Source organism: Solanum dulcamara, chromosome 8 (genome assembly GCF_947179165.1).
Source record: "Solanum dulcamara chromosome 8, daSolDulc1.2, whole genome shotgun sequence".
Taxonomy (NCBI): domain Eukaryota; kingdom Viridiplantae; phylum Streptophyta; class Magnoliopsida; order Solanales; family Solanaceae; genus Solanum; species Solanum dulcamara.
The window spans coordinates 37,578,584-37,722,762 of record NC_077244.1 but is presented as its reverse complement, the minus strand read 5'-3'; the positions used below and the strand labels follow the sequence as shown (position 1 = coordinate 37,722,762).

Here is a 144,179-nt window from a genome sequence, read left to right as displayed (position 1 = left end):
TGTTTTGGCATACGTATGTAAGGCTTATACTTTATTTTAGTATTTTTTTGGCATAAGTATGTAAATCGTATTCCTTCTCTTAGCATGATTTGACATAAGTATATAAAGCTAATCTCCCTTTTTGGCATGGTTTTTACGAAACAAGTATATGATTTCTATATGATTCCCAAGAAGTCCTATTCTTAAAGCCACTGGGATGGCCAATTTTTAAACTTCCAAAAGATATTTTGTTACGCCTTGATAAATATATATGATTCCCAGAAGTTCTATTTTGATATAGTCCATAGTGACTTTCAAAAGGTACTTGATATGACTTTTGTCTCAATTTTGAAGGAAAGCTCATTTGATTATTCCATCGAGTCTCAAATATAATTTAAATTGCATATAGTTTCTCAGTACTCCACTCGTGGATGCCTCAATATTTCCTTCACCGAGCCCGGGCCAGGTTTTGTTATCGTGCATACTTCTCAACATTGTTCGCCATGCCCCGACGTGAGGGGGCAGGTACGACCTGTACATGGGTTTTGTGGAGTTATGACGTGCCATGTACACATATAGTATGATATGATCTGATATGATCATCTGATATGATATGATCTGTTATGGAGATATTCCCTACTCTGTTGTTATGATGTGCTGTGGCGCCAGTGAAGGGGCGGTGACCACATTTTTTATTTGTTCACCGAGTCCCTTAATGGGGCCGGATGTGGCATATGTTTTTCTGCATACATTATCGGTGATTATGAAAAGCATTTTGATATTCTGGATATTTTGCTCATTTTTGCACATTCTGCTTTGGTAACGACTTTACTAATTACAGTCCATGCTTTATATACTCGGTACATTTTTCGTATTGACCCCTCTTTCTTCGGGGGCTGTGTTTCATGCCCGCAGGTACAGATGTTCATTTTGGAGATCCGCCAGCTTAGGATTTCTGTTCAGCTATGTTGGAAGTGCTTCACTGTTTCGGAGCCTAGCTTTTGAGTACTGGTCCTGCGATGTATATATTTGTTTATGCAGGGGTACGACGGGGGCTCTGTTCCGCCATATGTTGTCGTTCCTATTCTTAGAGGTCTGTAGACATATGTGTATGTGGGTTGTTGTGAGTTTGTTTAGTTGTAAATGTTCTTATGACATGGAAGCCTTATCGGCTTGCATGCCCTTTCATGACATGATGCAAATGATAGAGGCCACACGTGTATGAATATTCTATCACCCACTGGGTTCATGTGTTTGGTTCCTATATCTAGGAGGCTATATGAACATGAAAAAGTTTTAACCCATTGAGGTTTTTTTAAGCAATATCACGTTATACATAGTCCAATTTGACTGTAGTCGATAGTTACATAAACGAGGGTCATGGTCGGACCCCAGTCGCGGCCCACGGGGTTGGGTCGTGACAATACGTTTCTTGAGATTTTTCTTTCATTTGACTTTTCATCTTATGAGGTCTTGCAACAGTTCAAGCAATCTTCCTTTCAAAGATTCAAGTCCTTTTGAGTGAAACATATTGCAAACTCTTGTGATCGGTGAATAACTCTACATGGACACCCTACAAATATTGTGTCCACAACATCAAAGCAAATACTATAGCCTCTAACTCTAAGTTATGGGTTAGGTAATTGTTTTGGTGAACCTTCAGTTGCCTAGAAGCATAGGTTATTACTTTACTTTTATGTATTAGCACACAACCACAACTAGCTCATGAAGCATCACACTAGACAACAAACCTATCGAAACCTTTTGACAAGGTCAACACTGGTGCAGAAGTAAGCCTATTCTTCAACTCTTGAAAACTCTTCTCACATGCCTCGGACCATTGGAATTTCACCTTCTTTTGAGTCAAATTAGTCAAGGGAGATCCAACAGAAGGGAAACCTTCCACAAACTATCTATAATAACCGGCTAAGCCCAAGAAACTCTGAATATCGAAAGGGGACAACGGTCTAGGATAATTCTTAACCGCTTCGGTCTTTTTTAGATCGACCATAATAACTTTATTGGAGATAATATGGCCAAGGAAAGCAACTAACCTCAACCAAAATTCACACTTGATAAACTTAGAAAATAACTGGCGATCCTTGAGAATTTGCAAGACAATCCTCAAATGATTGGAATGCTCTTCCTCACTATAAGAATAGGTCAAAATATCATCAATGAACACGATAACAAACATATCCAAGTATTGCTTGAACACCCTATTCATAAAATCCATAAAAATTGAAGGATCATTCGTTAGTCCAAAAGAAATAACTAAGAATTCAAAGTGACCATACCAAGTTCTAAAAGTTGTCTTTGAAATGTCGCATTCCCTTACTCGGAGTTGATGATAACCTGATCGAAGATCAATCTTTGAAAGTTAGATTGCTTCCTGAAGTTGATCGAACAAGTCATCAATCCTTAAAATGGGATACTTATTCTTAATTGTGACCTTGTTCAATTGTCAGTAGTCAATACACATTCAGAGACAACCATCCTTCTTTCTAACAAAGAGAACCGGACCACCGCATGGAGAGATACCCGGTCTAAAAAAACCCTTATCCAACAAGTCTTTCAACTGATCCTTTAATACTTTTGGTTATGCTGGATCCATTCAATAAGGAGGAATTGAGATAGGCTGAGTATCCGGGAGAAGATCAATACCAAAGTCTATTTTCCTTTTAGAAGGAATGCTTGGGAGGTCATCGGGGGAAACTTTTGAAAACTCATTAATGGCTGAAAGAACCTCAGTAGTAGGAGCTTCGAAATTTATATCTCTAACCCTGACTAGATGATAAATGAAACCTTTGGAAATTACTTTTTGAGCTTTAAGGCATGAGATAAATTGACCCTTAAAAACAGAAGTACTACATTTCCATTCTAGGAATGGCTCATTTGAACACTAAAACTTGACCACACGGATCCTACAACATGTAGAAGCATAATACATAAGAAGCCAATCTATACCGAGAATAACATCGAAATCAGTCATATCAAGCTCTAACAGAACAATTGAGGTGATTTTATAAAAATAGGCAATTTCTATAAACTCTTTTAGCCACAACTAAATACCAATAAGAGTATAGACCGAAAAAGGCTCTAGCAAGATCTTGGGACTAACAATGAATCTCATAGTATGATAAGGAGAAACAAATGATAAAGTAGTACCCGGATCTAATAATGCATAAACATCAAGTCAAAGACTTTCAACATATCAATCACAAACATAAGGGGAATCCTCTAAATACTGACAAGTCTGAATGTCATAAAATCTATTTTAGCGCTGACTTCCACCCAAAGTAGTAGCACGTTGATCCATACAACTAGTAACCTGAGTCTGAGTTTGGGATCTAGCACCACTCCTACACTCTTTTGCATTATAACCCATCTTTCCACACTTATAGCATACATCCAATCCCGCTAAGCATTCTCCCTTATGGTTTTCCCAAACTTCTTATTTGAAGGAACAACTTGACCAGTCGGAGCTCCTCCTTATGCCTTAGGATTAAGCACCTTGTCCTTACCAAATTTTTGGGATGGAGTGTTAGATGAAGCTTGGCCAGAATACCTTTGAAAAAACTGAGGATTACCACCATTATCGGACATATCATGAGAGAAATTTCCACCATCGATTCGAGCCCTCTTAGACTCTCTCTTAGACTTATCCTTTAGCTTCTCCTCCTCAATTTGGTTGGAATGTTTCATAAGACTTGAAATATCCATCTTCTTGATAAGCATGGAAGTTCTACATTCTTTGAACACCAATTCGGACACACATGAAACAAACTTGGTCATACGAGCTCTTGAATTCGCAACCATGAAAGGAGCATATTTGGACAATTTAGTGAACTTAAGGACATACTCCCTCACACTCATGCTACCTTGGCGCAAATTAATGAACTCTTGCACCTTAGCCTCCCTCAATTTCAATAGGAAGAATTAGTATAGAAAAGCATCCTTAAAGTTCTCCCACACAATAGGACCATTATTTCTACCTTTCTCACTTTTCCATTGATTATAACATACTTGAGCAAACCCTTTGAGTTGATATGCCGCTAAGTCTGCTTTTTCAATCGGGCTAACACCCATGATGTCAATGATCTTACCAACATCTTCCATGAACTCTTGTGGATCCTTATCTACCTTCGAACCATGAAACTCAGGAGGGTTCATAGGGGTAAAATCACGAACTCAACTAGTCATCGTACCCACATTTAAGTCACGGGAGCTACCACCTCTTGGTTAACTTGGGCTGTCATGGCTTGAGAAAGAACTGAGAAAGTGGCTTGAAACTCCACATGAGACACTTGTTCATTCAAGGGGTCATTGGGATCTTGTTAGTACTTCTCAACATTCCTTGGGATAGGGTATCTTCATAGAGGCGTGATTCTGTAATCATAAAGAGAAAGTGTTAGAGGAGGAAACCTTAAAGTTCAACTCTATAGCACAATGAGATCATGTAAAAAGTGATGTTTTTCCTAAGACGCCTCAGAGCCTCCTATTCATAAATATAGAGTTCTTTACACCAATGAAAAAAACTACTCAACGCAGCATGTTAGAATCCATAGGACACTTGAACCTTATGCTTTGATAGTAGTTTTTCACGACCCAAGCTAGACCTTAGGTGTGACTCGGCGATTAGGATCCCGAAAGACCCCAACCAAGCCTGTTAGTATATCATTTATGAGCATACATAAGGTAAATATGTAAATAAGCTAAAATATAGACACGAAAGCATAGTATCAATATAGAGCATAAGTCTCAAGGTACGGAATGAAAGATAACATAGACTAAAAATATCTAATATGCCTTTACAAATTATATGAGGGTGTAATACATACTCCTAGATCACCAAATATAAATGATAAAATAATGTCATAATCTCATAAGAAAGTAAAGTTTCACATCCTCGAAATATGAGGACTCACCACAAGTACAAGTGTAATAAGATCTAGCCATGAACAGGAGGATGAGCGTGATCATCGGACCCTACATTATAATATAATATAGAGAAAAAGTATGTGTTAGTACATGCAATGCACTAAGTATGTGAGAATTATGCATGAACAATAAACATAGGACATAATTATTATATATCATAAGATGCAAGATCAATATCATAAAACATGAGTAAAATCATGCAAACCTTGAAAACATCATAACTATTGGTCAATGCATAAAAACACCATCATTATATGAAATTTATAACTTTTATTTAACTGGTGTGGGATAGGATCTTAATTAATACTTAAGACCATGCGAGCTATTATATGAAATTCGATGATCCCCACATCGAGAAGGGGGAGGCTACCTTGACAGGATATACTCCATCATTGTAATCTCTTTAAATTTGCTATATATGGATCTACTAGCTTCACCATATTGGAACCTTTAAACTTACGTGGGCAACGTAGTTAGGGACTAAAGGTTGCTACTAGAATTCCCTTGGGTAGAAACAATGGCTTCCTAACTGAACTCCACTTATCCCAATGAAACTTTCATAAAAATATAGTCATTAACATTACTAGGAAAGATAATATTAAATATCAATCTATATTTATAAAGATAATATAAGAATAGCTCATCTATAAACTTCATCATGAGTGTGTGACAATCACAACCTTTAACATCTTAATATGATTGTGCAAAAATTATTCTTATTGCACTATAACTTATTTTCTAATAGCATCATTGAAACATCATTCATAACTTTTTGCTTAAGCATCTTTGAATATCATTCATAAATCTTTCATTGGAATAACTTGAAAATCATGATTATAACTCATAAATCATAATTAAAAATAGCATATAACATAGGTCTTTGAAATTCACCTTGAAATAATGTAATTTAATGTGAATTATACATAATTAGGCTAATAACATTGAAATATATCATAACTAAGAAGACCCCATGCAAATCATGAAATTAGGCTTTTTAGAAGAAAAAATCATAAGAGATTTGAGAAGAAATCTTTGGGATTCCATGGGTGAAAGGGCCTAAGGATGAATTCTCAGATACCTTGACCTTTCGAAGCCCTAAGTTTCAGAGAACTAAATTTTGACCTTGAATTTGTTTGAGGAAGAAGGAGACATGGAGAGTCCACTTTTAGAGAGAAGATTTTGATTTAGAGTGTTAAGGTGACAATGAGAGGGTTAAGAGGGATTAGGATATTTAATAGATTAGAATAAACTACCAAAAACTGTCCACATTCAGAAATAAAAACATAGGAAAGGACCAAAATAGCCCAAAATTAAACTAAATTTGGCACCTAGACGGACCTCCACCATGATCTGTGAACTTCACCATGGTCCGAAGTGGTGGGCGTGGAGATGGACTTGAATTCGAGGAAATAGGGGTTCTGATGGGTGACCTCCAAGGAGTCTATCACGGCACGTAGTTCTCACCACGGCATGTAGTACCTTCCCGTTGTGGGTATACTAAACAGGGACCTGAGGGGTTGGACTTCATGGAACATACCACGGCTTGTGGTTCAACACCACGGGCCATGAAGCCTTCCATGGTCTCTCTAAATTTTTCCTTTAATTGGTGATCTTTACGGACACTCTCCATGGCTCTTGGAGAGAACTACAGGCCGTGAAGGGTCTCGTGGAGGATCACATGATGCCAAACGCTGAGATTTTTTGAGAATCTTTCTTTAAACCTCATTTTTTAACTTTTCAACTTCTAGGGTATTACATATGGGTATACCACCATTAATGTGGAAGTCCCAAGTGATATAGATAGCTCTCCGACTAAGGTGAGCAGTGTACTTGTAACAGGACACCAATCTTCGAAGAAGACTTGCAAGATATTAGTGTTACGATCATATATAAAAATATAACCATATATGACATCATATTTTTGCGTCCTTCAAAGCCTGATGACTCCTGCTAAGGATATCTTCAGCCAACTCCCAATAACCTAGAATGTATTGAAACTCTCCATCAAATGTGAAAGTGTCATTTCATCAACTCTCTCTATTTATAATTTATCATCCCAAACATGATAATAACTTGTAATATTTTTTGTACGGTGATTGAGAGTGCAAAGTACCTACGAATTAGGAGGATGATTGTTATAATCAAGAGTCCAATCATCAAAACCAGGAAGGACCCCATAAGATGGCCAAGGAGCAGCATACTGGCCAACTAATGTGTACCTACAAGCAATTTGGTCTCACCTCACTGTCCTTATGATTTGATATTATAAGGTATCGTGACTTGAAAGAAGAGGACGTCGAATTTCTGAAGTAAACTATGTTTCAAACTGCCTTCGGCTCAAATCATATAAAATATTTGCCTTAGACAGTGTAAATATTTTGGCTTGGACTATGATGCCTTCGGTTGAAACATGTAAATTAATAGTCTTAGATGATGTAAAGTCTTTGTCTTCGATTATGTGATATCTCTGACTTAGATGGTATAAAGTCTTTGCTGTAAATTATGTAAAGTCATTACCTTGGATGGTGTAAAGTCTTCGCCAAGAGTAAAATTATTGATTCAAACGATGCAACATCTTTGGTGCAAACATTATAAGGCTTATTCATATATGAAGTAATATTTTTACCTATAAGATAAAAGAAAAATAAATAGCAAAAATTTGGAACGAGATATTTACCTTGATACAGATATATCTTGATTGTCGAAGATAAATCAGGTTTTTCTCTTAAATTTGTGTGCTAGCAGAATAAATAGATGATTCAAAAAATTCTCCACAGTCAAAAATTTTAATGAATGCTCAATATGATAAGTTATGATACATAAAGTGGTGAAAGAAGATACTAGGATCCTAATCCAAAACAAATTCAATATTTGATAAATCAAATATTTTTGGGATAAGAAAACAATAGTTATCTTTATGAGAAAAAAATAAAAATTCAATCATATGAGGATTAAAATTCTCTTTGTCCAATTTGAAGTCAAATTAGCTTCTGCAAACAGCATCTTAAAAAAATAATTGTATTTGAATAAATTGAATTCCTCTTTTCAAAAAAAAAAAGGAGAAAAGAGAATTTGAATCGCAAAAAAGTCATTTTTTATAATTACGTTAGTCAAAAATTCATGTGGTGCCACAAAATAAAAGTTGCTCATATTTTGAAAGATGAGAAGAAGAAAAAAACTAATGAAAGTTCTTTCTTATTTATTTGTCTTTTTTTTACCTTGAATGGTGATGAAATAACACAAGGAACAAAAGGCAAAGGTACTTAATTTCTCTTTGAGCACAAAAAAATTGTAATATTTTTTAAAAATTGAAAAAAGGCTATGCTAAGATGCGCTATTAAATGAAGTGTCTTTCCACCTTTTCTTGAATGGTGGTGTGATTAAAAAAATCAATAGTACTTAACTTTTCTTTGAAAAAAGTTTTCACCCTTTGAAAAGTTTGGATAAAGTTACTACTAACATGTTGTATTTAGTAAGGTACTATACCAATAAATAAAGTATGTTTCAACTTTTCTGCAAGACCCGTAACTCAAAAAGTCGAAACAAAGGAAAATTTTGGAAAATGGACCGAAAATCGAGTCCTACAACTCAGCCTATGAGTTTTAAGAGTGGCTCGTAGGTTTGATGATGAGATTGGAAATTTTGGCTAAGAGAAGAAGTGAGTCTACGAGTCAAGTTATAACTCGTAGAAGTTTAGACATGTCGTAGAAACAACTAGTCAAGAAACTTCGGAGGCCTAAACTCGCAGGGTACTTAGACCCTACAGGACGAATGGGTCTTATGACTCATTGACAAAATGACGACTCGTCAAAACAAGCCATAGAGGAAGATCAGAGACTCAGTCCTCATGGTATGGACGAGTCTCTTCTATGATTCGTAGATGGGTCTACCACTCGTAGAGATGAGTCGTAGATAAACTTATAAAGGTAAGTCCTCAGGGCCTTTGTCAGACCCTATAGGATGATCCCTCTCTATGACTCATACAAAGTCCTACGAGTCGTAAGGACCAGTCATAGGATTAGTTTCGACAAATTTTTGAAGGGGCATTTTAGTCCTTTCCCAAATTTTAACATTAAAGTGAGGTCATTTTGAGGACTAAATGGACCCTATCTAAAGACCCTAAGCTATCACAGACCCCTCATTCTCACACTTAGTCCCAAAGACTCAAACCCCTCCTCCTCTCAAGGTCTTCTCTTCACCAAGAAAAGTTAGGTTTCCATTCCAAGGTCTTCAAGTCTCCACTTTCAAAGATGCATTAGGGATTTATTCCACAAGATATGTAGGATTCATTCATGAGTTCTTCCGCCCCTAAAGCCTAAGCATTTCTTTTTCAAAACCCAATAGCTTATTTTAAATTGTGGATTTTATGGTTTTTCAAGTTCTGATTCTAAATGTATAAATTATTGAGGATTTAAAGTTTATGTACCTATCTTAGCGTATATTGATTCTTAAATTCATGAAATGGTTACTTTATCAAAAATCTTTATATGAAGTCATGAAAGGAGTTCTAAAGTGTATTGACGGGTTGTTTTAAATATGTTTTAATTGATGCATTACCTTACTCTCATGCTTGTTAGTGTTGATGTTAATGTTTGAAAGTTGAATTGAATAGAACCTACCTAGTTCACTATGTTTTATGAAGTTTGAATTGAAATCTTAGACTCCAAAATGAATGTTTATAAAAGCAAATGCCTATGATCAACAGGAGTGTCAGGAAATGAAAAAATAATGAAATTATTATAAAATGATGTATTCCACTTGTGAAATGCCAATTCTAAGTTGTGTGAATCAAAGAAGAGTTTTAATGAGCTATTCTACCTAATGATTCTTTGATGATTTAAACTTATGTAAATAATTATGTTCTTATGTTATATTAAACTATTTTGTGGGATTGACTTAGCACCGAATGGGGAATTGAGGTGAGATTTGGTAAGGGAATTCTAGTAGAAACCCCCCGTCCCATTAACTATGTGACAACATAGGAGACCTTGAAGGCTTAGGATAGTAAATCCACAAATAGCCCTAAATGTTAGAGAATTAAATAATGGAGTTCTACCCGGTAAGTAGTCTCCCCGTGCCAATATAGGGGATTATGTTGGATTCCATGTAATAGTTTTCATGGTCTTAAATGTCGATTATAGTTATTTTCCCACAAAATGAATGTTTCACATATTATTCATAATGATTGCTTTTGCATGCATCTATTTATGTACTTTACCTTATAATGTTTTAATATTTTCATTGTATTGCATGCCTACATTCAAAGTACTAACACATACTCTTTTGCCTACATATCACTATGTAGGGACCGACGTTGCTCCATATTCACCTCCACGTGGTTAGTTGATTTCATTTAAGGCTACTATTTTGGTGAGTTTCCATATTTTGGAAATAATATTCTTTTTCTTTTCTAGTTTATGTTATGTAAAGACTTTGAATACCTTTCATGTTACTTGTTTCTATTTAATTTGAGGGTGAGCTAGGGACATGTCTTAGCCCCCATCAACTCTTTTAGTAGAGGTATGTTTGGATATTAATGTATGATGTTTCAAATTTGACATTGACTCTTATTTTATGATGTTTCCCTTAGTCCTTCTATTCCTTTTTACTTTCGCTTGTTGTTAATATCATTGCCTATGAAAATCTAAATGAATGCTAAGAGGCTTGGATGAGGTATCTTCGGGTGTCTCATTCACAGTGTCTTATCCGGGACATAAGCTTGGATCATGACAAACTTGGTATCAGAGTTTAAAGTTTTGAATAGTCCTCGGAGTTCAATATACCATGTCGAATAGGGTCTTGTTCATGGTTGTGAAGCACACTAGAACTATGAATAGGAGATTATGGGACATTTAAGAAAAATTTCCCTTCTTTCATGATTCATGACATACCCTAGAGTCATCCTAAGACTTTCTATAACTAACGAATCATTTTAATGTCTTCTAGATTATGCCTCCAAAAAGAGTACCTCCACCTAGAGCAAGGTTTGATAATGAGGACCAAGCTCCTTCGATTCCTGAAGCTCTTAATCATGAGGAAGGAGTGACATATGCGGAATTTCTCAACATCATCACTTTGTTGGCCCAAGTTATAGCCAACAAAACTAACCAAGGCATTGTTACTCCTCCTCCTCCTCAAGTTCCTACCCTGACTTCTAGGATTCAGGACTTCAAGAGGATTAATACACCCAAGTTTCATGGTTCAAAGATAGATGAGGACCTTATGAAGTTCAGTGAGGAGGTTTATCAAATTGTGACTATTATGGGAGTGCCTCCACATGAAAAGTCTGAGCTAGTGGCCTATCAAATAAAGGGCGTATCAAGGGTTTAGTATGAGTAATGGGTTGTTAAGAAGGGTGAAGATATGGAACCCATAGAATGGGAAGAGTTCAAGGGTCCCTTCCTAGATTGCTTCTTTCCTTTGGAGCTAACGGAGGCAAATATTCAAGAGTTCATCAATCTTCACCAAAGAGGCATGAGTGTGAGGGAATATGCCTTCAAATTTATTAAATTATCAAAATATACTCCTTTCATGGTCTCCGACCCATGGGCTAGGCTAAGAAAGTTTATCTCTGATGTTTCTAGATTGATGTCAAAAGAGTGCAAAATGGTCATGTTGGTCAAAGAGATGGACATCTCCTGACCCATGACATATGCAAAATAAATTGAGGAAGAAGTTGAGGGAGAGGTCAAGAGGGTTCAAGAAGGCTAAAGTTGATGGTGGAGGATTTAATCCTCAAAGGTTCGGTTATATGGTGGTAGTGGAAAGGTCTAAGGTGGGCAATGATTTGTAGGTCAAGGCTCCACTAATACTTCTCCTCAAAGGTTCAACAAGAAAGAGGGTTCTAACCCAATGTTTCCAAGAGAAAATATTGGTGCTCAAGCTTTTCCTGCTTGCAAGAAGTGTGGAAGAACTCACAAAGGGGAATGCTTAGCTGACTCCAATACATGCTTCAAGTGTGGTATATCGGGTCACCAAGCTAGAAATTATAGAGGTGGTGGTGATAGGCCTCAAGGACAAATTTCTCATAGTTAATAAGCTAAAGGAAGTGTCCAACGCACCAACCACTTTTATGCCTTTCATAGGAGACAAGAGGTTGAGAAAGCACCCAATGTTGTTATCGGTATGTTAAAGGTCTCTGCTTTTGATGTGTATGTATTATTAGATCCGGGTGCCAATTTATCATTTGTTACTCCATTCCTTACTAATAGGTTTGATGTGTTACCCAAAATGTTAATAGAGCCCTATTTGGTGTCTACCCCCGTTGGTGAGTCGGTTATTGCTAAAAAGGTTTATAAGGGTTGTCCCATATCTATCTTACATAACTTTATCCCTTGTGATCTCATAGAGCTTGATATGGTAGATTTTGATGTTATACTTGAGATGGATTAGTTGCATACATATTATGCTTTTATAGATTATAGAACTCGTAGAGTTAAGTTTCAATTCCCAAATGAGTCTATTCTTGAATAAAAAGGTCATGATTCGATAGTGAAGGGTAGATTTATTTCTTGTCTTAAGGCCCGAAAGTTGATTTATAATGATTGCATCTATCACATTGTGAGGGTTAGGGATGTCGACTCCAAAATTCCTCCTCTTGAGTCGGTTCCCATGATTAATGAGTTTCTCTATGTCTTTTTCCGATGATCTTCCCGGTGCCCTTCTTGAAAAGAAAGTTTATTTGGTATAGATATTCTCTCCAATACCCAACTTATCTTAATTCCTCTCTATCAAATAGCCCCGTGGAATTAAAGGATTTAAAGAAATAATTGAAAGAGTTGTTGGAGAAAGGATTCATAAGGCCAAGAATTTCACTATGGGGTGCTCCCATGTTGTTTTTCAGAAAGAATGGTGGGTCACTTTGAATGTGCATAGACTACCTACAATTGAACAAGGTGACCATTGAGAATAAATATTCGATTCCTAGGATAGAACATCTATTTGACCAATTACAAGGGGAAAGTCATTTCTCCAAGATTGATCTCTCATCAGGCTATTATCAACTAAGAGTAAAGGAGTGTGACATTCCCAAGATGACATACTAAATAAGGTATGGTCACTTTGAGATTTTGGTAATGTCATTTGGGCTGATGAATGCACCGATGGTGTTTATATATCTAATGAATAGGGTGTTCAAACCCTACCTTGATACATTTGTAGTGGTCTTCATTGATGATATTTTGGTTTACTCTCGGGGTGAGGAATGGCATAAGGATCATTTGAGGGTTGTGCTCCAAACCTTGAGGGATAGGCAATTGTTTGTTAAATTTAGTAAGTGAGAATTTTAGTTGAAAGTGGTGGCATTTCTTCGTCACATAGTGTCTGATGATGGGATCAAGGTTGATACTAGGAAAACAGAGGTGATAAGAAATTGGTCTATACCGTTGTCTTCTTCGGACATTAAAAGCTTTTTGAGTCTAGCCGGGTATTATAGAAGGTTTGTTGGAGGGTTCTCTTCCATCTCATATCCTATGATGAAATTGACTCAAAAAGAGGCAAAGTTCTTACAGACGGATGAGTGTGAGAGGAGTTTTCAAACATTGAAAGATCGACTTACCTCTTCTTTTTTTGACTCTACTAGAAGGATTTGAAGGGTTTATGGTGTAGTGATGCTTCAAGGGTTGGTTTGGATTGTGTCTTGATGCAAAATGACAAGGTGATAGCCTATGCTTCTAGGCAAGTAAAGTTACATGAACGTAACTTCCCTACCCATGATCTTGAGTTGGCGGCCATTATATTTGCTCTAAAAATTTGGCGGGATTACTTCTATGGGGTACATGTGAATATGTTCACCAATCACAAGAGTCTCCAATATGTGTTCACACAAAAGGACCTCAATGTAAGGCAAAGGAGGTGGTTTGAATTCCGCAAAGACTATGACATGAGCATACATTATTATTTGAGTAAAGCATATATGGTTGCTGATGCACTTAGTAGGATATCAATGGGTAGTGTGGCTCATGTTGATGAAGGAAAAAGGAAGTTGGTGAATGATGTTCATCGGTTGGCTAGATTAGAGGTAAAGTTGAGTAGTTCCGATGATGGTGGTATGTTTGTTTATAACGGGTCCGAATCATATTTGATAATGTTAAATCAAAATAAGACCTTGATCTGACATTAGTGGAGTTAAAGAAGTTGGTGAAAGAAAAGAGAGTAGAAGTCTTTTCACAAGGGGGAAATGGGTTATTTCTCTACCAAGGTCGACTATGTGTTCCAAATGTCGATGGCCTAAGGGGTTTGATCTTGAAGGAGGCTTATAATTCTTTACAATCTATTCATCGTATCAAGACATAAAGGAGTTTATTGGTGGGGTGGCAGGAAAAAGGACATAGCAAGGTTCGTAGACGAATGCCGAAATTGCCAATAAGTTAAGCCCGAACACCAATGGCTGGGTGACCTAGCACAAGATAGTGAAATTCCCACTTCAAAGTAGGAAGATGTGAATATAGATTTTGTAGAGGGTTTTCCTCATACTCAAAAACATCATGACTCAATTTGGGTGACTGTGGATAGAATGAAAAAGTTGGCTCACTTTCTACTGGTCAAGACATCTTATAGCACCAAGGATTATGCTAAGTTGTATATTTGGGAATTGGTAAGGTTGCATGGTGTGCCTTTGTTGATTATTTCAGATTGTGATACCCAATTCAGTTCTCATTTTTGGCTATTGTTTCAAATAGATCCTGGTACCAAAGTGAAGCTAAGTACCGCATTCCATTATCAAATTGATGTACAAGATGAACGGGCAATTCAAACGCTAGAAGATATGCTAAGGGCTTATGTTTTGGAGTTCAAAGGAAGTTGGTATGACCATATTCCATTTATTGAGTTTTCTTACAATAATAGCTACTACTCAAGTATTGAAATAGCACTATTTGAGGCCTTGTATGGGAGATGATGTAGGTCTCAAGTTAGTTGGTTCAAAGTGGGTAAAATGACCTTGTTGGGTCCCGATTTGGTTCTTGATGCTTTGGAGAAGGTGAGAGTCATTAAAGAGAGGTTGAAGATGGCTCAAAGTTGTCAAAAGTCCTATTTTGATACAAAGAAAAGAGATCTTGAGTTCAATGTGGATGATTGGGTATATTTGTAGGCTTCACCCATGAAGGATGTAGTTAAGTTTGGTAAGAAAGGAAAATTGAGCCCTAGGTATGTAGGGATTTATATAATCTTGACACATGTTGGCAAGGTTGCTTATGAGTTGCAGTTGCCTTCGGAAATGGCCATGGTTCATCTGGTAATCCATGTGTCTATGTTGAGGAAATGTATGGGTGATCCTTGTTCCATTGTGCCTTTGGAAGTAGTGAATGTTGAAGAAAACTTGACCTATGAAGAGATCCCGGTTGAAATTTTAGACAGACAAGTCAAGAGATTGAGGAACAAAGAAGTTGCATCCATCAAAGTCCTTTGCAAAAATCAACAAGTTGAAAGCACTACATGGAAAGCGGAAGCGGATATGATGAACTAATACCCTCATCTCTTTCACTCTAATAAAGCCTAAGGTACTAAGTTATTCATGAATAGTTTAAAGCTCCTACATTTCAGTTTTTTGAAGTCTTTCATATGCATGCATGTTCATAAACTTGAACTTTAAAGTCATGATTTAGGCTAAGTTTAAAGATCTCATGTTCTATGTATTTCAAGTGTCATTATATTAATGTTGGGTTTCTAGTCCTTGTTCCGTGTCCTTTATATGCTAAGATAAACCTCATTCAAGGATGAATGTTCCCAAGGGAGAGATATTGTAAGACCCCATAAGTCAAAAAGTCTAAACGAAGGAAAATTATGGAAAATGGATTGAAAATTAAGTCCTACGACTCAGCCTACGAGTCATCAAACTCCTATGAGTCATAAGAATGGCTCGTGGGTTTTATAAGAAGGTTGGAAATTTTGGCTAAGGGAAGAAGTGAGTCTACGAGTCAAGTTACGACTCGTAGAAGTTTAGTCGGGTCATAGAAACGTCTCATCAAGAAACTTTAGAGGCCTAAATTTGCAGGGTACTCAGACCCTACAAGACGAATGGATCTTACGAACCATCGACAAAACCATGACTTTTTAAAATGAGTCATAGAGGAAGATTAGAGACTCAGTCCTCAGGGTATATCAGACCCTGTAGGATGAGTACCTTCTACAATTCATAGAAGGGTCTACAACTCGTCTCTACGAGTTGTAGAGAAACTTCTGAGGGTCATTCCTCAAGGTCTTTCTCAGACCCTGCAGGATGAGTCCTCTCTACGACTCGTAGAAAGTTCTACGAGTCATAAGGACCAGTCGTAGGGTCTATCACAGGAAATTTTAAAAGGGGCATTTTAGTTCTTTCTCATATTTTAACATTAAAGTGAGGTCATTTAGAGGACTTAATTGACCCTATATAAGGATTCTAAGTTATCCCAAACCCTTCATTCTCACACTTAGTCCCACAGACTCGAACCCTTCCTTCTCTAAAGTTCCTCTCTTCACTGAGAAAAGCTAGGGTTCCATTCTAAGGTCTTCAAGTCTTCACTTTCAAAGCTGCATAAGGCTTTATTCCACAAGGTATGTGGGTCTCATTCATCGGTTCTTCTACCAATGGAGCCTAAGAATTTCTTTTTCAAAACCTAATAGCTCATTTTAAATTATGGATTTTATGGGTTTCATGTTATGATTCCAAATGTATAAATTATTGAGGATTTAAAGTTTATGTACCTATCTTACCTTATATTGACTCTTAAATTCATGAAATAGTTGATTTATCAATGGTCTTTATATGAAGGCATGAAAGGAGTTCTAAAGTGCATTGGTAGGTTATTTTAAAGATATTTTTAATTTGATGCATTCCATTACTCTCATGCATGTTAGTATTGATGCTAATGATTTGAAAGTTGAATTAACTAGAACCCATCTACTTCACTATGTTTCAATAAAGTTTGAATTGAAAACTTTTGACTCAAAAATGAATGTTTATTAAATCAAATGCCTATGATCAAGAGGAGTCTTATGAAGTGAAAGAATGGTCAAATGATTATGAAATTATGTATTCCACTTGTGAAAGGCCAATTCTCACTTGTGTGAATCAAAGAAGAGTTTTAATGGGCTATTCTACCTAATGATGCTTTGATGATTTAAAGTTATGTAAATGATTATTTTCTTATATTATGTTAAACTATTCGGTGGGATTTACTTAACACCAAATGGGGCATTGAGATGGGATTCCTTCTCCTCTTGTCCTATTAACTATGTTCCAACATAGGAGTCCTTGTAGGCTTAGGCTAGTGCATCCACAAATAGCCCTAAATATTAAAGAAATGAATGAAATTTGATAAAATTCTACCCGACAAGTAGTCTCCCCATGCCAACATAAGGGGTTATGTTGGATTCATGTAATAGCTCGCATGATCTTAAATGTCGGTTGTAGTCATTTTCCCACAAAATGAACATTTTAATTATTATTCATATTGATTGCTTATGCATGCATCTATTTATGTATTTTACCTTATAATGCTTTAACATTTTCATTAAATTTCATGCCTACATACTTAGTACATTCAAAGTACTAACGCATATTCTTTTGCCTACATGATATCACCATATAGGAACCGGCGTTGGTCCACATTCACTTCTAGGTGGCCAGTTGATTTCGTTGAAGGCTACTATTTTGGTGTGTTCCCATGTTTTGGGAATAATATTCCTTTCCTTTTCTAGGTCATTTTATGTAAAGATTTTGAATGTCTTTCATGGTACTTGTTTCCATTTAAATTGAGGGTGAGGTAAGGACATGTGTTAGCCCCTGTCAAGTCTTTTAGTAGAGGTATGTTTGGACATAAATGTATGACGTTTTAAGTTTGACATTATCTCTTATTTTACGATGTTTCCCTTAGTCCCTCTATTCCTTTTTACTTCCTCTTGTTGTTGAATGTCATTACCTATGAAAAGCTAAATGAATGTTAGAGGCTTTGATGAGGTACTTTCGAGTATCTCATTCGTCGTGTTGTGTCGAGGCCCTAGGCTTGGGTCATGACATTTTTTTTGAACGGTAATAAGACAGACAAAAAGCCCCTGATTTTGTTTGATTTTTTTGTAACGTGATGAAGAAAAGCACAAAAAATGCCCAGAAGCAATTCTTTTTTAAAAACAATTTATGGAATGAATATTGGTGTTTCATAGCAATTGCATCAAAAATATTTATTGAAGACTCAATAAATTAGTTGCTATCTAAAGAGAGGTTGAAAAGGTATTAGTATCCTAGTCCAAGACAAATCAATATCTCATAAAACAAATATTAGTCTTCTCTTTTGGGAAAATGACAAAGGAAATTGTTTTCCTACTTAAAGTCTAAGAGTGTCCATGTATTGCTCTAAGTATTTTCACGTACTACATACATTGCTATAAAAACTTAACATTCTTTTAATACTAATGGTCAAATAAAAAAGTAATATAATTACTCATATAGTGGATATGGAGGCCATATAAATATAATGGGCCACAACATTTAACTCCAAGGCCCAAGATATAATGATTCTCCCTTACTTAAAGAAGTGGAAGTCCTAAAAAAAATTATACTTATGTAGCCCAAATGTGACATAACATTAAGCCTTAAAATAAAAGTGGTATCTCCAGCAGCTTGCATAATTTATGCAATCGCAAATAAATTATGGGGATATTTTCTGTAGAAATTTCAGATTATGATGGAAATTTCATTGATGATACTTCAAGGCTTGTTATCAATTACAACCAGTCTACACTTGTACAATTTTTGAAGTAGGGGGCATTTATAAGCATTAAAGGTTTATTGGATTTAAATTCACAAATTAATTTTAACTATATTAAATTCAAGAAAATAGTCCAAATAATATGGCAATTCAAGTTAAATTAATTGAGCCACTAAAATGACATCACCGTTAAAGTTATTTGGCAATCTAAGTCAAATTAAATGAGCCACTAGAATCACACAATGTGTCAAAGTTATGTGGCAATCCAAGTCAAATTAAATAAGACACTAAAATCATGCCACGTGTCAAAGTTATGTGACAATTCAAGTCAAATTAAATGAGTCACTAGAATAATGCCACATGTTTATGTGTCATGTTCTGACCAATCAAATCAAAGTTTTTGCTAGAAGAATGTGATTGGTCAATTCAAACCGATCAAGCAAATCATATAGGTACACCACTCTTATCAATTGAAAATAGGATTTTTCATTATTATCAAAAGGGGGAGTTTGAAGAACAAGAAGCAAGAAGAGTGCTCGTGATCAAAGGCCGTGAATTCTCTACAAGCTACAAAGTTCAAGCTATCAAGTTCAAGTTCAAGAACGAAGGCAAATATCAAGATCAAGTTACTTGTTCATAGTTATTATTCATCATAACCATACAAGTGTTCGAGAAAAATAATTCAAATCCAAGTTTGAAGATGAAGATTCAAGATCAAGCTCTTAAAGCCCTAGAATCTAAATCAAATTCAAGTTCAACATATTACATGTTATTTGAAGAATCGAAGGATTATCATAGAGATTGCAACACGCACTATATTTGAAATTAAATAGTACACTTTGTTACTCCAATTCTCCTGTCTTGATTATTCATTTTTCTCGGCTAAAAATTCATTTGAAAAATTTTCAAGCAAGACAAAACCAAAAGTTGTTGGAAAAATTATTAATGCCAACAATTACATTGGGAATAGAATAAGATTAATTTTTTCAGTAAAAATATATTTCCTCAGACCAGTAAATCTCACCCCAGAAGAAGAAAAGTAGCTGAAATATTTGTCCACTAATAATTGTCTGACAAAAACTGCCTCAAGAAAAAGCTTTTACTTGCCAACCTGGGCAGTTATCAAGCAACCAATTCTAAGTTGCTATTGCACAGATCTTCCTTTCAAATAGTTTTCATGTCCTACGAGTTAACATAATTTCTGAAAGCTCATTGTACACTTAGATAATGGTTCTGCAAAGGGTGAGTAACCTGATCAAATACAACAAGTGTATGCCACCACCCTTCAGTAGGAGTTTTGTTCAATATAACATTTGCATTGTCATAGTAACATTCCATCGCTGGTTGGTGTTATCTTCTTTACATCTTTTGCACCAGGTGTTCCATTTGTTGAAGGATATCCCTTCGAATCACCTACTGACATGATATTATAGAATATTAAGTTTAATTTACAATAATACTCAAAGCATTAAAATAAAACTTACCAAATATGAAATAAATCCATGGTCGTCTAGGTGATGTACTCCTCATAGGATCTGCAAATACAAATGAGAAAAGAATCACATTACTTAATAGCAAACATCAATCGGACAGATACTACATTCCAAATATGCGGATAGAGGGTAAGATTCAAAATTGCATGGGTTGTCTATACTATAGTGCCATGTTTACTTAGAGAATCCAAATAGAAAAACAAATACTCCCTCTGTTCACTTTTATTTTTCCACTTTGGACTTTACACACCCCTTAAAACACAATAATTAATATGCGTATTTTATCACAACATCCATATTAATACATATATACTTTAAATTTTGGGAAATTATTTGGGGAACAAGTAATTAATGTTGAGGGTAAAATATTAGAAACAAACAATTGTTTTTTTCTTGATATGTTAAAAGTAACAAGATAAATTAAAATCTATTTTTGGAATAGTGGACAAGCAAAAATTGATGGAGAGAGTAGTTATTGAAGACATCAGATATACCACTAAAACAAGCTTTAGTAACACAAGTATAAAAAGCATCACCAGTATCACTTTTACTAGAACATCTAAAAGTGATGAGATCGCCTTAGAAACCAAAGTTAGCGAAAGAAAAATAAATGCTTTGGGTTTAGCACTTGAGTGGTTTTAGGTTTGAAAAAACTAAGTAAAACTCATTTGAAGCTTTAGTTTCGTAATTGGCCAAAGCTCCTAGCCTTTTAGTTTATGATTTAGGTAATGTATCATCATAAACGTCCACTTAAACAACACCAAAAAATGATCTTCCTACATATATATCCATAGTAGAGGAAGCATGCACAAATATCTTCATGCAGCATATCAGCTTGGACCATCAAGATACCAGATCCTTCAGAGAGTAAGAATGACTCACCAAAATAGTTGTGTAGTGCTTTGATAGCATCAAAAAAATTGTATGTATAGCCAACAAAGCTTAAATCTTTGGGTGTTAATGATATCTACAAACATAAAACCGAAGTTAGATGTATTTCTACGAATTCTCAGACAACATAAATTACCTTTTTGTTACAAAGACAAAGTACTTCGATCTTTTTTTATTTTGATGAAGTAATAAATTTTATAAAAAAGGGATCAAGAAGATGCAATTAGTACAAAAGAGCAGACAGAGTTAGCATTAATACAAAAATAGAACTCAAAGACCTAAGCCAAAGCAAATGGGCTAAAAATATCCAAAAAGCTAATAGCACAGTGTATAGGATTCCTTGGTCATATCATTTCCAGAAAGAATATTATAATTGATCCAAACAAGACCGAGGCGATTAAAAATTGGCCTAGACCATTGACTCTTTCCGATATTTAGAGTTCTTTAGGATTAGAAGGTTATTATATATGGTTTGTGGAAGGTTTCTCTTTAATTGCATTACCCTTGACTACTTTGACTCAAAAGAAGGTGAAATTCCAATGGTCTGAGGTGTGTGAGAAAAGCTTCCAAGAGTTGAAGGATAGGGTTACCTCCACTCTGGTGTTGACTTTACTGAAAGTTTTTAATGGGATTGTTGTGTATTATGATGCTTCACGAGTTGGTATTGAATGTGTTCTAATGCAAAATGCAGAAGTGATAGCCTATGCTTCAAGGAAACTCAAGGTTTATGAGAAGAATTACCCAACTCATGACTTGGAGTTGGCGACGATGGCATTTGCTTTGAAGTTATGGTGACACTATCTCTATGGTGTCCATGAATATATTTTCACCGATCACAAAAGTTTGCAATATATGTTCACTCAAAAGTACTTGAACCTTCGACAAAGGAGATGAATTAATTTATTGAAGGATTATGATATGAGTTTGCTATACCATTCAGGTAAGGCAAATGTGGTTTCCGATTCTCTTAGTAGATTATCCATGGACAGTGTTGCTCATATTGAGGATGAGAAGAAAGAGCTAGTTCAAGATGTGCATAGATTAGCCCATTTGGGTGTTTAATTGGTTGATTTTGAGAATGGTGATGTTATTGTGCAAAATAGTTCTGAATCATCTCTTGTGGCAGATGTAAAGGTAAAACAAGATATTGATCCCACTTTGGTGGAATTAAAGAAAACGATTGCTGAAAAAGACACTAAGGCTTTCTCCCGGGGGGAGATGGTGTGTTAAGATATCAAGTTCAAATGTGTGTTTTGAATGTTGATGGCTTGAAAGATATGATATTATCTGAAGCTCATAGTTTGTAGTACTCTATACATCTTGGTTCCATAAAGATGTATCGAGATTTGAGAAAAGTGTGTTGGTAGAGTGGCATGAAAAAGGATATTGTGGAATTTATGGCTAAGTGTCCAAATTATCAACAAGTGAAAGTTGAGCATAAAAAACTGGAAGGTTTTGCTCAAGACATTGAGATTCCTACTTAGAAATAGGAAGTCTTTTCATCAAGGGTTTCCCTCGTACTCATAGGTAACATGACTCTATTTGGGTGATTATTGACTGAATGACAAAGTGGGCCCATTTTCTACCTGTTAAGACTTCATATACAATTGAGGATTATCCTAGATTGTATATCAGAGAGTTGGTCAAGCTTCATGGTGTTCCAATGTCTATCATCTCGAATTGAGGTACTCAGTTTATATCTTTATTTTGGAGATCTTTCCAAAAGGGTCTTGGTACTCAAGTAAAGCTTAGTACAACTTTTCACCTACAGACGGATGGTCAGGCTGAGCGTACCATTCAGAAATTAGAGAATATGTAGAGAGCATGCGTCATTGATTTTAAAGGGAATTGGGATAATCATTTGCCATTGATAGAGTTTGCCTATAATAATAGTTATCACTTTATAATTAAGATGGCTGTATTTGAGGCTTGTATGGTAGGCGGTGTATATCCCTTATCGATCGATTTGAGGTAGGTGAAGTTGCCTTGATATGATCCAAGTTGGTATTTGAGGCTTTGGATAAGGTTAGACTCATTATAAAAAGGTTGAAAATAACCCAAAGTCGACAAAAGTCCTATTTGGATATGAGGAGAAGAGAACTTGAATTTTAGTTTAATGATTAGGTTTACTTACAAATTTCACCCATGAAGGGTGAGATGCATTTGTGTAAGAAAGGGAAACTAAGTACCCTCTATGTTCGGCTATATCAAATTTTGAGGTGGATTGGTAAGGTGGCTTATAAGTTGGATTTGCCTTCTTATTTGGCATCAGTACATCTGGTGTTCCATGTATCTTTGTTAAGGAAGTTTATTGGTGATGCTAGCTCCATTATGCCATTGGATACCATTGAGGTGAAGGAGAGTCTTTCATATGAGGAGGTTCCGGTTGACCTCTTGGACCGACAAGTTAGAAAGTAGAGGAACGAGGAAATAATTTCGATCAAACTGTTATACAGGAACCAATAGGTTGAGGGTGCTACATGAGAAGCTGAAGCCGATATGATATCCCGATATCCTCATCTTTTTCCTTTCATGCCTAGTTGAGGTATTGGATTCCTTCATGATTCAATTAGCCCAAATCATAGGTTTCAGTTTTTCTCATTGTTTCATATGCATTCATGTTCATGAAATGAATTTTAAAGTCATTTTTAAACTTAAGATTAAAGATTTCTTGTTTTATGCATTCCCGAGATGTTTTGCATTCATGTTGGACTGTTATTTCCTTTCCTATTCCATTGATGCGAGCTTGATCCCATTTGAGGATGAATATTCCCAAGGAAGATATATTGTAAGACCTCAAAAGTTGAAAGACGGAAAATAAGGATCAAAAGATCAATTTGTAGAAAAACTCTACTTTTGGCACTAGTTAGCCTTCACGAGATCCACTACAGGCCGTGAAGGGCCACCGTGGTCTATGCTCGGCCAAGTTTTTTCTTGAGGTGAGAACCATGACAGGCCACCATGAACCGTGGTACAAACCTCGGTCCGTAATGGCCTATGTGGTAAACCCCTCCTACAGGCTTCTATTAGGGTCATCTTTATGTCCATATTCTACGAACTGCATTATCCTCCATGGACCATGATGTTCTCCATGGAGGAAGTCCTAAAACCTTTCCTGCAACTCCAAAAATTAGAGTTCAAGTCTCATGATACGGATGTCCACCACGGGCCGTATTGCCTTTCGTGGTCCGAGGTTTGTCCCGTGGTGGGTAAGGCCCTTTTTTTGAAGTTGAAGTCCAACTCCATGATGAAGATCATGGCCCATATTTTCCTTCAAAGGCCGTGGTGATGGTCCATCTTAGGTTTCAAATTCAATTTAAGTTAAGGTTATTTTGGTCTTTTTCTAATATTTTATTAATGAATGTGGATGGTTTTTGGGACTATATTCCTACCTATTAACTATCATAAAGTCTTCTAACCCTCTCACTCGCACATTATTCCCCAAAATCCAAAATCTTCTCTCCCAAGTTTTCTCTTTAAGGTCTTATTCTTCCTCAAGCTTTCTTCAAGGTCAAACTTCCATTCTTTTCAATTTAGTGCTCCTCAAGGTTAAGGTATGTGGGACTTCATCCATGGATTCCTTTCATCTATGGAATCAGAAAGATTTCTTCTCAATTCTCTTATGTTTCTTAAATTAAAAGCCCTAATTTCATGATTTGCATTAGGTCTCCTCAATTATGATATATTTTGATGCTATTAACCTAATTATGCATAATTTACTTCATATTTCATGATTTCAAGTTGAATTTCAATTACCCATGCTATATGCAAGTATGATTTATGAGATATGATCATGATTTTCAAGTTATTTCAATGAAAGCTTTATGAATGAGAATAAAAATGCTTTATGCAAAGAATTTTATGAGTAATGTTTTAATGAGGTTTCAAGCAAGTTTATAAGAAAGGGTGACTTGAGATCCTTGAAGGTGACTCAAGACTCTAATGAAAGAGTAACTTAAGATCCTTGATGAAGAAGGTGACTTAAGACTCTAATATTATTTTTATAAAAAGGATTTGAAATGATGGAAGGCCTACACCCATATTACATGAATTACATGATAATAATTTATTCCTATGAACATGTTTATAAAGTTTGATTATGAAAGGCTTATGATTTATGACAAGTATGATTAATAATTTTTATATGATATATATTCCGTGGGATGATGTACTTAGCACTGAGTGGAATTTGAGGTGGTGGCTCGACCTAAGCCCTAGTAGCAACCTCTCATCTCTTAAACTACGTTCCCACCATAGGTTTGCCAACATGGCTTAGCTAGTGGGTCCATATATAGCACATGATGATAATAATTGGATGGAGCCTCCCCCTTGTCGGTGTGGGGATCATCGAATTTCATGTAATAGCTCGCATGGTCTTAATATTAATTATAGTTATCAACCACATATGTAAGTTCTTATGATGATTATGATGTTTTGATGCATTGACCAATGAGATAAATATTTTATTATTGTTCTCACAACTTTACTCATATTTTAATGGTATTGGTCTTCCATCCATGATTCATATTAATTATTTTTTATGCTTATTGTTCATGCATATTCTCACATACTTAGTGTATTTTATGTACTAATACATACTTTTTGCCTATATTGTACCATAATTTAGGGTTCGATGATCACATTCATCCACCTCCTATTTGTGTCTAGAGTTCACTGCCATTGCTTGTTGGTGAGTCCTCATGTTTTGAGGATGAGATATTCACTTGCTTATCAGTCTATGACTTCTTTTATTTTTCTCATTTGGTGAGCTTGGAGATTGTCTCACGCCCACATCTAGTCTTAGATGCATGTTAAATAGTGAGAGTCAATGTTGTCATTTATTCCATATTTTTGAGACTTATGTTATATTTTAGATTTTTTCTTTCGTATCTTGATTTAGCTTTATTGCTATGCTAAGTGTCTTGGTTGAAGTCTTTCGGAATTCTAATAGTCGTGTTATGGCTAGGTCTTAGGATCGATCATGACAAACTTGGTATCAGAGCACAAGGTTCAAATGGTCTAAGGAGTCTAACATATCACACCGAGTAGTTTTGTTTAATAATGTGAAGTATGTCACATCTATGAATAGGAGGCGATAACTCATCTTAGGAAATACTACACTTCTTTCATAATCTCACCATGCTAAAGAGTTGAACTTAAGGGTTTCCTCCTCTAACACTTTGCCTCTACGAAGATACCTCATCTAATGGAATGTTGAGGGAGAGAAGCAACAAGCTCACCAACTTTACTCATGTTTTAATAATACAGAGTTCCAAGCCGCTTTTCAAATGCTAGACCAAGCAGTGACTACTCAAGTGAATCAAGGGGTAGATGTTTCTTAAATTTTGATTACTCTAGCTTCAAGGGTCAGAGACTTTATAAAGATGAACCCTTCTGAATTTCATGGATCCAAGGTTGATGAGGATTCTCAAGACATTTTTAATGAGTTGTACAAGATTGTTGATATTATGGGAGTGTCGTCAAAGGAGAAGGAAGAATTGGCGGCCTACCAAATCAAAGGAGTCGTTCAAGTATGGTACAATGTAATGACCCTCAAGTTCATTTTCATCTTCTTCTAATCTTTTCAGCATTTAGAGCTTTGTTGTAGCGACCACATTAAATTTATGACTTATTGTCACTGATAGTCCGATCACCTAGTTGTTCAATTGAGTTTTATGCTAGATTCCTTATTTTAGAGCTATTGGAGTTTGAATGATTCACTTCAGTCAAAACTCCAACAAAATGACCTCAGAAAAAAATTCTGAAGGTTCCATCAGCTACAGAATGGCCAAATCAGGCTAGTAGCCTATTCAACATGACTATTAAGGTAATCGGAACAAGTTTGGGGTCATTTGGCGCATTATTTTTTGAAATTTTGCCTAAGGTTGACTTTGGTCAACATTTTGAGAAAATATACTTAGATAAAAATTTTGTTAGAGCGGTTAGCTCCAAAATACCAAGTTTGGTCTACAACGACCTTTGGTTCATGTCCCGAGGCTTCTAGTCTTATTTTGAGCCTCCTTATGGAATTCGAAGATATTATGTTTAGGTGTGGGACCCATATTTTATCGAGACAACCTCGGATGGAAATTTCAACTATTTCATTGAGTCCAGAACGTCGAATTTGGTGGGGTAGCATAGTCCATTTGTGTGTGTGGGATTTTGAATAAATTTTAAACCCCCATTAGAGAATCCCAAATTTCCTTGGCCTTAGTTGATGCATGGATGATGGTGCATCCCACTCTTGTGCTCTGCGTTCGTGGGCCTCTTGGCCTCGTTCGCAGAAGTGTGGAAGCCAAGCCTCTACATTCGCTGTCACCTAGCTGCGTTCACGGAGCGACAGGCCCTAGACCTTCGTGTTCATGGGAGAACTCTCCAGGTTTGGGGAGGGTTAGTATGCTTAACCTCCACTTTTGCTGCCTTGTCTTTGCATTCACAGAAAACAAATTAGGCCAGTCAGTGCTCTTAAAATAGACCCATTTAGCAGCCAAATCTCATTTTGAGACTTGGCATTCTTAGGGTTTTTTAGAGCAATTCTCAACCAAAATTCTTGATTCTTGTTCCCGTGAGTTGGAAATTCTTGTGGAAACATTCTCGGACCCTTTCTCATTCTAAAAATCTTGTATGTTCCTCATAAATTAGTTGTTTCCTTGTATTTTTTACTATGCTAGGGCTTAAAATTAGTAGGGTTGTTTTGAGCTCTTCCGGTGCTCGGAATGTGCCCATTTTTTGGGCACTAGTTTCTTGAGCTATTTAGGACCTTGTGACGGATTTGGTTTTTCAATTTCATGACTACAATCTCCCTTTTTGACCCAATTTTGAGTCCGTCTCCAAAAAATGTAATTCTAGTGTCAAAACATTTGTATTGATGAGGTGATCAACATTTTAGTAGCATGGAGGCATTTGGAGTCGTTTTTGAAGCAAAAATCTACCGCGGAGTGGACTTAGAGCGCATGTTCAGTTTTGAGGTAGGTTACAGTCTCTTTTCTTTTAATTGAGCTTCATAAGGTGTTGTTTCATATAAATAGCTTGTAGTTTGGATTGTATGCGGCGGGTTAGACTCAATGCCCAGTTTCTTGTTTCTTTGTCCCAGTGTGATCCTTAGGCTAGGTTGTTTTGTGAGACTTCTAGTCTAGTGGGTAGAACTATTTATTATGCCTTAGTTTGGTCATGATTAGCCTATTTTAGGTGGCTTGACTGATGTTTATGATGGTTGGAGGATTTTCACATTAGGATTGATTTTGGGATGAAACTTAGCTGATGTAGCTGTTATTGGCGGGAGTCTCTTAGACTTAGTGTCCTTCTCTATTGTAGTACCTACTTTGAAGCCTTGGTGAGATTTCCACCTAGTTAGGCTTGTGAATTACTGTTGGATCCCATTTATTGAATTAGAGCTAGAATCCCCTATGCTCTCTTTTGCCGTTTGGCGGGGCTAGTTGTGTTTGAAAACTTGAGGTTGTATTCCCAGTTGAATCTGGATGTATTGATGGACTAGCTGAGAACCTATTTCCTCATTTCCTCCTTCTTGTTACCCAGTTAGGTTTGAGTTCCCTTTTGGGTCTTGTTTTTGAGTTAGAGGAGTAAATTTGAGTCATAGGCCTTGGTTAGAGGTCGGTTGCATGTGCTAGTCCTGTTTCTATGATCTAGAGGGTAAGGTGCTTATGGATTCATTATTATATATGATTGTGCTTGTTGTATGGGTGTTGGGGATGGCATGCATTGCATTGGATCATTATTTTCTCACGAATGTAGTCGACCCTGGTGCATGCATTAGTTCTTAGCATTGAATTGAGAAAGCTGGGTTGTAACCCAAACTATTTTATACTAATTTTTATGAATGGGGGTCATACTACCTTTATTACTATTATTTTTAATGGACTAGAAGAATATTTAATCGATTGACTTATTAATTTTGGGTTTAGATCGTAGGTCAATAGCACCCAACACGGCTAAGGACCATTTCAAGTTGCTCCGGAGAAGCATCTATTCTTTTTCCTTTATTACCTTTTTTTCTTTTTCCCTTTCCTATTCTCCTTAAATTAGTCTACTCCCTTTACTCAACAATTTTTGCAATTCAAAGGATCAACAATGTCTCTTCATATTGGTAAAAGACTCCTTCAAAGTCGCGCTAATTTAGTTGCACCATCTATTAGGTTTTTGGTTTAGAACTTCACTTCCGAATCAAATTCCAACTTGATCCTAGCTACTTCTTTCTCTGGCGATGGTATTGGACCTGAAATCGCCGAGTCCAACAGCCATGTTCGTTTCTTGTCTTTTCTTACCTTATTAGTTTGCCGAATACTTATTTTGGTTTCTATTGATTTCCGATGAGAATATTAGATTATGTTGTTGTTTCCCTAGATATAGTTAGATGTGGATTATAAGAGGTTGTAACCTGAAATCTCAGTAGCTTAGTTGGTTAACTACCTGATCTCTCATCTTGTTGGTGAGGGTTCAATTTTCCACATTGTAATCCCCTCCCACATTTCCCCAACTATACCCCCAATATAAAAAATAAAAAAAAATAAAAAAAGAGGTTTTTAGCTTGTGTTACTGTTCATCAAGCCTTTTTTGCCTCAATTCTATGGAAATAGTAACAAATTTGCACTTAATATTAGATAGTACTTGGTAGGTTGAACCTTTTGGTATGTTGAGCCTCTAGTTTGGGCTCTAGCTCTCCTTGTAGCACTCGTGAAATGCTCCTTATTCATAATTAATGTTGAATATTGAAATAGAATTTACAAATGTCACAATCTGATTTCTCAGGTCATGGTAGCACCTACTACATCCAGCCAATAAGTAAGTCTAATCCATAGCACCGAACCATAAGCAACGGGCTATCACGCGGAAGAAAATATTGTAGAACACGGATAACAATAATCAAAGTAAGGGAAAGAGATAACCAAATGAATATAGAAATAAACCCTCAAGACCTGGGATCAGTCAGTTGTCGAGCTTCTAGTCAAAAGAAGTGTACAAAGCTTTTACAAATACAAGATATAAGTACAGACTATCTCCTAAATAAAATAAAGACCAGTCCTATCCAATATAGATGGAGATAGACAACTCCAAATGCCAAGAGCTCACCCAGTCTCCAAATCCCAAGAGTTTCTCTGCACAAGAAGCCGTACTATGATCTGCCGGATGCAGAAATGTGGTATAAGTACCAACAAGTAGTACTCAGTAGGCATAAACTGGCTAAGTTCCAAAGATAAACCAAGTATAAAATACATATAAGAAAGGAGCGTACAACACAAGTAGCTAAAGCAATAAAGAAAGATCACAAATAAGACACAAACTAATTCAACGAAATAGAGTAAAGAAAATAGGTAAAGGAAGCAAGGGATGTACCTGAAGGCACTAGACCAGAACCCTATTCATGATAACACTCTACGACTGAAGAAAACTAGGCTAAGGCATACTAGTTGAAATCATTACAAATATCACATAAAATTCAAGAAGGTCATTCCTGCACAAAAGAGTCAAATAAAAGAGAAACAAGTGTAGTACCTACCTCAAATAGAGGACCATCTTCATACTGCCACAAGTACACAATCAGTCAAACAATAGCATCATTGTGCCCCTATGTGCCCAGAAGGTATACAACAATAAACTAAACTCGTACGGCCCCCTATAAGACCAATAGGTACAAACAACAATCAATTATGCTGGTGATAGGCAATACATAATGAATGTGAGTTATGCAGTAAAATTAGTACCAATAGTGCCAAGTGCCTCATGCCAAGGTATATACACCTACCCTTAATCCCGTCCAATGAGATAGGACACATGTGCCTCCCTCTTCTTGTTTCGTGGATCACAGACACCAAGGAATCCATAGGTGGCTCAAAAAGAACATATATACCTGCCTGGTTCCAATCCAGTACTTTTTGATCAATTCTCTTGGATCTATTTTTTCATGGTGATCAGATATATACACAGAGTGCCAAAACATCATAGAAAGGTCATCAACTCTTCGACCGGTCAATTAAAAAGTGAGTATATCCCAGATGACTCTAATATTTCAAGTAGATAAGGAGCACGTCCTCGACACCTCATAGAGCTGAAAGATAAATTTCTCAAAATAATCTAGGTGGCACGACTCCCGTTAAAAGATAAATTTAGTAGTAAAAAGGGAAACAACCCTGATTCCTCAAAAAAGTGATGGTAAAAATCAATGCATGCATCAGGATCGTACCACAAAACATGTGAGAATGAACAACCAATGCAATGCATGCCATTACCCATATCCAAACAACACAATCAAATCACATGATGTATAAAAGCAAGTACCTCACTCCTAGAGCACAGAAACTAACCTGGAATCTAATTGGTCCTCGACCAAAGCCTCGGGCCAAAAATGCTCCAACCATCTTAACATCAATAACATAATAAGGAACTTCTCTACGCAGTCAATGAAGGAACTTCTCTACTCAGGCAATGAAAGGAATTATAAAGATTCAATCTTCAAATTATCATCTTCAAACCACGACTCCGATCACTATTTCCCAATTGAAGCAGTAACTCAAGAACCTCTACATCTACCTAAATATACTATCCAAATGAGCAAAGCACAACTAACTCCATCCTACAATGATAATATGTATCAAAGTATTCAAGGTTTAACAATGAGATAGGGATTCCATCATAATTACAAGCCTAAACAAGGTGGAACCTCACAATTCTAGAACAACTTTATGGTCCCCACATTAGCGAAGGGCACCAAACCAAAGAACTTCTCATAAGAAATCACTACAATAATGAAGGATCAACCATTACTCGTTCTAAGGTACTAATCACGCCGACCTCTATAAAGCATCGAATAACAATCCCAAAGAGATTAACAGAATTAGACCAAGGCATAAGCAAGGGATTACCAACCGAACTAAGGATCTCACAATACTAAACTAGCCTAAGGCTCATACGAAATCAAGGAATAAGGACATGGAAAAGAATCCTAAATCTTCCACATATAATCCTAACTCACTTGCAATATATGTTAAATATTATCTTATGAACCATAATCTAAGAACAAGTATATCGTGGCCTACCTCAAAGCCGATCATGTGAGCTCTGAAGTCTAAGAATCTGAAGCTTTGCCTTTCTTAATCACCTTCGGTCACTACCACGCTATCAGAAATAAAATGCATAAATCAATACATAACTAATGATACTTGTATCAATAATATAAAATTTAAATCGGAATCGATTCAAACAATGACCCTCAAATGACATTACAGAATTATAAAACTAAAACTGTCAGTATGTTCTCCTCGAAGTGAGGATCACATGGCTAAAATTTAGGCAAAAATAAAGTAAATTCACATCTCAAATGGTTCGAATACTAATCTTTGAAGTCCAAACACCCTTGCATGAGATCCTCTGCAAATGGGTTTCTCTTTAGGAAGAAAGAGGAAGAAAGAGAATTTAAATCCCAACAACAGTCTCAAAACCAGACTAATGGTAGCTAAAGCTGTAGTCGCTTTAGCCATCAAATGGTTGCAAAAGCGACCCCTGCCCACTAGATGCCTCTCGCTAAAGCAGTTGTCAGATCACTTAAGCGGCCATCGCTTTAGCAATGGGCTAGTCGCTAAAGCAACCTCCACCCCTGATGCCTGTTGCTAAAGTAGCCTCTTGATTTCTAAAGCGATGAAGAGTCACAAAAGCTAGGGCACTAGAGGCCTGCATCATCAATTTGAGCTAAATGCTTCAAACTTCAAACGGACCCTCGAAACTTAACCGGGTTCCAAACAACGCAAAACAAAATTGCTAACCACTCTGAAATAATCTTTCAGATCCAAAAAAATTAACGAAACAACCAATGAAGTTCCTCTTATCAAAATATTGACCAAAATCAACAGTTACAAGGAAAAGCCAAACCAAAATGCCAAAAGTCACCAACTCATCTCAAAAGCCTCGAAAACCAAACCAAAGGTCGTTCTCGATCAAACTTGGCATTCCAAAGCTATTCGTACTAATGGAATTTCATTTCGAGCATGTTTATCAAAACATTGACCGAATTCAAACTATGATCAAGGCTTTAAAGCTAAAATGCCTAACTGCCCAACCTAAAAATGAACACCTCAAAATCCAAACCAACCATCCTACTAGACCAAAAATACCCTTTTGGAGTTGATGAAACTGATAAAATCTCATTCGACACCCAAAACTCTGAAGGTTGACTAAATCACTTATGAATTTTCAAAAAGAGAAAAACTTGCACCAAACTCAAATGAATGACCAACGACCAAACTGTTAGTCCCAGCAAGTTATAAATGACTTGGGATCACAGGATAGCTCTAAATGATGCAAACACTAAAAAATGGTGGAAATAACTTGGAGGATCATAACAGTGAGAAAGAAAATCTATGTAGCATCATCATTTATTTTTTGATTTTTATGCGAGTGATAACCAAAAGGTTGTCTTGAGATAATGCAGTAACCTTTCCTCATAGGAGTTGAAAATTTTCACTTGTCGCCTATTGCAATTTTTTCTATAAAACCTCACTTGTGGGAATACAAATGTATGTTGTTGTTGTGCTTTGTGTCAAGGGTCCTTTGGAAATAACTTTTTTTGTGAAAGTAGGGGCAAGGTTGCATACACACTAACCTCCACAGACTCTAACACATTGGGTACGTTGTTGTTGTGATTATTTTGACACTCAAACTAATAATTGTTAGAAGATTAAATGTATTTTTGGTACCATGGCTTTATAGCTTCTTTTTTTGTTTTGGATGAAATGACATACTCTTTCCTTGTTGATTATGTTTCGGATGTTCTTATCAGCAAGTTGTATCATTTAGGAATGGTATGTATAAATATATAGTTTGTCCTTATTAATTGTACTAAGATATGTGACAAAGATTTCTCTTGCTAATCCTTCATGGAGGTTCACCAGCATTATGGTTGGTTGGATTCTAGTATTTTTCTTGACATTATTCTTCTAGACTGTCCATATAACGAAAGTTGATTTATAATAGTTTTGCATCTTATGGATGCTAAATGAATGAAAGCTACCTTGATAAATAAAGAAATAAATAATGGAAGCTGATGGTGGCTGTGCTTCCCTCATAGATGAATACATGATTTAAGTTTTAAGGGTTCAACTTTTAAGATTCTTAGCATTGACCCAACTGTATTTTAAAATCATGGGTTTGTATCGATTATTTGGTGCATTTTTTGTGAAGTCTTAAATATAGGCATAAGCCCAATGTTGAGAGCACGGGCTGGAACAACTTGTTCTTCCTGACCCGATTCAAGGCGAAAAAATGGCTTGTCCCCACCAAAAAGTATTCGTTCAAATGAACGTAGTACCAATACTCTATACCCACCTCTAGCTTTCCTCGGAGTTAGGCTTTCGATTACTTCATTAAGTCGGGGGTAATAAATTATTAAATCCAATCAAAAACTATAAATGTTCAAGCATGCTGAGGTACCAATTGAATGGGAAGAACACTAAGTGGGGAAGGAGATAGACCCTAGAACCAATAGCTTTCTAACATGGGAAAGTCTTGAATTAGTGAGACGGAATAAGATTGGTTTGAAAGTGCCAATGGCCACTCCTATTGGAAAAGGCCATTGTTCCTTCAACCTTACATTAAGGAAGGAGTTTAAATATATATGTCGATGTTAGACCTTGCTATAGCCTGTCTAGATATAAGACTCTCTACGATGATGTGAATGTCATCACTATTATAGAGAACACTGAAGGGGAGTACAGTGGTCTTGAAATCTTCAAATTCATTTGCATTTGGGATCAGGTAGTAAGGGTGTGATTGAAAGTCTCAAGTTCATCACCCGTTAAGCAAGTTTAAGGGTTGCTTCTCAACTAGATTTGGGGGTGGGGTCTCTATAGTGGCTAGGGTGAGTCTTTCTACATGTCTAGGTGCTCGCTTCTAGACAAAGCTGGGGGGTTACCACCACATCATTTTCCAATAGAATTGAAGTTCTCCATATGCAGGCGGGGTAGAAAATTTTCTCTCAAAAAGAGAGAGACCAGAGATTACAGTGGAAGGTCTTCGGTTAAAAAATGATATGGTAATCAGAACAGCTTCAGTCCAAAATTGACTAAGGAAATACGAAATATACAAGTCTTAGCAATTGCTTTCCTACAGACCCTATGTAAAAAAAATAGGGAAGAAAATAAGACACTAAGTTTTGCGAAAATCCTTTATGCCCCGAAGCACAAGCCATACTTTATTTCATACGATTACACTTTCGCGCAATAATTCATTTGTACCCCACTGACATTATATCTTTATCTATGGACTATAAGAACAAACATCACTTTTTTAAGTGAAACATAATATATTTGAATTGTGCACTTTGTTTAGTCAATTATTTATCTATTCACACTATTGACAAATTTGTATTCAATATTCTCGTCACCATCTATAGCATTGAGCACTACTTCATATCAAATATACTATCAACGGTCATTTGACACGATCCAATACGACATAACTTATCTAGATTTTTCACTTTTCATCATTCCAGGTATGATCCTTTGCCAAGGTTTCATAAAGTATTATGTCGTCATACTCTTTTAAAGCACTTGCCCTATTATCATGACCATATTGATCATTTTCTCCTCTCATTCCTCAAGGATTTTTACATTCAGAATCAATTGGTCTATCACGCTTCAGGCGTACCATAGACTTTACCTTCAAGGACTTCTCATTGAAGCATTTGCACCTGAATTATAACATAGGATCAACAAATTCATATGACAATTAATTTGAAACATTATGCAAATGAATTATCTCTTGAACTTCAAGTTCACATTTTTCTACCAAGGATCTAGATAATTCATCGCACTCACAATTTTCAGTTGTCAATCATCTCTCCCCCTAATGTTAAAAAATCTAACATTCACCACAACCTCATTTAGGGGTTCATCTTTATGTGTAGAGCAATTAAATCAGATATCGCATATTCAAAGTTTAGATGGAAATTATTTAATTCCTTACCCTGAATCCATTGTGATAGGGGGAACCTTGTTGGCTTGAGGCGTACATGTGTTGCTACATGTTAAATAAACTCATTTCATACCAAATCTTGTTTGGGAGTTTTGTTCTCATAACCAATGTGTTAGCTATAATTGGAGGCATACAATTTTTAATAAACCAACCAAAATTATCAACGTGATTTCACAATTTGAAATTGTGCTCTTAATATAACAATTCGAGTAAATAATCTTACAAAAACTAATTTGCATATGTGACCATCTCATAGATGCAACTATTAAAATCATACAGTTGCAAACGGTCCACATGGTAGGTGAACAAACCCATATTCACCTTTTTATATGTTTCAAAACTTCAAGAAATACAACATCAACCTTATCTGGTAAAATGATTATTTTATCATGAGAACAAGCAACACAAGAGAATTCTTGAACAGTCTTTTATTACTTCAATATATAGCTACATGAATTCTAAATTACTTTTGCATCACAATTAAACTAATGGTCAATCGGTCATGCCGACTGATTTTTATTCCAGCAAATTTCTAGTTTACTTTTTCAAATGATTCAATCATCATGCCCATGTTTGTATACAATAAACAACAGGAAAAGGCGGGTAATTTTTTACATAAATATTTATAATGCGCTTTGGTTATAGTAATATGAAGATATTAAACCTTCTCATAATTTGTAGTCTCAACATGATATTTTTTCTTTCAAACCTCTGAAACTTAATCTTTTGAGACTTACTACAATCCCAATATGATTCCTTTGTTAGTAACATAATAGCTTTTTTGGAGCTCACAATTAATTTTGTATGATATCATATGATACCATATGTATGGTGAAAATCTCCTTCAATGACAAAATTATATTATTTTGGTCAAAAGTATTACAAAGAGGACATGTTTTTTGCTTTACTTTTGTTGTACCGTAGGTACACAACCAATGATAAATTTATATTTCCACACAATAGTATTATTTTGGTCATGGCCACAACCTTTATAGCCAAAAATCATTTCTTTATTTTGCCTTTCATTAGTTTATAATGAAACATACCGTAATACTTATGATGCACAAAAAGTGCACGATCAATGACCGTTTGTGCCAAAATCAAATTTATTTATTTTTCTTAAACCTCTCCATAGAGATGATTTGTGGCATGCCTCCAATCCATAACGCATTTATCACATCTTGATCCATTCACTTTTAAAATGGTCGAGCATTCATGAAACTTATCACAACTCACTTTCTATTTAAGGAATGGACTAATCATTTGTATGTGCCTCATAAATTTACATTATCAGCTCATTGTTGTGCCTTTAAAATTTATCATTTTTGCATGACACACCTCAACATCACACTTTAAAAGGTCAAGTGTACCAATATTTTTTTCTTTTAATGGATGATTTATAAATTTATCAAATTAGTAGATTGCACAACAACTACGTGTCGAGTGACCTTTCATATAATTTTGATGATAAAAATTAGCTTTACATTTTGAAGGATTATTTGGAGAACCCATAATGTTCTTTATTTTATAACTAACACAATGATGAATATTATAATTATGTCCATCTACGTTCTTATTCATACATTCAATCATTTTTTGTCTTTCAGACTTACTATTTACTGATACCACATTCATATGATGGAATAGAGTAAATTAATTGGGAGAGTTTCAACTTATCATGTACTGCTACTACATTCGCTTCAAGAAATTGAGTAAATTTCATGACTTCTCATCAAAATATATATATTTTTCCTTAGTAAGCATTATATCATCACTATGATGCATTGAGACTCAAACTCAATGTCTTATCCATATAAAGGTGGGTTAGACCATAATTATTTTTGGAATTTGAACCCAATATTTCATCATCATAGTCCATCGATACTTAACTCAATGTCTTACCCATACAAAGGCATATTTAGTCATAATTTGTTGGGACTTGAACCCAATATTTTATCATCACAGTGCACTGGGACTCTAATCCAATGTCTTACCTTTTGGTGCGATGGGACTTGAAATCACCATCTTACCTTCAACCAATGATATAATAGATCGAAGTACAACATGACTCACCATTTGAGTCATTCAAAATATTTACATAAAATATAATCACTTTAGTCAATTAATGTCTTCGACAATATAAGTTGTAATAAGGAAAAATTATAAACTTTAGCCTCAAAATTAATATAATCAAAATAATACACAAACTCATGCTATCAAAACTTTATTCCTTTTCCATTTAAGAAATTTAAGGAATAGAGAATATTCAACCAGTAAGAGTATATGCCAATGGTTCCTGGTCAATGTTAGTGGTCGAATGTTATTGTATTATACAGTATCGATTGAAACTTATTTCTAAAACATAAAAAGATTCTAGAAATTACATTCCTGATTTTATGCTTATAATATGTAACACCCCGAATATTTCTACACCAAGACAAGTCCAAAGTATTTCCATTGGCTAAGTTTTCGTATGAGTCCGGAATAGGGTCAACTTCAAATGTCCATATCTCCTATTATATAAGAAATTTGGTGGTCCACGACTTATCAAATTAAAGTTTTTTGAGTCCTCTTTCCAACGCCACCAAGTCGTCTCATTCCGTGTTCAGAGTCAAAAGTTATGATTATTTTACCAAAGAATACCGCTGCAGCTGTTTATGGGCTTGGCGCGATGCACCAGTAGCGCACCCGAAACTAGTTGCAGTAGTTTGGCCCTTGGTGCGGCGCGCCAGCAGCGCACCCGAAACTAGCTGCAGTAGTTTGGCCTTTGGCGCGGTGTGCCACTATCGCGCCTTCAGGATTTTGAGCCCATTTTTCAGATTTTTTTATGAAGAGCATCTTGGACAATTACCTAAACAAATATATACGAACTTAGACGCTTTTTAGGGTCATTTTTGCAGTCTTTCATCTCCCCAAAACCCAAAACTTCATCCTGCTCTCTCTCAAATCATCTCCTCCAATTTTTCTCTCAAACTCAAAGGATTTAAGCTTCCCATTTAGGACCAAAAAAATCAAGATTTCTTCAAGTACTACTCTAAGGTATGTGGGTTTTCATCCATGGGTTCTTCTACCCATGGAGCCCAAATATTTTCTCAACTTAGTATTTAAATTTTAAATGATGAAATCCCATGGGCTTTTACATGATAGTTCTAAATGCATAGATTATGATATATTTTAAGTTTATTTATTCCTATTGATATATATGTATGTCGACTCTTAATTTCAAGTGATGAGATTTTATGGATTTTCATACTACGATTTCAAATGCATAGATTATTGAATATTTGAAGTTTATTTACCTATATTGAGTTATGTTGATTCTTATTTACATGAAATGGATGGTTTATCAAGGTTCTTATATGAAGGCTTGAAATGTAAGTGTATATGGTGGGTTGTTTTAAGATGTTTCATATGATGCATTTCCATCACTCTCATGCATTAAATGTGTATGAAAGTTAAACAAAATGAACCCATCTAGTCTTCTTATATTGAAATGAAGTTGAATTGAAAGTTTTGACTCCAAATGGAAGTTTATGAAGCAAATACCTATGTTTAAGGGAGCCTTGGGAAATGATTGAATGATGATGAAAGAGATTTTAGTAAAAGAAAGGATTTAATGTGAAAGGACAATTCTCACATATTTAAATCAAATAAAATATTTTAATGAGCTATTCCACCAATGATGATTTGATGTCTAAAGTTATACAATGCTTATGTTATTATAATATATAAATGTTATTCTATGGGATTGACCCAGCATAAATATAGCATGTAGAGGGGGACTCGACCTAAGGGGTCCTTAAGTAAAGTTCCATGTTGCATTAACTATGCGACAACATAGGAGCCCTTATAGACTATTTAGGCTAGTGGATCAACAATTAGCCCTTAAAGTGAAGTTAAAGAAATGACCAAAGTTGACGTAGTTCTATTCGGTAAGTAGTCTCTCCGTGCCAACGTAGGGGGTTATGTTGGATTCCATGTAATAGTTCGCATGATCTTAATTGTCAGTTATGGTCACTTTCCCACAAAATGAATGTTTTAAGGCTTCATATGATGATGTTTAATGCATGCATTCACTTATGCATATTGTTTACTCATGTCTCTTTTATGTTCATCATTTCATAGCATACTCACATACTTAGTACATTCAAAGTACTAACCCATACTTTTTTCTCCATGATATCACCATGTGGGAATCGACGTCGCTCCTAGACCTCCTCCACGTGGCTAGTTCGGATTAGTTTGAAGATTGTTTGTGGTGAATTTCCATGTTTTGGGAACAACATCCCTTTTATTCTAAGCTTATGTTATGTAGAACATTAAGACTTTTATTAAGGCATTTCTTGACACTTATTTTGAGGGTGAGCTAGGGACAAGTCTTAGCCCCCGCCAAGTCTTTAATGTAGAAGGTGTGGTTGGACATAGAAAAAGATGTTATGTTGTCTTTGACTCTTATTAAATGTGAAGCTCCTTAGTCCCTACATCCCTTTTTTTCGCTTGATTTGTTTATCATTACCAATGAAATGCTTAATGAATGCTAAGAGACTTGGGTGTGGTACCTCCGGGTGTCTCATTCGCTCTGTCACGTCTATGCCCTAAACTTGGGTCTTGATATGATATTGGAATAATTATAGTAGATGATCATTTGGTCATTTCAATTACCAAAAAAATTGGTCATTCAGTGTATATTCATATATATTCGGTGTATAATTCATGTATAACATGTATCATAATATATATTCAATGTATAACTCATGTATAAATAATTTGTATTGTATAGTCCGTGTATTTTTTCTATGACTTTTGGCAAATTATATTGTATAGTCACTGTATATTTCCTATGATTTTGGCTATTTTTTATGTAAGTAAAATATAGCTATACTTTTTTTAATGCAAAACTATTGTCATTTAATAAATCAATACATTTTTATTTAATATTACTAGATAGAGTGAATGATAACAGTTTTCTTTTTCAAAATGACTATAGCAATCTATAGCTATAGTTTTATCTAATAAAATGGTCAAACAAAGGTGGCTTGGGCCCAAAAGTGACCCAGGCCCAAAATAGAAAAGGAAACAAAAGAAAAAAAAACTATCAGTAAAAAAGAAACAAAAAGACGAGCGACAGACAGAAACTCCGATGTCTGATTCCTCCTCTTCACATCTTCTTCGACGACGTTGGCGTTCCGAGGAAACCTTACCTCTCGATGGTGACAAAGACGAGAGAGTTTCAAGCTCGAGTGATATCCACATGGGCGTTTAAACTCTCGCAAACACCATGGATTCAGCTCAGTGAAGACTTCTTCAGCTCGAAACCAATCGTACCAAACATATCTCAAGGTAAGGGCCAGATCCATAGCTTACAAACCTTGAACTGACCAAAAATTTTGGATTTCACTAAGTAATTTCATGATTTGTGCAGATTGAACCCCAAGGAGTTGATACCACTGCAACAAACCCATAAATTTACCAAGTAAGATCCTCATTTTCAGTCTAATAGAGCACAGCATCCAAGAGACCCATTTTTCGTTATTTCAATACTCATGCTTCTTTGTGATTGTCTATTCCTTGCTGTTTTTTTTGTTAACTGAGCTATCTGAAATGCTGTTCTATAATGATTGCTGGCTTTTCTGCTTCTAATTTGTGATTGGGATGTTGAACCTGACATTGACACTTCCTTAACCCTAATCGCAACAAATTTTGCTTGTCTAATTTAGTATAGTTCTTGCTTGTGATGGTAGCTCCTGTGTAGAATTACAATGGATTAGTTTTGTACCTGCAAAATGAAAATATGATTAGTTAAAAAATCAGCCAGTGTGTTCCCTTCTCTGTAGATGTGCTTAATTTCCACCTTTTTATCCTTCATAACATCTCTAATCCAAGGGACTTCCCAGATTCCATCAAGAATCATCTGGATGATGAGAGAATCTGTCTCCATAATTAAAGGAAGAAAATTATGCTGAATGCAGTACAATAATACTTCTCTGAATGCCTTAACTTATGCCTCCAGTGTAGAGCAAACCTCAAAACTTTTGGTTTCAGCAAAAATTAAATCTCCATTAGAGCTTTTGACACGAAAGCACTAGAGCTTAAACCCAACTTGCCTCTAGTAGAACCATCAGAGTTACCCTTGAAAACCCCTACATCTGGACACTTCCATCTCACCACTTTACTGATAATCAATGGTTTATAAGCCTAAAAAAACTTAACAATTCAGGGCCAATTGTTAGGGATGTCAGACAGCCAAGGATATCTATAAGTAGATAACAAATAGATGTTCCTATTAATTTCTCTAATCATTCCATTTCTGGTCATTTTTCCCTTATGCTTGATCACATTCCTTCTTTTCCAAATCTGCCAAATGATAAACACTGGTAGTGCTTTGTATAATGGTTTAAGTTTAGCAACACAATCAAAATCCCACCATTTTTTATCTATTTGTTTCAAATGCATAAATGGACCCTGAATTCCTTCTGCTCCAAAACTTCCCTAATAAGTATTCTCTGAAACCAAATTCTCCATAGGAGGAATGAAACTCTGAAAGGGATCCTTGTTTCCCAAATGTTCATGATATCCTTCTGCTCACTCTTTCTTTGTCTGATGATGTTCCATGCACTTCCAATTGTAAACCTCCCTTTGCTGTCAGGCATCCACCAAGGTTTATCCCTGTCTTCTGGAGCCTGAATATTACCCAAGACTGAATGCACCTGGTCACAAACCTCCTCAGTAAAAATATCAGACATCAAATTCTCATTCCACCTCTCATGCACTATCAGCTGATTAACTTCTTCTATAACACCAACATGCTTATGACTGATGGGTAAGACATAATGAAGGGCACCTAATTGAGTCCAATTATCAAACCAAGTACTACAGTGACCACATCTAGGTTCCCGCCATATTTCTTGATCTATAGAATCCCTAGCCTGTAGCATCATCTTCCAAACCTGAGATCCACCCCTCCATTCAACAATTTGTGGTATGTGCCTCTTGCAATATTTGTTCCACAAGAAATTGGACCACAAAGTATTAGTAGTTCTGAAATCCACCATAACTTTACAAATAATTCTTTAGACAGATCAAATAGAGATCTAAATCCAAGACCTCCCTCCTCTTTAGGCAAACATATATCTTCCCAGGAAATCCAGTGTTTTGCCCTACCTTCCTCTTTAAAGTTCCATAGCAATTTTGCATAAATTCTATGAATATCATAAATGATATATTTAGGAGGAATAATAGTTGAAAGCAAGTATATGGGTATGCTTTGTAACACATTATTAATGAGGACAACCTTTCTCCCAAAGGATAAGAGCTTACCTTTCCACAACTGAAGTTTATTTTGTATCTTCTTTATCAACCCAGTAAAATGAACTTTCTTCCTCTTAGAATGACTAATAGGACGCCCAAGGTAAATCAAAGAAAAATTTCCTTTCATAAAACCAGTGATATCCTCGACCTCTTGAATAGCCCTATGAGGAGCTTTGTTGAACATACAGAAAAAAATCTTCTCCTTGTTGATCATCTATCCAGACTGCTTTTCATAATCCTTCAAAATTGTCATGATCAGAGATAATGTTTTCCTTTCTGCTGCAACAAATATGATAGTATCATCAGCATATGTAAGGTGATTTAAATTTTCACTCCATTTGGGCATACCAAACCTCTTAAAATCATTATGAATAAACAAGTGATTTAAAGCTTTAGATAAGACTTCAGCCGTTAAGATAAATAATGCAGGAGATAGAGGATCTCCTTGCTTCACCCCTCTGTTAGAATGAAAGAAACCATAAGTTTGTCCCATGGCTATATTTGTCGTGAACTAATTAGTTTATTGTATATATTTAAAATTGACCCTATAATATTTTTGATGGTTGTAGTAGTTATCATTTTTCCTTCTCGATTTTTTTCATAACGAAATCAACTAGAACATAAGCGGAAGAAAAACTAAAACTCAATCTATGTTGGCTAGAATCACGTGCTAATAACATATTGTAAAATATAAGCAATATAGAGTAAGATATTATAGAAAAGAGATGTAGAGAGTAGAAATATAGATTATCTTATTCAAATGTCTTCAAGTGTCTTATAATTATTAATGACAACCCTATTTATAGATTGACAAATCACTTTCAAAAGTCACTATATTAAATACCCAAATTAATAAATACATTCTTATCCAAAATGGTTCATAGAACCTAGAAAATATGCATACATGAATGTAAGTAGTTCATGTAATAACTACATGGACAATTTACTCATTCATTGGATTTATAACAATTAATTTTTTTTTGTGGGCAACTATGTTATTTTCCCTTCATTAATTGGCTGTTCACATGTGTGGTTAAATTCCATGCGCAATTGACATGAGCACCTATATAATATATTTATCTCAAAACGAAAAGACATCAGATACTTTTAGTAGTTCTCAGTAAATGATCAAGATGAGCATTATATTTAGCATGAATTGGCTTTTTCAAACAATCCACAGAAAATCGTGAAAACCTACCAAGATCAACACAACTCCAACAGTATAAGAAACCAACAAAAGATCTGTCATTACTCAATAGATACTTGAGCAAACAGAAAATGATCAGGACAGAAGCAAGAATATTATGAATTGAACTAACAACAAGAAACACTATAAGAATGAATCTCTTATTTCTTGCAAATTAACATAAAAGCCACCCATTACTGGTTGTGGATGCTATTCAATGAAATATATCCTTTGAGAATGTATTGTAATATTCCCCATTATGCAAATTTCTATAAAAACCAAGGAAATATAGTTTTAAGTCGCCAAAAGCAACAAAATCGATTTCAGCTGCATCTTTGAAAGAAACATTTGCTTTGTTGAACCCATTGCAAAATATAATATACACTTGCACCAGCATGTTCAAAGATGATTGCAGATGGCATTAGTGAACTCGCAAAAGGTATAGGTTCAATTTTTCACAGTCATTTCAATCTTTTTCTTCCAATTCTAAGAAAGAAAAATCCCGAAAAATCCGTCAATAAATGACGCACTCCATTATAGAGATGATAGGACAGGGCTAAGGCAGTAATCTCGACGGAGATTAGGATGAACTTTGGTGAATAAAAGCAGAATTGGTAGAAATTCTCGTAGGTGAAGCAAATCAAACCTATTTTCAGACAAAGAAGATAATAAAAGAAAACTATAGTGGCTAGGAAAGCTCCAGAGATTCTATGAAAAATTGAAAGCGTCGAAGTAAGCTGTGGCTTATAAATAGGAAGATGAGGAGATAAGGGGCGAAGGACTTTTTGAAATGATGTGGTGCCTCCAAGGTCGCCTGTTCGGTACTTTCCCTCTTTAATTGTTTTTAGGATGGCATCTTGGATGCGATCAGCTTTATCATGAAGCTCTAGATGAGGAAGCATAGAGACAGAACTCAAAAGCAAAGCAGTTGGATTCGCCAAATCCTGCAGAGATAATTTGGATCAACACAGAGCAAGTAATACGAAAAAAGAGGGCTGGGCATACCTAATGAATGGCAGAGGAAGAAGAAAGTGAACCACATTTTAAAAAACGAAACGCACTGAATAACTGGCATCTAAAACCTACAACACAAATTTTGCACAAAGACTGTACTTCTGGTGGCATATTATATTATGAATGTGTATCAAACATACACTGTTTACATCCTTATTTCATATTCCAATTAAGTGTGGTCTTCATCATAGACGCCAAAAAAATTCAGATAAAGAATCCTCTCATTCAACATTCAGTTCTATAAAGGAGTAAAAACAGGGACCTAGGATACAGAAAAGGAAAAAGAATGAAAAAAGAAAAGAAAAGGGGCAGCTTGGTACACGAAGCATCCCACGTTAACACATGGTCTGGAGAAGGCCGCACCCAAGAGGGTGTAATGCAGGCAGCCTACACCAACACAAGCATCAGTGGTTGATTCCACGACGTGACCTGTAGGTCACACGGAGGCACTTTAATGTTGCTCAGAACTCCCTTTGTTTCAAGAAAAGGGATATCTGTAAAAATTATCCTCTATTCTTGGTGTGTATTGCTACTTCAGTAGAAGCACACATCCAAGGATGTACATTTGTTAATTAGGTACCCACAGATATAAGTAAATGGTTTTATGGCTGCCCACTTCACTTCATCAGTTCATCTTGACACAGCGGTAAAGGAGAAGGGATGGTAATTGGGGGGGGGGGGGACTGTTATCCATTTTTAGTTCTTTTTCATCAATGTATTAGTTAGTTGTTTGTTGATCTCCTTAGATGACACTTAAAAATCTCTGGATTTTATTTTCAAATAGTACTGGACTATACTATCCTTTTAGGAAATATAGACAAACATAAATTGTTTTTACAAGCTTCTGGAAAAACATTTCTTTAAAAAAATGAGAAACTGTTCAAGGGTTCAGATTTTTCACTGTTCCAGCTACAGTACCAATTAGCAAAACATTACTGATACAGAAACCTTCAAATTTTCTCAATTTTATCTTAAAATTTGAATAAGGCTAATTTTCAGATGAAGATGTGCATGAAAAAAAATGAAAAATTGTTCAAACGGAGACTAATGAGGCAGAGCAATGCTGGTCAAGGCTTGCCCCGCCCCATTGCCATCCCTGGTAAACAGAAAGTGGCTGTCTTTTCATAAAATAGGTTAAATTATTAGGTGCCCTCATCAGTTTCCAACTTATCCACAACCTATATCACCGTCTCTTGGAAGATTTTATCCCAACTCTATACAACAACATACCTAGTGTAATCCCACAAGTGAGGTCTGGGGAATGTGGTGTGCACGCAACCTTACCCCTATGTTGAGAAGGTAGAGAGGTGGTTTCGACACACCCTCAGCTTAAGTGAAGCATAACAAAAAATATAGTACGCAAAACAAATATAGCAGTTAAGAATCCACACTGGAAAGAATAGAGAAGAGAACAATACCAACAACAAATCATATTTGAAGTCAAAGAGGCACTAAAATTGAAGAATAAGATAGTGTGAGAGTAATAAAAACAATATTGATAAGGAACAAGACAATGCTCAACTACCTACAAACATTATATCCTAATCCTATCTAGGGTTATGTCCTCAGCAAGATACAGATGTGTTATGTCCTATCCCACCTATCCACAGTACTTCTTCAGCTTACCTTACTCTCCTCATATCCACTATAGTAAACCTCTCACACCTCCTCACTGGGACATGTGTGCACCTCCTCTTTACATGTCAAAACCATCTCAATCATACCTCCCTCGTCTTGTCCACCAAGGAGGTCATTCTCACCTTGTCATGGATATCTTCGTTCGTAATTATATTTCCCCTAGTATGTCCGCACATTTATCTCAACATTCTCATTTATGCTTTTTTAATCTTCTAAACATGCAAGTTTTTGATTGGCCAACACTCCGCTTCGAACAACATAGTTGATCTGACCACCACTTCATAAAACTTACCTTTAAGGCTTGGTAGCACACTTTTATCAAACAAGACACCAAATGTGAACCCTCATTTCATCCACCCTGCTCTAATATGATGTGTCACATTCTTGTCAATCTCTCCATTTCCTAGGATTATTGACCTCAGATTCTTGAAACTTCCTCTGACTTGTGTATCGATCCTCACTTCCACATTTGTCATGTGAATAACGTCACTAAACTTGCACTCCAAGTATTCCGTCTTAGTCATGCTCAACCTGAACCCTTAGACCCTAGGGCCTATCTCTAATCCTCTAGCATATCACCTAGGGCCTATCTCTAATCCTCCAGCATATCATTAACTCTGCCACATGTCTCATCAATCAGAATTCAGAACTGTCATCTACAAATAGCATACACCATGAAACCTCTCTTTGGATATCTTGTGTCAGTTCATCCGTCACCAAGATAAATAAAAATGGGCGAAGAAATCCATATTTGTGTCTCAAAAATGCATCCAACTTCTTTCAATTTGAAGATTGACCAACTCAAGTAGGGGTGTTCATGGTTCGGTTTGGGTCGGTTATTGATTAAAATCATAACCAAACCAATTTAATCGATTTTTAAATGTCTAAAACCATAACCAAATCAAGTAAAATAATAACCACCGGTTTGGTTATTGTCGATTTGGTTCGGTTATTCGGTTTATGACTAGCCGGAATAATTCAAATATTCTCTCCCTACATTCTTCAAATTTCTTATGAATCTCTTTTTTCCTCATGACCCACAAGGGCGAACGTTGCTGCATATTGAGGGAAAGACATGCTGATGGCAAATCAGGTGGACCAAACTTGCAACGCAATTTAGATTTAAAAGAACAAGTTAAACAAAGGTTCTAAAATACAAACAACTTTGTCAATTAAAATGAAAAAATTACATATTTTAACTAAATTAACTAGAGAATCCATAGTATAATCAAAAGTTGGGCTTGGATTGTTGGACTTGGACATATGCTGCTTAGTGCTTACGACTTATTAGAATTTAGAGTTGGGCTTGGACATATTTTTTTAAGACATGGGCCTTAAAAATAAGTAGATCAAAATTAAATTAATAATTAAAAGGTATAAAATATCTTTAATTATTTATGAAAAGCTAATATTATACATATAAATAATTATAAATTTTATGTATATAATTATCGGTTTGGTTCGGTTATTTATTCGGTTATTTTTTACTATAACCATAACCAAACCAAATATTATCGGTTTTTCAAATTTAAAACCAAACCAAACCAAATGTCGGTTTTCTTATTCGGTTTGGTTTTGGTTTTAACCAAAACTGTGAACAGCCCTAAACTCAAGAATACATTTCTTCTACCTGATGCCATGCTTTAGTAACACCTTTCAAGATGTTTAACCAAAGAAGATTCTTTTAAGACTTTAGTAGATGGCGAATGACAACTAGAATTGCTTTTGAAATTCTATGGTAGAGACAGTAGCCAAGCATGATTTAACATATGTTTAAGAAGTGAAAAACCCAAAAAGTTACTAAAATCAATAGTTATAGAGAGATACAGGAGAATCTCTATAGTGCCAGTTGACTGAGGCCAGAGCTACATTAGGTATCAACAACAACAACATACCTAGTGAAATCCCACAAATGGGATCAGGGGAGGGTAGAATATATACAGACCTTACCACTACCTCTTGGAGATAGAGAGGTTGTTTTCGAAAGACCCTCGGCTCAACAGTGTCAGCCCCAAATACGAGAGAAAAACCAATATATATATCATAGTGACAAAAACGAAAAGTGATGTATATTTTACAATACAAGAAAAATAACAATTGCAACATACTATGATAATCAAAAGGCAATAACAACACAACTACAATGGCACCCCTAGATCTAAGACCAATCCTAAACCGTCACAAGGCAAGACATCATTCTATCCCTACTAGCCTTCTACTCCTACTAACCTTGTACCTTAATCCACGACCTCCACTCATTTCTATCTAAGGTCATGTCCTCAGTGATATGGAGTTGCGTCATATCTTATCTAATCACCTCTCTCCAATACTTTTTTGGTCTACCCCTACCCCTCCGCATAACCCCCAAATCCAACCTCTCACACCTCCTAACTGGTGCATTGTATTGACACCTAGCATAATAGCATGACTTAAATTGCAGCAAAGATCTGAGATTCAGCTTTTTCAAGATCATATTATGGTGTTCATCATAACAAAAATAAGAGGGCAGTTATATCAGTAGTAACCAATAGCAATCATCTGCTAGAAGACTAGCAAATAATAACATCTTGATTTCAAGAAATTATTAGTCAGCAAGGATTTCTACTCCTTGGAAAGAAAATCTAACAGGATGTCTTTCCAAAGGAAATCCATTTAAAGAAATACAACACTAACAATACACACATGCCCAACAAATTATAATTCTATTGTTGCACATGCAGAAAATATCGGAAATTCAGAATAATGATTAATAATCAGTTGCAACCCAAAAATGGTATTTTACAAGCTCAGCCCAAGATAGACAAAGGTTCAACTAACAGCAACCTGAAAAATCTATTGAAATTTGCACTGATCAACAATAAGTTGAGACAAAAATTGAACGAAATATATAAGTTAGGCCTCATTTATTTGCACTTAATGAATATCTTAATCTTAATCATACAAATCTCAGTCAATAAGTTTTTCGTCCTTAAGGTTGGAATCTTAATCATTAAGTGCGCTTATTTGTTTATAGGTCGGAATCTTAATCATTAAGTGCGCTCATTTTTTCTTTCTGAATGATTAAAATCAATAACAAAATCTTAATATCATTAAGATGTTTATTCAAAGAATTCTACAAAGATGGCGTTCTTCAATTCCATCCATTCATTGTTACCATAACACATTGTTACACTCCATTATCAACTACCACCATAACAAGCCACAACGGCACAACCACTAGCATTGTCGATCTTTATAATCAGTCATCACCATCACTAGACACCATTTACAACCATCACTGTCAACCACCATTATCACAACTACCCTCATTAGTCACCACTATATTGCCAACCACAATCACCATTCATCATTATAATGAGTCACCGCCACCAACTACCATAACCACCATAGTTAACCACTACTACCCGCCACTATCACCACTAGCTGCTACCCACAAAACCACCATTAGTCAAAACCACCTCCAATTGACACCCACAACCATCACCGTTAGTCCTAGCCACCACCAACCGCTATATAATTTATTAAAAATATTTTATTCATACAATAATAAAATTTAATATTTCATTAAATTTTATATTGACTAATGTTTAAATAAAGGCAAATTTTATATATTCAAATGTTGCAAAAACAAACAATATTAATTATTTAGTAATCCGATCTCAACACAACAACAACAACAACAACAACCTAGTGAAATCCCACAACGTGGAGTCTGGAGAGGGTAAAGTATACGCAGACCTTACTTCTACCAAAGTAGGACGGCTGTTTTCGAGAGACCCTCGGCTCAATAGAGTATTCCGATGTCAACACAACATCTTAATATCCGGATGTGTATTCAGATTCAAACACCTTAAGTCTTAATGCACATCTTAACATTCAAATGTGTATTAAGATTCAGACGTCTTAATTTTAATAAAAACAAATGAGGCCTTAGAGTCTTATATATGTGTGTGTGTAAGTTGAATGGAGTTAAATACAATTAAAAGTTGAATGGAGTGAAATATAAGTGTTTTTATGTAACATCAAAGTTAAGAAAAGACACAAAAATTTGACTTCTATTTGGGGAGTGATACAAGAAGATACCCACCCAATAATTGATTGAACTTGGTAATAGTTGATGCTTAAATGAGATTCTGCTTACAGAAACATCAGGCTATAAGAGTAAAGTAATATTGTCATGGGACATGATATCCTATTTGAATACAAACCTTTCCGGCAATATCAGGTGCTGAACCATGCACGGCCTCAGCAAGAGCAATACCTCCCTCACCAATATTGCAACTGTAGGAGAAATCATCTTTAGGAAAAAACCGAGACAAGATGAACTCAAATGGGACATCAGATAGGTATAATGAAAGAAAGGCATACCTTGGAGTTAAGCCCAAACCACCAATCAAACTAGCACAAAGATCACTGATTATGTCACCATAAAGGTTAGGCATCACCAGAACATCATAAAGTGCTGGATTTTTCACAAGCTGTATGCATGAAGAGGAAGTACGTTAATTCACCAAAAATTTCTAGATAGTATTTGTGAAACTTTAACATAAGGCTTGGCCCAATACTGTCAAAACATTTCATAGAACTTATTCAAGGTTGTTCATTAAGATGAACATGTATAAGACTGGAGCCGCAATGAAGTGATTGGTCTTTGATCATACCATCATACAGCAATTGTCAATGACAACTTCCTCATACTTTATCTCAGGGTAGTTCTCCGCGACCTCTCGGCAACACTGGACAAGAAGAAAGAAAGTCAATACCATAGTGCTGGTTTATAAAACATATAACTATAATTAGACACCAGACATAAGTATAGACCTTGAGAAAAAGACCGTCTGTCTTTTGCATGATGTTGTCTTTGTGAATTGCAGACACTCTCTCTCTTCCATGGGTCTTGGCATAGTGAAATGCATACTCTGCAACCCTTAAACTTGCTTGACGGGTGATGATCTTGAGACTTTCAACCACACCCCTTACTACCTGATACCAAATGCAAATGAATTTGAAGATCTCAAGAAATAAGCTAAATTCTATTAAAAAATATAGAAAGATACTTACTTGATGTTCAAGACCACTGTACTCTCCTTCAGTGTTTTCTCTAATAGTGATGAGATTCACATCATCGTAGCGAGTCTTATATCCAGGTAGGCTATAGCAAGGTCTAACATTGGCATATAGATTTAACTCCTTCCTCAATGTAAGGTTCAAGGAACGATGACCTTTTCCAATAGGAGTGGCCATTGGCCCTTTCAAACCAACCTTATTCCGTCTCACAGATTCAAGACTTTCCCATGTTAGAAAGCTGTTGGTTCTAGGGTCTCTCTCCTTCCCCACATAGTGTTCTTCCCATTCAATTGGTACCTCAGCAACCTTGAATATCTGTAGTTTTTAATAGGATTTAGCAATTTATTATCCTAGACTTAATGAAGTAACAGAAAGCCTAGCCCCGAGTGAAGCCAGAGGCGGATATAGAATGTAATATTCCGACCGGAATCACACTCGTACTTGTTTTTTTTTTAGTACGAGTGTCAAAATAATCACAACAGAATGTAAATATTCCGACCGGAAATCAACAGAAACCAGAACAAGTATAATAAGGTAAGAAAGGAGAAGAACAGACCTGCCTGACGGACTCAGCGATCTCAGGTCCAATACCATCGCCGGGGAAAAGAGTAGCGCGGATCAAGTTGGAATTGGATTCGGAAGTAAAGCTCCGATCCAAAAACCTAATGGACGGTGCAACTGAATTTCGAAGGACTCTTTTCGCAATCTGAAGAGCCATTGTCTATCCGCGGCTTTGAATTGCAGGTAGACTAATTTGGGGACAGCAGCTTCGATCTTTCAATTAGGGAAAATGAGAAAGGGAAAAAGAAAAAATGCTCGATACCCGAATAAATTTATTCCTTTTTATTTTACTGACTTTTCTTTTAAAAAAATTATTTATAATTTGAAAATCAAATTTATTAATTCGAGTAATCTAAAAGTTAAGGATGAAGTGAGTTGATAACTAGGGCAAGGACGAAGTGCACTATTAACCATTTTTAGAAATCTTATTTAAAATAGAGCTGTAGTTCCAAAAAAAAAAGTCGCTTTAGATTTAAACTTCAAATAAGTAACTAAATTTCAAATAGTTTAGCTTGTGACATTTTTATCCCTAAATGCAATCTTTCAATTTCTAATTCAAGGTAAAAGGATCTCGTTTGTCTCATCACATCTATCTATGATTACAAGACTCTCCATACACATTGATGTATAATATGTTTTCGATTGAATATATAGGTAAGAATACCAATTTTATTTGCACTATATTATATTCATCGGATATACAATACCTAAATAGTTAATTGAATCCAAAAATTGAAAAGAAATAAAAGCTATGCAGAATATTTAAATAAGGCTAACCATCCGAAAACATTCGAATCGAAAAAGGTATCACTACAAATTAAAACAGAGAGTATACTTTACTATTGTTCTAAATTTTTTTGTTTTTTGTGAAATTTGATAATGTTTTGTTATTAGGAGAAGTGGTAAAGCATTAATTAATTTTAAAGACGCAATCTAATTAATTATAAATAGAAGAAAAATGAAAAATGTATATTAGCTCGCTCACATCAAAGCAGTGAACATGCAAGCTTACTAAAATTAATTTCAATATTAATGAAAAATACAAGAAGTTGCTAGTATTTTGTTTTCTTGATATTGATTGAATTTAGGCGCGGAGCCATAATGACAAGTACAAAATCGACATAATTTTGTAAGTTGTTATTTTTTAGTTCAAACTCTATATTTTCATTAATAATATTCTATTTAATATATATAAATAAGGTAAAAAAAATTGTGATTCAAAATTCATAAATTTATAAAAATATTGGCTTCACCAAAAAAATGTATGTGTCTGCGTATTTATGTTATTGCTAATAGATTAAGCGCAATGTGAACTTTGTCAGAAAAAAATGTGAATTATTTATTTCTCATAAGATTTTCAATTTTTTCAAAAAATATCATTAGAACGTGTATTGTATCACCGAAGGCCAAATGATATTACCACTTTCGGTAATATAATATACGTGATTTATAAAACTCACAATTTACAAGAAGAAGGAAAACAAAGGAATCATTTAAAAAACATGTCACGACCCAACCTAGACGTGACACGGCGAATTGAATCCCAAAAGAACCTAAACAAACCTATTAGCATAAGCATTACTTAAAATAACAAGATAAATCAAAGTAAACTGAAGCAGAATATAAGTTTCAACAACAGTCTCATCATAGCAATCTTAAAGAACGGAAATCCAAGTATAAAGATTGATAAAGCAGAAACATACTAGTCTGACATAGCCTCTACTATCATATGTGTGGCATAGGTAAAGCCCTAGCTCACAAAATAAATTGAAATTGAATAAAGTCTAAAAATGAAAAGACATAAACAACTCATAAAGTGGTCATGCCCTCGAACCATGAGGACTCACCAAACACTGCAATGTAGATAGGATCTAATACTATCTGCGAGCCGGATTGAAAGCGTCGTCACCTGTATTATAAAAAAAATTAGACAAAAAAAGTATGCGGTCAGTACAATAGAATGTACTGAGTTTGGAAAATGTGCAATGCATGATATAAAACATAATAATGCAATGACCAAGCTAAAACATGACATAATCCTTTAAAACCTTGTAAGAAAGATAAAACATGGTCAATGCAATATTCGTAAGAAAATCATAAGCTTAACATAACATGAGTGAGAGATATTATAACCGACATAAACCATGTGAGGTACAACATGGAGTCCGGTGTCATCCCTCCCACACCATAAAGATATTGTCCTATTTGCCAAGGTAAAGACTATTAATGTTATACCCCGTACTTTTGTACCTTGAAATGCTTCTTAAGCTTCTTAAGTTTCTTGGAAGGTTCTTAAGTTTCGTGGAAGGTCCGTAAGCCTCTTAGAAGTTACCATGCGGGCCGGATAATCTATAACGCTACCAAACAACTATAAGGAAAGGAGAATGTGACACCCCATAGTAAGGAAGATTGGAAATATGATTATAAGAATCTGGAAGGAGTTGGAGGCCAAGTAAGGAGTCGTAGGACTCGACTTACTTACGTAAGCTACCAACTTGAAAATCTTACATATTTAAGTTACTTGAGTACATACCAAGTTTACGTAGCAAGGATTACATAGGTTCGTAAAATAAGATGAGATTACGTAAAATAAGATGAGATTACGAACCCACAAAGGGGAAAAAGAAGGTGACACGTGGCAGCATGAGAGAGTGCCACGTGGTAGCATCTGGAAGTGCCATGTGGAAGCAGCTGGAGCTAGGGGTGGACCCCCATGCCACGTGGCAGCACGTGGTTGGAGGAGGTAGTGTGTTGGCCCAATGAGGGCTTGACACGTGTCCCCACTTCGGGGGTGACATGTGTCACCTCCTAAGGTGGCCTATATATATATATATATATATGTTTTATGATCATCCTTATCAAGAAAAGTCATTCTTATCTCCTAAGTTCAAGAAAACTCTAGAGAAAAAAAGAGAGAAGAGAAACCCTAAGCTAGAGAGAGAGGCTACAGATTTGGAGAGGAAAAAGAGGTAAGTTTTCCAATTTTATTCTGTGAATTAATTATCTAAGGTATACCATGATGGTATGAAGGTATTAGTAATGTAAATTTATGGTTTGGAGCAGCACCAAAAGGTTAACAAAAAGCCACGAAGTTTTAGCCGCGCTAAAAGAACTTTCGAGGTGAGTTTTGGCAAGTTTCGGGCAAGGTAAGGTGTTTCCTTTCAAATTGGAGTTTATGATGTTGTTATGCAGTATATTACATGTCTTAAATGAGGCTTGAAGTGGAAAACTTGTATAAGGATGCTTGACGTTAGAAACAAACTAAATTGAAGTTGTTATAGTCAAATCGAAGTCGAGTAGTGTGTTGTGATTGTGGTGCTGTGATTGCAGCTGGTTGGGTGGCGTGTTGCAGGGTTGGAAAGTGTTCTAAAAAGGGTGTGGGTACTGCGGGTTGCAGCCACACGACCCTCCGTTTCGTATTGTTAAAGGTTTTACGAAGTAAAGGTTAAAAACTCTATTTTGGTATCGTAGTTTTGAGCTAGTTGTTTGGAGTTGTATTGAGTAATGTTGAAGTGATTTGATTGTATATATAGATTCTGGTTGTTGTTGGTAATATGACTGCTAAGATTAGCAGTTGGATAGGGCAAGTTATAGGGGAGATGCTGCCCGTTTTTCGATAACTTCGGAACTAGTAATAAACTAGTCGAGGGAAATGGATAAGGAAACGATTCCTAGGGATACTTGGTTGTAGAGTTGGAAATTGGAAAGTGGAGGGTTATTAACCTTACTATTGCTTTCATGTTAAATAGGTTCAAAAGACGACGAGGCGAACGTGGTGAAGGGTAACCCATAAGAGGTATGTGAAACTACCTTCTTTCTCTTGACATGTTTTTGGCATTAGTATGTAAAGCTTATCTCTTCTTTTCTCTTGGCATGTCTTAGTCATAAGTGGTTGGTATATGTACTGTGGGGATAATTCCATTCATAGAACCCCGAGTATGGTTCATAAATCTTATTCACTTCTTGATGTTAGAACTCCTACGATAGTTGAGTTATTATCTTGTAAGTTTTCTACATGACGAAAGGTAGTACACGTGAAGCCTATCCCTTCCTTCTCTTCAAATGGCTTAATGTAAGTGAAGCGGTATACGATAGGAGTTAGAGGTAATTCCATTTATAGGTTCCGGATGTAACTCATGGCTTGTACTCACTTTTGAATATTAAAGGTCCTAAAGCAGTTGAACTACTACCCTTAAGCCTTCCATATGTTGGGTAGTAACTGGATACGCAAGCTCGTATTCCTAAGGGCTCTAGGGCGATGAATTTCTCTGATTCCGTAAGCTGTGTAGCATTATCTTGATGCACGTCTATGACGCCTGAGGCTCCACTTAATATGATCCCTAATGACCCTCAGAGGGTACTCAAGACAATTACTACCCGGATCTTTAAGTGACGATTCACTTGGTTATTTCATAAAGTCTCAGATAATGATTTAGCTTGCATATGGTTACTCACTGCTCTGCTCTGCTCATGCATATGGTTAATATATCTTCCATCGAGTCCCTCACAAGAGGGCCGGGTACGATATAAGATGATATAAGTATTCACCGAGTCCCATAAAGGGCCGAGTATGACCGAGTCCCATAAAGGGCCAGGTATGATATATGTATACGATAGTAAGATGACATGATTATTGACCGGGTCCCATAAAGGTTCGGATACGGTATATATACGCATATGATGACATAATGATACATTTGTACACTGAGTCCCACAACGGGCTAGGTACGGAATATGACACTAAGATACGTAACGTCATTTTACAAGATGCAGTTACAATGATTTATTAATTGTTATATTTGTTCCCTGCATCCCTATGTCAACTGTGTGCTCCTTATGGTATTTTATGCTTTACATACTCAGTACACATATCGTACTGACCCTCTCTTTTCGGGGGGGATGCGTTTCATGCCCGCAGGTATAGATACACACTTTGGGGATCCACCAGCGTAGAAGTCTCACTCAGCAGTTCAGAGGCTCTCTATTGTGCTGGAGCCTAGATTTTGGTACTAACCCTTGATGTATATATTTATTTGTTCATGGGTACGGCGGGGGTCCTGTCCCGCCTTATGTTCCTGTTCTTACTCTTAGAGGTCTGTGGACATGTATATGGGTTGTATATGTACGTGTGTACAGTTGTGCCTATATGTCTTATGTTTTGGGTCATTCCCTTTGTCGTGGCAACCTTGTCGGCTCGCGTGTGTGTTCATTATGGAATGAACCTACATGTTACGATAGCCTCGTCGGCTTATACATTGTGTTGCCTTATGCTGTCTGTTGGTACATTATAACTCAAACAGGAGGCAGGTTTACTTATAGTTAGCAAGGGTACACATGAGTGTCCAATTCAGGCAGGCACCCATCACGGCCTGCGGGGTTGGGTCGTAGCAATTAACATAAGATGAATGTGGATGCACTGGTTGAAGTTAGAAAGTCAAACGAAGGCAAAAGTTACAGAAAATAATGCTGATGCAGTGTTCCACGAGAAGATCTACGGACTGTAGAAAGTTACATGATCGTAGGACCACCCATACAAGAGGTCCAAAGTGAAATGTTGTCAAGGTCAACTGTATGGACGGTGATATGATCCATACCAGGTCCCATGGACCATTTACCCAACCATAGGAAAGTCCACATGAAAAGTTGTAGAGGAAGGGTTATACGGACCCTTGTACGGATAGTTAAAGTAACTACGATCCGTAAAGAATTCTGCGAAAGTGAGCTTGAGAAGTGGAAAATTTAGGCAAGGATCTACGAGTCGTGGAAACCTTCATGGATCAGGGATTGTTCTGTGAACCCGACCCTCTAGGAACCCAAGATTCCCTCCTTTCAACAGACACCTATACCGTCTGTGGAAACTTGTACGGACCATGTAAGGGTCTGTATAAGGAGTTGTGACAGTTAAATTTAAGAGCATTCCGGATATTTTCCTACTCTTTTTATATTAAGTCATGATGTTTTGGGATATTTTCCCCAATACGCAAACCTAGCAAAATTTCCCTCATTCTCTTTTAAAGCCTCCTAATCAAAAATCTTCTCTCTAGAATTCTCTCCAAAGTTTCTTCTCCAAGTCAAGGCTAGGGTTTCAAGTCAAGATCAAGTCTCCACTGTTTGAAGCTTGATTTTAGGGCCTTGATTATCCAGGTATGTGGGAATTCACCAATGGATTCTTTTCATCCATTTGGTTCCAAAAGAATTTCACTTTTCAAGTTCAATTTCACTCAATTAAATGAGGGTTTCATATCAATTTTTTATGGGTATTTCTTAATCGATTTCAATTGGTGTTACTCTACTATAGTATGAATGAATTTACTATGATACATGATTTTTGATTGATTTCACATGGACCCAAGCATTATGTCTATGATTTTCAAGTATGAACTATGATCATGAAATTTATGAAGGATTCATAAATGTTTTATGAAAGTGATGAATTATGTTCCAAGTATATTTTCAAGTATGAATCAAATGAATTGTGAAAGGTTTTCTCACAATATGAATGAAATCATGATTTATATGCTTGAAAAGGTAAGTGTCTATATGAACGATGTTATGAATCATGATTTAAAGGAGCTACTCTTATATGATTTTACGATATGGATTGTTATATGATTATGGACTTTCCTAATGTTATGGTGATCTTATGATTTTATCTATTCTGTTAGAATTTGACTTAGCACCGAGAAAGCTTGAGGTGAAGGCTTGGTCAGAGAGTCTCTAGTAGCAACCTCTAGTCTCAAACTATGTGCCTCCATAGGTTATATTAAATGACTTAGCTAGTGGATCCACTAATAGCTCATGATGATTTTATTGTCGGTTACAGTCCATATCCCACAAAATGACTATGTTTTCTTAAAGCTCTAAAATGATGTTTTATAATGCATTGACCTACTTTACAATTTATGTCACGTTTTTCAATGATTTTGGTCATGCATTTAATGTTCATGCTTATCATGCCCTTTTATTCACGTTATGCATATTTCTCACATACTTAGTACATTTTATGTATTAACGCATATTTTTGTCTATGTTGTTTCAAAATATAGGTCAAGACGCTCCTACTCATCCCCGTGACTAGATTAAAATTTTACTCAGAGTTAGCTTATTTTGGTGAGTCATCATGATTCGAGGGCGAATATGTTATGTCTTTTTTTCATGTTCAGAATTATGTACTTCTACATGTTTGGGTGAGCTAGGACCTGTCCTACGCCCCCGCCTATATTAGTAGAGGCATCGTCGGACTAGAAGAATATGTTTTATTCATTCGAATGCTATGTTTTGAATTCTCTTTTATTAAAATTCTATGTTTTGAGACTATTTTCCGCATTCAAATTTATTTACAATTTCATGCAATATATGTTATGATATGTATGCGAAGAGGCTTGGTTGTAGTTCTTCAAGATTCTAATCGTCGTATCACATCTAAGGACTAGTCTGGGTCGTGTCAAACTTGGTATTAAAGCCTAAGGTTCAAGTGTCCTAGGATGTCTGACATGCCACGTCGAGTAGAGTCTTATTCACGAGTGTGAAGCACACCATATCTATGATAGAGTTGAACTCTCCAAATTTTTCTTCTAACTCTTATTCTTTGCGATTACAGACTCGTGCCTCTAAAGAGCTTACATTATAAGGAATGCAAATACAAATGTTGATTAGGAGAAACAAGCTACATAAGTTCCTAAAGATCCTTTAGCCAAGCAAGTCTCCCATGCTGAGTTCCGAGTGTCTTTTCAAGTGTTTTCCCAAGCTATAGCGGCACAAGATACCCGTGAGGTGGTTGCCCCTATGAATCTAAATGTTGGTATGACGGTTATTAGAGTTCGTGATTTCACAAGGATGAACCCTTCAAAGTTTCATAATTCAAAGGCGGACAAGGATCTACAAGAGTTCATAGAGGGTATCCATAAGATCGTTGACACCATGGGAGTTAGTCTGATGGAGAACGCAGTTTTAGCTGCATGTCAGTTGAAAGGCGTAGCCCAAATTTGGTTCGATCAATAGAAGGGTGAAAGAGTTCGGAATGCGAGTCCCTTGGATTAAGTAACGTTCAAAGATACTTTTCTTGACCGTTTCTTTCTCCTTGAATTAAGGGAGACCAAGATTCAATAATTCATCAACTTGAAACACAGAAACATGAGCATGAGAGAGTATGCCTTAAAGTTCACTCAATGGTCAAAATATGCTCCATTCATGATTGCCTACTCTAAAGCTTGTATGAGCAAGTTTGTTTCGGGTGTTTCAAACTTTGTGGTCAAAGAGTGTAGAACCGTCATGTAGATTAAAGAGATGGAAATCTCAAGGTTGATAACACATGCCGAGCAGATAGAGGAGGAAAAGCTTAAATAGAGAGCTAGAGAGTCAAAGAGGGTAAGGACCGATGGTGGTGACTTTTCACATGGGAGGTCCAAATATGGTAAGGACCGTCAATTGCATGAATTATGATTCAAATTATGATTATGAGTCTATTTTGATATAAATTGATGGTTATTGCATCGCATTGAAGAGTTTTTCCATGAATTCTCCTATATTGATCTCAAATGTTCATGATGTAAATTATGAATATTTTCAATTATACTTCCTAATGATATCATCTTTATGAATTATATATGGACTGATAGAAATTATGTGATCATGCACGTTTCCAAGTAAATTTCATGATTTCTAAGTCAAATAATTATGCATTTGAGTTTTACTCTAAGTTCTTGATATGAATTTGCTGCAAGTTATGAAGTAAGGTGACTTAGGGTCCTATGTGGTGACCAAGGACCTAACTATATGAATTATGAAAATATGATTGTAATGATGAAAGGACAATTCTCACATTACAAGTATGGTATGAAAATGAGGTACTATATGATTTCAAACATATGATCATGACTATGATATATGTAATTATGATTTCTATTTTATGTATGTATTTCGTGGGATTTGACATAGCACCGAGTAGACTTGAGTTGGGGACCCTACCAAAAACCCTAGTAGCAACATCATGTCTCTTAAACTACGTGCCACTGTAGGTTGCCTTCATGGCCTAGCTATTGGATCCACATATAGCATATGTATGACCCGCCTAGCGGGGTAGAGTCTATCTTGGCAAGTATATTTTTTTTTCTTCGTTGTATGAGGAGAAAAAGGATTCCATGTTATAGCTCGCATGGTCTTATTGTCGGTTATGGTTCCTATTCAACATATGTATAATTTCTTACGTATGTCATGATTTAAATTATGCTTTTTAAATTCTTTGATCATTATGATTTTCTCATGACTTTACTTATTTTATCTTATCATATGTTTTACTTGACCATTACTTTGATCCACATAATGTACTAATGCATACTTTTTGCCTACATTGTCTCATAATATAGGGATTGAGGTTGAAGATCATATTCGTCCACGTGGCTAGTTAAGCTTTCCTATTTGGTGGTGTTTGTGGTGAGTCCTCATTTATCGGGACTACTCATTGAGTTAGTTATTGTTTTCAAAGGCTTGTGTTATATTTCATATTGAGGGTGAGCTAGGGACATGTATTAACCCCCGCCCATGTTCAGAAGTAGAGGTATCTAGTTGGACAAATGTTTTGAGTCTATGTTGTCATGTGACATTCTTCATTTACTATTCATGGTTTAGACTCTCTTATGATGTTTTCGCTTTTACTTTACCTTATGTATGCTTATGATATGTACAAGAGGCTTGGGTGGAGCCTCTTCGGGGTTTCCATCGCCGTGTTACGACTAGGTCCTAAGTCCGGTCGTGACAAACTTGGTATTAGAGCACAAGGTTTTCAAGTGTCCTAGGGAGTCCAACATGCTGCGTCAAGTAGAGTCTTATTTATGGTTGTGAAGCGTGCCATATTTATGAATATGAGGCTATGAGTCGTTCTAGGAATTCTTACTTCTTTCGCGCTCCATGTCGTGCTATAAAGTTTACCGTAAGACTTCTTTTCCCTAACGTTCTTTCTTAGCAATTTTCAAAAAAATAGCTCCAAGAAGACCAACATTTCCAAGGGGAAATAATTCTAATGATTGGGGAAATAATGGTCCTATACCAGACCAAGTGACTAATGCGAAGTGTCGAACCGCTATTACTATGCTAGCCCAAGTGGTGACCAACCAAGGAATTGTGGCTCCTCTTAATGTTCCTACTTCAGCCTCAAGAGTAAGGGACTTTGCACGAATGAATCCTTCAGAGTTTCATGGCTCAAAAGTTGATGAGGATCCTCAAAAGTTCATTGATGAGGTCTATAAGATAGTGAGTATTATGGGGTAACTTCGGAAGAAAAAGCGAAGTTGGCGGCTTACCAACTTAAGGGTGTTGCTCAAGTTTGGTACACTTAATGAAAGATGGAGAGGGTGGATGAATGTCCTATTGAATGAGAAGCTTTCAAACTTGCTTTCCTTTATCACTTTTTTCCTCTTGAGTTAAGGGTGGCTAAGGTGTTGGAGTTCATAAATCTTCGATAAGGCAATATGAGAATAAGGGACTATACCCTCAAGTTTACTAAGTTATCCAAGTATGCTCCTTCATTGGTTACCAATCCACGTGCCCGAATGAATCAATTCATATCGGGGGTGTCCGACTTGGTTGCTAAGGAATTTCGTACCTCTATGCTTGTTAAGGAGATGGACATATCTCGGCTCATGACTTTTGCAAAATAAATTGAAGGTGAAAAGCTTTTTTTTTTTTTTTTTTTTTTTTTTTTTTTTTTTTTTTTTTTTACGGGAACAGACCCTACACGAGGCTCCCACCTCTCGTGCACAGTCAGGGGTTAAGCAACACCCCCAAGCCTTAACATAAATAATCAAAATAAAAATACAAGGAGGGGGACATAAACCTTACCTCCGATCCTATGGTGGTTCATAAGTCGGCTAACCTATTAAGGTCGGCTAACTCATCCCCGATACAAAAAAGAAACTAACTATAACTAGAAAGCATTAAACCTGTGAGAGGACTCCTCCCGGTACAATTCAACTATGAAAGCATAAATGAGGGAGACTCTCCCCTTCCATGAGAAAAAAGAAAAGTAACCTACACTAGTCCTATTCAACTATGCTACGTACCAGACATAGCTACATTGAAGAAGAACAAGCATACGAAACTTCTATCTCGCATGGGATGGGAAATTCCTTTCATCTTTGCTCCTTTTAGTCTTGTCGTACCAAGTAAATCCAGGTGAAGTGTGCCTTTGTATCAGCATCATGATTACCAGCTATGGAGGTTGAAAGGAAGGAAGTAGCTGCATGGTGGTCCAAATGTATGGTTGCTGCAGACCTGTACCTGCACAGCCAAACAAGACCAACAATACATTCAACCAAAGAGGTGTGCAAGCTGCTGTAGCATTAGCTTGTATTTGTTCCTTGGCTGCTGCAAGTTGGTGGAGCTGTTGCAGCTGTTGATGGAATGCATCCAAGGCTGCCAATCTGCAGGTGGCTGCAGGTTCCCTAGGCTGCTTGTTGGTCTTTGTTTTGAGGTAACAAAACCAACAAACTTGTATATGTTTCTTGTCTGCTGCAGGTTGATGGAGTTGTTGCTGGAGTGTGTTAGTAGTGGAGAATGTGTTTGGCAAGCTGAGGGTGCTGCTCCAAAGCAGCCCCAAGATACTGCAGTCCTTTTAGCAGTCTGCCAGCTGCATTGGTGAAGCTGAGAATGACTGGTCATGGAGATCAATGCATTCTCCTGGAGGGGGGTGAAGCTGAGGTACCTGCATAGACAAACACAACCAACAAGACAAACAGCCAAATACAAGCAACCAAACAACCACAAAATCCAGAAGGAAGTTGCTGCTCTGCATAGTCCTTGTGTAGGCCTCTTAGTGAAGGTATTTGTTTTGGTGGTTGTATCTGTGCTGTGCTCTATGTAGGTGTTGGAAACACATGTTGATGAGTTCATCCTGACATCTGCATCTACACCACAAACAAGAACCAGCAAGAAAGGAGCTGCTGCAAGTGTTGTGTTATTAGAGTTATTAGAGAAGGCATAGGTGGATTGGATTTGTTCCTTGTCTGCTGCAGGTTGGTGCTGGGGTGTGTTGATAATAGAGAGTGTGGTTGGCCAGCTGAGTGTGCTACTCCATATAAGCCCAAGGTTACTGCAGCCCTCATAGCAGTGCCAAATAGGTTCTAAGCAAAGAAAGTCAACCAAAGACAAGCAACAAAGCAAACAAGTGTTGAGCTGCTGCAGGTGTTGCAGGTGTTGGGCTGCTGCAGGTGTTGAGCTGCTGCAGATGTTGTCCTCTATGATTTTGATGTTAAAGCATGTTGGTGTAAGTCTCCAACAACCTGCAAATACACAGCAAGTAACCAAAGACAAGCATAGACATATACAGGTTAGTAGAGAGGAATGGATCTCAAATAGGATTTTGGAGCCTGTTAGCATTTTCCATGTCGCTCGACTAACGTCTCCACTTATCCGTTTGAGCTGAAATTTCATGAGGTTTGCATATATATTCTTTACTTTAGCCTTGCAAAGTTTGAAGGCTTGATTCCCAAGTTGGAGCTTCCATTTAGCAAATTTCTTCCTTTTTAAGCTTAAGACAGCTGATTGTTTCAAGCTCGCTCGCCTAACGTCTAAAATTATCCGTTTTGGCTGAAATTTCTTGGGCCTTATCAAAAATATATATGCTACCATCCTGCAAAGTTTGGGAGACTTTGGACAAGTCCACAAGTTACTCCCTACCCTGCACCTACTGCCCTGCTGAGGCTTAGAGGTTGCAAGGGGTTTGGAAGATGTTGTTGTGCTCTTGTCTATGTATTTGTTGTTGAAGAATGCTAATATATTGCTCCAGACACCTGCAATAATACAACAAACAAGCCCAAACAAAACATAATATACACAGACTATCAATAGAGAGGGGACCTCAGTAAGAGCTTTGGAGAGTGTTTTCCAAGCCGCTCGACTAACGTCTCCAATTATCCATTTGAATTGAAACTTTATGGAGTTAGCATGTATATCCTCTCCTTTAGTCCTGCAAAGTTTGAAGACTTGTTTCCCAAGTTGGAGGGTCCAAATTACTAAAGACCCTCTCTTTAGGCTTAAGGCAGCTGAATGTTTCCATGTCGCTCGCCTAACGCCTCCATTTATCCGTTTGGGCTGAAACTTCTTGGGGCTTGTCAAAATAATATATTCTAACTTCCTGCAAAGTTTGGGGGGCATTGGACAAGTCCACATGCTACTCCACACCCTGCACCTGCTGCCCTGCTGAAGCTTAGAGGTTGCAGGGTGTTTGGAAGTTGTTTTTGTGCTCTTGTCTATGTATTTGTTGTTGAAGAATGCTAATATATTACTCCAGACACCTGCAATAATACAACAAACAAGCCCAAACAAAAAATAATGTACACAGACTAGCAATAAAGAAGGGACCTCAGTAAGAGCTTTGGAGAGTGTTATCATTTTCCAAGTCGCTCGACTAACGTCTCCAATTGTCCATTTGGGTTGAAACTTTATGGATTTAGCATATGTATCCTCTCCTTTAGTCCTGAAAAGTTTGAAGACTTGTTTCCCAAGTTGGAGGGTCCAAATTACTAAAGACCCTCTCTTTAGGCCTAAGGCAGCTGAATGTTTCCATGTCGCTCGCCTAACGCCTCCAATTATCCGTTTGGGCTGAAACTTCTTGGGGCTTGTCAAAATAATATATTCTAACATCCTGCAAAGTTTGGGGGGCATTGAACAAGTCCACCTGCTGCAACTCACCCTGCACATCTTACCCTGCTGAATCTCAGTTACAGGTGTTGCAGGGAAGGTGTTAGCATTAGTGAGAGGCTGAATATTTGGTGAAGTCCTAGCATGCCAGGTTGTTGCTTCTCTTTTGTTGAGATACTTTGAACCTGTAAAGACAAGTGACAAGAAGCCAAACAAGAAGGATAGGTGTACAGGCTGCTGGAGACTCTTTTGTAGCTCCATGTGACTTCCATAGTAAATGAGGTTAAATTGCATGTTGTTGCAGGCTTCTCCCAAGAGAGGACCCTTAGTTGTACTCAGAACCAGCTCCCTATGGTACCTGCACCCACCAACAGAAAAACACACATACAAGCAATTCTGCAATATTCTAATTACTTGTAGTTGGTTCCTGATTGCTGATTCCCATTGCTGGTTCCTGTGCTGCATCACTACAGCTTTCCTTGCCTGGCTTGCAATTGTTGGTTCCCATTTTCCAAATCTACTGATACCTACACAAGCAAGAATGAAAAGAAAAAAGAAGCTATCTATTCTAATCCTTACCTCTAGGGGTAGGTTGATTGCTCTAGGAATGCAATAAGTAAGGGAGATTGTCCCCTTTACAAAACTCCTACCTATGAATTTATACATAGGGAGTTCTGTACTACTATTATTGGTATGCAAATCAAGGAGGTTGTTTGATCCTCTTCAGTTTTGTCCTCCTAAAATTTGGCATCCCCATCTTGTCTAGGATGTAATATCCTCTTGTTTCCTTAGGAAGCTGTTGAACACTGTAGAATTGAGCCATGCTATCTACACTGTGGCTATGCTTGGAGAGTGTATCAGCAACAAAATTAGCCTCCCTATAGATGTGCTTACATTGAAAGAGATCCAGCATTATGATCATCTCCTGCAGGTTTGTGATGTATTTCCTGATGTTCCAGGGAGATGTGATCTCTTGTTTTAACCATTTCACAAGTAATTCAGAATCAACCTCCAGTAGAACCCTGCTGTAGCCATGTTGAATACACCAAGTAATGCCTATGACTGCAGCTTGTACCTCAGCTTGGTTGTTAGAACCAATTCCAAGTGGTGCAGCAAATGCATAAAGGATGTTTCCTTTATGATCTCTTAGGATACCCCCAGCTCCAATTCTTCCAGGATTATCCAAGGCACTTCCATCAGTATTCAGTTTAACCACATGGTATGCTGGTTTGTGCCAACTGACTTGGATGATTTTCATTTCATGGCTGCATCTTTCCACCATAGCTATTAGCTCCTTCCAGTCATTTGGCCAACTAATGTAAGGGAAATCTGTGAAGATCAGCATGTAGAGTTCTTTGATGACTGAGAATTTCACTCTAGTACTGCTAGACTTTTTGCCACCATATTTACTAGCACACCTGTTCTTCCATAAGTTCCAACAAATAAATATAGGAGTAGCTTGCAATAATAGTTTATGGACTTCATTATTTGGTTTAGCCAGCCACCATTTCATCATATTGCTCCTCATTGGGTTGCTGCTGTGTTGTATACCCCAACAGTCAGAAAAATACTTCCATATGTGACTAGCCATGTGTCCAGAGATAAAAATGTGATCTATAGTATCCCATCCTGGCCTGTAGCAACAAGAACACTGAGCAGCTGCATGACCAAAGTGCTCAATATTTTCATTGGTGGGCAACTTGCTTCTGAGAGCTCTCCAGATAAGAAAGGATATTTTGAAGGGTATATTCTTGTGCCATATATTATTGTCTGTCATGGTTTTGTTCCTTTTAGGCCTGATTTGGTTCCAAGCTGAAGCACATGTAAAGTTTCCATCTGAATTCAGCTTCCAGTAGGCTGTATCTGGGAGGTCAGGTTGGTACTTGAAGGAAACATTTAGAATCTTCTGTATCAGATGCTGTGGTGCATGTTGCCTCACCTTCTCTTCATCCCATTCTCCATTCTTCAGGAACTTGGAGACAGTGGTATTGTTAAGTCTAGGTAGACAGTCTTTGTGATAAGCTAGGGGGCCAATTCCTAACCAATCATCCCACCAAAAGCTGCAAGAGCCTGAGTTAAGGTGCCACTGTATATGAGGCTCAATCTCAGCTTTGTTTGTCATCATGTGTTTCCACATAATTGATTGACCAGTGTCCCATTTCTTGATTACTGGATTTGCCCTTTGGCAATACTTGGCCCTCAGAAAGCTCCCCCATAGAGTCTTCTTAGACCTAAAATTCCACCATTGTTTATATTGCATTGCTAGGCAGACATCTTTCAGATTTTTCATGCCAACACCTCCTTCATCTGTTGGGTAGCTGAGGGTCTCCCATGATGCCCAATGGTATTTTCTTAAGGTGAAAAGCTTAAGGAGATGAGGATGAGGGATTCTAAGAGGGCCCGGTATGAAGGTGGGTTCTCCAATGCTAGGACCGGTGGTAGTAGTGGATGCTCTCAACAAGGCCAAAGCTTGGGGAAGAAGTTTGCTAAGGATAGGGTGACATACCCTAAAGCTCAAGGAGGACGAGGTGTGAATGCTAGCAGCCCTTGTTTTCCTAAGTGTGCAAGGTGTGGAAAGAATCATGGAAAAAGTGCTTGATGGGAACGGTTGCTTGTTATGGATATGGCAAGATGCGCCATAAGCAATTCGAATGCCCTTATGTTGCCAACAAGGGTGGAGAAAGTCGTCCTCCAAGAGGCCAAGTGCAACAAGGCGCCCAAGCTCAACCCAAGGGTTGCCACCGTACAATCGATTCTATGCTCTTCACGCTAGGCAAGATGTTGATGAGACTCCTAATGTGGTCACGAGTATGTTATGAGTATTTAACTTTGATGTTTATGCATTGCTTGATTTGAGTGCCAACTTGTCTTTCGTTACTCCTTATATTGCTATGAGATTTGATGTGTGCCCTGAAGTGTTAATAGAACCTTTGCGGTTTATACTCCCGTTGGTGATTCGGTATTAGCCAAGAGAGCTTATAGAAATTGTCCCGTATGGGTCTTACACAGAGTTATTCTATGTGATCTTGTTGAACTTGACATGACTGATTTTGACATCATTCCTTATATGGATTGGTTACATGCTGCTTACGCATCTATATGTTGTAGGACTCGTGTAGTTAAGTTTCACTTTCCTAATGAGCCTATTCTTGAATGGAAGGTAATGATTCAGTGGTCAAGGGTCGATTCATTTCATGCATTAAGGCCCAAAAAAATAGTTTTCAAGGGGTGCATTTATCATATTGTGCGAGTTAGGGATGTTGATTCCAAAACTTCTACTCTTGAGTCGGTACCTATAGTTAATGAGTTTTTCGATGTGTTTCCCAATGATTTGCCCGATATTCCTCCCCGAAAGAGAAACTGACTTTGGCATAAATCTCCTTCCCGATATCCAACCTATTTCTATTCCTCCTTACCGTATGGCTTCGGCAGAACTTAAAGAGTTGAAAGAACAAATTGAAGGATCTGTTGGATAAGGGTTTTTATAAGAACGAGTATTTCACCATGGGGTGCTCCCTTGTTATTTGTTAGGAAGACAGATGAGTCACTACGAATGTGTATAGACTATCGACAATTGAATAAGGTCACCATAAAGAAAAAGTATCCAATTCCAAGGATAGATGACTTGTTTGATTAATTACAAGGAGGAAGCCACTTTTCTAAGATTGACCTCCGTTCCGGTTATCATCAATTGAGGGTATGAGTGCAATATTCTCAAAATGGCTTTTCGGACAAGGTATAGTCATTTTGAATTTGTAATAGTGTCGTTTGGTTTGACTAATGCTTCCTCTATATTCATAGATTTGATGAATCATATTTTCAAGCCATACTTGGACATGTTTGTAGTGGTGTTCATTGATGATATCTGGATTTATTCTCGAAATGAGGAAGATCATATGGGCCATTTGAGGATTGTGTTGCAAACATTAAGAGAGAAGCAATTATTCGCTAAATTTAGTAAGTGCAAGTTTTGGCTGAGGGAAGTTGCATTTCTTGGCCATGTGGTGTCCGATGATGGGATTAAAGTAGACCCAAAGAAAATGAAGGCGGTTAAGAATTGACCTAGACCACTATCTCCTTCGAACATTAGAAGTTTTTTGGGCTTAGCTGGATACTACAGAAGGTTTGTTGAAGAATTTTCGTCTATTGCTTTGCCTTTAACTAAGTTGAAAAAAAGAAGGCAAAATTTTAATGGTCGGATAAATGTGAGAAAAGTTTCTGAATATTGAAGGATCGTCTCACATCGGTTCCTATTTTGACATTGCCCAAAGGTTCGGATGGGTTTGTTGTTTATTGTGATGCTTTACGTGTTGGCCTGGGTTGTGTCTTGATGCAACATGGTAAGGTTATAGCCTATGCCTCTAGGCAACTTAAAGTGCATGAAAAGAACTATCCAACCCATGATCTTGAACTTGCCGCGGTTGTGTTTGCTTTGAAAATTTGGCGCCATTATCTTTATGGGGTGCATGTTGACGTGTATACCGACCACAAAAACTTGCAATATGTGTTTAGCCAAAGGGACTTGAACCTTAGGCAAAGGAGGTGGCTTGAACTCCTAAAAGACTACGACATGAGTGTATTGTACCATCTGAATAAGGCAAATGTTGTAGCCGATGCTCTTAGTCGATTATCTATGGATAGTGTTGCACATGTTAAGGAAGGCAAGAGGGAACTGGTTAAAGAGGTCTATAGATTGGCACGTTTAGGTGTGCGTTTAGTTGATTCCAATGATGGAGGCATCCTTATACATAATGGTTCGGAATCATCTCTTATGGTAGACGTCAAGGCCAAACAAGACAATGATTCAATTTTGGTTGAATTGAAGAAGTCGGTTGCCAAAAAAAGGTATTAAGGCTTTCTCCCTAGAGGGAGATGCGGTACTATGTTAACAAGGTCGTCTGTGTGTTCTAAATATAGATGGATTAAGAGAGTTGATATTGAATGAGGCCCATAGTTCTCGGTAATCAATTCATCCGGGATCCAGCAAGATGCATCATGACTTGAGGAAAGTGTATTGGTGGAATGATATGAAGAAGGATATAACAAATTTGTGGCTAAGTGTACTAATTGTCAACAAGTGAAAGTTGAACATCAAAGGACGAGAGGTCTAGCTCAAGAAATCAAAATTCCTACATGAAAGTGAGAAGATGTGAATATGGACTTTGTCACGGGTTTGCCTCATACTAGGAGACAACATGATTCTATTTGGGTCATTGTGAACCGAATGACCAAATCGACACATTTTCTACCGGTCAAGACTTCTTATGGTGCTAAAGACTATGCTACGTTATACATTCGTGAACTTGTGAAACTTCATGGTATTCCTTTGTCGATTACATCAGACAGAGGTACTCAATTTAGTTCACATTTTTGGAAGTCATTTCAAAAAAGTCTTGGCACTAAAGTCAATCTAAGTACCACTTTCCATCCTCAAATCGATGGACAAGACGAAAGAACAATTCAAACCTTACAGGATATCTTAAGGGAATGTGTGATTGATCTTAGAGGAAGTTGGGATGACCATTTTCCATTGATTGAGTTTGCCTACAATAGTAGTTATCACTCTAGCATCCAAATGGCTTCTTTTGAAGCCTTACGGGAGAAGATATAGATCTCCGGTGGGGTGGTTTGAAGTAGGTGAGATAGCGTTGATTGGTCCAGATTTGGTAGTTGATGCAATGGATAAAGTAAGGCTCATAAGAGAAATATTAAAAACGGCTCAAAGTCGTCAAAAGTCCTATTCGGACACTAGGAGGAGAGAGATTGAATTTGATGTGGATGATATGGTGTATTTGAAGATTTCACCTATGAAAGGGGTAATGCAGTTTGGTAAGAAAGGGAATTTGAGCCCTAGATATATAGAACCCTATAGGATATTGAAGTGCATTGGCAAAGTAGCATATGAGTTAGACTTGCCACTTGAGTTGGCTTTGGTTCATCTGGTATTTCATGTGTCAATGTTGAGGAAGTTTGTGGGTGATCCAAATTCTATTGTGCCAATGGAGAATGTAAGTATTGAAGAGAATTTGACTTATGAGGATGTCCCAATTGAGATTTTAGACCGACAAGTGAAGAGGTTAAAAAATAAAGACGTTGCATCCGTTAAAGTGTTATGGAGGAATCAAGAAGTAGAGAGTGCCACGTGGGAAGCAAAATCAAACATGATGAAGCATTATCCGTATCTCCTTACTTTCACTCGAGCCTAAAGGTACTAAGTTATTCATGATCAAATCAATTAAACTTCTACGTCTCAGTTCCATATGTCATTCATATGCATGCATGATTTATGAAAATGATTTTTTTCTCAAGGACTATGTCTTATGTTAAGTATGAAGTTCACATGTTCTATGCATTTTTCAAAGTGTCCTCATGTCCATATTGGATTTCTAAGTCTTTTTTCCATGTCCTTCCTATATTAGTTGGATCTCATTCGAGGACAAATGTTCTCAAGGGGAGGTATTGTAATATTCCTTAAAATGCTCATAAGTGCCTTAAGAATGTCTTGAAATTAGGCCGCTCATGTAGTGCATTATCCTTAATATATTTGGAAAATACGAGTTCGGAATATCGATCAGGGGGTCAAAACCTGCAGGAAAATAGTTTTGGTGGATTTTTAGGACCCGTAGATCAAAAGATAGATTTCTCAAGGAACCGCGCAAACAAGTAAGGTGCGCGACAAGTCCGCATCGCGGACTTGCTTGCCTCCGCATCGCAAACTTGGTGATGATTTTCTAGACGAATTTAGTTTTTAGCAAGGGCACTTTAAACTTTTTCCAAATTATTAGTTAATGAACCTAGACATTTTTAGGACCTAATTCAACTCTATAAATTAACCTAAATTTTTAATTCTATTCATTCTTCTATAATTCACCTACTCAAATGTTTCTCTCTTTACAAAAGACTCCCAAGGACTCCATTGAAGACTTCAAGTAAAATCACTCAAAAATCTCAAGTTCTTTCAAATTATTTGGTTTTCTCACTTAAGGTATGTGGGAATAGATTAATGAATTCTTTCATTTATGAAATTCAATCAATTTCTCAAGTTTTCTATCAAATTAAAGTATGGTATTTTATGGGTATTATGATCTTTAGTCCAATTGCATGAATTATGATTCAAATTATGATTATGAGTCTGTTTTGATATAAATTGATGGTTATTGCATTGAATTGAAGAGTTTTTCCATTAATTCTTCTATATTGATCTCAAAGGTTCATGATTTAAATTATGGGTATTTTCAATTATACTTCCTAATGATATCATCTTTATGAATTATGTATGAGCTGATATAAGGTTTATAATCATGCATGTTTTCAAGTCAATTACATAATTTTCAAAGTCAATTGATTATGCAATTGACTTCTACTTTAAGTTCAATGTATGAATTTCATGCAAGTTATGAAGTAAGGTGACTTAGGACCCTATGTGGTGACCAAGGACCTAACTATATGAATTATGAAAATATGATTGTAATGATGAAAGGACAATTCTCACATTACAAGTATGGTATGAAAATGAGCTACTCTATGATTTCAAACATATGATCATGACTATGATATATGTAATTATGATTTCTATTTTATGTATGTATTTCGTGGGATTTGACTTAGCACCAAGTGGACTTGAGTTGGGGACCCTACCAAAAACACTAGTAGCAACATCATGTCTCTTAAACTACGTGCCACTGTAGGTTGCCTTCATGGCCTAGCTATTGAATCCACATATAGCATATGTATGACCCGCCTAGCGGGGTAGAGTCTATCTTGGCAAGTTCACTCAATGGTCCAAATATGCTCCATTCATGATTGCCTACTCTAAAGCTTGTATGAGCAAGTTTGTTTCGGGTGTTTCAAACTTTGTGGTCAAAGAGTGTAGAACCGTCACGTAGATTAAAGAGATGGAAATCTCAAGGTTGATAACACATGCCGAGCAGATAAAGGAGGAAAAGCTTAAATAGAGAGCTAGGGAGTCAAAGAGGGTAAGGACCGATGGTGGTGACTTTTCACATGGGAGGTCCAAATATGGTAAGGACCGTCAATTGCATGAATTATGATTCAAATTATGATTATGAGTCTATTTTGATATAAATTGATGGTTATTGCATCGAATTGAAGAGTTTTTCCATGAATTCTCCTATATTGATCTCAAGGGTTCATGATGTAAATTATGAGTATTTTCAATTATACTTCCTAATGATATCATCTTTATGAATTATATATGGACTGATAGAAAGTATGTGATCATGCATGTTTCCAAGTAAATTTCATGATTTCTAAGTCAAATGATTATGCATTTGAGTTTTACTCTAAGTTCTTGATATGAATTTCATGCAAGTTATGAAGTAAGGTGACTTAGGGTCCTATGTGGTGACCAAGGACCTAACTATATGAATTATGAAAATATGATTGTAATGATGAAAGGACAATTCTCACATTACAAGTATGGTATGAAAATGAGGTACTCTATGATTTCAAACATATTATCATGACTATGATATATGTAATTATGATTTGTATGCTATGTATGTATTTCGTGGGATTTAATTTAGCACCGAGTGGACTTGAGGTGGGACCCTACCAAAAGCCCTAGTAGCAAACTCATGTCTCTTAAACTACGTGCCACCGTAGATTGTCTTCATGGACTAGCTATTGGATCCACATATAGCATATGTATGACCCGTGTAAAGGGGTAGAATCTACCTTGGCAAGTAGATTCCCCTTTTTCTTCGTTGTATGGGGAGACAACGCGATTTCATGTTATAGCTCGCATGGTCTTATTGTCGGTTATGGTTCCTATCCAACATATGTATGATCTCTTACGTATGTTATGATTTAAATTATACTTTTTAAATGCTTTGGTCATTATGATTTTCTTATGACTTTATTTATCTCATCTTATCATGTGTTTTACTTGACCATTGCATCCCATGATTTATGTTGTATGTCATGCCCTTATACTTAGTACATTCCAATGTACTAATGCATACTTTTTGCCTACATTGTCTCATAATGTAGGGGTTGAAGTTGAAGATCATATTCTTCCACCTGGCTAGGTAAGCTTTCCTATCTGGTGGTTTTTGTGGTGAGTCCTCATTTATCGGGGACTACTCATCGAGTAGGGTATTGTTTTCAAAGACTTGTATTATGTTTTATATTGAGAGTGAGCTAGGGAAATGTCTTAGCCCCCGCCCATGTTCAGGAGTAGAAGCATTTAGTTGGACAAATATTTTGAGTCTATGTTGTCATGTGACATTCTTCATTTACTATTCATGGTTTAGACTCTCTTATGATCTTTTCTGTTTTACTTTACCTTATGTATTCTTATGATATGTACAAGGGCTTGGTTGGAGCCCCTTTGGGGTTTCGATCACCGTGTTATGACTAGGCCCTAGGTTGGGTCATGACAGAAGGAAAAAGTTACAGAAAATGGTACTGGTGCAGTTTTCCACGAGGAGATCTATGACTCGTAGGACCACCCGTACATGAGGCCAAAAATGAAATATTGCAAGTCAAACATACGGATGGTTATACGATCTCTACTAGGTCCTACGGACCATAGAACCAATCGTAAGGAAGCACATAAGAAAAGTTGTAGAGGAAGGGTTATATAGACCCTTGTACGGATTGTTAAAGGAACCACTTTTCATAAAGGGTCCCTTGGAATTGAGCTTGAGAAGTGGAAAATTTAGGCAAGGTCCTAGGACGGGATCCACGAGCAATGGAAACTTTCACGGATCGTGGATTGGTTTGTGAACTCGACCCTCTAGGAACCCAGGATCCCCTCCTTTCCACGGACGTATAGTATGGATCTTATAGGGGTCCATATAAGGAGTCGTGACAGTTAAATTTAGGGGAATTTGGACATTTTCCTACTCTTTTTATATCAAGCCATGATATTTTCGATTGTTTTTCCAAATACCTATTACTATCAAACCCTCCAAATTTCCCCTCATTCTCTCTTAAATACCCCTACTCAAAAATCTTCTCTCTAGAATTCTCTCCAAAATTTCTTCTCCAAGTCAAGGCTAGGGTTTCAAGTCAAGATCAAGTCTCCACTATTCGAAGCTTGCTTTTAGGGGCCTTTATTATCCAGGTATGTGGGAATTCACCAATATATTCCTTTCATCCACTGGGTTCCAAAAGTATCTCACCTTTCAAGTTTAATTTCACTCAATTCAATGAGGGTTTCATGTCAATTTTTATGGGTCTTTCTTAATTAATTTTAATTAATGTTATTCTACTATATTATGCATGAATTTACTATGATACATGATTTTTGATTGATTTCACATGGACCCATGTATTATGTCAATGATTTTCAAATATGAACTATGAACTATGATCATGAAATTAATTGATGAAGAATTCATGAATGTTTTATGAAAGTGATGAATTATGTTCCACGTATATTTTCAAGTATGTGTTAATGAATTGTGAAAGATTTTCTCACAATATGAATGAAATTCTGATTTATATGCTTTAAAAGGTAAGTGTTTATATGAACGATGTTATGAATCATGATTTAAAGGAGCTATTCTTATATGATTTTATGATGTGGTTTGGTATATAATTATGGCCTTTCCTAATGTTATGATGGTCTATTCTATTGGAATTTGACTTAGCATCGACATGGCTTATGGTGGAGGCTTGGTGTAACACCCCATTTTTTTAAATGTTTTTTCTAAAGGATTGCCAGGTGATCCACGTTATCTATGAAGTTCTACGTAAGCTATTGATTGGGATGTCTTACATAACAAAGCTACTTGAGTACACGTCGAGTTTAAGTAGCAAAGATTACATAGGTTCTTAAAATAAGATGAGATTACGAACCCACGAAAGAGGAAAAAGAAGGCGTAGCACCTACTTGAGAGAAAAAAGAGATGCAACCACGAATTTGGATTGAAGAGGGGTAAGTCCTCCGATTTCGTTCTGCCAATTAATTGTCTAAGGTATTCTTCGGTTAAGTAGTGGTATTTAACAACGTAAAATTTATAGTTGCGGCAGCGAGGAGGTTCTTGTTCTTGGTAGCAAACCCGTTTTTGGATATGACTGCTGTTAGTAATATTAGTAAAACTCCTTGTGTAAAGCTTCATTTCGAGTGATTCAAGATGTTTTGAAAATCTATTTCATAGTGCTATAACTTTCATTTAGGATCGGAAACCCAGTTTTTCTTTTAACTGCTCGAAAAAGGGTGATGAAGTATAGGGGAGGTGCTGTCCAGATTTTGTTTTGGAAATCCTACATGGACAACTGTTGGTATTTTGGGCATATCGTTTTGTAAAATTTTTTTGTAGGGGTGATTCTAAATTGTATGCGACCCCAATACACATGTATATAACTTTGATTGTGGCCACAAAGCCTATTTCCCCCATTTACCCCTTCGAAACAGAGCAACAATACAAGACAGTAGGCTGTCCAAAATTCCGGTTTGAATAGTTTGGGCTGAGTTTTATTAATTTCATGTTTAGTTTTGATATGATGAGACTCTTAAACTTAAGTAGATATTTGATTGTGTATTTAAGGTGTATATGTGCTTATACAAGCTAAGAGGAACTGTTTGACGAAGTGGATTTTGGTTAGTCTATGGCGAAGAGGAATTGAGCTCCTCGAGTTGTGGTAGAACCTGTTGTATGCTAAAACGCCAAGGTTTGTGTATAAACTTGAATTTAAAATATTTTATTTTCTGAAATTTGAAGTATTTTGATGGGTTGTTTCCTTGCTCTTTGTTTTGTATTTTGGTATGACTATTATCTCAAGTATTGCAAAACATTTGCTAAACCGCCCACTTATATGAATTGCTTGATCATTTTGCATTCTTGATGAGACTTTGTCCTTCTTGTTGTGGTGACTTGTCATCGATATTGACATGCCACTCGATTCGAATCTTGCCCATCTTGACTTTGGATTTATATTTCGTCTTGAGGATGGGATTTTCGTCCATTTTTTAGTATGAGTGGAAAGCCACTTTCAACATGGTTCTTGATTCTCTTGATATTGGGTGACGACCCTTCTTGATAAGGGCTTCGGTCCTTGTTGATTTCGTGGCTTCGATCCGTCTTGATATTGATTGTTCTTAGTGTGAAGGCATGACGTACCTATTGGGAGAAATTGATTATTTGACAACTCTTTCGAATTGAATTATAAGTTTCTTGATACTTGAGCCTTCAAATATTGATATTGATTTTGAAACTCTTCAAGGTTTGTATTCGATACTTTGATATACTTGTTCACTTGGGCTTACTTTTATCTTATGGAGCCACTTGTGACGAACAAGGGAATTGAAGAATGTAATGGCTCCAAGCCCAAAGTTTTTACACCACTAAGTTTTATACTTAGCGATAGTTGTTTTCTATCGTAGATAATGTGCGAGACGAGGTATGAAGATGGCCATTTGGAGTAGATTTTTTGGAGCCCTTGTGAAGATCACATCTGCATATGCATCTAGTTTTTGTAAATATTTTGGGGGACTTGTACATGATACATGTGGCTTGTTAAAATGAAACTATATTCTTGTAACTTGAACAGGGTGACTAATTTTGCTATTTTGAAGTGTGCTTTTAACTCAAGTCATGCATGTACTGCGTTTATATGTTGGCTTGTCATTTTGCACAAAGAAAGATAATAATTTTTTCATAACTACTGATTCGAGTTTTGTGTGTTTTATGGACTCGCAACGGTGTTGACTATTTGTGATTTTTTTTAAAAAAAAGTAAAACTACCTTTTGTTTCGTAAGTGGCATCCTCCCAAAGGGGGGTGCTACACTTGGTATGAAAGTCTCTAGTAGCAACCTCTAGTCCCAAATTACGTGCCCCTGCAGGTTGTCTTAAATAACTTACTAGTGGATCCACAAATAGCTCATTATGATAATGATACGGAGTCTTCCCTAGCAAGTAGCCTATACTTTTTTGGTATGGGAGTTACACCAAACTCCATGTTATAGCTTACATGGTTTTATTATCGGTTATGCTCAATATCCCAAAAAATTATTATATTTTCTTATGAGCTCTAAAATAATGTTTTATGATGCATTGACCTTATCCCATTGCTTTACGATTTGCTTCATATTTTTCAACGATTTTGGTCATGCATTTCATGTTCATTCTTATCATGTCCTTTTATTCACATTATGCATATTTCTGACATGCTTAGTACATTTTATGTACTAACACATACTTTTGCCATATTATTTCAAAATTTAAGTCACGACACTCGTACTCATCCCCATGGTTTGATCGTGATTCTATTAGAGTTAGCTTATTTTGGTGAGTCTTCATGATTCGAGGGTGAATCGGCTGTCTTTCTTTCATGTTCATACTTATGTACTTCTTCATGTTTGGGTGAGTTAGGGCTTGTCCTACGCCCCCTTTTATATTAGTAGAGGCATTGTCAGTCTAGAAGAATATGTTTTATTCATTCGAACTCTATGTTTTAAATTATGTTCTTCATGTTTGGGTGAGTTAGGGCTTGTCCTACGCCCCCTTTTATATTAGTAGAGGCATTGTCAGTCTAGAAGAATATGTTTTATTCATTCGAACTCTATGTTTTAAATTATGTTTTATTATGATTTTATGTTTTGAGACTATCTTCTGCATTTAAATTTATTTATGATTTCATGCTATATATGTCATGCTATGTATGCTAAAGTCTTGGTTAGAGTGATTCGGAATTCTAATCATCGTGTCACATCTAGGGACTATCCTGGATCGTGAAATTAGCTAGGGCCAATTAAGGAAAATTTCTACGGGGCACGTAATTTTAGGACATGGATAATTGACACTAATCCAACTCGGTGCTAGGTAATACTCTCAACAAGAATAGTGATAATCATACTGTAGTCTTTGAAAGTGGTAAGGATCCTGTAATACTGCATATAATCATGGCTATCATACCAGATTTCCTTATTACTAGTGAACTCTGGTTTATAAGAAAAATTGATCCATAATCATTGATGGTATTTCGGGTACCATACTAAACGAGACTTACTTTTTGAAAAAAATTTCAAAAGCATTGATGGCATAACTGGATGTCATACATGTCATGTGTATAAATAAGACATAATAGAACCTTTAAATCATATCATGAATCATCAACACAATCAATGTCATAAAAGATACTTAATCAAAAACATCTAGATCATGATAAGCTTTTTATAGAAAATCACGCTTAAATGAAAGTGGCTAAATCATGAAAAACCTTCATGATGAGATTACTTCCCTTTTGAAGCGAATTCATGTTGATACTTCATCTAAAACATTCTTAAAATCATAAATCATAAATTTATTATGCATGCATAATAATCAAACATAGTTCATAATCATAAATTATGCATAAAGCATGGGTTAATGTACAATTCATCAAAAATGTGTAGTTGAGATCAAATCATGCATAATAAGACCATTGAAATTGAATAAAATCATAATTGATTAAACCCAATGAAAAATCATCAAAACCTAGGGTTAAGACAGAAATCTTAAAAAAGAATAGAAAATACTTTTGGACTCCATGGATGGAAAGGGATCCATGAATGAAATTCTCACATACCTTGATGATCGTTAACTATGAAATTTGAAAGGAGGCTTGAATTGTTGATGCCCTAGCTTGGTGGAGAACAAAACCTTAGGAGAGGAATCCTTGAGAGCCTTACAGAATTTTAGGTGAATGAGAGGGAATGAGGGAAATTTGAAGGGTTTGGGTAGTTATAGATTGTGGGAAATAAATTACATACCTTAGGTATTAAAAGAATGGATATTGTCCAAAATATTACTTAGAATTAAATTGACTGGGACAACGGGGGCGTCTATGGACCGTAGAAACTTATACGGACTATAGAGGCCGTCCGTAGAAACTTCCTTGGAGTTCTGAGTTCTGGATCAAATTTCTATAAGACCTTTCTACGGCCCATAGACTCTTATACGACTCATAAAAAATCACCCGTAGGCCTAAAATACTAAAAGTTTAGGTTCTTGAAGTACCCTTTTATGACCCACTTCTATGGTCCATATATCTTTCAACTGACCATAGACCCCTCTCGTCTTGTACAAGTTAAAAAACCAAGTCTCTGAGTCTCCTTCTACGAGCACTCTTACAGATTGTAGGACCTTATACGGTCCAAAGGTAGGCTTCGACAAAGTCAGACTCAAGAAAAAATCAAGCTCGAGAACTCTAAAACCCGATAAATTACAAAGAAACTAACTTTAAGCCTTAAAATACCAAATCAATAATGAGTACTCTAAAAATTCAACCAAGAAAGCTCCTAGGCCTAAAATCATCATTCGAATCCAACGGAGTCATAAAAATTTAATTCTGAGCATCCGATCTCTGAATGTTGGCCAAAGCCAACTCTATGATCAAAAACTCTAAAAATTTCAACTCAAGGCCTCAAATCCACGATATTACTCCGAATCTGATTCCATCAACTCACCTAGGCTAAGTTCCATATTTCGAAGCTGATGGAATAGACATAATTTCATTTCGAGATTCGAAACTTTGAATGACACAGAATACCACTATTTGACAATTTAAGCCTTCAAAAGTCAAATCTTTCCTAAAAGCATTAACTTTTAAAGGAAATTCACAAAACCAACTTTGAATACTGATCAAACATGACTCAGGGCAACTATCAAGAGGGTTAAAATGGATATTTTGTGAAAATTACCAAAATAAACTTTAGGATCATTACATCATCCACCACTAAAAATTATATTTGTCCTCAAACATAAAGTAAAAGAACTTACCTGAAGCCTTGAAAAGCTGAGGATATCGGACATACATGTCGTCCTATGTATCCTAAGTCGCTTCACTGACTGAACAGTGCCTTCACTGCACTTTCACTAAAGCAATCTCTTTGGTCTTAAGCTTATGACCCTGTTTATCTAGAATAGCTATAGGCTCCTCCTCAAATGTCAAATCTGGACCCAACTCTACCGAATCAGGGAGATCACATGAGACACATCCAGAACATACTTTTGGAGCATAAAAACATAGAAAATAGGATGTACCGCTATAGGCTAGGTTGAAAGGCCAATTTATAAGCCACCTTTTTTACTCGCCCCAAAATCTTAAGTGGGCCTATGAACTGAGGTCTAAGCTTGTCCTACTTTATGAACCACATCACACCCCTTATGTGCGACTCTCGAAGCCTAAAATGATCACCTTCCATGAACTCAAAGGGTCGAACTCTCCAATTTGTGTAACTCTTCTGCCTAATCTGGGCTGTCAAGAGTCTACCCTGAATCCTACGAACCTACTCCTTGGCATCTCTAAGCAAGTCCATTTCTAAAGAGTCCATCTCAGCTGAATCAAACTTATCAATGGGAGATCTGCACTGCCTATCATACAACGCCTTGAATGGGGCAATCTGAATACTAGAGAGATAATTGTTGTTGTAGGCAAACTCTGCTAAGGAAAAGTGCTGATCCCACCTAGAACCAAAATTAATTACACATGCTCAAAGCATATCCTCTAATACCGGAATCATATGCTCGATGTGTGGGTAAAAAGTTCTACTTATATCAAGCCTAATGCCCAAACCATCCTGCAATTCTCTTGTAAAAACCCGAAAGTTGGAAAACAAATTATAAGAATAAAATCTCAGAAATAATTTTGCACCAGTTGAGGTTTACAAGGCCCATCACAGGATGTACTAAGCACCAAATCCCATGGAAAGGAGTCATGATGGGGAGAGAAATTAGGGAAAAGATTAGGAGAGGACCAAGATCGGGTTCACGGCTCGTGGTGATGTTCACAGACCTTCAAATGGTCCATGGAATCCAACTATCAGAACCATTAAAGTGGGTCATCTTCACGATGGCCACTATGGCCCATAGAGGTCTTCATGGCCCATGGTCCCCTTTAGTTAAAAGTCTTTGCCCAGACATAACTGAGGCAATCTTCACGGACCACTCCACGACCCTTGGATCTCTTCACAGACCGTGAAGATGGTCCATCCAAGGGTCTGTTTAGTTATTTTCTTAGAGGCGTTATGGTCATTACCCACTCTTTCATATTAATAGTTGGACGTTTTAGGCCATTTTCCCCATAACCTATAAATACCCAAAACCCTCTTTAAAGTCTCATTCTCTCTCAAACACCTAGCACAACAATCATCTCTCTAAGAGTTTCCTTTCCCAAAGATCTTTCTTTTTCCTCAAGATAAGTTAGGGCTCCAAGGTGAAGATAGGCTTCCATTACTAGAAGATTGCACTTAGGGATTTGATCACTAAGGTATGTGAGAATTCATTCATGGATCCTTTCTGTCATGGAGTCCCAAGGTTTTCTCAAATTCTTTTTTATGAATTCTTCTTCTAAAGCCCTAGTTTCCATGGAATTGTATTTGGTGTTCCTAATTATGATTTATCTTATGAATATTGATCAATTTATGCCTAATTCACATCACATGGCATGATTTCAAGTTAAATTTCAATGACCCATACTATATGATATTGTCAAGTATGTTTTTAATGAATTATGATCATGAATTTCAAAGGACTTCAATAAATGTTTTATGAATGATATCATGGACTTATGAATGACTCATGAAAGTTAAGAATGATATTTTCGTTGATGTTTCAAGAAATTATGAATGAATTGTGAAAGACTTTCACATAACATACAAGGAATCATGAATTAGATGCTTTTGATTAAGTATCTCTTAAGAATTGACTATGTTATGAATTCATGATGTTATTAAGGAGACATTCTTATGACTATTTTATGATGTAGATTGGTATTGATAATTTATTTCCTAATGTATTTAATAACTATGATTTATGTATTCCATTGGGAGTTATACTTAGCACCGAGCGGACTAGTGGCGATTACCCATGTTGCATAACTATGTGCCACCGTAAGTTTGAAGGAGATTACCAATCCCAATGACTAGAAGTGAATACCCAAGTCTAAAGAGCTAGAGGTGAGTACCCGGTTCTCATGATGATAATGCCTTTATGTCATGGCATGATATATTAGGCCCTCTTTGATTAGGCAACACCTCGTACTCCATGTCATAGCTCATATGGTTATATATTGGTTGGCGGTCTCTCCCACAAAAGCTCATGATATGACTACCTCATGTTCTTACTTGTAATCTACTCATGAGTTTTGCATTGACCATGTCTTATATCTTAGGATCCTTTTTTTAAATTTTTTTTTACTATGTTTTAATCTTGGTCATTGCACTATCATGTCTTATTCCCTGCATTGCATACTTCTCAAACTTAGTGCATTTCATGTACTAACACATACTTTTGCCTACATTGTATCATAATGTAGGGTCTGACGATCATCACACTTATCCTTTCGCTCGTGGCTAGATATTTAGTACTACTTCTATTGTTGGTGAGTCCTCCTGCTTTGAGGACAAGACATTTATATTTTTATTGTTCCTTATCGCTTTTACTTTCATATTTTGGGTGAGCTAAGAGTTTGTTTTATGTCCCCATCTAGACTAATAAAGGCATGTTTACACATTGATGATATGTATCTCTGTTTATTCGAATGAATTATTTTTAGTCTTCTTCCTATTCAAAATTTTAGTTGAGACTTATCTTCCACTGTATGATCTTATCGATGTCTTTACTTACCTTATGTGTGTGATGCATGATAAGAGGCTTGGTAGGAGTTCCTTGGGATTCTAATCGATGTGTTACGCCTAGGGCCTAGGTTGGATCATGAAAAATATGGTATCAGAGTACAAGGCTTAAAGTTTCCTTGAGAGTCTAACGTGCCGCGTCAAGTAGAGTTTTATTCATCGGTGTTAAGCGCGCCACATTTATGAATAGGAGGCTATGAGGAATTTTAGGAAAAATCACTTCTTTCATGATCTTATCTTGCTATAGAGTTGAACTCTAAGGCTTTTCTTCTAAATCACAAACATGCCTCCACGAAGAGCTCCGATAAGAAGGAATGTTGGAGAAGGACAATAAGATCCGAATGACCCAATTACTGAGCAAGTGAATTCTGCGAAATTTAAAGCAGCGTTTCAAGTGCTTTCCCAAGCTATAATGGCATAAGTTAATAGGGAAGTAGTTTCTCTCGTGAACCCAAATGTGGGTACAACAGCGATAAGAGTTTGTAACTTTACTAGGATAAATCCACCGAAGTGTCATGGGTCCAAGTTGGATTAGGATCCCCAAAAGTTAATTGAAGGGATTCAAAAGATTGTTAATATTATGGGTGACGTCGGTGGAGAAGGTGGATTTAGCCCTTTACTAATTGAAGGGAGTCGCTCAAATTTGGTTTAGTCAATGAAAGGGAGAGAGAGCTAGGGATGTAGGTCCCGTTGATTGGGAGGAGTTTAAGGATACTTTTCTAGAATGTTTCTTTCGTTTGGAGTTGAGAGAGGCTAAGATCCAAGAATTTATCAACTTGATATAAGGAAACATGAGTGTGAGAGAATATCTTAAAGTTCACACAATTATCCAAATATGCTTCATTTATGGTTGCCAACCCTAGAGCTGATATGAGCAAGTTCGTATTAGGAGTTTTGGAGTTTTTGTCCAAGGAATGTAAAACCACTATGTTGATCATTAAGTTGGACATCTCTAGTCTCATGACACAGGCCGAGTAAATGGAGGAAAAAGAAGTTTAAAGAGAGGTCTAGAAGGGAGTCCTAGAGGGCTCGAACCAATGGTGGTTCATCTTTTTTTAGTGGTTCAGTATCTAAGTTCAACAAGGAGAGGGTGCCATGCCTTAAGCATCAACGTTACAGTTGTAGTAGTCAAATTTTACCCACATGTTAGAATTGTGAGAGGAACCACCTGGGAGATTTTCTAGCCGATTTGGGTGCATGTTTTGGTTGTGGTAAGATGGGGCATAAGATAAGGGATTTCCCTTTGGTTTGCAAAAATGATGAGGATAGTCGTCGGTGAGCTCAGCCCTACCTTTTTTTAGGTTGTCCAACTCGACAAAGTACTTTATCGAGTATGTTATGAGTTTCTATTTCGATGTTATGATTAGTATGGATTGACTTCATGTTATGCCCTGATTGATCTTAGTACCCGAGTGGTTGAGTTTCCATGTTAATTGAAGAGTTAGTTCCTCATGTCCACCCTTATGATTCCTACATTTCAGTCCTTCTCATGTGTTCATATGCGTGCATGTTCATGAAGTTTATTTTAAGCTATGTTTTATGTTAGTTGAAAGTCTCATGGTTTATATATTTTAAAAGTGTTATTGTATTCGTGTTGGGTTGATAGTCATCTTTTCATGTCCTATTTATGCTAATTTGAGTCTCATTCGAGGATAAATATTCTCAAGGAGGATAGAATGTAAGATCCCAAAAGTTGGAAAGTCGAAATAAGGAATGTAAGAATGAAATCTCAAAAAATAATTTGAACCAGTTGAGGTTCATGAGGTCCATCACGGGCCGTACTCATCACCACAAATCATGGAAAGGAGTCGTGGAGGTGACAAGAAATAGGGGAAAGATTAGGAGAGGACAGGGTTCACGGCCCGTAGTCATGTTCATGGATCATCAAATTATCCGTGAAAGACAACTCTCAGAACCATTAATGTGGCTCATCTTTATGATTGCCACCACTGCCTGTAAAGACCTTCACAACCCGTGGTCCCCTTCAGTCAAAAGTCCTTGCGCAGACTTAACAAAGGCAATCTTCATGGACAACTCCCATGGAGCTCTTCATGGACCGTGAAAATGGAACATCCTGGGGTTCATTCAATTATTTTCTTAGGGGCATTTTGGTCATTACCCAATTTTTCATATTAACAGTTGGATGTTTTAGTCCCTTTCCCCGTAACCTATAAATACCCAAAGCCTTTTTTATAGCTCATTTTCTCTCAAACACCTAGCACACGAATCACCTCTCTAAGAATTTCCTCTCCCAAAGATCTTTCTTCTTCCTTAAGTCAAGTTAAGATTTATTTATGTTAAGGCTTGGGGGTGTTGCTTAACCCCTGACTGTGCACGAGAGGTGGGAGCCTCGTGTAGGGTCTGTTCCCATAAAAAAAAAAAAAAAAAGTCAAGTTAAGACTCCAAGGTCAATATCAGGTTTTCATTGCTAGAATCTTTCACTTAGGGCTTTGTTCACCAAGTGTAAACCCCGTAAATCAAAAGTCGATACGGAGGAACAAACTTTTGAAAATGGACTTCTTCAGCCTCTACAACTCAACCTACGAGTCATAGGTATTTCTAAGAGTCATAGGATTGACTTGAAGAAGTGATGTTGAGATGTAGAATTGAACTAAGTTAAAAGGGAAGTCTATGAGCCAAAGTTACGAGTCATAAGATTTTGGATGAGTCGTAGACACAACTCGTGACGGGAGTTAAGAGACTCAGTACTCAGGGTTTCTTAGACCCTCCAGGATGAGTCCTTTTTATGAATCGTAGAAGAGTCTACGACTGATAGAGACTAGTCATAGGAAAAGTCCTAAGGGTTAACTTTCAGGGTTTTCTCAAACCCTGTAAGGCGAGTCATTCCTACGACTTGTCGACCCCTCTACGAGTCATAAGGACCACTCCTAGGGTCAGTCCGACAAGATTTTAAGACAGACATTTTAGTCCTTTCCTATATTTTATCAGTGAAGTGTGGTCTTTTTGGGACTAAAATCAACCCTATCTAAGGTCCCTAAGCCTTCCCAAGCCCTTCATTTCTCACATTAACTCCCATACACAAAACCCTTTCCACTTGAGATTTCTCTCAAGGTCTCCTCTATTCCCAAGCAAAGTTCTAGGGTTTCCCAAAGAAAGATCAAGTCTCTTCTTTCAATTTCATGGTCAAATTCATCAAGGTATGTGGGTATTTATTCATGGGTTCTTCCACCCATGAAGCCCAAGTATTTTCTAACTTAGTAGCTCAATTTCAAATTCGGAATTTTATGAGTCTTCATATCATGATTCCAAATGCATAGATTATTGAGTCTTTGAAGTTTATTTGCCTATCTTAGCTTATATTGAATCTTAATTGCATGGAATTTTTGATTTATCAAAGGTCCTTATATGAAGGCATGAAAGGGTTTTAAAGTGAATTGGTGGGTTATTTCAAGTATGTTTTAAATTGGTGAATTCCATTACTCTCATGCATGCTAGCATTGATTTTAATGATTTGAAGTTGAATTAACTAAATCCACCATGTTTTACCATGACTCTTTTAAAGAATGTTTGAGTTAATTGAAGGGGTTTTTAACCCAATGTTTATAAAGGCTTATTTTCTACGAATGTGAAGGTTTTTAAGGAATGATAAAATGATGATGAAAGGGATTCTTGGCTAAAGAAAGGATTGTATATGATGAGAAAAATCCTCAGATTTGAATCATCAAGTTTTAAGAACTTATTCTACCGAATGATGATTTGATGTCTAAAAAGCTATATATATGCTTATGTTATGACGATGTTTATTTACTATTCCATAGGATTCGACTTAGCATCAAACGAGGATTGAGGTGGGGTTAACCAAACTAATTAAGGCATTTCTCCTCCTCCCCCTCCTTTTCAAATGCCTACTCTGGCTTCTAGGATTCGAGAGTTCAAGAGGATGAATCCACCCGAATTTAATAGTTCCAAATTAGATGAGGACCCTATGGAGTTTATTGATGAAGTTTATTAGATTGTTGCTATCATGGGAGTGCCTCCAAATAAAAAGGCTGAGCTAGTGGCTTATCAACTCAAGGGCGTAGCAAGGGTTTGGTATGAGCAATGGATTGTTGAGATGAGTGAAGATATGGAACCTATAGAAAGGGAAGAGTTCAAGGATGCCTTTCTAGATTGCTTGTTTCCTTTGGAAGTAAGGGAGGCAAAGATTTAAGACTTTATCAACCTTCGCCAAGGGGGCATGAGTGTAAAGGAGTATGCCCTCAAATTCACTAAATTATCTAAGTATGCTCCTTTCATGGTCTCCGATGCAAGGGCAAGGATGAGAAAATTCATCTCGGTATTTTGAGTTTGGTGTCCAAGGAATGCAAAGCGGTTATGTTGGTCAAAGAGATGGATATCTCCCCACTCATGAAATATTGAACCAAATTAAGGATGAGAAGTTCAGGGAGAGGTTAAGAGGGTTTAAGAAGTCTAGAGTTGATGGTGGAGGGTTCAATCACCACATGTTCGGTAATAGTGATAGTGCAAAGGGCCAAAGTGGGCAACGATTTGTGGGGAAAAGATCCACCAGTCCTTCTCCTATAAGGTTCAACAAGGAAAAGGGTGCTAATCCAATGGTTCCAATGAAGAACGTGGGTGCTCAAGCTTTCCCCGCTTGCAAGAAGTGTTGGAAAACTCACAAAAAGGAATGCTTAGCCCACTCCAATGAATGATTCAAGTCTGGTAAACCAGGTCACCAAGCTAGAGATTGTAGAGGTGGTGCTGGTAGGCCTCAAGGGAAAATTTCTCATGGTTAAAAAGCTCAGGGGAGTAGCTAACGCACCAACTAATTTTATGTCTTCCATAGGAGACAAGAGGTTGAGGAAGCACCCAATGTTATTGCCGGTATATTAAAGGTATTTGCTTTTGATGTGTATACATTATTAGATCCGGGTACCAATTTGTCGTTTGTTACTCCATTCCTTACTAATAGTTTGGTGTGTTACCCAAAATGTTATTAGAACTCTATTTGGTGTCTACCCCCATTGGTGATTCGCTTGTTTGCTACAAAGGTCTATAAAGATTGTCCTATGTCTATTTTTCACAAAGTTGTTCCTTGTGATCTCATCGAGCTTGACATGGTAGATTTTGATGTTATTCTTGGGATGGATTGGTTGCATGCATCTTATGCTTCTATAGATTATGGAACTCGTAGAGTCAAGTTTCAATTCCTAAGTGAGCCTATTCTTGAATGGGAGAGTCGTGATTCAGTAGTTAATGGTAGGTTTATTTGTTTTCTTAAACCTCGAAAGTTGATTTCTAAGGGTTGCATCTACCATATTATGAGGGTTAGGGTTGTCAACTCCGAAAGTCCTTCTCTTGAGTCAGTTTCCGTGGTTAATGAGTTTTTTGATGTCTTTTCTAATGACCTCCTCAGTTTCCCCCTTTAAAGAAAAGTTGATTTCAGTATTGATCTTCTACTCGATACTCAACCTATCTTTATTCCTGTTTACCGAATGGCCTCGGCGAAATGAAAGAAGTTAAAGGAATAATTAAAGGACTTATTGGAAAAGGGATTTATAAGTCCAAGCATTTCACCATGGGGTGATCCCGTGTTGTTTGTGAGGAAGAAGAATGGTTCGCTTCGAATGTCCATAGAATACAACTAATTGAACAAGTTGACCATTAAGAACAAATATTTGATTCCTAGGATAGATGACCTATTTGACCAATTGCAAGGGGCATGTCATTTCTCAAAGATTGATCTCCGGTCCGGCTACCAACAACTAAGGGTAAGGGAGTGTGACATTCCCAAGATGATATTTCTCAAACGAGGTATGATCATTTTGAGTTTGTGGTAATGTCGTTTGGATTGAAGAATGCAACAGTGGTATTTATGGATCTAATAAATAGGGTTTTCAAACCCTATCTTGATACCTTTGTGGTAGTCTTTATTGACGAAATTTTGATTTATTCTCTAGATGAGGAAGAATATAAGTGTCATTTGAGAGTTGTGCTTCAAACCTTGATGGGATCAACATTGATATTAAGAAAATGGAGGTGGTGCAAAATTGGCCTAGACCATTGTCTCCTTTGGACATTCAGAGCTTTTTGGGTCTATTCGGGTATTATAGAAGGTTTATCGAAGGGTTCTCTTTTATCTCATCTCCTATGACAAAATTAACTCAAAAGAAGGCAAAGTTCCTATGGACGGATAAGTGTGACAGAAGTTTCCAAACTCCGAAAGATCGACTTACCTTTGCTCCAATTTTGACTCTACAAGAAGGATTAGAAGGGTTTGTGGTGTATTATGATGATTCAAGGGTCATTTTGGGTTATTTCTTGATGCAAAATGAGAAGGTCATAGCTTATGATTCTAGGTAATTGAAGGTGCACCAGCGTAACTATCCCATCCATGATCTTAAGTTAGCAGCCGTTGTGTTTGCTCTAAAGATTTGGAGGCATTACCTCTATAGGGTAAATGTGGGTGTGTTTACTAATCACAAAAGTCTCTAATATGTGTTATCTCAAAAGAACCTCATTCTCAGGCAAATAAAGTGGCTTGAACTTTTCAATGACTATGACATGAGTATGCATTATCATCCGGATAAAGCCAATATTATTGCCGATATACTTAGTAGGGTATCTATAGAGAGTGTGGCTCATGTTGATGAAAGGAAGAGGGAGTTGTTAAGGGATGTTCACTGGTTGGCTAGATTAGGGATGAAGTTGAGTGGTTCTGAAAATGGTGGGTTGTTTGTTAAAAATGGGTCTGAATCATCTTTGATGGGGGATTTAAGTCAAAATAAGACCTTGACATAGCATTGATGGAGTTAAAGAAGCTGATGAAAGAAAATAAAGTAGAAGTCTTTTCATAAGGAGGAGATGGTGTACTTCTCTACCAAGGTCGGTTATGTGTTTGGAATGTGGATGGCCTAAGGGGTTTGATCTTGAGGGAGGCTCATAATTCCTCATATTCTATTCACCTCGGTTTGACTAAAATGTACCAATACCTAAAGGAGCTTTATTGGTGGGGTGACATGAAAAAGTACATAGCTAGGTTCGTGGCTGAATGCCCAAATTGCCAACAAGTTAAGGCCGAACATCAAAGGCTGAGTGGCCTAGAATAAGACATTGAAATCTGCACTTGGAAGTGGAAAGATGTGAACATGGACTTTGTAGTGGATTTGCCTCATACTCGGAAACATCATGACTTGATTTGGGTGATTATTGATAGAATGATGAAGTCGCTCCACTTCTTACCAGTCAAAATTTCTTATAGTGCCGAGGATTATGCTAAGTTGTATATTCATGTATTGGTAAGGTTTCATGGTGTTCCTTTGTTGATTATTTCAGATCCTGGTACCCAATTTACTTCTTATTTTTGGAAATTATTTCAAAGGGGTCTTGGTACCAAAGTGAATCTAAGTACCGCATTTCATCCTCAAACCAATGGGCAAGCCGAACGAACAATTCAAACACTAGAGAATATGTTAAGAGATTGTGTGTTGGAGTTCAAAAGGAGTTGGGGTGACCATCTATTTCTTATTGAGTTCGCCTACAATAATAGCTACACTTAAGTATTGGGATGGCGCTGTTTGAGGCTTTGTATGGGAGACAATGTAGGTCTCCGGTTGGTTGGTTCAAAGTGGGTGAGAGACCTTGTTTGGTCCCGATTTCGTGCTTGATGCTTTGGAGAAGGTGAGAGTCATTAGAGAAAGGTTAAAGATGGCCCAAAGTCGCTAAAAGTCATATTCCGATACTAGGAGAAGGGATCTTTAGTTTAGTGTGGATGATTTTCTATACTTGAAGGTTTCACCCATGAAGAGTGTAATTTGATTTGGTAAGAAATGGAAATTGAGACCTAGGTATGTAGGTGATCCAAGTTCCATAGTGCCTTTGGAAGTAGTGAATGTTAAAGAAAACTTGACCTATGAAGAGGTCCCGATTGAAATTTTTGACCGACAAGTCAAGAGATTAAGGAACAAAGAAGTTGCGTCCGTCAAAGTCCTTTGGAGGAATCAACAAGTCAAAAGTTCTACATGGAAAGCGGAAGAAGATATGATGAAGCGATACCCTCATATCTTTCACTCTTCTCAAGCCTAAGGTACTAAGTTATTCATGAATCATTTAAGGTTCCTAAGTTTCAGTTTTCCTAAGTCTTCATATGCATGCAAGTTCATGAAGTCGATTTTAAAGTCACGTTTTATGTTAAGTGTGAAAGTCTCATGGTTTATGCATGTTTATGTGTCATTGCATTCATGTTGGGTTGCTAGTCCTCATTCCATGTCTTTTCTATACTAGTTGTGTCTCATTAGAGGACGAATGTTCCCAAGGGGAGATATTGTAAGACCCTATAAGTGAAAGTTGATATGAAGGAACAAACTTTGAAAAATGGACTACATCAGCCTCTACGACTCAACTTACGAGTTGTAGGTACTTCTACCAGTAGTAGGACTGACTTGTAGAAGTGATGTTGAGGTGGAAAATTAAACTAATTTAAGAGGGAGGTCTACGAGACAAGTTTACAAGTCATAAGATTTTGGACGAGTCGTAGACATCACTCGTGGTGGAAGTTCAGAGACTCTGTCCTCTAGGTTTCTCAGACCCTGCAGGATGAGTCCCTTTTACGAATCGTACAAGATTCTACGACTCGTAGATATGAGTCATAGGAAAATTACTGAGGGTCACTTCTCAGACTCTAAAAGATGGCTCATTTCTATGACTCATCGACCCTTCTACGAGTTGTAAGGACTATTAGTAGGGTCAGTCTGCCAAGATTTTAAGAAGGGCATTTTAGTGCTTTCTTATGTTTTATCAGTGAAGTGTGGTCCTTTTGGGACTAAAATCTACCCTATCTAAAGACCCTAAGCCTTCCCATGACCCTCATTTCTCACATTAAATCCTCTTCACAAAACCCTTTCCTCTCAAGATTTCTCTCAAGGTCTCCTCCATTCCCAAGCAAAGGTCTAGAGTTTTCTAGTCTCCTCTTCCAATTTCAAGGTTGAATTCATCAAGGTTTGTGGGTCTGCATTTATGGGTTCTTCCACCCGTGGATCCCAAGTATTTTCTAACTTAGTAGCTCAATTTCAAATTGGAAATTTTATGGGTTTTCATATCATGATTCCAAATGCATAGATTATTAAGTATTTGAAGTTTATTTATCTATCTTAGCTTATATTGACTCTTAATTGCATGGAATTGTTGATTTATCAAAAGTTCTTATATGAAGGCATGAAAGGGTTTTAAAGTGAACTGGTGGATTGTTTCAAGTATGTTTTAAATTGGTGAATTCCATTACTCTCATGCATGGTAGTATCGACTTTAATGATTTCAAGTTGAATTGGCTAAACCCACCATGTTTTACCATGACATTTTTTAAAGAATGTTTGAGTTGATTGAAGGAATTTTTAACCCAATGTTTATAAAGGCTTATTTACTACAAATTTGAAGGTTCTTAAAGAATGATCGAATGATGATGAAAGGGTTTCTTGGCTAAAGAAAGGATTCTATGTGATAAGGACAATCCTCACATCTGAATCATCAAGTTTTAAGAAGTTATTCTACTGAATAATGATTTAGTGTCGAAATCTATATGTATGCTTATGTTATTATTATGTTTATATACTATTCCATGGGATTTGACTTAACACCGAATGAGGCTTGAGGTGGGGTTCGGTAAGAGAATTCTAGTAACAACCTCTTATTTCATTAACTATGTGTCAATATAGGAGCCCTAGTAGGCTTTTAGACTAGTGGATCCACGTATGGTCATCTAAAGTTAAAGTTAAAAAAATGAATAAAGTTTGATGGAGTTCTACCCGACAAGTAGTCTCCCCATGCCAATATAGGGGGTTATATTGGATTCTATGTAATAGTTCGCATGGTCTTAAGATGTCGATTATGGTCTCTTCCCACATATGTATAATCCAAATGCTATTTATTAATTTCGCATGCATGCATCGCATTGTGTTCCATACTATATAATGTTCTAATTTGTTTCTTCAATGTTAATGCATGCCTACATACTTAGTTCATTCAAAGTACTAATGCATACTCTTTTACATACATGTTATTACCATGTAGGGACCGGTGCTCTTCCTCATTCTCCTCCAACTGGCTAGCTCGGATTAACTTGAAGGTTACTTGTGGTGAGTTCCCATATTTCGGGAACAACATCCCTTTTATTCTAGTTATGCAAAACATTAAGACTTCTATTATGACATTTCTTGAGACTTGTTTTGAGGGTGAGCTAGGGATATGTCTTAGCCCCCGCCAAGTCTATTAGTAGAGGTATGTTTGGAAAAAAATGTATAATGATCTAAGGTTGACAATGACTCTTATTCTATGATATTCTCCCTTAGTCCCATTTTCCCTTTTATTCTGCTTATTGTTAATCGTCATTATTTATCGTCATTATTTATGAAGACCAAATAAATACTAAGAGGCTTGTTTCTGGTACTTTCGAGTCCTTCATTCGTCGTTTCACGTCTAGGCCTAGGCTTGGGTCGTAACACCAAGGTAGTGGGAATTCATCCATGGATTCTTTCATCCATAGAGTCCCAAGGTTTTCTTAAATTCTCTTTTATGAATTCTTCTTCTAAAGCCCTAGTTTCTATGGAATTGCATTGGATTTTCTATATTATGATTTATCTTATGAATATTGATCAATTTATGCATAATTCACATCACGTTGCATGATTTCAAGTTAAATTTAAATGACTTATGTTATATGCTAGTTCCAAGTATGTTTTAATGAATTATGATCATGAATTTCAACGGACTTCAATGAATGTTTTATAAATGATATCAAGGACTTATGAATGAATCATAAAAGTTAAGAATGATGTCTTCAATGATATTTCAAGAAAGTATCAATGATTTGTGAAAGTCTTTTTCACAATATGCAAGAAATCACGAATTAGATGTTTTTGATTAAGTGTCTCTAATAATTGACTATGTTATGAATTCATAATGTTATTAAGGAGCTATTCTTATGATTGTTTTATGATATGGATTGGTATTGATCATTAACTTTCCTAATGTATTCAATGACTATGATTCATGTATTCCTGTAAGACCCCAAAAGTTGAAAAGTTGAAAACAATGAGAAATTTCAAGAAAATTGGAGTATCTCCTTTTCTAGTTGATCTACGAGTCATAGTCACTCCTACGAGTCATATGAGTGAATTGTAGGGATGGTGCTGAGGAAGGAAGGTTGGATAAGTATGAGGAAAGGTCTACAAGTTAAGTTGACGACTCATAGACACTTTGATGACTCATAAGAATAATTCGTAAGAAAGGTGCAGGTTTTTTAGGGTTAACAGGATGAATGCGTCATAAGACCCATATACATGATGAATACTCATAGAAATGAGTCATAGGGGAAGATCAGATACTCAAGATTTTAGGGAATTTTAGACTTTGCAGTGCGAGTCATTTCTACGACTCGTAGAAACCTATACGATTCATAGAAGCCCAGTCATAAGCTTTGTTGATGGAATTTAATGAGGGGTATTATGGTACTTTTCCATTTTATGTTCAATGAATCTAGACACTTTTGGGGGAAATTTCAGAACCTATAACTACCCAACCCTTCAAAATCCCCCCTATTCCAATTCATTATCAAAATCTTCTAAATTATTCAAAGGGGTCTTCTCTCAAGGTCTTCTCCTACAAGTCAAAGCTAGGGTTTCAAAAACTCAAGTTTCCTTCTCAATTTCAGAGTTAGATTCATCTAGTATATGGGATCTCATTCATGGGTTCCTTTCACCCATGAAGTCCCAAGGATTTCTTCAAAAATCTCCTCAATTTCAATTACTTTCTAACCATAGATTGATGGCATTGCATTGGGCTATTTCAATTATGTGTTTACTAGTATTCAATGATTATTATAATTATGATTCTATATTAATTTCATAATTTCAAGTTGTTTTACAAGTGCCCTTGCATAATGCTAATTTCAATGATGATTTCCATGAATTATGATTATGAATTTCAATAGTTTTCAAAGAAGGCTTTTATGAAAGAAGTTTGAGACTTATGAATGATTGATGAAGGTTTAAATGATGTTTCAATGATGCTTCAATGATTTTAAAGAAGTTTATTATGGTGTGATAAGGACAATTCTCACACAATCATGATTAAAAGGTGATAAGAATAATTCTCACCAAGTTTATGGATTCTTATAAATCGATTAAGTTAAAGAGCTACTCTTATGAGTATCTTTATGATGATGCTATTGATAATGTATTAATATTTTAATGAATTTCGTTGGAATATTGACTAAGCACCGAGAGTACTTTTAGGTAGGGTTTGGTCTTGTAACCAAAGGTTTGTTACCCAAGGGAATCCTAGTAGAAACCTGAAGTCCCAAATTACATTGCCTCATAGGTTGCCTTTATGACCTAGATAGTGGATTCACGTAGAGCTTATGATGTTCATGATGTTCTCACGGAGTCTACCTTGGCAAGTAGCCTCTCTCTTCTCAATGTGGGAGTTACTTCAGATTCTATGTTATAATTCGTATGGCCTTAGATGTCGGATAAAAGTCTTATCCCACACAAGTTATATGAAATGATGTAAGTTTTAGTATGATGATTATGATGCATTGACCACAAAGCATTCAATATTAATTCAAATACTTTTAAGTCTTAGCTATGCAGTCATTATATTGGTCATTCATCCTATGTCCATATTGCTCATGCTTTACTTCATTGTTCATCCTATAAGGCCGGTCCCGTGAATTGGGAAGAATTCAAAGGAGTATTTGTTGATTGTTTTTTCCCATTGGAGTTAAAAAAGGCCAAGATACAAGAGTTCATTAACCTCAAGTAAGGGAATATGAGTGTGAGGGAGTGTACCCTCAAGTCCACCTAATTGTCAAAGTATGCCCTGTTTATGGCTGCCGACCCGAGAGCTCGTATGAGCAAGTTTGTTTCAGGCGTGTCGGATTTGGTGTACAAGGAGTAAAACATGGCTATTTTGATTATGGAAATGGATATCTTAATACGCATGACCCATGAAGAGCAAATAGAGGATGAGAATATAAGAGGGAAAGCTAGAGAGTCCAAAAGGGCAAGGACCGATGGTGGTGATTCCTCTCTTGCTAGGTCCGAAAATGGTGGGCGTCCTCATTTTTGCCAAAGGTATTTCAGGAAAGGTTCTTCAAATGCTCCGACTCCAAGGTTTGACAAAGATAGGGTGCCCAACTATAAGCCTCAAGAAGGAGTTCCAAATGGCCAAGTTTTCCCCGCATGTAAGAAGTGTGGAAAGAATCACAAGAGAGAGTGTTTAGCGGGATTGAATTGTGTACTATAGATTTGAGAAGCCAGGACATCATGCTAAGGAGTTTGGAGTTAAAGATGGTTGTCCTCAAGGACAAGTTGCTCATGGAGGAAAAGTACAACAAGGTGCCCAAGCTCGACCAAAAGATGGTCAATGCAATAATCAGTTTTATGCTCTTCATGTTAGGCAAGAGGTGGAGGAGACTCCTGATGTTGTAACCAGCATGTTACGGGTCTTTTTCTATGACTTTTATGCCTTACTTGATTCAAGTGACAATTTATCTTTTATTACTTCTTATGTGGCTATGAGGTTTGATGTTAGCCCTGAAATATTGTTGGAGCTTTTTTCCATTTATACTCCTGTAGGTGAGTCAGTGGTGACTAAAATAGTCTATTGAAATTGTCCATTTTTTATTTTTCATAAATTTACTTCTTGTGATCTAGTTGAACTTGATATGATTGATTTTGATGTTACCCTTGGTATGAATTGGCTATATGCATGTTATGCTTCTATTATTTGTAGAAACCGTGTGGTTAAGTTTCAATTTCCTACTGAGTCTATCCTAAAATGGAAGGGAAGTAATTTCGTGTTTGATGGTCAATTCATCTCGTGCCTCAAATATCAAAAAATAATTTCCAAGGGTTGCATCTATCATCTTGTACGGATTAGAGATACACATTATGAAGCCCCTTCTCTATAGTCAATCCTATTGTTAATGAGTTCCTGGATGTGTTTTCTAATGATCTACTGGGTTTTCCTCCAAAAAGGGAAATTGACTTCGGCATAGACCTTCTATTCCTCTTTACCGAATGGCTCCGACAGAGCTACAAAAGTTAAAGGATCAATTAAAAGATTTGTTGGATAAGAGTTTTATTAGACCAAGTAATCCCTTTAGGGTTCTCCAATTTTGTTTGTTAGAAAGAAGGATGGTTAGCTTCGTATGTGTATCGACTAGATAATTGAACAAAGTGCCATAAAGAATAAGTATTGAATTCCAAGGATAGATGATTTTTTTGACCAATTACATGGGGCAAGTTACTTCTCTAAGATTGATCTCCGTTCCAGTTATCACCAATTAAAGGTAAGGGAGTGTGATATTCCCAATACGGCATTTTGAACAAGGTATGGCCCTTTTGAATTTTTAGTTATGTCCTTTGGAATAACCAATACCCCTGAGGCCTTCATGGACTTGATGAATAGGGTGTTCAAGCAATACTTGGACATGTTCGTGATTGTGTTTATTGATGGTATTTTTTAACTCTCAGAATGAGGAGGAGCATGTGGGTACTTGAGAATTGTGCTGCAAATTTTGAGGGACAAGAATTTATTTGCCAAGTTTAGTAACTGTGAATTTTGGATAAGAGAAGTGGCATTTCTCATCCATGTGGTGTCCAGTGATGGAATTAAGATTGAGCTAAGAAAAATGGAGGCGATAAAGAATTGGCCTAGACCATTGTCTCCTTCGAATATTAGAAGTTTCTTAGGCCTAGACGGATGGTAAGAAGGTTTTTAGAAGGTTTTTCATCAATCTCTTCGCCTTTAATCAAGTTAACCCAAAAGAAAGTGAAGTTCCAATGGTCGGAAGCATGTGAGAAGAGTTTCCAAGAGTTGAAGGATGGTCTTACTACTGCTCCTATTTTGACTTCATCAGAAGGTTTCGATGTCTTTTTGGTGTATTATGATGCCTCAAGGATAGAACTTGGTTATGTGTTAATGCAGCATGGTAAGGTGATAGCCTATGCTTCTAGTCAACTTAAGATACATGAAAGGAACTATCCGACTCATGACTTGGAACTAGCGGCGGTTATGTTTGCATTGAAGATTTAGAGACACTATCTTTATGGTGTCCATGTGGATGTGCTCACCGATCACAAGATTTTGCAATATATTTTTAAATAAAAAGACCTGAATATTCTTCAAAGGAGATGCCTTAAATTATTGAAGGACTATGACATGAGTGTATTGTACCATCTAGGTAAAGCTAATGTGGTTGCCGATGCACTTAGTCAGTTGTCCATGAATAGTGTTGCTCATATTGAAGAGAGTAAGAAAGAGTTGGTTAAGGATGTACATAGAATTGCCCCATTTAGGTGTTTTGTTTGGTTGATGCTAATGATGGGGGTGTTATTGTTCTAAACAGATCGAAATCATCTCTTATGGTGGATGTTAAGGCTAAGCAAGATAATGATCCAGTGTTGGTTGAATTGAAAATTGGTTGTCGAAAAAGCCATTGAGGCTTTCTCCCAAGGGGGAGATGGTGTTCATTATCAAGGTCGGTTGTGTGTACCTAATATTGATGGTTTAAGGAAATTGATATTGGATGACGCCCATAGTTCTTGATATTCGATTCATTCGGGATCCACCGAGATGTATCCTGATTTGAGAGAAGTATATTGGTGAAATGGAATGAAGAAGGACATAGCAGATTATGTGGAAAGGTGTCGTAATTTTCAACAAGTAAAGGTCGAGCATCAAAAATTGGGAGGTTTATCTCAAGACATTGAGATTACTACTTGGGGAAGTGGGAAGATGTGAATATGGACTTTGTAATGGGTTTGCCTCGTACTAAGAAATAACATGATTCTATTTGGGTTGTTGTGGATCGAATGACTAAGTCAACACATTTTCTACCGGTTATGACTTATTATAGTTCCGAAGATTATGCTAAGTTATATATTCGGATCGAGGTACTCAATTTACCTCACATTTTTCAAAGACGTTTAAGAAGCTTCTTAGTATGAAAGTAAAGTTAAGTACCACTTTTCATCCTCAAATTGATGGTCAAGCTGAAAGAATGATTCAAATGTTGGAGGATATATTGAGGGCATGTGTCATTGATTCCAAGGGAAGTTACGATGAGCATCTACTGTTGATTGAGTTTGTCTACAATAATAGCTATAACCCTAGCATCCAAATGTCTCCTTTTAAAGCTTTGTATGGGAGAAGGTGTAGGTCCCTAGTAGAATGGTTTGAATTAGGTGAGATGGCATTGATTGGTCCCGATTTAGTTTTGGATGCAATGGAGAAGGTAAGGTTCATAACAGAGAGATTGAAGATAGACCAAAGTCATCAAAAGTCCTATTCGGACGTTAGGAAAGAGACCTTGAATTCAATGTGGATGATTAGTTCTATTTAAAGGTTTTACCGATGAAGGGTGTAATGTGTTTTGGTAGAAAGGGGAAATTGTGCCCTAGGTATGTAGGGCCCTCTAAAATCTTAAAGCTCATTGGCAAGGTGGCATAAGAGTTAGACTTGCCATTTGATTTGGCTATGGTTCATCCGGTGTTTCATATATCAATATTGAGGAAGTTTATAGGTGATCCCAATTCCATTGTACTATTGGAAAATGTGAGTGTTGAAGAAAAATTGACTTATGAGGAGGTTCCAGTGGAATTTTTAGACTGGCAAGTGAAGAGGCTAAGAAACAAGAAGGTTACATTCGTCAACGTATTGTAGAGAAATCTACAAATGGAGAATGCTACATGAGAAACAAAAGTGGAAATGATGAAGTGGTATCCGTACCTCTTTCCTTCCACTCAAGCCTAAGGTATTAGGTTGCTCCTACTCAAGTTGCCTCAATTCCTACATTTCAGTTTTTCTATGTATTTCATATGCATGCTCATGAAGATTGATTTTAAAGTCATGTTTTATGTAAAATTTCAAAATCTCATGTCCTATTTATTTTGATGGGTTATTGCATTCATCTTGGGTCGCTAGTCCTCTTTCCATGTCCTTTTTATGCTAGTTGAATTTCATTTAAGGACGAATGTTCCCAAGGGGGTGATAGTGTAAGACCCCGAAAGTTAAAAATTTGAAACAAAGGGAAATTTGAAGAAAACTGGGTTGTTCCCTAGTCTAGGAGTTGACCTATGAGTCGTAGTCACTCCTATGAGTCATATGAGTGTCTTGTAGGGATGGTACTGAGTAAGGGAGGTTGGCTAAGTATGAGGAAGGGTCTATGAGTCAACTTGACGACTAGTAGACACCTTGAAGATTCATAAGAAAGGTTCAGAGGCTCAATTTTATAGGTTTCTCAGGGTTAATAGGATGAATGGGTCCTACGACTCATAGATAAGATGACGACTCATAGAAATGAGTCGTAGGGGAAGATTAGAGACTCAAGATTTCATGGATTTTTAGACTCTATAGTACGAGTCATTTCTATAACTCATTAAAATATGTACGATTCGTAGAAGCCCAGTCGTAGGGTCTGTCGATGGAATACTATGAGGGGTATTATGGTCATTTCCCATTTTTTGTTCAGTGAATCTAGATATTTTTGGGGAAAATTTCGCAGCCTATAACTACCAACCCTTCAAAATCCCCCCTATTCCCCCTATTCCAATTCATTCTCAAAATCTTCTAAGGTATTCAAAGGGGTCCTCTCTCAAAGTCTTCTCCTACAAGTCAAAGCTAGGGTTTCAAGAATTCAAGTCTCATTCTCAATTTCAGAGTTAGATTCATCAAGGTATGTGGGATATAATTCATGGGTTCCGTTCACCCATGAATTTCCAAGGCTTTCCTAAAAAATCTCCTCAATTTCAATTGCTTTCTAACCATAGATTGATGGCATTGCATTGGTCTATTTCAATTACATTTTTATTAGGCTTGAATGATTATTATAAGCATGATTCTTTCTTAATTGCATAATTTCAAGTTGTTTTACAAGTGGCCATGCATAAATCTAATTTCAGTGATGATTTCCATGAATTATGATTATGAATTTCAATGGTTTTCAAAGAAGACTTTTAGGGAAGAAGTTTGAGACTTATGAATTATTGATGAAGGTTATAAATGATGTTTCAATGACGTTCAAGAAGTTATTATGGTGTGATAAGGACAATTCTCACACAATCATGATTAAAGGGTGATAAGGACAATTCTCACCATGTTTATGGATTCTTATGAATCAATTAAGTTAATGAGCTACTCTTATGACTATCTTCATGATGATGCTATTGATAATGTATTAATGTTTTAATAAATTTCGTTGGGATATTTACTAAGCATGGAGGGGACATTTAGGTGGGGTTCGGTATGGTAACCAAAGGTTTGTTACCTAGGGGTATCCTAGTAGCAACCTAAAGTTCCAAACTATGTTCCCCCATAGGTTGTCTTTATGGCCTAGCTAATGGATCCACGTAGAGCTTATGATGTTCATGATGTTCTCATGGAGTCTACCTTGAAAAGTAGCCTTTTTCTTCTCAATGTGGGAGTTACATCGGATTCCATATTATTGCTTGCATGATCTTAGATGTCGGTTAAAGGCCTTATCCCACACAAGTTATATGAAATAATGTAAGTTTTACAATGATGATTATGATGCATGGACCACAAAGCTTTCAATATGAATTCAAATAATTTTAAGTCTTAGCTATGATTTCATTACATTGGTCATGCATCCTATGTCCATATTGCTCATACTTTACTTCATTGTTCATGCATATCTCACATACTTAGTACCTTCTATGTACTAACACATATTTTGCCTATTGTGTTATAATGTAGGAATGGACGATCACGCTACACATCCTATTTGTGGCTAGAGCTTACTACTACCTCTAAAGTGTTTGGGTGAATCCTCATTCATCGAGGATGAGACTTTATTCAAGTTGTTATTTTGAATCTCTTTCATATTAGGGTGAGCTAGGAGCTTGTCCTAATCCCTCGTCTAGATATCTAGATGCATGTTTAGACATAGAGTTGATGTATTCCGTTCTTGGACGTATGACTTCAGTTTCCATTTTCATTCCTAGACCTCTATGATTGAGTTGTGAATGAAATATATGCTAAGAGGCTTGGTTGGGATCCTTCGGGTTCCCGATCACCATGTCACTCCTAGGGTCTAGCTTTGTGTGTGACAATTCCATTGTGAGTTGTACTTAGCACCAAGCGGACTAGTGATAATTATCCATGATCCATAACTAAATGCCACCATAGGTTTAAATGAGATTAGAGGTGAGTACCTAATCCCGAAGACTAAAGGAGAATACCCAAGTCTAAAGAACCAGAGGTGAGTACCCGGTTCTCATTATGATAATGCCTTTATATTCTGGCAATATATATTGGGCCCTCTTTGGTGGGAAAACACATCAAACTCCATATCATAGCCCACATGCTTACATTTCAGTCGGCGTTCTCTCCCACAAAATCTTATGATATGACTTCCTCATTTTCTTACTTATGATTTACTTATGAGTTTTGCATTGACCATGTCTAATGTCTTAAGATGCTTTTTTAAAAAAAGACTTTTACTATGTTTTAAGCTTGGTCATTGCACTATCATGTCTTATCCCCTGCATTGCATACTTCTAACATACTTAGTGCATTCCCTGTACTAACACATACTTTTGCCTGCATTATATCATAATGTAGGGTTTGACGATCAATACACTCATCCTCCCACTCATTGCTAGATATTTAGTACTACTTCTATTTTTGGTGAGTCCTCATGCTTTGAGGACAAGACATTTGTCTTTATATTATTCTTTATGGCTTTTACTTTGATATTTTGGGTGATTTAGGAGCTTGTCTTATGCCCTCATCTAGACTAGTAGAGGCATGTTTAGACATTCATGAGTATGTAGCTCTATTTATTCGAACGAATTATTTTGAGTCTTCTTCCTTTTCAAGATTTTAGTTGAGATTTATCTTCCATTGTATGAAATTGTCGATGTCTTTACTTACATTATGTATGTGATATATACTAGGAGGCTTGGTTATAGTCCCTCGGTATTCTAATCACCGTGTCATGGATAGGGATACAAAACCTGATTGGAGAAAATAGATATAGGCACCCGTAAAGCAGAATAATTTGACCGATATATAAGACTAGCTTCTCCGCTGTATACTTTACCCAAATTGGGATGAAATGGGAAGACTTGGTCAGTCTATCAACAACTACCCAAATAGAGTCATAACAACCCACGGTGGTAGGTAACCCCACAACAAAGTCCATAGTGATCCGCTCCTATTTCCAAGTAGGAATGGGCATCCTCTGAGCCACACCTCTAGGCCGTTGGTGCTCATAATTGACCTGTTGCTAGGTCAAATACTTGGACACAAACTCTGTGATATACCACTTCATCCCGCACCACCTATCATGATGGCTCAGATCATGATAAGTCTTCACTGTGCTCGAGTAAATAAAATATCGAGAGTAATAAGCCTCATCTAGAATCAGTCTGATCAAGCCACCCACCTTGGGAACACAAATCATGCCCTCTATCCTCAAAACACCATCTGAATCAATTCTAGCCTCCTTGGCTTTATCCCTTAACACCTTGTCTCTAATAAGACATAACTTCTCATAATCAAACTATCGATCTCAAATCTGCTCTACTTTTGAAGAGTAAGCCTCAATGAAAGTAATAAAGCCCCCGCTCTCCTCATATACCTGCAAACAGATGAATTTGTTCCTAGCTAAGGGCTTCGTGTCAACACTAATTATGGTGAGACTCCCCATACTAGGAGCTTTCCTACTCAAAAAATCGGCCAACACATAAGCCTTCCCCAAATGATAGAAGATATTCATGTCATAGTCCTTCAGTAGCTCAAGCTATCTTCGCTCTCTCCACTTTATGTCATTCTAATGAAAATGTATTGAAAAGTCTGATGATTAGTGAATGCCTCATAATGCACACCATACAAGTAATGACGCCATAACTTTAAAACAAACACCACCACCGGTGACTCTAAATTATGAGCAGGGTAGTTCTTCTCATGAGCCTTCAACTGTCTAGAAGCATAGGAATCCACCTTCCCTTTTTGCATCAACACTCCACCTAGACCAACTCTGGAAGCATCACAATACACAGTGAAGTCCACACCCTCCTCGGGTAAAGTCAAAATAGGAGCTGAAGTCAATAAAGTCTTGAGCTTTTAAAACCTCATCTCACACTCATCGGACCAATGAAATTTACTACTTTCAGAGTTAGTATAGTCAAAAGAGCTGTAATAGTAGAGAATCCCTACACGAAGCGTCTGTAATAACCAGCCAACCTCGAAAAACTCTAAATCTCGATAGGGGAAGTAGGCCTAATCCAGCATCTAACTTCCTCAATCTTGGTCGGATCCACTCTAACACCCTCTTTGGGCACCACGTGTCCTAGAAATGCCACAGAATTGAGCCATAATTCACACTTAGAGAATTTTGCATATAACTTCTATTTTTTCAATTTTTGGAGCACCGACCTCAAATGACAAGCATGATCCTCCTTGATCTTGGAATACACCAAGATATCATCAATGAAAATAATCATGAAGAAGTCTAGATACAGGCGGAACACCCCATTCATCAACTCCATGAACGCTGCCAGGGAATTAGTCAACCCAAATGACAAAACCAAAAACTTATAATGGCCATAATGGGTCTAAAATGTTATCTTAGGAATGTCTAATGGCCTAATCCTCACTGAATGGTAACCAGACCTCAAATTGATCTTAGTGAACAAAGTCGCTCCTTGAAGTTGATCAAACAAATCATCGATATGAGAAAGAGGATACTTGATCTTGACAGTCACCTTGTTCAACTACCTATAATCAATGCACATCCTCATAGACCCATCCTCCTTCTTCACAAATAGAATTGGTGCACCCAAGGTGACACACTAGGGTGAATAAACCCCTTACTCAACACATCCTACAATTGATCCTTCTACTCCTTTAACTCAATCGAAACCATGTGATAAGATAGAATAGAGATGGGCTTAGTGCTCGGATCCAAGTCAATAGCAGATTCAATTTCCCTATCCAAAGGAACACCAGGAAGATCAGTAGGAAATATATTGGAAAACTCTTTAACCATGAAGATAGATTCCATAGGAGGTGACTCAATGCTAGTATCCCGAAAAAGGCCAATAAGACATACACCCTCTATTAATCAATTTATGAGCACAGATATAAGAGATCATCTTACTAGGATAAAAACCACTGATACCCTTCTACTCGACCATCAGGACACAAGATATCGTTAAGGTAACAGTCTTAGCATAACAATCAATAATAACAGAGAGGGAGAAAGCCAATCTATACCCAATATCACACCAAAATCTACTATCCCCAGAATAATCATGTCTACCCAAGTATCATACCTGGCCAATGAAACAAGATAAATCAATATACTCAATCCACCACTAAAGGCTTACCCACGAGTATAACAACATGAACAGACACAGGGATGTGATCACAAGTCAAATCAAATCCAGATGCAAAATAGGCAAACACATAGGAGAATATAAATCCAGGATCAAATAACACAACGCAAGTTGATGGAAAACTGGGATAATACCTATGATAACTACATTGGAAGCCTCAGCCTCAGGTCTCCCCGAAAAAGTATAACACTGAGCTCCCCTACTACTATTAGTTTGTACTGTAACTCTACCTCCTTGTGAGACCATAATACCACTACCAGAGGCTCTACTATATCTGCCTGGATGACCCCTACCCTGACCTCTAGACGAAGGTACTGAATCTCTCTCTAGATCAGCTAAATGAGTATGTTGGGGCCCTAAATGAGTCTACAGAGGGCATTGTGGCATAAAATGACAAGCATCCCCACAACTATAACAAGATCTCATAATAAAGGACTACATCGATGAATCCAATAAAATACCATTGCCACCTCAGCCAAAACTATGAGACCATCAAACTACTTATCCCCCCTCGGCCGCTGGTATAGAAGTGTGAATGGGTCTTTGATAATGAAATGAACTACCATCCCTGTGCAAACCTCTACTTCCAAGAGGTTCCAAAAAACTAACCACTAGATTGACCCTTTTGGGGTCTCCAAACTCCTCTCTAACTATCAACTCTGCCTCTTTGGCGGTGCTCACGATTGGCTAGAAGGAAGCCCCCTCACTGGCTGATCTTACCACATATAATATAATAAAGAAAGTTAATTCCCTCACAAACCTACAGACTCTCTCCACCTTATCTGGGACCAATACCATGGCATGTAAAGACAATTGGCAGAATCGTACCTTATTCTCAGCAATAAACACACCACCCTAGGTCAACCCTCAAACCTTAACCTACTCATCTCACTTGCTCTCCATGGAATAAAGTGATCCTCAAAAGCACTAGCAAATGCATCCTATTCTACCGAAGGGATCCCACTAGTCTAAACCTCATAAATATCCTTCATCACTCCTTGGCTGGCCCACGGAGCTGGAGTGCAACAAAATGAACCACACAGGCCTCAATAATACTTACTGCCTTAAGTATCTCGTGGAAAAAAAAGTCAAGAACTCATGAACATCCTCGCTTCTACCACCCTGAAACTAAGGTTTTTTCATCTTATGAAACCTCTCGTAACACTGTTGATCATCTACTATTAAAAACATACTAGGAGCAACTCATGCACTGGCAACTAATGTGGTAACCTATGGTGGCTTTCCCACCTGATCATGAACAACTGGGACCTGACACCCATACTTTATGTGAAGCCCTCAAGTGCACCCAACACTAGTTGTAGAGTAGCTTGAAGTAAAGGACCAATAGCAATCTCAGGAGGGACCTAGTCCTCTCTAGTACCAATATGTGGCTCAGAGAAGCCTCTCTAGATCGTCCTCGAATTGGTGCCACTCCTCAGACATGAACTCTACCCCCTTCCTTTCCACGAGCACAACCTCTAGCTTAGGCCCTACCCCTACCTCTAGCTGGGATCTCAACAAACATCGGGGAATTCCTCCCCTCTACCAATAGTTGTAGCTCTGGTGCTCGTCATCTACCAAAATAACGTGCGACACTCAATACTAGCAATAATAACCAAGTACCATAATAAAGAATGAACAAAGAAAGTTTCCTAACAGTCTTCATAGCCTCTCAAAGATAAGTACAAATGTCTCCATACCGATCCTCGAGAATGTAGCAACCCTCTTGGGAGGATGCTACTACTTAAAATGAGACCGTATATAATACTTGTGATATTTTAAAAAATAAATCCTATATGACATAATTATATAATCTAGTAGTAAAATTTGGACCATTTAAAAATAGTTAAAGGTGTAAGATTTTAGTCATTTTAAAATTCTTTGATCTCAATTAAATTAAATAAAAGTTCCAATTTAGGACGGATGACTTTTCAAAATAATTTAAAAAAATAACTTACGAGACATCCATGTATCATTCCATATCACTACAATTCATGCTATAAACTATTACCAACTTATAAGTATCAAAGTTAACTAATTCATGCTTCATACAAATATTCCAACTCCAACGGTAAATTTAGTACAACATAAGACTTGGAATTTACATGCCCTAAAATAACAAAACAAGCAACCAACTTTAAGTTACAACCCATGGTGTCATGAATGGATCAACTCTCACAAATAAATACATAAATACATATACACAAGTACCCCATGGATCATATACATGTCCCAAAAACTACTACAAAATATACATGTCTATTTGCAAATGTGATCTTCCTTAAATCTCCCAAAGCTTTATTTCCAATGGCCAACTTCAAGCATCTGCTCAGATATTTCCTATGATAGAAACAACTATCACTAAGCATAAATCTTAGTGGTTCAAAACTACAAGTCTGAAGCCTTTAGGTTCTCTAATTAATTTTTTCAAGTCATGAGTAGCACAAATGTACACATAATAAATAAATTAAGCCAATAAATATATCACGAGTATCAAGTTCTATATTTAAAGTTTTAAGTGTCAACAATTCATAGAACCACATTTATGAGATTAAGCACAAAGTTTCGCCCAATATGTATGTCATGCCGTCACACCAAACACGATCAAGTATCGAGAAGGACCGGAGCCCTGTATCAAGAAGGGTAAAGACCGAATAATCAAGAGAACCAAGAACCATATTAAAAATGGCTTTCTAATTTGTACTCAAAATGGACAACTTCCATACTTAAGATGAACTAAAACTCCATAATCAAGATGTCAAAGGTTTTGAATCAACAGGCATGCCAATAGTGACAAAGTCACAGCCACAAGAAGGACAAAGTCCACAAGAATGTCAAGTGATTGACCAATCCGTATAAGTGGGCGAGTTAAACAGGTGTCTTGCATGTCTCCAAGATAACAACATGATAATACAAAGTATCAAGAAATAAACAAATTCACAAGATAGGCTTCCAAATATACAGCAAGTAAAAAGAGTAGAGTACAATTTTATACACAAACCTCAGCCTTTTAGCATAAGAGTTCAAACCGTAGACCAACCAGTGTCTCAAGTTCCTCAACTTGTACAGAATATAAATAACCTTAAAAATACCATTAGATGCCCTCTTTAATTTCAAAAATCTCCATAATATTGACATAAAACAAGATTTATCATTAAAAATAAGCCTAGAATGTTTTCAACCAAAATATGTTACCAAAATAGAAAATTCGATAGGCCAAATACTTTAGGTTGTATTTAATTTTAAAATTGAAAACGGAAAAACAGGACTTTATGTCCTCATGAAACATTTAGATATATGTCCTAAGTTTGCAACCCAAAAGAAAGCACCGCAAAACACATTTTATACAAAAAGATATCATTAAAAAATTAACAGTTATACATGAGGCATTTTTAAATCAAGAATCTGGACAGAACTTGTCCTATGTTTCATCTCTTTTTTTGACTTAACAACAACAGATATAGATAGGCCCAAACATAAATATAAGAGTTGTAGGTACATGTTTTATCTTTCCAAAATATATTTATTTACTAAAACCAAAGGTCTACAAAATGAGATATTCAATAATTACTACTAGCTACATAGTCTCAAAAATAGATTTGAACACTTACCACAAGAGAGGGGTTCCTTTGGATTCTAGTTGAAAGGATAAGTTTTCTTGGTGAATTTGTGAGATATTATTCTGGAGAGAGGTTTCAAAGGCTTTGCTTATCTTGAAGAAACCAAAATTGTGAGAGGAGATGTAAAAGAAGTCTTCCAAAGTGACATTTACTACTTGGCATCTCCTGAGAAAAAGGTGGTTGGCCAAAACGTAATAGTGGGCAGCCCAAATGCATACATATATGCATATATATCTATATATAAGCTTTTTTTTATTTTAAGGGTAATTCTAATTAGTAGTTTACATAAATACCTCAAAAAGATCCCCTACACTACAATCGCAATCAATGGTAAGCAAAATTTAAAATCTCACAAAATTTCAAGTTCATAAAAAGTGAGTAAAACATAATATATTTACTAAGGAGTTTTGCATCGAAGTGTGAATAAAATCTTATATAATTAAGGGCATTACAACTCTCTCCCCCTTAAGAAGTTTTATCTCAAAATTTACCTTATTTTAGTCCTGGAACAAGTATGGATATTGGGTCCTCATGTCTTCTTCTTGCTCCGAGGTGGCTTCTTTTCCAAAAGGTTCCTCCAAAGTACCTGTACTAAAGGGATTCTCTTGTTTCTAAGTTGCTTCATTTCACGAGCTTGAGTCAGGATGGGTTCTTCATTATACGTCAAATCTGGATTAACCTAAATAGATTCAACTAGAAGAATATAAGATGGATTAGAACGATATCTTCTGAGCATCAAAACGTGGAAGACATTGTGGATCTTGTCCAACTCAGGAGGCAAAGCTAATTTATATGCAATCGGTCCCACTCTTTCTAGTATCTTATAATATCCAATAAATCGAGGACTGAGTTTTCCTTTTTGGCCAAATCTCAGAATCCTTTTCCATGGAAAAATCTTTAAGAATACTTTATCGCCAACTTGATGCTCAATATCATGCCTTTTCAGGTCAGAATATGACTTTTGTCTATCAAAAGCAATCTTTGGATGATCCCTAATCACTTTTACCTTATCTTCTATTTGTTGCACAATTTTACGACCAATAAGCTTTCTCTCACTAACTTCACTCTAACAAAGAGGGGTCCGACATTTCCTTCCATATAAGGCTTAATAGGAAGACATTCCAATACTTGCCTGGTAGATATTATTGTAAGAAAATTGTATCAAAGCCAAGTGTTTGTCTCAGCTACCCTCAAACTCAACAACCCAAGCTCGAAGCATATCTTCCAAAATTTGTATCACTCTTTTCGACTGTCCATCCATTTGGGGTGGAATGAAGTGCTAAACTTCAACTTAGTACCTAAGGCTTCCTACAAACTACCCCAAAATCTAGATATAAATCTTAGGTCTCAGTCAGATACAATGGAAATAAGGACCCCATACAGTCTTACAATCTTATTAATGTATAATTCTTCTAACCATACAAGTGGGTAATCCATTTTGACTGCCAGGAAATCAGCACTCTTTGTTAGTCTATCCACTATCACCCATATTGCATCATGATTTATTTGGGTGAGAGGAAGTCCAGAAACAAAGTTCATAGTTGTCCATAGTTATTCTCTCCTATTTCCATTCAGGTATAGACAGGGGTTGTAGCAACCCAATTGGAACCTGATGTTCTTTCTTTACTTGTTGACAAACTAAATATTTTAAAATAAACTCTGCAATGTCTTTTGTCATACCATTCCACTAATAGTGTTCTTTGATGGTTTGGTACTTCTTCGTACTTCCAAGATGCATTGCAAATGGTGAAGTATGTGCTTCATTCAATATTTCTCTCCTCAATTTGTCATTATTAGGAATGCATAACCTATTTTGGTATAACAAGACATCATGCTCCTTTAATGTAAAGTCTTTCTTTTCCCCATTTTGAACTTTTTTGGTCAATTTTATGAGTTTCTCATCTAACTTTTGTAGTACTTTCACCTGTTCACGCAATATTGGCTTGACTTGCAAATTATCCACCACCGAACCATACGAATCAAGTGTAAAATGGAAATTCATGACTCTTAACTCTAGCAGCAAAGGCAAAGGATTCAGATGCAAGCTTATGAAGGATTTGCAACTTAAGCCGTCTACAACCACATTTTCTTTACCTGGGTAATAGTCAATCTTGCAATCATAATCTTTGATGAGTTCAAGCCATCTACGTTGTCTTAAGTTCAGCTCTTTTTGTGTACCCAAGTATTTTAAGCTTTTGTAATTAGTGAATATATGACACTTTCTCCATACAAATAATGCCTCAATGTCTTTAAGGTGAACACTATAGAAGCAAGTTCTAGATAATTCAATTCATGTGGTTTAAATTTCTGAGAGGCATAAGAAATAACTTTCCCTTATTGTATCAAAATATATCCCAAACCACGATGAGAAGTGCCACTATATATCATGTTCTTTTTTCCCTCCATTGATAGAGTAAGTATAGGAGCTTGTGGCAACAAGGATTTGAGCATTTCAAATCTCTCTTGGAACTTGTCATCCCAAGTAAACTTTACTTCCTTCTTCAAAAGTCTAGTCAAAGGAGAGGTTAAAATAGAGAACTCTTTCACAAACCTTCTATAGTATCCTGCTAAACCCATGAAACTTCTTACCTCAGTAGGAATTTTGGGAGTTTTTCATTCAACAATTGCTTCAATTTTACTAGGATCCACCTTCACACCTTCGACTGACACAACATGTCCCAGAAAAGTCACTTCATTAAGCTAAAATTCACACTTTGAAATTTTAGCATAAAGTTCTTTCTCCTTCAAAGTTTGTAAAATAATCCGTAGATGTTTATCATGCTCTTCTTTACTCTTGAAATATATTAAAATATCATCTATAAAGACCAAAAATTGATCAAAATAAGGTTTAAATACTTGATTCATTAGATTCATGAATATTGTAGGAGCATTAGTCAATCCGAATGGCATCACTAAGAATTCATAATGACTGTATCAAGTTCTAAAATCAGTTTTAGGAACATCTTCCTTTATAACACACATGGTGATACCCATACCTTAAATCAATCTTTGAAAATAAATTGGCATCCTTCATCTGGTCAAACAAATCATCAATCCTTGGTAGCGGATATCTGTTCTTGATTGTTATTTTTTTCAATTGTCTATAGTTAATACAAAATCTAAGAGTGTCATCTTTCTTCTTCACAAACAACATAGAGGCTCCACAAGGAGAAACACTTGGACGAATAAAACCTTTCTCAAGAAGTTCTTGCAATTAAGTTTTCAATTCTCTTAATTCTGCAGGAGTGATAGAAATAGGAGTAGATCCAAGAATAAGCTCGATCAGAAATTCAACTTCTCTTTCCAGTAGCAACCCAGGAAACTTTTCTAGAAATACTTCAGGAAAGTCACACATAGTAGGTATATCTTTAAGACTAGGACTCTTCACACGTGTATCAATTATGTAAGCAAGATATGTACTACAACCTTGAAAAATCATCTTTCTTGCTAAGGCCACAGACATAATATTAGATGCCAATGATCTTTCACCTTGTACAATAATGTGTGAAAATAAAGAATTCTTAAAAGTCACATGCTTTGACCTACAATCCACTACTACATGATATTTCTAAAGCCAATCCATGCCGATAATAATATCAAAATTGTGGAAAGGCATTTCAATCAAATTAGCAGGAAAGACCAGGTTTTGAATCACGAAGGGAAAAGCTTGGTAAATTCGATTACAACCAACTTTGTGAACCAAAGGACTTTCAACAAGTACATCATAGTTAAGTCTCACAGATTTCACATTTTCAGAAAGAACAAGTGATGAACAAATATAAGAATGTGTAGAACTAGGATCAAATAGTGTAAACATAGATAAGCTAAATAAGTGGAAGTTACCAACAACCACGTCTTGTCCCTCTTGATCATCTCTCTGCCTCATAGCATTCGTGCAGTAGCTCTTGACCCGCTAGCTTGATTTGCTCCAATTTCCCCTCATTCTTGGTTGTTTTTAGGCCTTGCACCTCTATTGGTTTGAGGAGGATTATTAGAAGACTTCTGAACTGAGCCCTCAGTGTGCAAGAGAGGAACATTATTAGGATTAGGACAATCCTTCACTTTATGATCAAAGCTTCCATAATTAAAATATGCACCAGAAGCTCTCCTGCAAGTACCATAATGATTCTTTCCATATTTTTCACAAGTGGGAATGTGAGTCTTGCCTTGGCTATAACTCGGAGTGCTAGCTGTAAAAAAAATTTGATCTGTTTTGCTTCTGTTAAGCTAACTTGTTGACGTTACCAGCCTTAGAATCATCAAACCTTTCCTTTTTGGATGGACCTCCAAAATCTAACCTAGGCTTCCGGAATCAGTTCTCATGTCTACTAGCTTCTTCCTTATCAAGTCTTTCCCAAGTGAAAGAAGCAGAAAATAATTTTAAAAAGTTTTCATATTGTAGAATCGCCATATTCTTTCTAATGGAATCGTTCAAGCCATCTTCAAACCTCCGGTATTTATCTTTTTCCTCATTAATAATGCCTCAAACATAATGAGAGAGTCTAAGAAATTTTTGTTAATACTCAGCGATAGACATGCCTCATTGCCTTAGATTCAAAAACTTCTTTTTCTTAGCATCACAATAAGCAGATGGGACATACTTCATACGAAATTCTTTAAACAAAATTGGGAGTTTTTCTTTTGTATTTGGCACACTTACGCACCAATCATAAGCATCCTTCTGCAATAATGAGATGGCATACTTGAATTTGGCAACATCTGAACACTCGAATTGCTCAAACACCCTCTCTATGTGCTCAAGCCATTGTTCATCATTAGTGGAATCAACCGTGCCTTCAAACTCAACTCCACCCATTTTAACCCATTGGGATCATGAATCATTTCAGCCATACGGTGGAAGAATTCCTCCATCTATGGAAAAAGAGGATTCATAACTTGAGTACTAGGGCTTATGTGAGAATGTGGACCAACTCTTACTCCTTGTTGGTTTCCAACACCAGATCCACTAGTATGGGGAATATATTGATCTGAGGACTGTTCGTCAACCCCTTCTAGTGTATGAAGTTGGAATAAGAATCACCTATACCTTCATGAGCAGCTTTCATAGGTCTATAAGAAGAAGAGGCTATAACTTAACTCCTTCAAAAGTGAAGATCACATTGCAGTAGGGACATGGATATGATGCATATGCAATTTATATGCATTAAATATACTATTTACCATATAGTGATCAAATAATATAGCCAAACCTTCAAAAAAAAAAGTATGCAAGCAAATCACAACAAAAAACCTAGAACCACAAATCTAGGCTTTGATACCAACACTTGTAGCGATCCTTTTGGGAGGATACTACTACTTAAAAAAGACTGTATATAATACTCATCCTGTAAGACATATTTATATAATCTAGTAGTAAAATTTGGCTCATTTAAAAATAATTAAAGGTGTAAGATTTTAGCAATTTTAAAATTCTTTGTTCTCAACTAAATCAAATAAAAGTTCTAATTTTGGACGAGATGACTTTTCAAAATTAAGAAAATAACTTACGAGACATCCATGTATCATTCCATATCACTACAATTCATGCTATAAACTATTACCAACTTATAAGTACCAAAGTTAATAATTCATGCTTCAAAAAAATATTCCAACTCCTACGGTAAATTTAGTACATCATAAGACTTGGAATTTACATGCCGCAAAATAACAAAACAAGCAACCAACTTTAAGTTACAAACCATGGTGTCATGAATGGATCAACTCTCACAAATAAATACATAAATATATATACACAAGCACCCCATGGATCATATACATGTCCCAAAAGCTACTACAAAATATACATGTCTATATGAAAATGTGATCCTCCTTAAAGCTCCCAAAAATATTATTTTCAATGGCCAACTTCAAGCATCTGCTCAGACATTTTCTATGATAGAAACAACTATCGCTAAGCATAAAGTTTAGTAGTGCAAAACTACAAGTTTGAAGTCTTTAGGTTCTTCAATTTATTTTCTCAAGTCATGAGTAGCACAAATGTACACATAATAAATAAATCAAACCAACAAATATATTATGACTATCAAGTTTTATATTTAAAAGTTTAAGTGTCAATAATTCATAGAACCACATTTACAAGATTTAGCACTATGTTTCACCCAATAAGTACGTCATTCCATCACAACAAATATGATCAAGTATCAAGAAGGACCGAAGCCCTGTATCAAGAAGGGTAGACCCAATAATCAAGAGAACCAAGAACCATATTAAAAATTACTTCCTAATTCGTACTCAAAATGGACAACTTCCATACTTAAGATAAACTAAAAATTCATAATCAAGATGGCAAAGGGTCTGAACCAAGAGGCATGACAATAGTGACAAATTCACAGCCACAAGAAGGACAAAGTCCACAAGAATGTCATGTGATCAAGCAATCCGTATAAGTGGATGAGTAAAACAAGTGTCTTGCAAGTCTGTAAGATACCATCATGATAATAAAAAGTAACAAGAAATAACCAATATCACAAGATAGGATTCCAAATATAACAGCAGGTAACAAGAGTAGAGTACAATGTTATACATAAACCTAAGCCTTTTAGCATACAACAATCTACACGACATCAAGAGTTCAAACTGTAGACCAACCAGTGTCTCAATTTCCTCAACATGTACACGATATAAAGAAACTTGAAAATACCATTAAATGCCCTCTTTAATTTTCAGAATCTCCATAATATTGATATAAAATAAGATTTATCATTAAAAATAAGCCTAGAATATTTTTAACCGAGTTATGTTACTATAATAGTAAATTCGTCAAGCCAAGTACCTCAGGTTGTATCTATATTTTGAAAATGAAAACGGCAAAACTGGACTTTATGTCCTTCATAAAACTTTTAGATCTATGTCTTAAGTTTGCAACCCAAAATAAATCACTACAAAATACATTTTGTAAAAAGCGATATCATCAAAACACTAACAGTTATACATGAGGGATTTTTAAATAAAGAATTTGGACAGAACTTGTCCTATGTTTCATCCTTTCTTTTGGCTTAATAATTATAGATCTCGGCCCAAAATTAAATATAAGAGTTGTAGGTACGTGTGTTAGCTTTCCAAAACATTTTTTTTGAGAACAGACCCTACACGAGGCTCCCACCTCTCATGCACAGCCAGGGGTTAAGCAACACCCAAAGCCTTATTATACATAAAAAGGAAAAGTACAAGGAGGGAGGCATAAACCTTACCTCTAAACTTAAGTTACTTCATAAGTCGGCTAACCTACTAAGGTCGGCTAACTCATCTCCGATATAAAAAAGTGCTATCTAAGAACTATAAAAGCGATAAACCTATGAGAGGACCCCTCTAGATACACTGCAACTAAGACAAACATAAATGAGGGAGACTCTCCCTTCCATGTGGATATAAGAAAGTAACCTACACTAGTCATATTCAAATAAGCTATATATTATACATAGCTAAAATAAAGAAGAGCAAGTATACAAAACTTCTATTTTGCATGAATCGAGAACATCCTTTTCATCTTTGTCCTTCTTAGTCTTATCATACCAAGTCTGTCCATGAAAAAAGATTGTAACATGCATAGGATGTATAGATTACTATAGCTCAGAGTGATATGAGTTGATATAGTTTATGTAGGCTACTGCAGGACTATAGCTCTGGAAGTTGTTAGAAGCTCAAGTGCAACAGCTTTGGTGGAGCTGCAGGTTTGAGGTGTGAAGGTGCATGTCTGCACTTTGCTGCAGCTCAGCAACTTATTAAAAGGAAGATGCAGCTCAGCAACTACAGGATGACCAACTGAGGATGCAGATCAGCCCTGTAGCTTGGAAGATTGGTGAGCTTGCCCAGCATGCCCTACAGCATGTTGGACTCTGCATGAACTGGAAGAGTGTAGCAACTCTATAGAGTGCTACAACTCTTTATTATACCTGTACAAGGAAATAAACCTGGTGGCATTCCTAATATTAGCCCAAGAGAGGCAGTTCAGCCCTACAGCTGCACAATAAAAAAAGAGGTAAATTCTACTCTATGAAAGCAATAAACAAGAGAGACTCTACCCTTTACATTGGTCCTAACTAAGAATCTTCAAAGAAGCTATAACTATAACAAGAGACAAATAAGTTGAAGAAAAAGTTAGAACATAAAAGAAAAATTACATATGAGAACTCAAGGTGGTTTCTTGATCTGCTTGAGTCTTCTTCTTCTAAAATTAGACATGCCTAACTTGTCTAATTCCATATGTGTTCTAGCTTCTTTGGGAAGATCTTGATTTGTGAAATAGAGTTTTGGAGAAGTACATTTATGACTATGTTTGGACAAAGCATCAGCTGTGAAATTGGCTTCTCTAAAGGTGTATTTGCATTTGAAAAATTGGAATTGGTTGATGATGTTATTCAACTTTTCCAGCAGCTCTTTGATGGACCAGGGGCTTAGCTTCTTATTGCAGCCACCTGATTAGAAGCTGAGAATCAACTTCCAGAATTACCTATGTATAACCAAGATGAACACACCAAGATAGACCAAAAATTACAGCCTTAATCTCTGTCTGGTTGTTAGTTCCTGCACCCAAGGGCATAGCATAGGCAAAAATGAGATCACTATGAGCATTTCTAAGGATTCCTCCTCCCCCAATGTTGCCAGGGTTGTCAAGGGCACTTCCATCTGTGTTCAGTTTCACCATGTGATCAGATGGCTTAGTCCAGCAAATAGGAGTGATTTTAACATCATGGTAACATTGGTCTGTCAAAAAGACCAAGTCCCTCCAATTTTTTGGCTAATTGATATAAGGAAAAGCACTGTTGAGCATGTGAGATATGTCCTTATAGAAAGAGAACTTGACTCTTGCAAGATTAGGTTGCTTCCCACCATACTTGGATTTACATCTATTCTTCCAAAGGTTCCAACAAATGAAGATGGGAACAGCTTGTAAAATGAGCCTGTGGGCCTTATTTTTGTGCTTTAAGGTCCACCACCTCATTAACAAGTTTCTAAGAGGTGTGTACTTCTTATTAATGCCTAAAGAGTCAGAAAATACCATCCAAATACTTATGGCAAAGGCTCCTGAACAAAGATGTGGTCTATGGTGTCTTGGCCAGGGCTGTAACAGCAGTAGCACTGAGAGAGGGGCTTTCCAAACCTGGTAAGCTTCACATTAGTGGGAAATTTCCCTCTAATGGTTCTCCAGATCAGGAAGGAACATTTGAAAGCGATGAGCTTGTGCCAGTTACAAGTGTTGAGTCTAGTCTTGGGTCTTTTATCTCTGATAAGCTCTCAAGCAGTAGAGCAACTAAACTCTAGTGCTATTAAGATTCCAGCAAGGTTGGTCTTGTTTGGAAGGTTGATAGTTGATGTGGGTATCTAATATGGTAGATACAAACTATGGAGGGGCTTTTTGATGATAATATCAACATTCCATTGACCATTGATTATGAAGGCTGAAACATGAGTGTTATTGAACCTGCAACTGGTAGTAGAGAAGTATGTTAAAGGACCAACACCCAGCCAACTGTCCCACCAAAAGAGACAAGAACCAGACATAAGTTGCCATTGAATATTGGGCTCTATGCTGTGCTTATTGTTCATCAGATGCTTCCAAGTTAAGGACTGACCAGTATGCCATTTCTTGGTGATGATATTAGCCCTCTGACAATACTTAGCTTTAAGGAAATCTCCCCACAAAGTGTTCTTTGTTCTAAGTATCCACTATTGCTTGTATTGAAAGGATTTAGCCACATCAGAGATTTGTCTTACCCATATGCCCTCCTAATCATAAGGGAAGCTCAGGTTCTTCCAAAAAGACCAGTGGTACGTCCTCTTGTCATTCTTCCAGCCCCAGAAAAAATTAGCAGTGATACTCTGAATTTGTTTGATGGTGGTTGAGGGAAGGGTACTAGCTAAAAGAAGGTGTACTGGCATGGATTGGTTGACATGCTTGAAAAGTATAGCTCTTCCTCCATAGCTCAAAATCTTTGCATGCCATCCAGTGATCCTGTTTACTACCTTAGCAATGAGGTCTGAGTAGTAAATAACCCTTTGCCTACCAATATAGATAGGGCATCCTAGGTAAGTTATGGGGCTATTCTTTTAGTTGAAACCAGTAATACTCTTGATCCTCTTTATAGTAGGATTAAAGGCATTGGAAGGGACCATGAAGTGGATTTTATGCTTGTTGATCAATAGTCCAGAGACCTTTTCATAAGCACCTAAAGTCTCCATGATAAGATGCAAGGTCTATTTTTTTCCAGAGGCAAAAATATTGATATCATCAGCAAAGCTAAGGTGATTGATCTGAGGGCCATTTTGAGCCATATAGAAGCCATGGAATTGAGGGTGATGTTGAATCTTGTTCATGAGTCTAGAGAGCACTTTAGCACCAAGGATGAATAAGGCAGGGGAAAGAGGATCACCCTATTTAAGACCCCTTGTAGAATGGAAGAAACCATGCCTTGAGCCATTAACTATGACTGAGTACCAATTATCAGACATAATTCTCTAATTCATGTCAATGAATCTTTCACCAAATCCCATTCTTCTCAAGACCAGACAAGTGTAGGACCAAGAGACCCTATCATAGGCTTTGTCTATGTCAAGCTTGATCACAACATTGCCTCTTATGTTAGGATTTTTGATCTGGTGGATTATTTCCTAGGCAAGCATGATATTCTTATAAATGCTTCTATTTTTAATAAAGCCTGACTGGTTAAGGTAGATGAGAGTAGGAAGAATAGGGGCAAGTCTTAGATAGAGAAGTTTGTAAATGATTTTGTTGGTAAAGTTACTAAGACTTATGGGCCTAAATTCATTGATTTTGGTAGGATGATTAACTTTAGGTAGAAGAACCAGGCAAGTATGGGTGAAGTAATTAGGCATGGTTTGTCCACAAAAGAAAGAATTGACTATACTGAGAAGGTCTTCTTTGATGATATCCCAGCACACTTGGAAAAAATTTCCATTCATCCCATCTGGACCAGCAGTTGAATTGGGATTCATGGCAAATATAACAGTTTTCAGCTCCTCCATAGAAGGCAATGCTTGGAGGTCTTAATTGTCCTTGTCAATAACCATGGGAGAGATACATTGAAGGGCCTGCTGGTGGATGTACTTCTCCTCCCCAGTAAAAATTTGTTAAAAATGCTCACAAGCTGCTTCAACAATTTCAGCATCACCTTGCACCCAAGAGCCTTTCTTATTTCGGATTCTGTGAATGTACATCTTTTTTCTCCTGCCTCTAATCAAAGCATGAAAATATTTATAGTTCATATCACCTTCTTTGAACTATTGTAGCTGAGTCTTCTGTCTGAGAATAACATCTTCCATTTTCAGGTATCTAATGTACTCAGCATTGATAGCATGAAGCTTGGACCTATTTTCAGTGGAATTCATGTTAATCAGGTCTTCTTCAGCTTGTCTAACTTCCTCCTTATACTCTTTAACCTTTGCATAGATGTCTCCAAACTGGTTTCTGGACCAACTACTAAGAGTAGTAGCAAGTCTCTTCATTTTTTGGTGAAAGACCCACATTGGATTACCCCTTATAGATCTGCTCCAACAATCCTTGACAATGTCCATAAAGGAAGGTTGTTCATGCCAACAGTTTAAGAATTAGAAGTACTTGATGGGATTGTGATGTTGATCAACCATTTCCAAGAGCAAAGGATAATGGTCTGAACCCACATAAGGGAGATAAGTAATGGAGGTATGGGGCATGGTTTCCAGCCATTTATCATTAACCATTCCCCTATCTAGCCTCTTCCAAATTCTGAACATAATGCCCCTCTGGTTGCACCAGGTGTATTTCTGACCAGTAAAGCCAAGATCTTGCAAACCATAAGCCTCAATAATGCTAATGAACTCAAGAATCTTTCTCATATGATACATGACACCCCCAAGTTTTTCTTCAGGGTCAGTGATAACATTGAAATCACCTAGAGTACACCAAGGAAGAGGAGTGGATGTCTGCTGTAGAAAACTATCCCATAGAGGCCTTCTGAGATGGTCCTTACATTTGGCATAGACAAAGGTAGTAATAAACTAATTAGGGCTTATTACATGAGTGATTTCACAAGTGATCAACTGTTCATCATTCTCCAAGACTTTGCAGCCCACATCTTTGGTCCAAAAGATCCAAATCTTACTATTTGGGTTATGAATGGTATAGTCTATATTGAGCTAGTTTCTGAAGTACTGTAACTTAGTGTTATCAAAAAAGGTTCCAAAATATCAATAAGGGAAATATAATGGATATTCTTGAGAAGTTTAATCCTTTCCATGGCTCCCTAGATATTAATACCCCTCACATTCTAGTTGAGAGTACTAATCATTGGGAGGTTTTGGATGTATATAGTCTAGTATTTGGTCTACCTATTGGGGAAGAATTAACATGGTTGCTTGGTTTAGAACTGAATCTTTTCCTGTGTATACCTCTAGGAGACAAGCCTTGAGAGTTAGACACTTGTTGGATCTCATATTCATATACATTATCCCTGGAGGGGCTGAAAGCTTTGATTAATTATTCACTCATAGCATCCTCTTCATCATGATCATTCATTGGCTGATTATCATTATTCAATTCATTCTCAGACTAACACACTGCACATTCATCAAACTCAGGAGGAACTTTAGTGTTGGTGTTGAGAGTATAGTTGAGTTGGGGGCATTCTGTAGTTGTCTCAAAAGTGTTGCCTGCTAAATGTATGGGAGATATAAGGATGCAATAAGCTTGGAGGAGAGTGATATCCATACCCACTTGATCATCATCAATCATAAATTGTGGGCAACCCTGATCAGTTTATTGCAGTGTCATACTATCAAGAAGCCTAGGAATTTGGCATTTCTCAGCATGATTCTTTTCATTAATTTTCTTCTTTATTGCATCCCTCTTTTTCTTACTCAACTTGTTCTTCTTTGCAGTAGAGATTTTTCCATTAGTACTAGAAATAGATCCCAAGTCCTGGACCATAAAAACTTTGTTAGTTAGCATGGTAGAACCCTATGCAGAATCATTTCCTTCTGCAGTTTTAGGAGGTGCTATCTCATTAAGATCATTGTGCTCAGTGGTAGAAGAAGCTCTAGGGTCACTCCTAGGGTCGGTGTTTTGGTTCTCATGCAAAACATGAGAGAAATCCCATCCCCTTTTGGTCTCTCCTTCCTGCAGGTTAGGGTGTGTCTCTTGTACTTTTCCATCCTGACCCCAACAGCTTCAAAATCAACAGTATTAACAAAGGGGGGAATCATGGGGATTTGGAGGAGAAAGTCAATACCTGGGGACCTTGATTCATTGTTTATATCCCTGATGGCATTACCTGGTCCTTGAGTGGTGGTGCTAGCCTGTCCTATTGGTTGTTTCCTAATAGAAGTCTTTATTTGGCTCAGTTGTGATCCTGTATTTTGGTTAGTGGGTTGATCTTGTGTAATAAGATCAATATAAGTATTAGGAGTAAAAAAAGGATTAGAAATCTTACCTGACTGGATATGGCTCTGTTGTACAGTCACGTATTTACCTTTAGCCTGTGCTCCTATATTTCTTAGACCTGGGTTGTGCTGGAGGGTGTTAGGTCCCTTACTTTGCTTTTTCTTTTGGGTTTGCCAATCATTTTCCTCATTGCTAACAGTAGTAGTTTGTGTTGTGTCTGAGGGGTAGGTTCCAAGGTATTGTTCTACAACTGTTTCTTTGTAAGTTATGTTTTTTCTTGTTCATTGTTCTCAATATCTTCTTTGCTTTTATTTTTCTTGGCAGTTTGCAGATCCTTTCTTTTCTTTTGGTCCTCATCTCTCTTTGAATAGTGCAGGCATATATCATATGTCCCTCATGTTTGTAGTACATGCAATATTTAGGGACATTTTCATATTGGATGGTTTGCTATCTCCTAATAGTGATGTCCTCAGCATCATACCCCATCCACACATGGGATGGCCTTTCTTTGGTAAGGTTCACCTGCACCCTCACCTTGGCTAGACTTCCCCTAATCTTTTGAATAGAGGTAGTGTCAAAGTAGAGAACCTTTTCTATAGGAGCTAGGAGGCCAGTGACAAACTTCTTGTTATAGTAGTGCCATGGAAGTTCAGTTAAGGCTACCCAAATAGGCACTATGAGAGTTTTTCCTTCAGGTCTGAAGGTGTTACACCCCACACTTTTGAACCTTGAAATATGTTCCTAGTCTTCTTAAAAGTGGCCATAAGACCCCCACTATCCACACACCTCAAACAACTCTAAGGAAAGAAGAATACGATACCCCATGATAGGGAAGGTTGGAAATAGAGTCGTGAGAATTCGGAATGGGTTGAAGGTCAAGAAATGAGTCGTAGGACTTGATTTACCTACGTAAGATACTAATTTAGAAGTCGTATACACTTGAGCTACTTAAGGACATACTAAGCTTATGTAGCATGGATTACATAGGCTCTTCAAATAGGACGAGATTACGAACCCACGGGAAAGAGAACAAGATGACATGAGGTAGCCAATAAGAGAGTGACATGTGGAAGAACCTCAAGAAAGGAGGTGACCCACATGCCTGCTTGGGGGTGGGGGTGGACCTCACTTCCATGTGGCAGCCCCTAAGTGGTTGTATAGTTACGGTGGTCCAATAAAGGTTGGACACGTGTCACCCTTAGAGGATGACATGTGTCACCTCCTAAACAACCCTACATATGTATGTATTGTGACTAAGAACTTCAGTTCTTAGCCAAAACTTCAGCAGCCAAAGAAAAGGAAAAACGTGAAAGAGCAAAAAGAAAGGCAGTTATGGATCTGAGAAATTAAAGGTAAGTTCTTTAATTTTCCTCCGTGAATTAATTATCTACGGTATTCCTCAACCACATGGAGATGTATATATGTATCTTATGATGTCTACAGAACTATAACTTCATCTTTACACTTGAAACAAACAAGAGAAAGCTGAAGGAAAACATTGGAGACAAGGAAAGGAGGGCTACGGGTTTGGGGGCTGCCAAGGTAAGCCTCCGAGTTTCATTCCATGAATTAATTATTTGAGGTGTCCCACGGTTATATAATAGTGTTTTATAACCAAAAATTCCAATTTGGGGCATAGGAGAAGGGACATAAATAACCCGCTTAATTTCAGCACGTTTGGAGAAGTTCTGAGTTACAATTTCGCAGTTTTGGCCAATTTTGGGTAAGGTAAGGTTTCTTTTCTTAATTTGGAGTTTATGGTATTGTTAATAAGTGTATTATATGTTGTTTAAGTAGTTGTAAATGTGAAAACATCATAGAGATGCTTGGCATTCAAAATAAACTAAGTTGGAGTGGTTATAGTTGAATTGTCGTTGAAATAAAAGGTTGTACTTGTGAGGTGCTGCTGCAGGGGTGTGGTATTTTGTTGAAGGGCCTAAATTTTTTCTAAAAGGGTTAGGGGTGATGCTGTTTTCAGCCACACGACCCCTCTTTTTGTATAATTAAAGGTTCTATAAAATAAAGGCTAGACACCCTATTTTGGTATTGTAGCTCCGAACGAGTCGGTTGGAGTTTATGTTGTATATTATTGATGTGAACTACTTAAACATATGTTGCAGGTTGTTGTTGGTTGTCTGTAGATATTAGGAGTGGAATTGTAAATTCGGATAGGGCACATTATAGGGGAGGTGCTGCCCGATTTTCGTAAACTCTTTAACTAGTTAAGGAACTAGTCAAGAAAGCAAGCGAAGGGTTGAGTTCTATGAATACTTATGTGTAGCCTAAGGTGCTGAAAAGCCAAAGGTTGTTAATACTTGTATTTCTTTTATATTACTTAGGTTTAAAGGACGACGAGACGAATGGGATAAAGAGTAACTCATAATAGGTATGTGAGGCCCTCTCTTGGCATATTTTTGACATAGGTATGTAAAGCCTATCTTTTCTCTTCCTTTTTGTCATGTCTTAGATGTAGGCTATGGATGATGAAACCTCAGGGAAAATTCACTCTTAGGTTCTGAATATGACTTTAGGACTCTTGATCACTTCTGGATGTTAAGACTTTTAAAGTAGTTAAGCTTCTACTTCTCGAGTCTTCTATATGACTGTATAATAATTAATTCGACTAAGCTCTTTTTTGTAAAAAAATAAAGGCTTTGAGATAACTAATGCTCGGACTGCTATAAGATATTTCATATTGGTATATGTCTAAGATTTCCAAAACTCCCTTTTATATAGTCCTTAGTGACATTTAGAGGGTATACGTCAGATACTTTCGACCCTGATCTCCAGGGATGATTCACCTGATGAATTCATTGACTCTCCAATAATGATTTAAACTGTGTTTTGTTTCTCACTACTCTACTTGTATATACTGTAATACTTCTTTCATCGCACCTGGGCCGGGAATAGTAATTATGCACAATTCCACTGCATTGTTCATCGCGCCCTCACTAGAGGGCCGGGTATGTATGTATATATATAATGATGTATTGTAATAAGGAGCTAATGGTACTATAGATATGATTCACCGGATCCCTGATAGGGCTGGCTATATTGAAAATTTGAGCATGCATGATTTTACTTTCCTAGGTATAAGTTGTTGACTTGATAATTTATCCCCTGCTTCTCTATTTTAGATATGCTTCCAGTTGTGTTATATTATGTTTTACGTACTCAGTACATATGTTGTACTGACCCTCTTCTCTCGATGGGGCTGCGTTTTATGCCCGCAGATACAGGTACAGGTTTTGGGAGTCTGTCATCTTAGGATCCCGCTCAGCTCAGCTGGAAGGGGCTCTATTGTATTGAAGCCTAGTTTTTGGCACTGGTCATTGATGTATAGTATTGTTTTGTTATTCAGGGGTAAGGCAGGGGCCCGATACCACCATATGTTGTCATTGATATTGTTAGAGGTCTATAGACATGTATATGTGGGTTATGTATATCAGTTTCATTCAGCTGGGTCTACATAATGTATGGTATATGTTATTATGTTATGGCAGCCTTGTCAGCTTGTATGCCCTTTCATGTTATGATACAAATAAAAGGGGCTACAGGTTTATGAATATGTTATCGCCCAATAGGGCTCTATTACATTATATATTTTTTATTTACAGTTCAATTTGACCATAGCTAATAGTTATGTATAAGGGGGGGTCCAGATCGGACCCCAATTACGGCCTATGGGGTTGGGTCATGACAGAAGGTGGGGGTCCAAGTTTGGATTCTCATAAGTTGACCTTCTATGGTCATCCTCTATTTGGTCCACACAGTAATGTAGTCTAAGTCATTGTTTAGATCAATGTAAACATGTCTTGCATTAAAGTGTACTATTTTCACCCCCCAGAAAGTTGAGTTTGGAGGATGAAGCTCTTTCTAATCAAATCTATTTTGGGCATGGTACGGCTGAACTTGCCCACAAGAGTGTATTTACATCTTGCAGCAAGTTTCACCATAAAATTATCTTTATTGAAAAGCACAGAAGGGAGACCTTGTCTGGTGGTGAAAGTAGGGGTGGTCAAATCAAAGAAGGGCTCATTTTTGGCTTGATTATGCCTAAGTTTAGTGGTAAAGGTTTGGACAACAGCATAGGGAGCAGGTTGAGGAACCAGGTCCTTCTTATTGGGAAACTGATTCTTTTGGGGATTGTGGTTGATGCTATCAACAGGTTGAGTTTGGTTGATGACAGGTTTGGGTCCTTGGTTATTGGTGGTAGGTCTATCAAAGTTACTAGAGACCTTAGGGAAGTTAGTTTGGACAGTGGTATGTTTTTGGCTCTGTTGCAGGTTGATTTGCTGATGACCAATATTGGTCGGAACATTGCTAGTATGATCAAGGTTTTTATTATGCTTAGTGCTATCATAAGTTGGGCCCTGCATAGTAATATTAGCAGCAGTACCAGGGTGCTCATTTGGTTGCAAATGACTTCCATTAGATTTCAACATAACATTAGCAGAAATCGGAAAATTAGAGGAACTGATCATACTTGTAGTTGTCTCTTCTCTTTGTGGCTGAGAGTTCTTTGCATGTAATACAGTACCAATAGGATTCACACCAAAGGAAAAGTTAGACGAGTTGATTTCATTAGCCTTATTGCGGCCATAGCCCTGGATATTTGTCAATGGAATAGTAGAACTTCCAATTTTTTCAATTTTTTAAGAACTCAAAGCTTCATTATGGACATCATGCAATAGATTACAATGATGATCATCTAGTCTTGAGGCTTTAGACTTTTGGACAGTTTTTTTAAAATTGGTTTCTCCAGTATCCTGATGATCAACATCTGAATTCTTACATTGAAATTTGAGAGAAGATTTTTTGGGGGGGTTGATAGGTTCGTGAATTTCATTTTTTTGTTGGTGCAATTGCTTGTGAGAATTCAACCCTTCCACCAAAAGAACTTCAGGAATAAAGTGCTCCACAATTGTTGGCCTTGCAAAGGTCGAGAGGATATTCGAAGAGATTGGGTGTAATTCGATCTGGCGCTTGGTGTTAGAAAGATGCATAAGCTCCTCAGGAATATTTTGGCATTGAGTTTGGTTGGTTTGGGTTGTCGGAGCTTCGGTGCCGCCGGCGGTGGTTACTCTAGTGAAAATTGAACCCATAGCTGTCTCTTGACCTAGTGAACAAACCCCAAGGGGTCCGCTAACTCAAATATTGTCGGATCCCCTTTGAATTTGAAGGCACAACTCCGGCGACTCTGCGTTCTTCCTCTCAAAGATCGCCTGATCAGTGCTCTCAATTGATGCGGTGGTTTCATCCAATTTTTGGACTATATGTAGTCCAAATGATAAGGATTCATGTACTCCAGCTCTTGCTACTCGAATCAATCCATGATTTTGTAGAGCTATAATTTTGTGTGCAATTTGCATCTCCTCTTCAGAGACATGAATAGTGATCGCATTAGTATTTTGTTGACCGATTGATTGTAGTTGAGTCAAACCAGCTTCACTTGAAATTGCTACTGTGTTTTCAGTGTTATTTTGTAGATTCAAAGTGTCATTAGCTTGATGAAGGGGTGATGTTTGATGATCTATATTCGGTGGCCAAGGGAGCTTCACCGGCGGTTGTGAAGCCATTCTAACTAGCCGGAGACGATGAACAGTATAGCCGTTGAGAGAGAAATTATAGCCGTTGAGAGAGAGGTTCTGCAAAACATATTTATTTATTAAAATTAAAAGTCTACACAATGAGATATTCAAGAATTACTACTAGCTACATGGTCCCAAAAATGGATTTGAACACTTACCACAAGAGAGGGGTTCCTTTGGGTTCTGGGTGAAAGGACAAGTTTTCTTGGTGAATTTTTGAGGGATTATACTGATAGAGGGTTAAAAGCCTTTACTTATATTAAAGAAACCGAAATTGTGTGAGGAGGTATAAAAGAAGTCTTTCAAAGTGATATTTACCGCTTGGCATCTCCTAATAAAAAGGTGGTTGCCCAAAAAGTAATAGTGGGCAGACCAAATGCATACATATATGTATATATATCTATATATAAGCTTCTTTTTTATTTTAAGGGTAATTCTAATTAGTAGTTTACATAAATACCTCAAAATGATCCCCTAAAATACAATCACAATCTATGGTGAGAAAATTTTAAAATCTCGCAAAATTTCAAGTTCATGAAAAGTGAGTAAAATATAATATATTTACTAAGAAGTGTTCCATCGAAGTGTGAATACTATCTTATATAATTAGGATCATTATAGAGACTCTACTCAGACTTGATTTGTACACATGAGACCTATGAACCTAGGACTCTAAACAACTAGGACCTAACACTGCTCTAGGGTCTGAGCCTTTACTCTAGTCTGAGAACCCTCTAATGTACCAATCGCCCCCACACTTAATATGAAACACTTAGTGCCTCTCCTCGGACACGATCTCTACCCCTTGCCTTTCCACGAGCACGACCTCTCTAGCTCGGGCCCTACACCTACCCCTAGCTGGGGTCTTAACAACTATCTCGGGGAATGCCTCCCCTCTACCAATAGTTATAGTTCTGGTCCTTGGCATCTACCAAAATAACACAAGACACTCAGCACAAGCAATAATAACCAGGAACCATAAGAAAGAATGAATAAAGAAAGTTTTCTAATAGTCTTTATAGCCTATTGAAGATAAGTATAGATATTTCCTTACCGATCCTCGAGACTCTACTCAGACTTAACTTGTACACGTTAGATTTATGAACCTGGGACTCTGATATCATTTTGACATGGCCCCAACCCGAGTGTGATGACACTTGTCCAATACCACCTGAACAAGTTAGCCTAAACCCAATCAACTACAAAAATAATGCAGAAGCAATTTAAATAGAATATATATTGATATAAAAGCGAAAGTCCTAGAGCCTGTTTGGATTGACTTTTTATTTATGACTTATAAGCCAAAAGTCACATGTTAGAATTTCTAACCTATGACTTTTGTCTTATTTTTGTTATTTTGGCTTAAAAATAAGTCCTTATAAGTACTTTTTAACTTTACCCCAACACTTCAAAATTACTTAAAAGGACCTACAATATGACAATCCAAATGGGCACTTAATCAACTACAATAACCCCCAAAGACTGGTTGTCACATGTATAAGCCTCTAATAAACTGATGTGAAGAATAAGTACAAGTCTAAATGTCTTTGTTTTTCAAATAGAACAAAGCATAATAAAAGGTACAAAGGACATCGCCAGCATAGATCAGCTACCTCTTAAGTCTCCTAAAAAAGCCTTGAAATAAGAAGGAACTGAATCACTGTCCGGGCTCAAAACCTACACAAGTGTAGATAGCAAGGAGTGAGTACCAAATAACAAAGTAATCAACAAGGCAACTAATAAAATGAAGTAAATGTAATAGAAACTAGAACTCCATTCATCTCAATCGAACCTCCTCAACTACAACTGCACAAAAATCAACCCAATCTAGACTACACAGTTCATATAGTACATAGATCAATAATAGTTCATCAGCATCACCGAATAAGTTACATCAGTATCAAATATGTCAAACATAGAGACACAGGGGGCATAAGATGTAATGAAATGTAATGTAATGTCACGTAGAGTAATGCATGTATGCCCTAATGATATACATCCACTGAATCTCAAACCAGAACACATGGGGGACGCACAGGGTCCATGTATCCGCCTGAATCATTTTCCATTGGCATAAGTATCAATTATCGAAACCATTTACCATTGGCATTGTTGGAACCATTTATCATCGGCATAAATATCAATCGTCAAAACCAGTTTCCATCGATATCAGTATCAATCGCCAAAATCATTTTCCATCGACATAGTCATCAATCAGAGCTCATGACAATGTTCCAAAACCAATGAAAATAAGCATGTTCACACAAAATAATGAGAGAATGATAGTGTCATGTTGAAACCCAATCTTGGTATTCATAATTTTAAAAATTATTATTATTATTTTTATTTTTTTATTATTAAAAAAATGTATTTATTTTTATAAATTCTTAATTTGGAATAATGATTTTTCACACTTTTAAATTTTAAGTATTTATTTAGGATATAGTATATCTATAATATATATAATATATAGAGAACTGTATTTCTTTTATACGAAAAATCATTACTTTATTTACTTATTATAATATATTTGTGTAGTATTTTTACTAATTAAATAGAAATCCATTTAGTTTTCCTCAAAATTATTGAAATTATAATCTTCCCTATTCAATTTTATTTCAATTCTAACCATAACTTTATTTAAATCATGTCAATTCTAGCCAATAGGCTTATAATTCATTCTAATTTTGGCCCAATTGAACCAAATGTGGCCTAAATTGAACCCCCAAGCCCAATTCTCAACCCATTCAGATAACCCAAAACCGACCCATATCCTAAGAATTAATCTAAATTTTCCATTTCATGTGATCAACAATCCGATTAAATCAAACTGCTCTTTCCATTTTTAATTCCCACTTCCTAAACCTAATTCCATCTTTCTTACTTCTCTTTCCCTTAGAGAGAGACCACCACCCCTCTTTTATTCTCTCCACCGCACCTCCGCCACTTCTCCAGAAAACCACCAGCAATCAGGAGACCCCGCCTCCCTCTCCATCTCTCCTTCCTCTTACCGTCTCCCTTTCCGGTCGGTTAAGACCTCGCAAGGCAGTCGTACCCCCTTCCCCTCACTCGTTCCCTCTCTTTTGTCTCCGTCCTCTTCTCGTTCTCTCCGGTGCGAAATGGCCTGTGGCAAGAACATGCAAACATATAGCTGCCGCTCCAGTCATCTTTGACCACCCATATCAACGCCGCCTCCCTCATATCTTTCTCCTCTCTGTCGAGGTTGACAGGAAGCATGCAACAGGAGCATTGTTGCTCCACTAGCTAACTTGGGCAAGACAAAAGACAAAGCAATTTCGACTTGGGTTTAGACGGATCTGTAACAGATCTATCCAGGTAAGTTATCCTAATCTAATTTCTATTTTCATCCCTTTAGCTATTGTAATCATTTACAATTTATTAAATATAAATTTGTAGAATGGTTCAATTTATATTAAATTCAAGATATATTAGTCCAAATAAATATTTTGGATTAATAAAATTGGGTCGATTATTTAAGCCCAATAAATGTGGATTTAATTAAAAACCTAAATCCATTGATTTGGGCTATAAAGATGACTCCACTTTGTTAAGCCCAATATCATCTCATCCTAGAGGCCCAAAATCATGCCACATGTCAAAGTTAGGTGGCAATCCAAGTCAAATTAAATAAGCCACTAGAATTATGTCATGTGCCAAAGTTAGGTGGCAATCCAAGTCAAATTAAATAAGCCACTAAAATCATGCCACATGTCAAAGTTAGGTGGCAATCCAGGTCAAATTAAATAAGCCACTAAAATCATGCCACATGTCAGAGTTATGTGGCAATCTAAGTCAAATTAAATGAGCCACTAAAATAATGCCACGTGTCCATGTGACATGTTCTGACCAATCAAATTAAAACTCTTCAACAAAGAAATCTGATTGGTCAGTTCAAACCAACCAATCAAATCACACCCTCATACCACTCCCTACAACTATAAATAGGGGTCCTCATTATTCTGAGAGGGGGGGTTTTGGAAGAACAAGAAGCAAGAAGAGAGCTCGTGGATCAAAGACCGCAAATTCTCTACAAAGCTACAAAGTTCAAGCAATCAAATTCAAGTTCAAGATTAAGAACGAAGAAGAAGATCAAGATCAACTTACTTGTTCATCTTTACTGTTCGTCATAACCATACAAGTGTTCGTGACGAATATTTCAAATCCAAATTCGAAGACGAAGATTCAAGATCAAGCTATTCAAGCCCTTGACTCTAAATCAAAATCAAATTCAAGTTCAACGTGTTTCATATTATTTGAAGAATCAGAGGATTATTATAGAGATTGTAACCGCATTACATTTTGAAATCAAATATTACACCTTGTTACTCCAATTTTCCGGTCTTGATTATTTATTTTTCTCGGCTCGAAAATTTGTTGTTTACAGCTATTTTTCTTCCTTGTGAACTGATTTTAAGACATGAAATTCATACCATTATTTATTTGGTGTGATTCATATATGAAGTTTAGCTTAGCATCGATTTTCTTCTTAACCCATTTTTGTTTGATACTTTTATTATAACTTTAGCTTTGTTGAAGTATCACTGTGTCTAAGTATCTATTTAAACATCCAAATAATTTTTTCTAGTTGTTCGAATACAATTTCTTTTTTGTGAAAAGTTAATACACCCTTATACTGTTGAAAAGTTGTCGATACTTGGATAATTTTGGTAAGCTTGATAATATTAGTTGGTTTTCTTAATTTTAGTCATTGTAATTAATTATTCTCCTTTATTTGTTCGAACAACATATTCTTTTGCTAATTTAGTCCAGATTTAGTCTTACTTTAAATAATTAATAACTTATTTTACTCACAATTACTGATTATGACTTTTATTTTTACATAGATGGTGATTTAATTAGTATTCTTAATTGACCCCTTTTCTTCTCTTTCTTGTCTTTGTTAGAACCGGTCAGATTTTACTCATTGTTATGGAAAATATCATCAGTGATTACATATGCTTTGGTATTCTGAATTGGCTTGAGTGATTATGTGCCTAATTACAGTAGTATCGATTTGGAATATTATCGTGCAATATATACGATTTATGGAGTTGTTGATTTCTTTCCTTGAATTTTGAGATTTCCTCCTAAGTTTAATTTTTGGAAAAATATTGACCGAATCACATGCCTGATTAATAGACTATTTTACTCATTTACTTTTTATAATTTCAGATTGTTAATTTATTTTCTTCCTTTCTCCTTTCTGTACTGATTGGAATTACTCACTATATAAAGAGAACTCCTCGTTCTTTCTGATGGACGCTTCATACTCTCAAAAAAAGCAATAATTATTCTCTTGCATACGGCTCTAAAAAGTTCCATTGCTCTGATTTACTGCTTCAACTTAATTGAACCAAGTTTACTTATTAATCATCTTCTCGACTGGTTAGTAATCTTTACTAGCATACTTTTATTTTTTATATTTTGTTTTTGCATTCATCTCCCTTTACTTTATGAATTTTGATTTTTTATTGAAAAAGGAAGCGTCCAGGTCTGTCCATACTCCTTATTTACTATGAATGTGTGCATTTTCTTTGTAATTATTTGACTGGAATTCAACGTGCTCAAGTTCTCATGTGTGATTGCCCAAATTACAGTGTATGTTCATATTATTATGCAAATCTTCCTGGTGTACACATGTATTGCCTGCACTGTTCTTTGGTTTATCAGTTTTAAATATTAAAGATTCGAGATGAGAAGAGTTTGCTAGGGAGGGGATATTCTGGACTCCTTTAGTCTTGTTTAAGATTGTTGTCAATCTGATGTATTTTTTAGTTATTCAGTTGGTTTGTAATAATGTTTTATGTAAAAAACTCCTCTCTATATATAATAAATAATTGGGGATTGCCTGGGTGAATCTATGTGCTACCTGTATTTACTTTGTCTTTTTGTAACCTACGGTGTTAGGAAAGTTTGTTTATAGAATCTTGCTTGCTCGTATATATCAAGTTTGTAGACTATAAGCCTAGATCTAATTAACATAAATAATAAAAATGACCTACTGATTGCATTAATTATCTATTTTGAGCAATTGTTTGTCTACCTTTATGAGTAGGTATCCAAGTTTGGTCATCTAACTTTACTGTCATCCATTAGCATATATTATTAAATTTGCATGATTTGAACTTATTAATTTAAGTCATTAATGATTTAAAACAATAAGTAAATTGTCTGTATGGAGCTTTATTTAGGAAAATATGTCGTTATATAAAGCATGCCATTTAGATATGATGTTTATAGGTCATTCTTTATTTGTAATATCATGATCTTAGATGTCACGTCTATAGGACTCCTCTTATATTCAATTCTCATCATGCTCTATAGTATTCAAAGTTGAAATTTTCGCTCACAAATATGTCTTAATAGGATCTGAAAATCGTGTTGATTAGGGATTAATAATGAATTTCCTTGTTGTTTGAACGCAATAAATATCATGACATATAAGATAAAACTGACAACTCACTACTGCTATGTCATGTCCTATATAGAAATTATGCTTATAGGTGCTACATAAATAGTTTTAGCATGTTCAACTAATTAAATGTTTCCAATGTTATTTCATCCCGAAGACATGCTATTGGAGTATAGAAATCATGTATGTGGGATTTAATTAATCTTTTGGTGTGTCATATAAAAAAATCATGTTCATATGCAATTTCTAGCATGTAATTAAGTAGAAAACTATGCATGTAGAATTTTAATAAGTTTTATCATGTTATTTTATATAAAGACCATGCCTATAGGATTTTAATTAATTTATCAACATCTTATTTAAGGATCATGCTTATTGTACTTGCCATAAATTTTCAGAATGTAATCAATTAAAAATCATGCTCATAGGATTTTATAAATACTTTTAGTTAACAACTAAAATGTTCAAGAATGTCTTTATTTTATTATGATTAATCTAGTGCATGTCACGATCCAAGCCTCGGACTTAGATGTGACACGATGAATGAGACATCCGGAGGTACCTCACCCAAGCATCTTAGCATTCATGTAACTTTTCATAGGTAATGAAATTTAATAACAAACGGAAATAAAAGGGATAATGGGACTAAGGGAAACAACATAGAATAGGAGTCAATATCAAACAAAAACATCATATATTTATGTTCAAGCATACCTTTACTAAAAGACTTGGCGGGGACTAAGACATATTCCTAGCTCACTCTCATAATAGATGGAAACAAGTGCTATGAAAGGTAACAAAAGTATTCGCATAACGTAAAATAGAAAAGGAAAGGATGTTGTTCCCAAAACATGGGAACTCACCAATAAAGTAGCCTTCAACGTAATCAACTAGCCACGTAGAGGTGAATGTGGAGCAACACCAGTCCCTACATGATAATATCATGTAGGCAAAAGAGCATGTGTTAGTACTTTGAATGTACTAAGTATGTGAGTAATGCATTATAATGAAAAACATTATGATATGTATGAAAAGAGTACATAAGTGTGTGCATGCTTGAATAATCAAGTAATGAGCATTTGAAACATTCATTTGTGGGAAGATGACTACAACTGATATTTAAGACCATGCGAGCTATTACATGGAATCTAACATAACTCTCTATGTTGGAATGGGGAGTATAAGACCCCGAAAATATGAAAGGTCCTAAACCAAGGAACCAAGGATGAATTTTCAGAGAGGTTGCAGAAATGGGCACCTGAAGCCGACTACGAAAGCCATCACGGACTGGGATAAGGACCACGAGCCGTGATGAGCCACCATGGAAGAGATTCAGAGACTCAAACTGCAGGGGACAAACCACGATGGAGGACCACAAACCGTGGTAAGCACCATGAGCTGTGAAGCCCTCCGTGATGAGCCTTTCCCCAGGACTGTAAGGAATTTTCTTAAGGTGGACACTCTGCAGGTCCACTTGCAGACCTGCACCACAACCACATTTCATTGCCTGTAGTGATCTTCACGGACTGTGAAGATTTCTCGTGGTGAAATTTTAAAGACTATCCCTGTAGGCCCTTTTCTAAGTTTTTCTAAGTCCCTCATCGCGGGACCCCACCACGGATCGTGGTGAGCACCACGGGCCATGAAGGGTCCCTACAAAGTCCTTTCTGGACAGATTTTTAAGGGGGTATTTTAATCTTTTCCTGTATTTTAATTCAAAATGATGTCGTTTTGGAGGTTGAATCCTTGTATCTAACGACCCTAAAACCTCTAAACCCTCATTCTTTATACTTAGACTCAATATACTAAATTCTCCTCCTCGCAAACTCTCCCAAGAGCTTCAAGGCAAAGTTAGGATTTCCAGTTCAAGCCATTCAAGTCTCCATTCTTCCTCTAGTTCTTGTAGGGATTTTGTGTCCCCAAGGTATGTGAGTTTTCATCCATGGATTCTTCCACCCATGGAGCCCAAATATTTTCTCAACTTAGCATCTTAATTTTTTTATGATGAATCTTATGTGCTTTTACATGATGATTCAAAATGCATAGATTATGATATATTTAAAGTTTATTTACTTATATTGATATATATTGACTCTCAATTTCATGAAATGAATTATTTGCTAAAGTGCCTATATGAAGGTTTAAATGTGGGTTTAAAGTGTATATGGTGGGTTGTTTTAAGATGTGTAATTTGATGCATTTTCCAATACTCTCATGCATGTAAGATTTATTTTATATATATTTGAAGGTTTTATGAAATGAACCCACCTAGATTTCCTTACCTTAAAGTAAATTTGAATTGAACGCTTTGACTCCAAATGAAAGTTTACGAAGAAAATGCCTATGTTTTGATTAAATGGAGTCTTTATGAAATGATTGATTGGTGAAAGGGATTCTTAGCCAAAGTAAGGTTTCAATGTGAAAGGACAATTCTCAAATTGAATCAAATGAAAGATTTTAATGAGCTATTCCACCTAAAGATGATTTATATTAAAGCTATATGAATGCTTATGTTATTATGATATTTAAACGTTATTCCATGGGATTTGACCTAGCACCGAATATAACATGTAGATGGGGACTCGATCGAAGGGGCTCTTAAGTAAAGTCTCATGTTGTATTAACTATGTGCCATCATAGGGGTCCTTGTAGGCTTTTTAGGCTAGTGGATCCATAAAAGCCCCTTAAAGTTAAAGTTAATGTTAAAGATTGAAGGAAAGATTTAATGGAGTGTGCCCTGACAAGGTAACCTCTCCTGTCTTGGTGCAGGAATCATCGACCCTCCTTGATGCAGGAGTCATTGGATTCCATGTAATAGCTTGCATGGTCTTAAATATAAGTTATGGTCACTTCCCCACCAAAATGAATGTTTTAGGGTTTCACACGACAATTTATCATGCATGCATCCACTTATGCATATTTCTTATAAATGTCTATGTTTATGTTCTTTATTTCATAGCATACTCACATACTTAGTACATTCAAAGACTAACACATACTTTTGCATAAATGATATCACCATGTAGGAATCGGTGTTGCCCCACACTCTCCTCCTTATGGCTAGATTGATCGTCGGAAGCTACTACTAGTGGTGAGTTCCCATGATCCGGGAATAACACAACTATCCTTTTCTATCTTATATTATGTTTAGACATTGAGTTTCATTTTGGTATCCTTGATTAAATCTTGAGGGTGATCTAGGGACATGTCTTAGCTCCCGCCAAGTCTTAAAATGTAGAAGGTATTGTTGGACATAGTAAGTGACGTTATGTTGAGTTTGACTCTTGTGTAATGTGAAGTCCCTTAGTACCGATTATCCCCTTTATGTCTCCGCTTTTTGATTATCATTGCTGATGAATTGCTTGATGAATGCTAAGAGGCTTGGGTGAGGTGCCTCCGGGTGCTTCATTCGTCGTGTCACGTCTAAGCCCTGTGCTTGAGTCGTGATAGAGAAACCCCTTTTTAAAATTGACCGGACTGGCTTCACGGAGAATCCATCACGGTTTGTGATCATCACCATGGCCCATGGTCGTGTCTCGTGGTAAATGACTTGGGGTAAATATTTTGGGGTTTGTAGGGAAAGCCTCAGTACTTCCTCCACGGAGACCTTCATGGTCCGTGGAGGGCATCACGACCCATGAATCGTGGTCATAGTGCAGAAACTGCATGAGGGCCTGCAGAAGTGACCACCATGGAACACACTACAGTCCATGAAGAGCTAAACGATCCGTGGTGGTCACTCGTTCTCTTTTCCTTGGAAATATTCTGAGGGCCTTATGTGAGGGGTCACCACGGAGGGCACTACGGTATGTGGTGATCACCACGGTCCGTGGTCCCTCTCCGTGGTCCCTTCCCTGTAGGACTCACTTTCAGGATCACTACCACGGTGGCTCACCATGAGGCATGGTACGGACCACGGCTCGTGATGGCCTCCGTGGTCATCACCTAGTGCCAGTTTTCTGCATTTTGCTGGGATTTCATCCTTTATTTCTCGTTTTAGGACTTTCCAAGTTTTGGGGTCTTACCATTCATGTTTGGGTTTTGCATTATGCATCTTATATCTGATTTTATGTAAACACGTAATATTTATTTTGACCTTCACAATCTTATATGTATTTTCAAGCATGCTAATTAATCAAATTAGAGGCCTATTTGAGACCTTATATGCTAAATGCTCGTCCTATATGTTATGTCTGACAAAGTGTCTATCTAAGACCCTTAATATTTTTCTTTTAAGTCTAGAACCTAGCCTAATAATAAGTCCAATGCCTCTTGGACATTAAGTTGGAACGCTAAGCACCTTTTAGGATGATAGTATTATTTTGTTCTAGATCGTGCTTAGGCTAATAATAAATGAACCTAGGAGGGGTAGGGGTAAATAGGTCCTTTGGAAATGATGCAAGGCGACCCGATCAGAAAATGATTAACTCTATATTTATCTTTCTTTAATAAGCCGGGTGCTGATCCGAGTAGGATAAAATTAATTTAGCTTGATTCTTTAAATCATTAGCACTTTTGTTTGTATTTATTTGGGGTAGCTTGATTAATTAAAAAAATTATTTTTCTTTTCATATTTAACTGTGCAAATTTTATCTTCTCGCTTATGTATTTCTTTTTTATGTTTTATATTAGTTAATATTTAATTTTTAAAAAATATTCACCCAGTTGGTATCAAATTATTTTTTATCACCTTGTCCTTCTCTAATTAACTAAATAAATTGAGACCTTTATTTTTTATTTGTTATTTGCTATATTTTTAAAACCCCCACATAAAACATAAGATTTGGCCGGGATCCATATTTGTGGACCTCAAAAGGTACCTCACACCTTCCTTTTGAGGTAATTTTAACCTTACTCGATCTTTTGTTGCATTGACCTTTTAGTTTAATTTATTTACTATTTAGTTTAGAATGGTGCTCTAACGCGCTTTTAATTCGTTAAGTGACGATTCTTATCTTTTTGAATCCTAAAAAAGGTTGTCACATCCCTGCAATTTCAATTTGAGAAAGAATGGGGCGCGACAGCATAACGATTTTCCTGGGGATATACTTAGGTTCTTACCATTATGTGTCTTGTATTTTATGTGGGTTTATTTTTTGACTTTATTTTCGTTTGTTTATTTTTGTTTCATACTCGATCCATTTCCGTTTCCATGCCATCCCCTTTCATGTTTCCTTATTTGATATTATGTATATTACTTGTTTATTCCATGCTTAATCCCTTTTCTTTTTTCTTTAATTTATTTTCCTTAAATTTCTAATTCTTGATATATATTTAGTTACTATCTTCCTTAAATGATGGCATGCTTACTTATAGTAATTTATTTTCTATTTTAATCATTTACATGTCAAACCCTACCCCTATTCCTTATATGTTTTATCATTATTTTTGTTTATTTTATGCATATATTTTTTCTCATATTTATTTATTTATTCATCGCTTTTCTTAAATTTTTTGTATGTTACTGCTTTTCAATTTAATTGCTACCTATTATTGTTTTGATAAACTGGCATTCCGTTCATACTTTTCCCACTTGGGAACCTCTTCTTTTTCTTTTTCTTGATGTTGTGCCTTTGCGCTTTTCAGAAAATCCTCTTAAAACACCTTATATTAGAGTGTTGTCATATGCGTGGGATAAGCGGAAAATTTTACTACCATAGAACCACGTGCCTTCTCTCATAAAATATCTTCGATCCGTCTCTATCCAACTCTTAGATACCTTAAGATAGAGTTGTACCCATCCTTTTTAATTAAGTCATGCATTCATCAGCCTTTGGTGTTTTGACACATGATGTCAATTCATGTTTCAGTATCCACCCTATTGCCTAAAAGGTTTCAACACCCGCTAGACAAATTACATGTTATGTGTCAATGTGAATTGCGATAAATTAATTCGAGCCTAAATTATGTCAAATTGAAGTTTAGAATTTTGTTTGTTGTTTTATTTGCAGTCATAATGGCCTCCCCAAGTTTTGCTAACACCCAGATGGTTGTAGGAGTAAGCCACAAGCTAAGAGATTGGTGGAAAGAAATAAAAAAAGACCGTGAATTGGAGTTTCACAGCTTATTAGGTGGCCTCACCTACCTCAGCCTCGTAATTCCAGATTGCTACTTGATTAAAGCATTGTTAAAGTTTTGGGAACCTGCAAGGACAGTTTTTAAGTTTCGTGATTTCGAGTTAACGCCAACACTAGAAGAAATTGGTGGATTCCTTAACTTGTCCTATCAGAAACACGATATGATTATACCTCATAAAAATCACCAAAGAAATTCCTAAATACTCTAGGGTTGAAATACAATCCAAATTTAGCTTGTTTAGATTTTCAATGGATATCTCTAAATTTTTTGTATTCATGTTTTGGTCGTAGAGATGGTCACAAAGTGTTCAATCAAGAATTTGCATTCTCAGCTAAAAAATGGAAAAGAAATAGTCTAAATGCTTTTGCTATTGCATTATTGGATTGTTTGTTTTTTCCCAGAGAAAGGGGGAAGATAGACACCTCTTGAGTTTTGTGGTTCGTGCTTTATCTAGGGGGATGGACAATAATAGGGTAACCCTAGTGCCTATGATATTGATAGAGATGATGAGAAGTTTGTCAGCATGTGTCAGAGGTAGAATATTTTTTGAAGGGTGTAACTTTTTATTGCAACTATGGGCAGTCGAGCACTTTTATAAAAGGTGCAATTTGATAGATTTTTTGAATGGTATGGGCAATAGAATTGCTATTCACCCAACAAGAATGACAGATTTTCTTGCCCCAGTTGGTACAGAAGACTGGTTTGCATTTCTAAAGGAACTCTCTGGCTGCCACATTCAATAGAAATAATTTTGGTTGAACAATCGTCATGACATAGTAAGAGATGATGAGCTTTACTTTATTGAGCTTATTGGTCTAAAGGGCGTTCAACCATATGCTCCTCTTTAAGTACTCTGCCAATTTAGGAAGAATCAAATGATACTATTGCAATCCAACATGGGTAACTATGAGTATCATTTTGGATAAGATTTTCCACATATCCACAACATACTGCGAAGGTGGGAGAGAGTAATAACCATTGACATTCACGTGCAACAACCCTTCTGTACGAATACTACGTGTGGATCTTAGAGGATGCTGAAGACAGAGATTTGAGTGAAGAGGCCCCCCCTGGATTTGCTGACGAAAGAGAGAGAATCTGGGCACACAATTTGTTGAACTATCAATATGATGGTACCCCAGAGATGCAAGAGAAGATTGTGCCCAACTGAAGACCAGAGTTTTTGAAGTTTTTTTCCTAGGATTATTTCCCTTATCCCTTTCCTTAGTGTTATGTTTTTTCTTATTTTCATTTCCTTCAATGATGTACTAGTTCAAATTTATCAATGAATTAAATAGTTTACTTTTCATATCTTCTCTTTTTCTAACTCTAAAACTCAAATTGACAAAATAAGGCTTGGATTAATTATTGCGCATTACTTATTTGTAGTTTTAGGCCTACCTTGGGTTCAACGAGGTCCCTTGCATTTAGGACGTTTATTTTAGCAAAATAGCGTGTTTGTTGCTATAATAAAGCTCTAATGTACCAACCACTTAGCGTAGTGGAATAGGAAAGAGAGCGTCGAGCACAACTTTCGTGTCACCAGAAATCAACTTTCCTCTTTCTTTTTATTTTTATTTTTTCCCATCCCTAAAGGTTGATCTGTTTTTGCATACTGGGATACCATACACGATCAAAAGGGGCTTCTCCTTCTCCTCCTCCTTAAAGATTAAACTATAAAAACGAAGGCAAGATGGTTGATATCAATAGAGTCA

The 144,179-nt window shown here is 36.6% G+C and overlaps 1 protein-coding gene and 3 long non-coding RNA genes across 5 annotated transcripts; 3 read left to right on the top strand and 1 right to left on the bottom strand.

Moving 5' to 3' along the window:
• The first annotated feature begins 40,950 nt into the window (after positions 1 to 40,950).
• Positions 40,951 to 60,025, top strand: LOC129898588 (uncharacterized). Of its 2 annotated transcripts, none has more exons than XR_008769402.1 (3): positions 40,951 to 41,308; positions 41,391 to 41,441; positions 57,661 to 58,943. It is a non-coding gene; the product is annotated as an uncharacterized LOC129898588 (long non-coding RNA). The 2 variants fall into 2 exon arrangements; XR_008769401.1 differs by lacking the exon at positions 57,661 to 58,943 and adding an exon at positions 59,789 to 60,025 and having other exon boundaries at positions 40,975 to 41,308.
• LOC129898587 (3-isopropylmalate dehydrogenase, chloroplastic-like) lies at positions 44,556 to 53,005 on the bottom strand. The gene is made up of 7 exons (XM_055973180.1): positions 52,738 to 53,005; positions 52,176 to 52,496; positions 51,936 to 52,097; positions 51,776 to 51,850; positions 51,483 to 51,592; positions 51,323 to 51,395; positions 44,556 to 45,406 (listed from the first exon to the last, which is right to left on the bottom strand). The coding sequence occupies exons 1-7, from the start codon at positions 52,897 to 52,899 to the stop codon at positions 44,924 to 44,926; spliced, it is 1,386 nt and encodes a 461-aa protein (XP_055829155.1). The 5' UTR covers positions 52,900 to 53,005; the 3' UTR covers positions 44,556 to 44,923.
• An 839-nt stretch (positions 60,026 to 60,864) lies between the features above and the next one.
• LOC129898589 (uncharacterized) lies at positions 60,865 to 95,224 on the top strand. The gene is made up of 6 exons (XR_008769403.1): positions 60,865 to 61,155; positions 62,108 to 62,174; positions 75,390 to 75,427; positions 77,897 to 78,020; positions 84,646 to 84,711; positions 94,991 to 95,224. It is a non-coding gene; the product is annotated as an uncharacterized LOC129898589 (long non-coding RNA).
• Positions 95,225 to 132,782: 37,558 nt separating this feature from the next.
• LOC129901624 (uncharacterized) lies at positions 132,783 to 143,775 on the top strand. The gene is made up of 3 exons (XR_008769885.1): positions 132,783 to 133,289; positions 139,413 to 139,477; positions 142,338 to 143,775. It is a non-coding gene; the product is annotated as an uncharacterized LOC129901624 (long non-coding RNA).
• Positions 143,776 to 144,179: the final 404 nt, after the last annotated feature.

Bases quoted from the DNA above. Each gene is read 5' to 3' on its own strand.
- LOC129898587 (XM_055973180.1), bottom strand. From the start codon at position 52,899: ATGGCTCTTCAGATTGCGAAAAGAGTCCTTCGAAATTCAGTTGCACCG. The intron at 51,396-51,482 runs GTATGCCTTTCT...TTTCTCCTACAG, and splicing joins GGTTTGGGCTTAACTCCAAG to TTGCAATATTGGTGAGGGAG. The intron at 45,407-51,322 runs GTTTGTATTCAA...TTATCTCTGCAG, and splicing joins CACCTGATATTGCCGGAAAG to GATTTGGCGAATCCAACTGC.